The sequence below is a fragment of the Lithobates pipiens genome, unplaced genomic scaffold, assembly GCF_037356315.1.
Source record: "Lithobates pipiens isolate NorthernLeopardFrog02 unplaced genomic scaffold, aLitPip1_a1.2 Scaffold_13, whole genome shotgun sequence".
Classification (NCBI taxonomy): Eukaryota; Metazoa; Chordata; class Amphibia; order Anura; family Ranidae; genus Lithobates; species Lithobates pipiens.
Genome location: NW_027507718.1, coordinates 123,796,953 through 123,901,246, shown reverse-complemented (window position 1 = coordinate 123,901,246; position 104,294 = coordinate 123,796,953). Strand labels below are relative to the sequence as shown.

The 104,294-nt window shown below is 44.8% G+C and overlaps 1 protein-coding gene across 1 annotated transcript; it reads right to left on the bottom strand.

Moving 5' to 3' along the window:
- Nucleotides 1–34,797: 34,797 nt before the first annotated feature.
- On the bottom strand, nt 34,798–85,040 carry TMEM38A (transmembrane protein 38A). The gene is made up of 6 exons (XM_077475504.1): nt 84,807–85,040; nt 64,121–64,277; nt 53,824–54,008; nt 50,376–50,463; nt 48,226–48,343; nt 34,798–36,750 (listed from the first exon to the last, which is right to left on the bottom strand). Exons 1-6 carry the CDS (start codon nt 84,928–84,930, stop codon nt 36,535–36,537), a joined length of 888 nt encoding a protein of 295 aa, XP_077331630.1. The 5' UTR covers nt 84,931–85,040; the 3' UTR covers nt 34,798–36,534.
- Between the last annotated feature and the right edge of the window lie 19,254 nt (nt 85,041–104,294).

Sequence of the window (104,294 nt, the reverse complement as noted above, 5' to 3'; positions counted from 1 at the left end):
TAGGCTTGAGTGCGGTACAGTCTGCTGTTCTGTAAGGACCGCTATCGGTCCACAATAGATAGGGTTGACGTGCACCACTGCTGACCGCTGCCCTATACTGCAGCAGTCCTTCAGCGGTATAGGGACTGACGTACAGTCTGCTAAACACTAATACACAACCTGCTTGGTCCACAAAAGTTCTTATAAGGACTGGTAACTTGGTATAGGGTGCTACGGTACATAGGCTTGAGTGCGGTACAGTCTGCTGTTCTGTAAGGACCGCTATCGGTCCACAATAGATAGGGTTGACGTGCACCACTGCTGACCGCTGCCCTATACTGCAGCAGTCCTTCAGCGGTATAGGGACTGACGTACAGTCTGCTAAACACTAATACACAACCTGCTTGGTCCACAAAAGTTCTTATAAGGACTGGTAACTTGGTATAGGGTGCTACGGTACATAGGCTTGAGTGCGGTACAGTCTGCTGTTCTGTAAGGACCGCTATAGGTCCACAATAGATAGGGTTGACGTGCACCACTGCTGACCGCTGCCCTATACTGCAGCAGTCCTTCAGCGGTATAGGGACTGACGTACAGTCTGCTAAACACTAATACACAACCTGCTTGGTCCACAAAAGTTCTTATAAGGACTGGTAACTTGGTATAGGGTGCTACGGTACATAGGCTTGAGTGCGGTACAGTCTGCTGTTCTGTAAGGACCGCTATAGGTCCACAATAGATAGGGTTGACGTGCACCACTGCTGACCGCTGCCCTATACTGCAGCAGTCCTTCAGCGGTATAGGGACTGACGTACAGTCTGCTAAACACTAATACACAACCTGCTTGGTCCACAAAAGTTCTTATAAGGACTGGTAACTTGGTATAGGGTGCTACGGTACATAGGCTTGAGTGCGGTACAGTCTGCTGTTCTGTAAGGACCGCTATCGGTCCACAATAGATAGGGTTGACGTGCACCACTGCTGACCGCTGCCCTATACTGCAGCAGTCCTTCAGCGGTATAGGGACTGACGTACAGTCTGCTAAACACTAATACACAACCTGCTTGGTCCACAAAAGTTCTTATAAGGACTGGTAACTTGGTATAGGGTGCTACGGTACATAGGCTTGAGTGCGGTACAGTCTGCTGTTCTGTAAGGACCGCTATCGGTCCACAATAGATAGGGTTGACGTGCACCACTGCTGACCGCTGCCCTATACTGCAGCAGTCCTTCAGCGGTATAGGGACTGACGTACAGTCTGCTAAACACTAATACACAACCTGCTTGGTCCACAAAAGTTCTTATAAGGACTGGTAACTTGGTATAGGGTGCTACGGTACATAGGCTTGAGTGCGGTACAGTCTGCTGTTCTGTAAGGACCGCTATCGGTCCACAATAGATAGGGTTGACGTGCACCACTGCTGACCGCTGCCCTATACTGCAGCAGTCCTTCAGCGGTATAGGGACTGACGTACAGTCTGCTAAACACTAATACACAACCTGCTTGGTCCACAAAAGTTCTTATAAGGACTGGTAACTTGGTATAGGGTGCTACGGTACATAGGCTTGAGTGCGGTACAGTCTGCTGTTCTGTAAGGACCGCTATAGGTCCACAATAGATAGGGTTGACGTGCACCACTGCTGACCGCTGCCCTATACTGCAGCAGTCCTTCAGCGGTATAGGGACTGACGTACAGTCTGCTAAACACTAATACACAACCTGCTTGGTCCACAAAAGTTCTTATAAGGACTGGTAACTTGGTATAGGGTGCTACGGTACATAGGCTTGAGTGCGGTACAGTCTGCTGTTCTGTAAGGACCGCTATAGGTCCACAATAGATAGGGTTGACGTGCACCACTGCTGACCGCTGCCCTATACTGCAGCAGTCCTTCAGCGGTATAGGGACTGACGTACAGTCTGCTCACTTCCTTGACCCAAAAAAGCACACCGTACTATATGCCCCTACCCTCCTCTTTGAAGAGGTTGAGCGGTGTCATATTTCTACTGGGGCTGCTTATGATATCCCTGTGCTGTGCTGACTTCCTCCTGGGGGTTCTTATTATGAAGGGATCACACTATCCCTGTGCTGTGCTGACTTCCTCCTGGGGGTTCTTATTATGAGGGGATCACACCATCCCTGTGCTGTGCTGACTTCCTCCTGGGGCTGCTTACGGTGCTGCTGTCAGTGCTGTATGTCACGGTGCTGCTGTCAGCGCTGTATGTCACGGTGCTGCTGTCAGCGCTGTATGTCACGGTGCTGCTGTCAGCGCTGTATGTCACGGTGCTGCTGTCAGCGCTGTATGTCACGGTGCTGCTGTCAGCGCTGTATGTCACGGTGCTGCTGTCAGCGCTGTATGTCACGGTGCTGCTGTCAGCGCTGTATGTCACGGTGCTGCTGTCAGCGCTGTATGTCACGGTGCTGCTGTCAGCGCTGTATGTCACGGTGCTGCTGTCAGCGCTGTATGTCACGGTGCTGCTGTCAGTGCTCTGTATTACGGTGCTGCTGTCAGATGCCTCTATCACGGTGCATGTGTCATTCCGGTATGTCACGCTGCTGGTGATCATCTCCTGCACCCTCTTCTTTGCCTACCCTGGTCCCTGACCTTCCCTCTCCTCCATTGCCTTCATTAGCTCCATAGTCCTGAATTGTTAGAACAATTTCCCAAATAAAATAAAAATGCTTGTAGTTATCGATCCCAAATTCACCTCATACATGTATTATGTCATTGTCCAGATGGTGGGACTACGTTTTACCCCCTAATAATTACCACGTGGCCGCAAATTCGACATGAAGGTTTGCAAAGTTCGCCTCCCATTGAAGTCAATGGGGCCCGCGGCGAACGTTCGGTTTCGCGAACGTTTGGGTCCGTTCGCATTTGGCTTTCGCGAAACGTCCCGTCGGAAGTTCGTCCATCACTAGTTGTAGATATAGTAAGTTCTTTTTTTTTACTACAAAACACAAGCAGTTTGACGCTAAAAGACTCTCTCCCCATCATAGTGTCATGATGACAGCTAAAGCACAAGAGTTAGTAATAGGCACAAAAAAAATAAAAATAAAAAACAGGGCAGCCACAATTAGACAATTAAAAGCCCCATACATACTATTCGATTTTCTGCAGCTTTGTGTCTTCAGATTTACCAAAACCATGTAGTGCAAGGGCCTGCTTGATTGCATAAAAATTGAAACTCTAAGGCCCCTTTCACATGGGGATGTCCGTATTTAGCATCCGCTTGCTCAGTAGGTATCGCTCCGTTGAGGACAAGTCCGTCTCTGGACTCTGTGCAGGGACAGACCTGTCAGAGAGTCCGCTCTCCCCTGTGGGGGATCGGATGATTATGGACCACTTGTCCATTTTCATCTGATCTGACCCACCAGACGGAAGGAAAATAGGGTTTTCATCCGTCTGGATTTCGAGGGGCAGATCTGATTGGGGCAAATTGAATGTCAGCTGACATGTCACTGCTGACATCCGTCGCTCCATAGAGCTGTATGGTTTGACCGTTCAGATCCACCTAAAAAACTGACAGGCGAATCTGAATGGTCCACATGTGCACAAGGGGCCTTAAGGTTTGACCTCATATTATATGGTTTTGGTAAATCTAAAGACACTGCAGAAAATCTAATAGTATGTATGGGGCTTAATGGTTAAATACTAGGCTGTTTTGATGTCTTGGACTCTTATTGTTTTCTTTTGTACTTACACCATTCCATTATCCTGCCGGAGCTTGCACCTGGCTGACCTCATCCTGGTCTGTTGTCTTAACTCTGCTGCTAAAGGCACTTTTTGCTTCTGCCATGGATACTTATACATTACCTCTTTTTAATTTGCTCCTCTCCACCTCAGGCCTCTTTGTGGTCATTCTATGCTGTACCAAATGTATAAAGCTATTTAGAACACTTTTATGTTTATTTCCCCAAATTGTGCTAGATTCACTTTTACGCCACATTAACAGGCATAAGCATTACAGCAGTGCTGATAGGCATCTCATCTTTGTATCAGTACATGCTAGCAAGTCACAGCAAGCCTTTAGTTTAGCTCAAAGCACATACAGTGATGACACTTTATGTAAAATGATATGCAATTCAAATTTGTTAGGAAAGGTGTGTTGCACAACTTTACATGTAGCATATCCACTAACTGGATAATCAAGGTCATAACAAAACCTGAAAAAGTAGACTGAAATTCCATAGACAAATATCCTGAGGCTATATTTCAAGGAAGTTTTGGCTTTGCCTTCTTTTCTTTGTAATTTTTAATATGCTGAAATAAAAAATTATATTTAAAAAAATGTTTGGATATGTTTCTCAATCAGCATAACATACAGGGCTAGATTAACATTTTTCAGGGAGTTATTTGAACACCAATATGGGGGCCACAAAGGTTTTTTTTATTATGCCCTCTTACAGCAAATTGGCCTATGCTTGTAGGGGTCTTTTGTTGCCCTCATATTAAACATGCACACACACATACATACACACATGTTGAACATGATGAACCTGTGTTTTTTTCAAACTCATCAACTCTATAGCTATGTAAGCAGATCAATACCAGCATGTTCTATTTCAATTCATTTTTTAGTGATGTGTAACTGATAATTACTCAATCCATTAAGATAACGTGTTAAAAAAATTACTTGAAAATGTTATATAATTTTTTTTTTTTAGATGGATAGAGTTTACATTTGGTGATATTTAATAACCACTGGGTTTTTTATCTTTTACTATAAAAATGTTTTGGAAAATGAACAAAGTAAATTAAATATATTTTTAGTTATTTCTCACACAAAGAATGAACATACTTGGAATTACACTCCAAAACACATTCCGCTACTCCTTCTGAGTATGGGGATACCACATATGCGAGACTCTTTCACTGGCTAGCTGCACAGAGATGGCCAAAATTCAAGGAGCACCTTTGGGTTTTGAAGGGGCCTAAATTCCACATCTGGTTTTCTAACTACCTCCCACATTGCTGGAGGCCCTGAAGTGCTAGGGAAATGGAAACACCAGCAAAATAACAACATATTGAAAAGCAGACATGCCAAAGTATGTAAGTCTTTTTACAATACATTTTTGGCTCAAAGTTTTTTAGAAAATGAAAAAAGAAAATAAAAATATATTGGGAATTACACCCCAAAACACATTCTTTTACTCCCTCTGGGAATGGAGATACCACATGCATGGGACTTTTATAATGTAAGGACTGAAAATACCTGACAGTTATAATGATATTTATCTAATTCAGATGAAACTGATGCTGAGGTGTCACAGAAGGTTGTCTGTCATGATTTGGTTGTGACAGTGCTGATTGAAAATATATATATAAAAAAAAAATGATTGTATAGTCTAGGTCAACATAATACACAGTTTTGGTAATTCTAAGGTTGATTGTACAGAAATTGTTCGGTCATATCACAATGTGTATGGTGAGTATGAACATACCCAAACCCATAGCACCATTTAAGACTCGCTCTTATCATATATAGACAATCTGGGTGCTGGCTATAAAGCTAGAATCTACTCTCCAGCAAATGATATATATATATATATATATATATATATATATATATATATATATATATATATATATATATATATATATATATATATATATATATATATATATATATAATAAAAAAACTTAGCTCCTCTTTGTATTTTTTGATTGTCAGTGAAGTGACTGCAAATAAAATGTCTCCACCCAAAAACCAACCTTCCTTGATGCATTTCACCACTCTTGGCTTGCTCACAGGGATAGGGAAATATGGATTTAACCATAGCGACATTTCACTACTCTGATGACAGTATGTAAAACAAACAAAAAAAAGATTTGCTTGCTCGGCTAATAGGACTAGGGATTACTATAGGTGATGCTACTCTAATTTATATTCCCTGACCACTTGTACAGAGGCAGCCATTACATTTTAATATCACTGGTTGATTTGTGTGATAAATAAAATAAAATTCCCAGTACATACTCAATCCATACCCAACAATATCTGACAAATGTGGTATCGCTATACTAAAGAGGAGTAGCAGAATGTGTTTTGGGTTGTAATGATAATTAAGTCCATGCTGTGTGAGAAATATTGTATTAAAGTGATAACTTTGTGCAAAAAAAAAAAAAAAAAAATATTTTAATTTTCTTTCTGCATTTTCTAAAAACTTGTGGCAAAAAAAGAAGTCTTCAAAAGACTCACCATGCCTCTTAAAAAAAATATCTTGGGGCGTTTACTCTCCAGAATGTGGTCATTTAATGGGTATTTCTACTGCCCTGGTGCTCCAAGGTCTCCAAAAGTAGTCATGAAAATTAGATGTGTAATTTATGCCCCCAGAAAGCCTAAAAGTGGCCTGTTGAGGCTGTCTGTGTGGTTAGAATGTGAAAAAGTCTCACATGTTGTATCGGCATACTCAGGAGGAGTAGCAGAATGTTTATTTGGGGGGGGGGGGGGGATGCTAAGCATGTATATGATTTGTGTTAGAAATATCTTATTAATTGACAACTTTGTGTAAAAAAAGTTTTCATTTTCATTCTGCATTTTCCCAAAACACTCACATGTGGTATCCCCATACTCGGGAGAAGTAGCAGAATGTGTGTTGGGTTGTAATTGTAAGTATGCCTATGCTGTTTGTGAGAAATAACTTTTAAAATGACAACTTTGTGAAATAAAAAACAAAATTATTTTCTTAATTTTTCAAAAAAATTGTGACAAAACATTGTAGCTTTAAATATATTGAACTGTCTACTTTCCAAAACGGGGTAATTTTGGGGCTATTTGTACTGTCCTGGCATTTTAGGGCCTCAAGAAATTAGATTTCAGTAGTAGTAGTAGTTTCAGTCAGTACAACAGAATTGATCCATTTTAAAATATATATACCATATATATATCATAGTATGCATACTCTATAACTAAACAAATTAATATACACCTATTTTATTTTCTTTAAACTGAAGAGTTTATTCCGGCCCAAATGTATTAAAAACCCTATTCTACAACTTGTTCTTAAAGGAATGACCACCCCTCCACCACTCGTTTTTTGATAATGATTTTTTTATTTTACTTACCTAATGTGAAGTACTGAGTGTATTTCTGTCCTACCTCAGCCGTGGCCCACAGCGTCATTTACTCCTTCACCCTGCTGCCTTCTGCGACTCGTGCATGCGCAGTATGAAACCAGTGGTAAAGTGTGTTTGTAGCTGCCGCAACAACTCTTTAAGAAAGATAGTTTTATAATAGAAACTAAGTAAAAAGTAAAAATATATATAAAAAAAACTCATTTGGGTGCAGTTTTGCATGTCTGAGTAATTGTCATTCAAATTGTGACAGCGTTGAAAACTGAAAAGTGGCCTGGACAGGAAGGGGGTGAAACAGTCTGGTCTTGAGGTGGTTATAGGAAATTTTCATTTTTAATGTTTTTCTTAAACCATTATTAACCACTTCAGTACTTTTACCAATTTGTAGCTTTCACGTCATGTCAATGAGAATTGTGTAGTCATGCAACACTGTACACAAATTCATTTTTTTTTCTTTTGGTGGTATTTAATCACTGCTGGGTTTATTTTGCTAAAAAAAGACAGAAGGATCTTTTTCTTAGTTTCTGGCAAAACATTTTGTACATAAGTAATTTTTCTCCTTCAATGATGTGTGCTGATGAGACTGCACTTATGGGTACTGATAGGCTGCACTGATAGACTGCACTGATGGGCACTGATGTGCACTGATGAGATGGCACTGAAGGGCACTGATCAGGTGGCACTAATGAGGAGGCACTACTATGCAGCACTTATGGGCACTGATAGGCTGCCCTGATATGCAGCACTGATGAGCACTGATAGGTGGCACTTGTGGGCACTGATAGGCGGCACTTATGGGCAATCATAGGAGGCACGGATAGACAGCACTGATGGGCACTGATGGGTACAGATTGGCATCACTGATGGGCACAGATTTGCATTACTGATGCGCACAGATTGGCATCACTGCTGGGCACTTTTGGGGCTGCACTGATCATCTCTACAGGTCATCACTGTAAGGAGATGCAGCTGATTGGCTATCCTCTCCTCACACTCTGTCAGTGTGAGCCAAGGAGAGCCAATAACCAGCATTTCCTTGTTTACATTTGATTTGATCATGATTGGACAGAGCTAATCACATGGTTAAAGATCCGCATCATCTGCTTTTTACTGAGATCGGAGTTGTGCCATGTCCTGGGGACAGATCGTGCAAGTGCCCCCCTCAGGTGTGCAAGTGCGGTGAGACTGGGGCAACGTCTTATGGTGTCGACCCAGATCAAGAGAGCACCCCATTTGCTGTCATTTGTCTATATGTCAGGCGGGGGGTAGTTAAAATGTATGCTCCCTCCAAAACACAATTTCAATTCCTCATAGACTTGGTAGACTTGGGAAACTTAACATTAATAAATCACCAGGACCAGATGGCCTGCACCCGAGGGTACTTAGAGAACTCAGTCAAGTAATTGCCAGACCACCTCATTTTTACTGACAGTCCACTGACTGGAATGGTACCAGCTGATTGAAAAGCCAATGTAGCACCAATATTTAAAAAAGGGCCAAAATACATCCCTGGGAATTACAGACCAGTTAGCCTAACATCAATAGTATGCAAGCTCTTGGAGGGGATGATAAGGGACTATATACAAGATCTTAGTAATGAATACGGTATCATTAACAGTAATCAGCATGGATTCATGAAGAATCGTTCTCATTCTTGACACAGTTCCCCATAAACATTTACTGTACAAAGTAAGGTGCGTTGGCATGGACCATATGGTGAGTACATGGATTGAAAACTGGCTACAAGGGCGAATTCAGAGGGTGGGGATAAATGGGGAATCCTCAGAATGGTCAAGGTCAAGGGAAGATGGGTCCCCCAGGGTTCTGTGCTGGGACCAATTGTGTTTAATTTGTTCATAAACGACTTAGAGGATGGGATAAACAGCTCAATACCTTAATTTGCATACAACACTAAGCTAAGTAGGGCAATAACTTCTCCAAAGGATGTGGAAACCTTGCGGGAAGATATGAACAAATTAGTGGGGTGGGCAACTAAATGGCAAATTAGGTTTTATGTGGAAAAATATAAAATAATGCATTTGGGTGGCAAAAATATGAATGCAATCTACTCACTAGGGGGTGAAACTCTGGGGGAATGTAGGATGGAAAAGGACCTGGGGGTCCTAGTAGATGATAGGCTCAGCAATGGCATGCAATGCCAAGCTGCTGCTAACAAAGCAAACAGAATATTGGCATGCATTTAAAAGGGGATTAACTCCAGATATAAAACAATAATTCTCCCACTCTACAAGACTCTGGTTCGGCCGCACCTGGAGTATGTTGTCCAGTTCTGGGCACCAGATTGGAGGATATTCGTTATGAGAAAAGGTTGCGAACATTGAACTTATTTTCTCTGGAGAGGAAGCGCTTGAGAGGGGATATGATTTCAATTTACAAATACCAAACTGGTGACCTCACAATAGGGATAAAACTTTTTGCAGAAGGGAGTTTAACAATATACATGGCCACTCACTAAAATTAGAGGAAAAGAGGTTTAACCTTAAACTGCATAGAGGGTTCTTTACTGTAAAAGAGGCAAGGATGTGTAATTCCCTTCCACAGGCGGTGGTCTCTAAACTATTAGATAAGCACCTGAATGACCGCAACATGCAGGGATATACGATGTAATACTGACAAAAAATCACACACAGGTTGGACTTGATGGACTTTTTTCAACCTCAGCTACCATGTCACCTATGATGTAATTAATTTTATTTGCTTTTGTACATTTTCCCCTGGGCAGTGCCCAGCCTCCCATGCCATTTGTTTGATAATCCCTATTAGCCTATGAGTCTAGAATAGTTATTCTCAACCTTTTTAACCCAGAGGAACACTTATGCCGCGCATACACGACCAGACTTTTCAACAGACTAGGTCAGACGGATTAGGTCCGATGGTCTTCCCGACTGACTTTTGGCGGAGGTCCAACAGACTTTCCGAACAAGCTGACTTGCGTACACATGAATGGACTTTCTGGCAGACTATGTCTGATGGACTTCCCGAAGGACTTTCAAAATTAACGGACTTCATTTTGAACGTGACTCCAGGTACGACGGCACTAGAAAGGGAAGTCAATCTTGCAGCTTTCATCGGCAAGATTGACACCTTGCGAGCCCTATCGCCTGGTATGGATTTTAAGGGGAACCCTCGACGCCGAAAAAATGGCGTGGGGAACCCCCCAAATTCCATACCAGACCCTTATCTGGCGCGCAGCCTGGCTGGTCAGGAAAGGGGATGTGGATGAGCTAGCGGCCCCCTCCTGAACCGTACCAGGCCGCATGCCCTCAACATGGGGGGGTGGGACCCCAAAGCACCTTGTCCCCATGTTGATGAGGACAAGGGCCGCTTCCCGACAACCCTGGCCGTTGGTTGGCAGGGTCTGCGGGCGGGGGGCTTATCGGAATCTGGGAGCCCCCTTTAATAAGGGGGGCCCCCAGATACCGGCCCACCACCCTATGTGAATAAGTATGGGGTACATCGTACCCCTACCTATTCACCTGGGGGAAAAAGTGTCAATAAAAAAACACACTACATAGTGGTAGTTTATTAGGCAGCTCCGGGGGTCTTCTTCCGACTTTGGATGTCTTCTTCCGACTTCTCCACGCTTTCCGGTTCTTCTCCCGCTCTTTGGCCTCGTCTCCCGCTCTCCGGTTCTTCTCCCGGGCTCCTATCTTCTGCTCTTTTGCCGCTCATTTGGTAACGGTGGCCTGGCTTTCTCCTTCATCGTTGTTGTTGCTGTCGCCGTCTTCTTCTTCTTCTTCCTTCTTCTGTTCTTCCAATGTTGACACAACGGTCTCTCTCACTATAATGCTGTGGACACAGTGCACAATGACTTATATAGGCATAAGGGGTGGGGTCACCTGGTGACCCCGCCCCTTATGACGGCACAGTCCCGGGGCATGCTGGGACCCCGCCCCTTATGCCTATCTAAGTCGCTGCGCACCGTGTCCACGGCATTACAGCGGGAGAGAGCGTTGTGTCAACAATCGGAAGAACAGAAGAAGGAAGAAGAAGAAGAAGATTGCGACGATGACAATGGCGATGACGAAGGAGAAAGCCGGGCCACCTCTAGCAAAAGAGCGGCAAAAGAGCAGAAGATAGCGGAGGAGCCCAGGAGAAGAACCAGAGAGCGGGAGAAGAGGCTAGAGAGTGGGACAAGAACCAGAAAGCACGGACAAGTCCCCTGAAGTCGGAAGAAGACCCCAGGAGCTGCCTAATAAATTACTTTAAAAACCTGTGTAGTGTGTTTTTTTATTGACACATTTTCCTCCAGGTGAATGGGTAGGGGTACGATGTACCCCATCACATAGGGTGGTGGGCCAGGATCTGGGGGGCCCATTTATTAAAGGGGGCTCCCGGATTCCGATAAGCTCCCCGCCCGCAGACCCCGACAACCAACGGCCAGGGTTGTGGGGAAGAGGCCCTTGTTCTCATCAACATGGGGACTGTCACGTACCTGGTGGAGATCGAGCTGTGGGGGGGGCTTCTCTTGCACCTCCTGTCCAACACCCCTGATAGTGATGACAGTGAGTGGAGGACGCAGAGTGGCACGAGGGCCGATGCGGCGGATGACTCTGGCAGGAACCAGGTAACTTGGGAGCGCTGGGCCGGAACTGAGAACAGGAGCTCTGGGACGCTGAATCAGTAGCTGGAAGCTTAGCCAAGATGTAAGCCAAGGGTTCATCAGCAGCCGGGCAGAGCAGGTACCGAGTCGTGAGGCAGAGGCAAAGAGGGGACACAGGACGGGTTCGGTACACAGGCAGACAATGAGGCATAGGAACATCAGGCAGAAGCGGAGTCAAACACAAACTGGGGTCACAAGTAGGCAGGCGGAGGTCAAGAGGGGGTTCAGGCAAGCCGGGCCGGGATGCAGGAAACTGGTTCAGGATCGGGTAATCAAGCACTAGCTGAAGAGACCACTCAGCAAGTTGTGTATGTCACTAGCACAGTGGTGTAGTGGTTAGCACTTTCACCTAAGCAGCAATAGGGTCACTGGTTCAAATCCCGACCACGACACCATCTGCCTGGAGTTTGCATGTTCTCCCCGTGCCTGCGTTGGTTTCCTCCGGGTACTCCGGTTTCCTCCCACACTCCAAAGATATGCTGGTAAGTTAATTAGACCTTGTCTATAAACAAAATTGGCCTTAATATGTGTATGTGGTTATAAGCGTGTCAGGACCTTACGGGGTAAAGGACCATGCAAAGCCGCAAATGGACTCTGGTGGCAAGAAAACGCCCTGAGGCAATTCAGTTCACATAGGTAGCGCTATACAAGTCACTCACTAGCAGGTTTAAAAAAGGTGGATTGGTGCCGATGGCACACGCACCAACATGCTCACACATGTCTTTTCTTGAGCATCTCCTGGATTGTCCATGCCTGCGCACCACTGTGTGCTTGTTGCCCAGGTTTCCCTTACAGGGACAAGGTGCATTGGGGTGGGGGAGGCTGCAGGGCGCCCCCCCTTCCCTAAAGCACCCACCCCTCCATGTTGAGGGCATGCAGACTGGTACGGTTCAGGAGGGGGCGCTCGATCGTCCCATCCCTCCTTTCCTGACCAGCCGGGCTGCATGCTCGGATAAGGGCCTGGTATGGAATTTGGGGGAGACCTCATGCCATTTTTTTGGCGTAGGGGGTTCCCCTTATAATCCATACCAGACCTAAGGACCTGGTGTACAGTACCCTGTACCCGAGAACCAGGGCGAAACATTCTCACGGGCAGGTGCTGTAGCTGCTCTTGCGTCGTATTTGGTCCGTCAGACCAGCATACAGACGAACGGGCTTCCCGATAGGAACTTGGTCCGGTAGACCAAGATTTAAAACATGTTCTATTTCTAGGGCCTGTCAGACTTTTGGGGAAAAAAAGTCAGACGGAGCCCACACACGATCGGATTGTCTGACGGATTCTGGTCCGCCGGACCAACTCTTCCGGAAAGTCTGATTGTGTGTATGTGGCAATAAAATCATTTTCAGATCTCGGAGAACACCTGCTAAAGTTAATTCACCAGGGGGTTAGTGTGAATAAAGCCTTGTACATTGGTGGTTAGTGGGAAGGAGGGGGAGGACACCCCCAATGAGCTCTCTGTGAGCTCTTTTTTGAAGCCTGGGCCTTGCCTGCTAGCTTGGCCCAGGAATAATGCTTGATCCTGGGGGAAGCCCTAGGAGGGATCCCCCTGATGACACAAGGAATAGTGAGGAGGAGCTGGAGGACCTGACTCTGGGTCCAGGTCCTGGTGTGGATGCAAATGTCTTCAGTCAGAAGATTATCGATCATTTTAGGGTGATTGGTAGAGCTGAAGAGAAACTTAAAGTTTTGAAGGCTGAACATAAAAACTTCAGAGCCAAATACTGCCAGGCCTGGAGTAATAATCGCACAGCCATGAAGCCTGAGTTGCAGGAATTGGAGGAAAAAATAAAGCAGCAAACTTTATTGCGGTGATGTCCCCTCTGTAGGTGGGTAGAGCTGGCAGTTACGGTCCTTGGAGCAGGAAGTAGAAGCAGCTTTCACCAGAGCATGGACAGGAGCGGAACCAGGAGAAGAGCAGCAGTCAGCAACAGCCAGGCATCAGGGTACTGAATCAGCAGGCAAAGCAAGTCCAGAAGGCAGGCCAGGGTCTGGAACAGCCAGGCAATGTGGTACCAAATCAGTAGGCAGAACAAGTCCAGTAAACAAGCCAGAGTCAGGATACCAGGTAACAGAATAAAGGAACATGCAGAGACAAAGTGCAAAGGCAAGCCGGGTCATACACGAACAAACAGGAGCAGCATATCAGGTCGTGGTAGGCCAGGAAGAAGCTGAAGATCATCCAGCACTGTTTACAGTTATGGAGCAGTTTAAATAGGCCACTGTTCGCCCAGTGCTAATTGGTGTGTGCACATTTTCGAGATCGCGCAGATGTGCGCACACACACATATCCATGAACTGGCGTTGCGGGAATTATGTTGGTCCTTTGCTTATGAATATTAGCATGAGTGCAATGTAAAAAAAAACAATATAAAATTGATACTAAACAAAGTCCACTTTATATATTGTAGTAGTGCTCATCACTTGTCTCCAAATGAAAAATTCTAAATTCCAATCCACCAATAATATAAAAACGTGATAGAAGTAATTGACAGGTCCTTATTGTGGCTGAGATAGAAAGCTTCCACCAAAATGTCAATACTTGTGGCTTGGGATTCCCCTTTGGGGATGCACTCACCAGAAAACCTGAAGTAATAGACCTTCAAAGAGTAATCAATCCTCAGCTGGTTTCTCCTTATCCACTAGATGTCACTATTAGCTGGTTTGGGCTCCAGTATACCATGTGAAAGGAATATTCCTTTTCCTATTTCTTTCACATGGTATACTGGAGCCCCAACCCTCTAATAGTGACATGCTAGGCCTTTTTTGCGATGCTGGGAAGATGGCAGGCCAATGAAAAGTCTAAGAGTCCGACATGGCAAGCTCCCGGCTTATATTGTCCCATGTCTAAAAATACTTCGGCAGTGGCAGGTGACAGTGGAGGATATCAAGTCCCTCCCCAGGAAGCTTCTGGAGAAGAGGATTTTGAGCTCTGCTTTCAGTGTGTCACTGGCCTTATGGGATTACCCAGGCTCTGTAATGAGGAAGGAGTTATGTTTAGAAAGAATCCCTTTGAAGTTTAGGCTCGCTTTCCATGGAAGGTGTGAGAGGGAACTTGAAGCATCGCCCTGTGGATTAACGGGATTGCCCTACAGCGGAGTGTGTTAGTAAAATGGAGTCTATAGACCACTTTTTGCTGCAGTGTCCCTTTAACATAGAGATGTATAAAAGGGTGGGGAGGGCTCTAGGCATCTTACATGGAATGCACGGTGCCAGATTACCTTTCAGAAAAAAAGTCCTCTCTGTTGAGGTGGTGGTGCATGATATTCTGTGTGAGGTTGGAAAAATTCAAGGTCTTGAGAAGGCCAGGGAGTAGGGATGAGCCGAACACCCCCCTGTTCGGTTCGCACCAGAACTTTCGAACGGACCCCAAATTCGTACGAACTTTAGAACCCCATTGAAGTCTATGGGACTCGAACGTTCGAAATTAAAAGTGCTAATTTTAACGGCTAATATGCAAGATACTGTCCTAAAAAGGGTTTGGGGACCTGGCTCCTGCCCCAGGGGACATGGATCAATGCCTAAAATGTTTTTAAAAATGGCCGTTTTGGCGGGAGCACTGATTTTAATGACGATTAAAGTGAAAAAAAAATGTGAAATATTCCTTTAAATATCGTGCCTGGGGGGTGTCTGTAGTATGCCTGTGAAGTGCCACGTGTTTCCCGTGTTTAGAACAGTCCCTGCACAAAATGACATTAAATGGAAATAACATCATTTAAAACTGCTGGCGGTTTTAATGTTATATCTGGTTCCTGCAATATGGTGGAAAATCATTGAGAAAAATGGCATGGGTAGCCCTCCCTGCCCATTACCAGCCCCTTTGGGTCTTGTATGCATATTAAGGGGAACCCCGTACCCATATTAAAAAAAGGAAATGCGTGTGGCCCCCAGGCCCTATATACTCAGAACAGCAGTATACAGGCAGTGCAAACAAGACAGGGACTGTGTAGGTTTGTTGTGTTAAGTTGAATCTGTTTGTAATTTTGAACTGGTACATTTTTAAAGTGTAGCTCCAGTCAAAAAAACAAATTTTAAGCTTTTTGGAAAACATAGGGAAGGGTTATCACCCCTGTATAATTTGTTTTGTCGTACATCTTTTTTCATCTCACTTGCTGTTGTCTCCTTCCGTTTGCAAGTAGGAGATGTTTGTAAGTTGGATGTTTGAAAGTAGGGGCCTGCCCTATATGCTCTGCAGAAATGGCGGAACAAGGTGTTGGTTTTGCCACAACATTGTAAGCCCTCAAAGTGACTCTTGGTGGGCGCTGGAGCGCCCTGCTGTGAACGATTATATCAAGAATTGTAATTACATGTCATTGTTGAACAGTGGTAGAAAAATTGACCTTTGGTGGTTGTGGTGCTGGTGCCACAACACTATAAGTCCTCACAGTTACTCTGGGTGGGCACAGGAACGGGCCCTCCTGTGAAATATTATATCAAAAATTGTAATTAAATGCCCCTGTTAAACAGGGGCAGAAAAATTGTGCCTTAGGCACTGGTGCTGGTGCCACGACACTGCAATCTCTCCCATATACTCTAGTTTTATTGCAGAAATTAGCCCTGCTGCAAAGCATTGCATCAAAAATTGTAATTAAACGCCCCTGTTAAACAGGGGCAGAAAAATTGGGTCTTAGGCACTGGTGCTGGTGCCACGACACTGCAACCTCTCCCATATACTCTAGTTTTATTGCAGGAATTAGCCCTGCTGCAAAGCATTGCATCAAAAATTGTAATTAAACGCCCCTGTTAAACAGGGGCAGAAAAATTGGGCTGATGGCATCACCCAGAACCAGAAATGTTCTTCCAACATATCAGCGGAGGAGGAAGAGGATAGACAATCAACATAACAGGACAGTCACTGAGCATCAGCATAGGCAGTCTTGAAGGGATGTGATATTTCCAAAAAAATTATTCGGTTACATCAGCTTCAGGTGCTTGGTAGCTGTGGGTTATCCAAGACTGATTCATCTTGATGAAGGTCAGTCGATCAACTGATTCGGTGGACAGGCGCACCCTGTGATCGGTAACAAAGCCACCAGCAGCACTGAAGGTGCGTTCCGAAAGAACGCTGGATGCAGGACAGGCCAGTAGCTCAATTGCATACTGTGCAAGCTCTGGCCAGTGATCCATCCTCAAGACCCAGTAAGCCAGAGGATTTTCGGTGGGAAAGGTGTCCAAGTCTGACCTTGCCCCTAGGTATTCCTGCACTATGTAAATCAGACGCTGGCGATGGTTACTGGAACCGATCATACCTTGGGGCTGCGGACTAAAAAATTGTCTGAAAGCATCAGTCAGACGGTCACCTTCTCCACCGCTCCTTCTGACCGATGCCTCAGCAACACGTTGTCCAGGACCAGGAGTTTGTAACCTCCCAGTCTCTGGGAACGCATTGCACAGACCTTTCTGCAAGGCCTCCCGGAGATGTCTCATCCTCTGCTCCCTCTGCGATGGCAAGATAAGGTCGGCAACCTTACCCTTGTACCGTGGATCAAGGAGAGTGGCCAGCCAGTAATGGTCCCTCTCCTTGATCCGAAGAATACGAGGATCCTTCCGCAGGCTTTGCAGGATCAGGGAGGCCATGCAGCGTAGGTTAGCTGAGGCATTCGGTCCGGAGTCCTCTGAGTCACTAAGGACAGCATAGTCCGCAGCTACCTCCTCCCAGCCACGTACAAGTCCACGGGTTTCTTGGGACTGTAAATCATCCCTACAAGACTGCTGCTGCTGCTGATGCTGAGTGCCAGCCTCCACCTCCATGCTGACACAATTATCCTCCTCCTCCTCTTCCTCCTCCTCATCCTCTTCCTGTGTGATGGGTGGCACAGCAGGAACACTGTCTGGATAAAGGGGGCCTTGAGAGGCAAGGAAGTCCTCCTCTTCCTGCCTCTGTTCTGCCTCAAGTGCCCTGTCCATTATTCCACACAGCGTATGCTCCAAGAGGTGGACAAGAGGTACAGTGTCACTGATGCATGCACTGTCACTGCTCACCATCCTTGTGGCCTCCTCAAACGGTGACAGGACAGTGCATGCATCCCTGATCATGCCCCACTGGCGTGGTGAGAAAAAAACCAAGCTCCCCTGACCCTGTCCTGGTGCCGTAGTCGCACAGGTACTCATTGATGGCCCTCTGCTGCGTGTGCAGCCGCTGCAGCATGGCCAACGTTGAGTTCCACCTGGTGGGCATGTCACATATAAGGCGGTTCTTGGGCAGGTTCAACTCCTTTTGGAGCTCAGCCAGCCGAGCACAGGCATTAAATGATCGGCGGAAATGCACACAGACTTTCCTGGCCTGCTTCAGGACATCCTGTAAGCCCGGGTACCTGCCAAAGAAACGCTGCACCACCAGGTTAAGGACGTGAGCTACACAGGGCACATGGGTCAGTTGTACCTGTCGGAGGGCGAAGAGGAGGTTGGTGCCATTGTCGCAAACCACCATTCCTGGCTTAAGCTGGCATGGCGTCAACCACCTCTCGGCCGGCCCCTGCAGAGCTGACAAAACATCCGTCCCAGTGTGGCTCCTGTCCCTCAAACAAACCAGCGCAAGCACGGCATGGCATCGTTTTGCCTGCGTACTTGCGTAGCCCCTGGAACGCCTACGGAGCACCGCTGGTTCTGAGGACAGAGCACTGGAAGAGGCCATGGAGGAAGAAGAAGAGGAGGGGGTGGAGGAAAGAGGTGTGTCACAACCAATAGTAGCATTTTGGAGGCGTGGTGGCGGAACAACCTCCAACACTACTGCACCTTGTCCTGCATCCTTCCCAGCTGCCAGAAGAGTGACCCAATGGGCTGTGAAAGACAGGTAACGTCCCTGTCCATGCCTGCTGGACCATGAGTCAGATGTAATATGCACCTTACCGCTGACCGCCCTGTCCAGCGAGGCAAGGACATTGCCTTCCACATGCCGGTAGAGAGCCGGAATCGCCTTCCGTGAGAAAAAGTGGTGTTTGGGGACCTGCCACTAAGGAACCGCACATTGAACAAACTCACGGAAGGGGGCCGAGTCTACCAACTGAAAAGGCAGCAGTTGAAGTGCTAGCAATTTAGCCAAGCTAGCATTCAACCGCTGGGCATGTGGATGGCCGGGGGGTGAACTTCTTTCACCGGTCCAGCAGCTGGGGCAGGGACATTTGCCTGCTATAATCGGACGTGGGTGTACTGCTAGCAGAGTGCCCGGAAGCACTTGGCTGTGACACACCTAATTCTACACCTTCATTCCTCTCAGAGCAGGTTTCAGAGAGGACTGAAGGTCTAGTGGGGTTGGAGATGCCAGGATGAGGAGCAAGGAGAGGCCCGCTTTGTTCTTTGGTGTGGGTCTTTGAGGTACGCTTGCCAACGAGCTGCATGGCAGGTCAACATATGTCTGGTCAAGCATGTGGTGCCCAAGCGGCTGATGTTTTGGCCACGCGAGATACGCTTGAGACATATGTTGCAAATAGCAGCGGTGCGATCTGATGCACTCGTCTCAAAAAAGGCCCACACCAAAGAACTTTTAGAATAACGCGCAGAGGCAGCGACCTGCACAGGCAGAGCTCTGCGGTGTGATTCAGTCGGTGTGCTGCCCCTAAGCTTGCCCCCGGAGGGCATCCTGCTTCGTTGGATATGTGTCTCCTCCTCCTCCTCCTCCTCTCTCCTAGCAGGCACCCACGTGGAGTCAGTGCCCTCATCATCCCCTCCCTCTTCATCGCTGTAGCAAACCTGGCAGTATGCTGCAGCTTGTGGAACATGACTGCCAGATTGCTGTCCTTCTTGAGCATCCCCTCTCTCTGCATTCACGCTACTGCCTTCCTCTAGCTGAGTGTCATCATCAGAGCCTACAAAACACTGGGCATCCTCCTGGAGCATGTACCCAACACTGTGCTCAAAGAGTTCAGGAGACTCCTCAGGAGGATGTGGTGGGTCTAGGGAAGGAGTCACTGATGATGACATTGAGAGGAGGGAAGACGATGCGTTGGCAGCTGCTTTGCTAGTACCCTGAGACTGGGTGAGAGAGGATGAGGAGGATGAAGAGGGCTTGGTCATCCACTCTACCAAGTCGTTGGCATGTTGTGGCTCAACATGTCCAGCTGCCGAAAAGAAGGACAAGCGTGTCCCATGGCCACGTGCTGATGATGATGCACCGCGTCCACGACCAGCACTGTTGTCTCTAGACACAGAGCCTGCTTGCCCTCTTTTATTGGCTTGTGCCTGTCTGCCTCTCCTTGCTGGCCTTCCAGACATGGTAATGGCCTGAAGGGAGTTGGGTAAAACAGCAATTGGGTAGTGTATATTGTGCTGGAGGCACACAACACCCACTAACTCCTGCAGATACCTTTATTATAGAACACCAGCAATAAAGGGTAGATAAAGGGGTATACTGTACTGGAGGCACACAACACCCACTGAGCCCTGCAGATGGCTCTATTAGAGAACAGCAATAAAGGGTAGATGCAGGTGTATATTGTGCTGGAGGCACACAACACCCACTAACTCCTGCAGATGCCTTTATTATAGAACACCAGCAATAAAGGGTAGATAAAGGGGTATACTGTACTGGAGGCACACAACACCCACTAAGCCCTGCAGATGGCTCTATTAGAGAACAGCAATAAAGGGTAGATACAGGTGTATATTGTGCTGGAGGCACACAACACCCACTAACTCCTGCAGATGCCTTTATTATAGAACACCAGCAATAAAGGGTAAATACAGATGTATACTGTGCTTTGCTGGAGGCACACACAACTTCCAATAACTCCTGCAGATGGCAGATGGCTCAAATAGAGAAGAGCTATGTAGGTGGATATAGTGGTGTGTACTGGGTACAGAGCATGCAGACAGCACGCACAAGCTCCTAACACTGACTGCAAGCCCAATATAAAAGATAGATATATCGCTAGCTATATAGGTGAGGTGAATATAGCGGTGTATACTGCGGTCAGGGCACGCTGACAACAACCACTACAGAAGAGCAAGATCGAAAAATCGTCCGATAACGTTCGGTGTATGAGAGTAAAAGTATTCTCGCGCCTATCAATGTGTCCTAGAACTAGTGTGGTTGCAGCAAAACACCGGCAGGGGTGTAAACCCTCCCCAGGTTAAGTGATAGTAATTAAGAAATGGTGTTGCGCTCCGGCTAAATAAAACTAATTAAACTAACATGTACTCAAGTAACAACCAAAACAGAAATAGACTAAAAGTGTGAAACTGTATGTTTAAATAAGCTCAGACAATGTGCATAAATACTAAAGTGCAATACACCAGGTCAAATTGTGCACTTGACATAAAAAACTTGATATAAGAAATCTTCTATAAATGACAGTGAAATAATATTGAGTGCACCCAGATGTATAAATGATATGGCACAAAACGAGAAAAAATAAATAAAAAAAAAATTAAAAAAAACTGAGTGTCGTTTATAAAGGTGCAATACAAATCAAAAAATGCACAGAATGCTAATAGTCCATGTGTAGTGTATCACGTGTATGAACAAAAATGCTAATAGTCCATAAACAGTGAGATATGTGTTTGAACAAAAACTCCAAAAACGAGAATGAGGTGAACTATAGTTATATAAAAAGCATGTCCATTTAGTGGTAAAATACGTCCATTTGGTGATCAACAAAGCAGTATCCTGCGTGCTCCAAAAACAGGAGGTGGATTCCACCAGTGCTCATATGCGTATAATATCCTCACACTAGGTGCAGTAATTACCTTACCTTACTGCTGTAAGGTAAACAGCATTTCCAAAGTAACGCTTGTTGTCCAATAATGTAGGTTCAGTAGGTGATGTGATCCTAGACTCTCATTCACCGTGGGCACGTTGTAACATGCAGAGAAAGCAAGGGGAACACTCCAATAGTGAAGTACGTATTCACAATTTATTGGATGTAAAACGAAGATATAGGTACTCACATTTAAAACAGTAATAAAAAGCACAACTAAACGAACGCGTGTCACGTTCGCGCTTCCGGACGTCACTTCCGGTGTCCTTACTGGCCAATTGTGTTCCTACGCGTATCGTCAAATGACTTCATCATAAACGACACTCAGTTTTTTTTTTTTTTTTTTTTTTTTCTCGTTTTGTGCCATATCATTTATACATCTGGGTGCACTCAATATTATTTCACTGTCATTTATAGAAGATTTCTTATATCAAGTTTTTAATGTCAAGTGCACAATTTGACCTGGTGTATTGCACTTTAGTATTTATGCACATTGTCTGAGCTTATTTAAACATACAGTTTCACACTTTTAGTCTATTTCTGTTTTGGTTGTTACTTGAGTACATGTTAGTTTAATTAGTTTTATTTAGCCGGAGCGCAACACCATTTCTTAATTACTAACGTTCGGTGTATACTGTGTTGAAGGTACACAAAACACCCACTAACTGCTTCAGACGCCAACACACTACACAAGGCCGCTGCGCTGGCGACCTTATATAGTGTGGGGCGTGTACTACACAGCCTGAGCTATGATTGGCCACAGGCATCCTGCCTGTGGCCAATCATGGCTCTCCTCGCTGCCGGCGCTGTGATTGGCCAAGCATGCAGGGTCACAGTGCATGCTTGGCTAATCATGAGCCAGCAATGCACTGCGCCATCGCAGTGCATTGTGGGCCGTGAGCGCCACACGAATTTGGCGCGAACGGCCTATAACGTTCGGAATTCGCCGAACGGGCGAACAGCCGATGTTCGATTTGAACATATGTTCGACTCGAACACAAAGCTCATCCCTACCAGGGAGCCTCGGGTGGTCTGGAAAAGGGCGTGGAGGAATATCAGACCTGCCTTTGGTGAACTGCCCATCTCTGGGGTGAGGAGCTCTTTTCTTTTTCTGTTTCTTTCACTCCCTAAGCTTTTGTTGGTTAGCATCTTCTTTTTGAAGAAGGGCTGCATGCATAATGGGTGAGGGTTTGGTCCTGACCTCACAGGTTTGTCTGGTGTAGTGGTGTGAGTTGTAGTAAGATTTATCTTCCCCAGTAATGACCTGATTATTTGAATTTTTTTTGCTTTTGCTGCTAAGTCTTTCTTTGAGAGCAGATCTTCTATATTTATTTTAATTTTTATGTGAATATGTATATACTTGTGTATATTATATATATATATATATACTAGACTATATTCATGATAGACTAAAGAGGGGCTAGCCTATGGAGAGGTAGGCCATTATGTAAGTGATTTTTTTTTGTCTCTCTCCACTGAATTTTTACAGGCAACTATCACCGATTGCCGGCATCATGTTCTGCTTCTTTCTTTTAATATTAATATATATATATATATATATATATATAGTTTTTATGCTTATTGATTGCAAGACTTTTAATAAAGAAAAATTGGGAAGCATGCCCATTTACAGTTGTGGCCAGAATGCTACCCTTGCAGATAACTATAAAAAATCATTGGTTTCATGCTGCTGGCTATGCAAGGTGGTGGTGGGCCCCAGAATTATGCAGTCATTATCACATGGGAGGCCAATCAGCTACATCTCAAGGAATCCCTAGCAACCTCTGGAGGAACCCTAAAGCTTCACAGGACCCTGGTTGAGAATGACTGGTCTAGAAAATGGTCATTGCTGTTTTTTAACAATTGGTTCCCATCAGGCCCGGACTGGCCGGGGCCACTGGGCTACTTGTCCTTGTGGGGAACAAATCTGAGCTGTCCATTGAGCCTGCATGGCTCACCCAGCCTGTCCGTGGCCAGCCACCCATTAAGTCTATGGCCTCCGGCCACTCTGCATCCGACTGTCGGGGGGCCCTGAGGGAGGAGACTAGCGATCAGCTTACAGGTGAGTCCGCCTGTGAAGGGCAGGAGCTAAGAGACGTCTCCCCTGCGTGAGCTGTGACTCACAGCCTGTGAGGAGACCCCCATCACTTGATCCAAAGATGTGTGTCACAGTGAAACAGACACAGACTTCTGCTCACTGACATAAGGAGGGAGCCAAAGAGCAAGTACCAGTGATTATATTATATATCCCAGGGTAAGAACTTTTCAGGTGGGGGGAGCAATTGGAATTGGGCGACCAGGGATGAAGGCTTCCATAGAGGGATAGGACCTTTTCACTGGTGTGTGACCCCTCTACCTAGCTGCATCCACCCCTCCGGCCCCTCCACCTGGCTGCATCCACCCCTCCATCTGGCTGCATCCACCCCTCTGGCCCCTCCACCTGGCTGCATCCACACCTCCACCTGGCTGCATCCACCCCTTCACCCCTCCACCTGACTGCATCCACCCCTCCACCTGGCTGCATCCACCCCTCCACCTCTCTACCTGGCTGCATCCATCCCTCCGGCGTTCTACGTGGCTGCATCAACCCCTCCACCTGGCTGCATCCACCCCCCACCTGTCTTTATCCACCCCTTCAGCCCCTCCGCCTTGCTGCATCCATGCCTCCGGCCCCTCCACCTGACTACATCGGCCCCTCCACCTGCCTGCATCCACCCCTCCACCTGGCTGCATCCACCTCTCTACCTGGCTGCATTCAACCCTCCACCTGGCTGCATCCTCCTCTCCACCCCTGTACCTGGCTGCATCCTCCCTTCCAGCTGGCTGCATTAACCCCTCCACCTGGCTGCATCCACCTTATCCACCCCTCCACCTGGCTGCATCCACCCTATACACCCCTCTACCTGGCTGCATCCCCCCCTTCAGCCCCTCCACCTGGCTGCATCCACCCCCCCACCTGGCTCCATCCACCCTTCCACCTGGCTATATCCACCCTATCCACCCCTCCACCTGGCTGCATCCACGCTGTCCACCTGGCTGCGTCCACACTGTCCACCCCTCCACCTGGCTGCATCCACCCTCTCCTCTGTCCACCTGGCTCCATCCTTGCTTCCACCTGGCAGCATCCCTCTTTCCTCTATCCACCTGGCTCTATCCATCCCCTCCACCTGGCTGCATCCCCTCTCTTCTGTCCACCTGGCTCCATCCTCGCTTCCACCTGGCGGCATCCCTCTCTTCTCAGTACACCTGGCTCTGTCTTCACCTCCATGCGGCGGCATCCTCCCTATTCTCTGTCCACCTGGCCTAGTCTTCCCCTCCTCTTTTCTGTCCACCTGGCTCTGTCCTCCCCTCCACCTGCCACCTGGTGGCATCCCCCTCTCCTCTGTCCACCTGGCTGCATCCCCTGCTCTCTTCTGTCCACCTGGCTCTGTCTTCACATCCACCTGGTGGCAGCCTTCCGTTCTCTATCCACCAGGCTTCATCTTCCCCTACTCTTTTCTGTCGACCTGGCTCTGTCCTCCCCTCCACCTGGTGGCATCCCCCCCTCTCCTCTGTCCTCCTGGCTGCATCCCCTGCTCTCTTCTGTCCACCTGGCTCTGTCTTCACCTCCACCTGGTGGCATCCCCCCATTCTCTGTCCACCTGGCTCCACCTTCCCCTCTTCTTTTCTGGCCACCTGGCTCTGTCCTCTCCTCCACCTGGCAGCATCCCCCTCTTCTCTGTCCACCTGGCTCCATCTTCCTCTCCTCTCTTCTGCCCACCCTGCTCTGCCCCCCCCCATTCTTCTCCATCCACCTAGATGTAGGGCAATTGCCCTTGGTGGCCACCCTAGGCAAGTTTGTGGAGCCAAGTGCCAGATGCCAGTGCCAGATAGATATGTATATATGTATATATATATGTGTATGTATATATATATATATATATATATATATATATATATATATATATGTATATATATATATATATATATATATATATATATGTGTGTGTATATATATATATATATATATATATATATATATGTGTGTGTATATATATATATATATATATATATATATATATATATATATATATATATATATACATATATGTATATATATATATATATATATATATATATATAATTTTTTTTTTTTTAAAGAGGCAGAACATGATGACGGTGATCAGTGATCCCTCTGTCTGTAAAAATTCAGTGGAGAGAGACAAAAAAAAAGAATCTCTTAGGCAATGGCCTACCTCTCCATAGGGTATTCCTCCCTTTAGTCTATCATGAACATAGTCTACCATGAAGGAAGGACATTATTGAAACAGGCAGCAGAGGAGAGTACCTGTTCTGAGGTGAGGTCCATCCATTGGTCTTCCTTGGGTCTTGGAGTATTGATATCCATACCTGTGCATTGATCAGTGGAGTGGCTTTACCTGCTTGTATTGATCGTTGTTTCTATATCATCCAAACAGTCCACTCCGCTCCTCTCAAGACCTCCTACTCTCAAGCTCCCTTGTCTCCTCCTTCCATACTCGTCTCCTGGACTTCTCCAGAATTTCTCCCATCCTCTGGAACGCTCTACCTCAACCTGTCTGGCTATCTCCTACCCAATCTCTGAAAACTCACCTCTTCAGGGAACCCTTTCACACCTCCAACTTTTGTGGGCTCCTTGAGGTTAGGGACCGATGTGAGTGTGTAATGTACAGAGATAGGGATAATTGTAGACACTCACTTAGGTTGAACTGGATGGACTGGTGTCTTCATTCAACCTTACTAACTAACTATATACTCTTCTACCACTTCCATCAGCTCATTCTGCACAGTTACAAACTTTTTTTACCACCTACCCCACACTATTAGATTGTAAGCTCTTCTGAGCAGGGCCCACTTAATCCTCTTGTATTTTACTGTATTGTAACTGTACTGTCTCTCTTTTGTATTAAAAAGTGCTGTGTAAACTGTTGGCGCTATATAATTTCATAATAATAATAATAATGATGTGCATAGCCAGATTCTGTTTTCTACTACCTTATGAAGCAGGCTAAATATAACTAAAAGACATCAAGAAAACAGTAGTTGTCATTATTTGTGAATTGGTATAAAAAAAAAAAAATAGGGAGGCTCAGCCTATTTTGTTGTCCCAGTCCGGGCCTGGCACCCATTGACTTCAGTGTTTTTTTATTTTGCATATGAACTTTAGTCCTGTTCTGCAAACCAACATGTATAAACATGGAATTAACTGTGTAAGCCTTTCTCACCCAGTTTGAACAATTTCCCTCCATACCTGGCACATTTATTGGGGACATACTGCTTTATATTAAAGTAGAACTAAAGCAAACAATTCTATTTTTTTATTTTGAATACAGTAACTTCTGTGAGTTTTTTTTTGCCATCTGTATTGCATTGAGTAGATTTTCCATCACTTCCTGCTCCATTGTTAGCACTTTACAAGTTATTCATTCATTCATAGCTGAAACAGGAAATGAATAGAAATCCTTCCAAAGTGATGGAATTCCTAGTTGTTACCACTGTCACCATAGCTAGTGCCCCCATTGGAAGATTTCCCCTCTGTTCCCCCTATTCCTGTTCTGGTAACAACCTACTGTAAGATTGGTGATTTATTCTATTTTACTTTCACTCAGTGATAGCAGCAAAAAAGAAAAATACAGAGAGTGAAACTCCCTAATGCCGCGTACACACAATCAAACAATCCGGCGGAAAAGTCAGCCGGACAATCCCCCCGTGTGTGGGCCGTACTTTTGAAATGAACGGACTTTTCCCGCACGGAGATAAGTCCGTTCATTTTGAGCGCGGCTCCAGGTAGCCGGGACTAGTGAACAAAGTCAATGTCGCCGCCTTCGGCGGCAATATTGACACGTCGCTGGCCCCATCACCTGGTATGGAGTTAAAGGGGAAGCCCTATGCCGAAAAAAAGGCGTGGGGGTCCCCCCCTGGGTCCATATCAGACCCTTATCCGAGCACGCTACCCAGCTGGTCAGGAAAGGGGGTGGGGACAACCGAGCGCCCCCCCCTCCTGAGCCGTACCAGGCCGCGTGCCCTCAGCATGGGGGGTGCTTTGGTGAAGGGGGGGCCGCGCTGCCCCCCCACCCCCAAAGCACCTTGTCCCCATGTTGATGAGGACAAGGACCTCTTCCCGACAACCCTGGCCGTTGGTTGTCTGGGTCTGCAGATGGGGGGGCTTATCGAAATCCGGGAGCCACCTTTAATAAGGGGGCCCCTGGATACCGCCCCCCCCACCCTATGGGAATGAGTATGGGGTACAATGTACCCCTACCCATTCACCTGTGAAAAAAATGTAAATAAAACACAACACACAAAGGTTAAAAATAATTTATTGCACAGCTCTGGGGGTCCTCTTCCGTCTTGGGGGTCTTCTCGCCAGACTCCTCCACTATCTTCTGCTAACTCTTTTACTAACAGAGGAGCCTGGCTTTGTTCTTCGTCGCCGCCCTCTTCTTCCGACTTCGGGGGTCTTGTCCCCCTCTTCAGGGGTCTTCTCCCCCTCTTCGGTTCTTCTTGCCGGGCCTCCGCGCCTTCTTTCAGCTCTTTTACAAGCGGTGGCCTGGTCTTCTATAGCCGCTGCCGCCTTCTGTTCTTCTGTTTTGCTTCTTGAGGTGTTGACTCGTCAATGTCTCTGGCCGCAATGCCTGGGACGTGGCATGCAGCGACTTATATAGAGACATCGCCGGGTGCTGTCCCTGCCCATTATGATGTCACAGTCCCTGAGGATGCTGGGGCTGTGACATCATAATAGGCGGGGACATCACCTGGTGACCCCGCCCATTGTCCTTATATAAGTAGCCACGCAACACGTCCCTGTCATTAAGGCCAGAGACAGCGACGAGTCAACATCTCAAGAAGAGAAGAACAGAAGGTGGCGACGGCGATAGAAGACTAGGCCACCTAGGGGGGGACCCCCACGCCGCTTTTTCAGCGTAGGGCTTCCCCTTTAAGTCCATACCAGGTGACGGCGCCAGCGACATGTCAATCTCGCCACCAAAGGTGGCGACATTGACTTTCTTCTCTAGTCCCGGCTACCTGGAGCCGTGTTCAAAATGAACGGACTTTCCTCCGTGTGTGGGCAAGTCCGTTCATTTCAAAAGTGCGGCGGACTATCCGCCATACTTTTGAAATTAACGGACTTGCCCACACACGGAGGAAAGTCTGACAGGTCTTCTAATCTAAAACTCTAAGCTCTAAAAAAATACATTTTGAAATAAATTGACGAACAGCCTAATTTTAGGGAGCCTATCATATGTGGGGGTCACTTTTGGGAGAGCACTAAAATGGAAAAATCTTATTAATATTTAATGTTGTGCCCTTGGCATGACAGGGCAGGGTTCAGTGAACTTCCAAAAATGTTGAATGCCAAACCTGACCCCCATTGAAATCAATGGGTTCAGTGCATGCCAGACCTTTGAGTCTGAAAAGGGGTGCTACATGCAAAACAAAAAAGGTGTGGAAATCCACATGCTCTCAACATGGAGAGTGGGGGGGGGGGGGGTTCTTCCCCACAACCTAGCCTGGTGGGCTTATAAGAATCTGCAAGCCCCTTTAAAATTAAAGGGGGGGCCCAGATACTGACCCCCTCCCTATGTGAATGAGTAAGGGGTAGAGAGTACCCCTACTCAGTCACAAAGAATATGTAACCTGGAAATAAAGACACCCAAATGTTGACAAGTCCTTTATTTAACAAAATGTGTATTTCCAAAAGGTTCCTTGTAAATCCATTGTCAATTGGGATGCCTGCTGCCCACAGACTCACTTAAATGAAAAATGAGATAGATCCAGCTCACACAGTACTGCCTGAACTGTCATCAGGTATAAAAGGAAAGAGGGGGGATAGTGACAGTGATCATATTTGAACAGTGAAGACACCTTCCCCTTTTTTCATGTGTCTGGGGATTCCTAGCAATGTACCAGTGCAGCATCCACTGCTTCTTTAGGAACTGGTAGAAATACGGCTTCAATATATGATGCTCGGCTCCCACCGAACAGGGGACTGAACAGGCAAATATTTTGGAATTTGTCTGGTCGCACAAACAGCCAAAGTTGGTTCATCCATAGGCTCACCCCGGGATGAACTTTCAAAATGCCAATCAGCACAAAATTTACCTTTCCTCCTAGGTAATTGCAGACTTATGGTGTCAGATTATTTGTGAGAATGCTGGCACCCCATATACTAGTCATTTTTTTTCATTGTCAGTGGGTTGAAAGAAAAGAATGGCCCGATTCCCCCCATCCACTCATTCGATGTGGATGGGGGAATTCTTCCCACAAAATTGTTGTATTCTGACAGCAGGGAGACTCTCTATAGCCAGCAGTCCTGATCAAAAAACTGACATAGTGGTTGTACAGAAGCTGATTTCCCAGCTGAACTGACCAAATATTAATCCATGTATGGCCAGCTTAAGGCTTCTTTTCCTATTTTTAACAACATGCATCATTTCTGGATGTGAAAAGAAAGAAGAAACAAACATGATGAAAAATATGGAAGGAAAAGAGCATTTGCCTATCCCAGCCTTTTCTCTGTTTTGTTGCTTTAGCCAATCATTGTTTGGACGTATCAAAGCTGTGCCAAAGCTGAAACAGGCAAATGTAGTAGGTAATGTCACAAACTGAACATCTTTCTGCTGGAGCAAATGGTGGAACTAATTTTAAATCCAGCAACACCGATAGATTCCACTGGGAAAGATCCTCCTTCATGGTGGTCGAAACCTCCTGTCTTCAAAATTTGTGCAAAGGGATTTCCTGCACATTTAAGCCTTGTTATTGCCAACCTAGTCGACAATTGCAATCTCAAGCAATATAGTCTAAGGCTCATGTCTAATCTGGTCTACAAGAAGTCCAGAACAAGTTCCCCTATCAGTCGTCCTGTTTGTGGCCATGACCTGCATATGTGCAAAGGGGAATTGGCTTCTGTCTCATGAGATGAATGGCCACGAAAACTCAAGGCCCTCATTGTCAAAATGGAGGAATGGATATGACTACCATGTTCACTCTCGACAGCCTCAAGAGGAATCTCATTACAAGAAATATTGGAAAATATATAGGCTAGATTGCAGATCCATGGAGAAAATCAAGGCATTTGTCCCCTTGGCCTTGGGGTGCAGAACTGATTCAGACATCCTCCTAAGTTTGAAATTGCTGTGAGAAGCAATGTAGTCTGTCTGTGGTTGGCCCCATCTGTGGACCAGCTCATAGAAGACCTACAGTGTAGGACCCACTCATGCTCTGGAAAGTTTGTATGATGGTCAGTCTGTCTTTGTGTTAAAGTCCCCTAGGAGGTAAACTGCTTTAGGAATTTGCAGGTGATTGCCTGACCCTGACAGCATGTCTAAATAGCATATTGCCACAAGTTCCTCCTTGGTGATGAATATAGGCAACTGCTGCCATTTTTTTCAGCTGCAGAGAGACTGATCTTCCCTACCCTAGGGTATTTAAGACTACCCCGCTTGGCTGGGAATCTCCCATTGTACTGAACCAACGGTTTTCCCGCAATGTGCCTTCCAGGCTATCTTTGCTGAGATGAATAGTAATTGTGATCTAGCCTAATGTTTCTAATGGGGTGACTTCATCAGATTCTCCCTCTTCTGCCACCACCGTATACTCCTACACATACTGAGTACAGTTCCCCACAACATGATGCTGCCACCACCATGTTTCACAGTGGGGATGGTGTGTTCAGGGGGATGTGTAGTGTTAGTTTTCCACAACACATAGCGCTTTGCTTTTACAACAAAAAGTTCAATTGTTATCTCATCTGGCCAGAGCACCTTCATCCACGTTTTCTGTGTCCCCTACATGGCTTCTCGCAAACTGCAAATGGGACTTCTTATGGCTTTCTTTCAACAATGGCTTTCTTCTTGCCACTCTTCCATAAAGGCCAGATTTGTGGAGTGCATGACTAATAGTTGTCCTGTGGACAGATTATCCCACCTGAGCTGTGGATCTCTGCTGCTCCTCCAGAGTTAGCATTAGCCCCTTGGCTGCTTCTCTGATGAATGCTCTCCTTGCCCGGCCTGTCACTTTAGGTGGACGGCCATGTCTTGGTAGGTTTGTTATTGTGCCATGCTCTTTCTATTTTCGGATGATGGATTGAACAGTGCCCCATGAGATGTTCAAAGCTTGGGATATTTTTTTTATAACCTAACCCTGCTTTAAACTTCCCACAACTTTATCCCTGAATGGGGACCTTGGATTGTGGGCTCCTTGAGGGTAGGGACCAATGTGAGTGTGCAATGTACAGGGATAGGGACAATTGTAGACACTCACTCAGGATGGACTGGTGTCTTTATTCAACCTTACTAACTATGTAACTATGTAAGACAAGGCAAAATCAAGAAAAATTTATCTTTAGTCAATTATAACTGATTTAATGGTGCTTCCAGACAATATTGTGCAGGATGTGGGGGGGAATAAGATATACAGATTATAAGTATAACTAAAGGCAAAACTTTGTTTTGTTTTTTTGAATAGAGCAGAGAGGGATTCGAAAGCCTGGCAGATTTTTTATTGCTGTCTGTGTTTCTGTTACCGCTTTGTCTGTGTACTATTTATCATTATCCTCCAGAGTGAAAGTAAAAAAAAAATCCCAAATATTGGGTTGTCACTAGAACAGGAATAGAGAGAAAATCTTCCGATGGGGACACTACTTCTGGTGACCCTGGTGACACTTCTTGTTCTGGCTATGGGATAAGAAGTGAAGGGATATCTCCCCAATGAGACACAAATGGCAATAAAAAAAAAAACTGACAGGGGTTATAACCCTCTCTTACTATACTCGAAAATGAAAGAACACACCATAGCCACATATTGCATTACTGCATATTGCAACTTAAAGGGGTTGTAAAGGTTTGTTTTTTATTTTCTAATTAGGTTTCCTTAAGCTAGTGCATTGTTGGTTCACTTACATTTTTTCCTTGGATTTGCCTTCTAAATGTATTTTTTCTTTGTCTGAATTTCTCACTTCCTGTTCCTCCTTTGTCAGCTTACCCCCATCATCCGAGCCGTTCTGGCTGCGGATTAGTCAGAATGCTCGCCCCCTCCCTTGGGACTACATCCCTGCGGGGAGATGCATGTGCGTTCACAGGCACGAGAGGCAGGGGAGCTGTGGGCGTGTCTAAGATGCTGTAGCTCCGCCTCCCATGCCGTGTTATTGCATTCAGAATGAGGATCTCAGCAGCACAGACTTTACTCTGCCCCCTTTATGTTTATTCAGTGTATGGGCCTGCTGGGGAGGCGGGAATGGGCGTGGCTGCTGGGCCGTGAGAAATGAAAACAGGGCTCATTCTCATTCTTTGACACAGTGAAAAAGCAGCACTGCACATGCGCGATGCCGCTGAGCATCAAGGAAATTGTAATTTGTTGCGACGTTGCTGCACGGAGCGCGCTCTAAAAACCGGAAGCTGAGCAGATCATAGATACACTAAAGGTGGAAGTTCAGAAAAAACATATGCATAAAAAAAGGTACATTTCTGCAGAAATAGCAACTATATTTCTGATCTATGCTGCATACAGATCAGATATTGATAAAAAAAGAAATGTAGCTTTACAACCCCTTTATGAATATGCAGAGGTTTGTATTGAATATTTACACTATTGAAAGTCTGCTACTGCTTCTCAATAATGGATCATAAAAAGGTGTAAACTTGCAATCAGCATGACAAAGTGTATATGTGGCCACTTGGCATATTATCTTCATATCGCCTCACTCCCTAGGGCCTATGTTAGCTTAAATTGCTACTCACTACAGTACTTACAGAATGTAAACAAGCAGAGATAGTGAGATGAATACATTGTTGCCACACGGGAGTCAGGTCTTTGAGTAGCATATGTGCAGAATGGTCCTAAGGGCACATCTGCGGCAAATGTCAACATGACAGTGTTAGATTAGGCATAACACAATTTTTTAAGGCTCTCAGCATTGTGCTGTCCATAAAATGGGTGTCTGCCATAGCATACCAGGCAAGTATTGCATTAAAGCGGAGGGCCACCCTAAAATAAAAAATAACATTAACATTCTCAAAAAAATATTTAAAAAAAACATTGTAAATAAAAACAAGTTTTACTTAAAGTGGTTGTATACTCAAATTTGTAACTTTTACCTACAGGAAAGCCTATAATAAGGCTTACCTGTAGGTAAAAAAAATATCTCCTAAACCTGTACGGTTTAGGAGATATTCCCCTTGGTATGCGCCGCTGACTGCAGCGGCGCATGCTCACAAGGGGATTCTTGGCCTGAAAATCCGGCAGTGGCCAGCCGGCCGGAATGAAATCTCCCGCTCGCATGCGCGGGAGTGACGATATCGCGGCTCCGGCCACTCACAGCGCCGGAGCCGCGATACCCGGAAGAAACGCCGAGGGAGCATGTCAGCTCCCTCGGCGTGGATACTAGCTCATTATGCCTTTTGCTTTGCAGGTTTAAAAAAAAAAAAAAAAAAAATTTGCGGGTTTACTACCGCTTTAACAGAAACCCCTGTTGCTAGGCAGTCTTCCTAATCTGCCTCTTTCTATTCCACGGCGCTTCCTCCTCTTCGGTGAGCTGCACCGTTGCCTTCTGGAACATGTGTGTCCCCCAGAAAACAACGGGGTCATTCACAAAGCGCTGCGTGACTCACACATGTGCAGTAGTAAAGGGGCAGTGAAGCCGCAAGGCTCCACTGCCTGTTTCCCTTCGCTAAGATGGCAGCGCCGGCACCCGATCCAATGGACGGATCGGCCTTGGGGGGCCGTCGTCGCAGGCTCACTGGACAGGTAAGTGCCCTTATTAAAAGTCAGCAGCTACAGTGTTTGTAGCTGTGGACTTTTTTTTTTTCTTTTTTTTTTTATTGCGGCTGGAACACCGCTTTAAATTTTAATAACTTTGTGAAAAGTTGGTTCGATACTGTTTCAACACAGAGTTAAACAAAAAAAAACTGCCTATTCAGATGAGGGGTGTCTGTAGAGGAAAAACAAACTGTGCAACTTTGGCCAAAACTGAATAATACCCTTGCTATAGATGTAGACCATTTACGTACCTCATGAATCTTGACCTGCAAACTCCCAGGATGTTGCTAAGCAAGGCTTAATCATTACTGCTTACCTCCACCATCACAGGATTAAGCTCTGATTCAACCCCCTTACATGTGCTTTCTCTCCCCTGATGCATTAGCGCTGAGCTCAGATTTTGAGAGCTTGCTCTTGTGATGGTGATGGTGAAGGTGAGCAGTAATAGCTGGACCTCTCATAGACGTCCAGAGGTGTGCAAATGGCCAATACCTATTGTTAGAGCATTATTCAACTTTAGTCAAAGCTGCACATTTTTTTTTTTTTCTTATCTACAGGCACCTCTTATGTGCATAGTCAGGTTTTTGGTAAAGGTGAACTAACCCTTTAAGTACAACTGACTATCAAAAAATTAAGACAGACACAACAGGTTAAATCTTTCTTCTCCAAAAAGATTCATATGTTATATTCATCATACAAATGAACAGATGTGATTGAAATGCTTCGTTTAGCAACATAGAAAACACCATGATTTAAAATTTTCTTCCTTCACAAAATGAGTGGCTTCTCTTAAAAACAACTTTTAAAATGCTAACCAGTAAATAGTTTGTGCATTTTTAGAACACATCATGTATTTTCTTTTTTTTATTAACGTGAACATGCCACCTAACTCTATCAGTTATACTACATACCCTAAAGCTGGCCATACACATGGCAATTTTTAGTCAACTGCAACCACTTAAGATCCACTGGGAATTAAATATTTGATTGAAAATGGTTTCCCGAAACCAAGAAATCTACCCATTCATGAGTTTGTTTGATCACCTGAATTTTGATCAATTTGGGCTATAAATTGACAACTTCAATATCAGTTATGTAAAAATCCAGAAAAACTATGGCTATTTTGTCAAACGCAATGGGATATTTTCACAAGGTCTGATCAAGGCAAATTTTTTTTGCATATCCATGAGGTCAAGCAAAGCCACTAGCTTCTGTGTTTGGTCAATTGGAACTTTGATTCGACTGACAGTGGTTAAAATTGTGGGAAAGCCAGCCTGTGTATGGCCAGTTTTAGGGTTGCCATAAACAGGCTTAATTAACTTAATGGCATGATATAACATCTAAGAAAGGATTAGGACTATTTAAAGGAGTAATAACAAACAAGTGCAACTTTTGGAAGCACACATTAATACACACACACAATTTGTTGGTAATTTAATTGTAGCAGATCAAATTCTTATTCAAAATCCTTTTTGTTGAGAAATGGGAAGCTAATAACTAATAGCAAATGCACTGCTTCCTTATCTAAATAGCAGAGTTTGCATTGATGCATTTGATACATATTGATGTATTTTATTCTTGGGTGAATTTAGAACTTTGGCCATGTATACCTACCTATGATTAAAAGTTCCAAAAAACAGAGATACATTTAGAGTGACATTAATATTAGATATTGATTTTTGTCAAAAAGTATTTCTTTCCAATATAAGTGACAGGCATGTTTTAAGCTGTTTTGTTTCTCAGTGCTTTAGAATGTATGCCTAAAACAGGACTTGCTTGTTATTGGAAGGTTTCTGTGCTCTCGCATCTGACAGTAAAGTGGGAAAGAGCTAGTGAAGTAACAACTCCACTGATGGAAACTGTGACTACTTCTAGTTTCTAATTAAAAAAAAATAATATTAAATTAATTAAATATAAAGGCCTTATGTAGCATTAAAAAATAATATTTAAACAATTAAAAAATAAATAGTTCTTAGAATACCTGCATATATTTTATGTTAAAAGTTGAGAAATTGCACCTTATTTTAAAAATTTGTGAACTCTTTTCTTTAATTTGATTCCTCCCCCATAGACGCATTACTATGGAGTGTAATGTATATATAATTAAGAAACCTTAGCCAATTGGAAGTTTCATCTGTCTCTACAAGGGGGTACTATTTTTTCAAAATGCTCAAACACAGAATTAACTTCTATTGGTACAGGAGACAAAATGTTTAAATACTAAAAACATTCACAAGTCTTCTCTGGCAGTTAACATTTTTAAATTCATGGACAGATACGAAAAACTCATATTTCTGTCATTAAGTCCCAATATAAAAGGCTGAGGTTTGACATGAGGACTGTTTTATTATGAGTCATAATGACCCATTGAAGACTACGTATTGTCTTCATTCTGCTTTCTTCACTTTCCTTTTTCGAATTCCTTCATTCAGTTCTTCTTTGGATTTTCCTGCTGCATGGGACACATCATGATCATCGTGGTGGTGATGATGGTGGTCATGTTCCTCATGGACGCCATCAGGGGAGCCGAAAAGGACAAGGCAAAGGCCATTTTCTACTAGAGCGAAAGGTGATCCATGGGAATGGGTAGCAGTCATGAATATCTGGGAAAACAAGTCATAGTAGTTGTTTGAATCTTTACTAGATATTTTATGATGAAAATATAAACATTTCTATTGCAGTGTTTTTAAAATTTGCAATAAAGGGTGAGCTGGATTTTGGTGAATAGGGGCTATAAATTCATTAAATTGAGTTTTCACTTTACCTAGTATACAGTATGTATAGACTGTATATGGAGCAGCACTAAAATGAATAATAAAATAATAATAATAAAACACTTCACCCTGTGCATTCTAAATCTGCTTCTGAAAATCTTGGAAGAAGCAACAGCTATACCTACGGACAATAGGGGGACAAAATGTTACTGATTCTAACAGGCACCTGGACAAAAAACTATATTTTAGCTTAAGGTGTGCATTCACCTTAAAGTAGATGTAAACCCTAGGCTTCACCCTGCAAAGAGTACCCAAACACGACGCCCTCGTGACGAAGTTGGATATGACGAAACACGTCAGAGAAGTGGCTTACCGGAAGTGATGCGTGCGTTCCAGCAGTGCGGTCCAGCCAGCAGGAAATCAAACAGACACACATCTGCTGTATCCAGCGGATGGTGGGAGCTCTTTCCAGTGGCAGGATCCCTCCTGAGACAGGCACAGTGCACTTTATTTTGATTCATGCTTCATTTTATATTGATTTTGGTATGCAGTTTTTATACAAGGGGGGCTTTGTGAAATTAATAAATATGTTTACGGGTTTACACTATGTGGACATTATATTTTTTTCACATGAGCCTGGAGACCTATTGAAATGGTATACTGACATCTAGTGGATGGTGATAAAGGTGCTGATGAGAGGTGGAATTATCAATCTCTTAAAGGTGCAAATTTCTTGGCGTTTTGGTGAGTGCATTCCCATAGGGGAGATTTCATCGTACAGGGTGATCCTTGGTGGAAGCTTTTCATCACAGCGATAAAACGCATCTTTCTGATCAGTTCATATCTTTTATCAACTACTGACAATTTATATTGGATTATATTATATTATTATTTGATTATAAAAGGACTTTTGAATTTTTTTTTAAGATATTGCCATTTTTACAGGTTAAGATGCTACCCCAGGCATTTCCCACGGACAGAAGAAAAGTAGGTTTCATAATATCTTTGCTTTCTGAGAGAGCCTTGGGCAAACCCTCTATGGGAGACGCAAAAACCTGTTGTCTTGAGTTACCCTGAGTTTGTGGCTTCCTTTAAAAGGGTATTTGATGTTCCCCCGTGCACCACTTCTGCTGCCAAGTGCCTCATATCCATCAAACAGAGTATGAGAACTGTTGCCGATTATGCCATTGAATTCCATACTCTGGCAGCAGAGGTTGCTTGGAACAATGAGACCCTCATGGCTGCTTTTTCTCATGGTCTCTCGGATACCATCAAAGATGAGATAGCAGCCCGAGATATACCCACTGAGCTGGAGAAGTTGATCACGTTTGCCATCCTCATTGACTCCAGACTCAGAGAAAAACTCTCTTTTAGGAAGCACTTGCAGAAGCCTCCTGTATATTTGTCTCCGAGCTTTGCAGTCCCATCCTTGCCTCCCTCACCTCCCATGCCTCCTGGTACCGAGTCGGTCAGTGAAGATGAACCCATGCACTTGGGCTTCATGCGTCTCTCTGTGGATGAGAGAACCCTTAGGAGGAAGGGGAGATTGTGCCTTTATTGTGGCCAGGCAGGTAACTTTTTGAAGTCTTGTACTACCCATCCGGGAACATTGAGGTCCTGTCACAGACAGACCTTAGGTGTTGTTTCATACCCAGTTATGCTGAAGGATAAGCTCCTGGTTTTGGTTACCCTTTCTTGGGCTGAGTTGTCCATTGAGATACAGGCTCTAATTGACTCGGGGGCTGCAGGCATGTTCATAGATGCTGCCTTTGTATCGAACCACTTGATTCCGCTGCAGCTGCGTGACAATCCACTTGCCATTGATGCTCTTGACGGGAGGTGCTTGTGGTCTGCCTGTTATATACAGGCGTCACAAAGTCCCCTTAATTAAATTCAATTTAATTGAGCTGTGTTTGGTATCGTTGGAGCAAGGCGTGTCCCAGTTTGACAGGTGCCCCCCGAGTGGATGACGCGCGGCGCCACCACGCATTCACATGTCATCCATGTGATGGTACACATCGGCAATCTCGAACCGAGATGCCGGAGGAGTGTGCCTGCATTGCGACGCTCCGCAAGGAGCGGAGCCCCAAGGTGCGTGCGCTGAGTCGGCCCATGTCATTATCCTGCGACGCAGATCCAGCGTGTCCGCTCGTATCGTACATATCGTATCGTACATGTATATAACAGGCAGACCACAAGCACCTCCTCCTGCTTGCAGCTGATCATGGCTCTGTGATACACAGAGACTGGCCTGGTAAGCTATACAGATATAAATTGCTATGGTTAATTATAGATTTGTCTGATTATGAGGATGAAGCCATTAACTTGCCTGTCCATATTTGATGTTTTTAGACTTTGATTACACCATACTTCCTCAGTGTGGTGACATCTGTGGCTTTTGCCCCCGTTGAGGGATTATCCAAGCCTGGTCTCGTTAGGTGGGTCCAGACCTGTGATCATATACATTCTGCACCAGCAGTGAGGGTATGTTCCCCATTTCAGTTTGTGTGTCCTTTGACACCACTTGAAATTGATGTATATGTCCTTATATTGGGCAGTCAATTATATGGTACCCTTTATGTATTTTCCTTATTTCGGTCGTCTAAGATGGTCAGTTGGAGCATGGCGTGTCCTTCAGAGGGTGCCCTTTGTGATACCATGTGACGGCTGGGATCCTAGATCAATCAAGGGGAACGCAGGGTCTACTTTTGGGTGTACTTTTCCCCAGTAGTCCTTGCCTTTTACATATACATCTCAACTTCTCCCTATTCTTTGTGCCCTCTGACCTCTGTGGAGCTGTGGCAGATTGACTCTCTCCTTGGATGTTATAAGAAGTTTATTGTTCATATACACGATTAGTAGTTTATATATATATATATACTGTATATATATATATATATATATATATATATATGTATTTTCTGTTTTGTGAAATACGATTATGTTAGTGTACAATATTGTAATGTATATATGGCCACCTACCGAAACTGTCCCATACTACATATACTCACAGATATTTATATATGTGATTGATATATGAATATATATATATATTTTTTTTTTCTCTCTTTCTTATTACAGACCTACATGATCTGACCACAAATTACCCCTGAAGAAGAGGTCAACTTTTTATATATACCTCAAAACGTTGGGTTATGGGTTATCTTCATTGTACAGACTATTCCCGATAGAGCTGGTCATAAATTGTTTCATGTATATATGTCACATACCTCCAGTATACATCCATTTTTATGTGTAATGTTATAGTTTATTTTTTCTTAGTGTTTTTTGCTAATAAATATAATTCTAAATAAATTTCTTTTTACTCTCTTACTAATGAGTGCTGGCAACCCAATTTAAATTCCCACAGAGGATATACACTCATGTTTGAGTGTTTTTTGTTTCTATTGGAAAGGATACGGTCCGGAGGAACACTCTTGGTTCTCCTCCTTGGACGTACATGCCCCTGTCCTCCTCCGTGATTTCCATAGACGTTTTCCTCTCAAGCCTGGTGGTCCTCCGAGAGGGAGGGGTCATTGAGGAGGGGGTACTGTCAGGGCTGATCTCAGCCCTTCCTCCTCTGAGCTGGCTGCTCAGATGTTGGGTAATTTCCAGCTCCTATCTTTCCACAGTGATTCACCTGTTGATGATATCCTGCTCATCATTTCTGCCTACTTAAGCCGTCCAGCCCAGATGGTCTCTGCCTTCGCCTTGGTCACATCGATAGTGATGCTCTCCTGTGTTCCTGTTAAATATTTGCTTAGTTGACATTCCTGGCATTTTGGCTTGTCTGACTATCCGTTACAGTTCTTGAACTCTGGCTATGTTTTGACTATGTTTACTCTGTTTACTTTATTATTATTATTATTAACCCCTTGCCGACCAGCCGCCATCATTTTACAGTTTTACTGTACAGGGGGGGGTGCCAATGCTCTTGGCCGACAGTCACGATGACCGCCGGCCATGAGTGATCGCGGGCACGAGAGGCAGAACAGGGACGTGTGTGAGTAAACACACAAATCTCTGTTCTGTTCTGTGAGGTGTGACAGATCGTGAGTTCCTATTAGCTAGGAACCATGATCCGTCACTTCCTCTAGGTCAGTCCCCTCCCCCTACAGTTAGAAACACACATAGGCAACACAGGTAACCCCTTGATCGCCCCCTAGTGTTAACCCCTTCCCTGCCAGTGACATTTTTGCAGTAATCAGTGCGTTTTTATAGCACTGATCATTGTATAAATGCCACTGGTCCCATAAATATGTCAAAAGCGTCTGATGTGTCCACCATAATGTCGCAGTCCCAATAAAAATCGCAGATCACCGCCATTACTAGGAAAAAAATAAAAAGGCTATAAATCTATCCCCTATTTTGTACACGCTATAACTTTGGCACAAACCAATCAATATATGCTTATTGCGATTTTTTTTTTTACCAAAAATATGTAGAAGAACACACATTGGCCTAAAGTGAGAAAAAAAAATAGCTTTTTAAAAAGAAAAAAAAAACATATTTTTTACTGCTGAAAATCAATGATGTTGAGCACATGGAACACCTTAAGGCCTCTTTCCATCAGAGAGAAGAAGAATTTTGTGATACATGGTATCTGTGTTTGACCTTTTCTTATTCTGACTCCTATGCAGAATTAATGTGTTCCTCAGGTGCAGGAAATCTTTTGGGAAAACCTGACTCCCCTCCATCTCCTGAGCAGCAGAGGTCAACCAAGTTGGCTATGGCATGGCCCCAACTCGTTACTACCGTCATCATTTGCAGGCTTTGGTTTCCCTCCCCCGGCGCACCCCTTCTCTTAATAATCCACTGTGCTATTTGCTTCATCTTAATCAGGTCCCACTCTCATGGTACAAATACTCATTTTTGGTTCACTTGTTAAATGCAAGAAAAGGGGAATGGGGGCAGATGGGGCATTGGGACTTTGTGTGAAACACAACACTAAGGTAGAATGAGTCAAAATATAGAAATATATAATTAATATTTCTTTGATAACCAAAAGGTGCACAATACAATAAATTATACACATATTAGAATATTAAATATGGTGCAGAGTAGATAAAACATGATTGGTCTATTTCATCATAGTAAAATTATTAGCATATTAAACACTGTAGCACATGATTAATAATAGTAGCATCAGCAGGACACCCAACATAGATATAACTAATGAAAATTATATGAAATAAAATTGATGACTCAAACAATCGAAACCCATGTTATACACAAGATAGCTGTGACATAACTATCCCAACTATTTTCTCTTTTCAATGTAACAGGGATGGAAACACTAACTATCTTGCTTACACCATGTATCACTGTTGACATCCATCAATTGCCATTTATGGTACTTGCAACGTTGGAATATCCTGTTTGTTTTTATTTTTTTTGTTAGGTTCGCACTCGGGGGCGGTTTTCATCCATTCCCGGGACCTGCGACGCACGCCGGGGCTGTCCCCCACTCCCTTGACCCTATTGGTTGCGGGGGCTGGGGGCTTGCACCGACTGTGCGTCGATGCCATGCCCCTATGCACTGGCACGGCTGGTGTCACATTGATGGCACGTGCCGATGTGTCATTTGACCATCCGGCGTGCAATGTTGCGGAGACATCAGGTACCTATATGTAGGTGCTAGTTGCCTGCATGTGGCTGCCTTCGATTCCTCTCCCACAGCACGACCCAGCGTGACGTTGGTGTGACCTTGTTGGCTGGCTGGCTGGTTCTTACACCCCCATTATCCACGGACTCTTTATCTTATGCACTGTGGTTCATTCACTTCAATCTTTTACACGTTTCTTTCCATACATAAGGTAATTCACTGCTGTTTTATTGTGGCAATTTGTTTTACTGGCGGTTTGATATTTCCCATATTCCCCTGCACTATCTTATTCCAATTACACTAGGTGAAGTCCACATGCCCTCTCACTCTTTCCTCACTTATTCCAATATTTCATCCTACACTCTGTAGATCCCAATATACTACTCATCTGCTTACTATTTTTAATATTATGTATTACAGTTACCCCTTGGGTTTATATTCTACACTACAGTGCTAGAAGGGGGATACTTTTGTTGCATCCATTTCCACACATGGCTTTTGGGTTGCCCCACCTTGCTGCCACTTGGTCACCTCCTCTGCTCCTGGGGGGGATGTCATACACATCCCCTGGTGTCTCCTATCATCAAGAATATTATCCTATATGCCTTACTACAATTCTACTTATTTACCCATAGGCAACAGTGTGAGGACCAGAGTTTCTGCTCCCTCTCTTCCTGATGTAATTAATTACCATTAATTACTACCTTATTATCCTTTATAGGAATTCCCTGTTCAGCAGCTCCTGATGAATGGGCAAAATTCCACGAAACACGTCGAGGAGTTCTATTTGATGTTATGTCACAGCTATCATGTGTATAACATGGGTTTCGATTGTTTGAGTCATCAATTTGATTTAATATCATTTTCATTAGTTATATCTATGTTGGGTGTCCTGCTGATGCTACTATTATTAATCATGTGCTACAGTGTTTAATATGCTACTAATTTTACTATGATGAGAGACCAATCATGTTTTATCTACTCTGTACCATACTTATTATTCTAATATGTGTATAATTTATTGTATTGTGCACCTATTGGTTATCAAACAAATATTAATTATATTTCTATATTTGATGACTCATTCTACCTTAGTGTTGTGTTTCACACAAAGTCCCAATGCCCCATTTGCCACCATTCCCCTTTTCTTTCAATAAATTAGGGATGGAGACCAATGTACCGGATGGTCATGGCCTCATATAAAGTCCCAGTCTCTTTTCACTTGTTAAATGCAGCTTGGGTGTGTGTTCCAGCTCTTTGGAAACAGCCTGTCACCCCTTTCATCTCTCTGTGGCTGACAAAAATCAATGATATTGACCACATGGAACGGCCTCTTTCCATCAGAGAGAAGAAGAATTTTGTGATACGTGTTATCTGTGTTTGATCTTTTCCTATTCTGGCCCCTATGAGGAATTACTGTGTTACTTGGGCGCAGGATGTCTTTTGGGAAAACCTGACTCCTCTCCATCTCTTGATCAGTAGAGGTCAACCAAGGTGGCTAGGGCATGGCCCCAACCTGTCACCTCCTTCATCATTTGCGGGCATTGGTTCCCTCCCCCCTGGCGCACCCCTTCTCTTTCCTCTCCTGTCCCCCTCCCTTTAGGCTTTTTTTCTATTTTCCCATTTCCCTTTTTTCTTTCCCATTTATTTCGGTATATTTTCCTTGCACATTTTAAATATAACTTTCTAAAACATTTTTTTTTTTTTTTTTTTTTAGATGGGGGCAATGAGTTTGACTCTCCGGCAAGCAGCAGCATGTGAATCATGTTTTTTCTCTCTGAAAACTTCATTGCTTCACTTATTATTTCAACAATTTATAGTTAAAGCAGAGCTCCACCCAAAAGGAGAAGCTTGTTTGCCTCCTGCCCCCCCCCCCCCCTCTGCTGCCACATTTGGCACCTTTCAGGCAGAGAAGGTACCTGATTATGACAGGCAATTGCTCCCACTTCTGGATGATCTTCCCGCAGTGAACTCAGCCAGAAGTTCGGCCCCCTCCTCCTTCTCTGGGCCATTCGCAAAGTGCAGCGTGCTTCGCACATGAGCAGTAGGGACCCGGTTGTGAAGCCGCAAAGCTTCACTGTCGGTTTACCTTAGCCGAGATGGCGGCGGCAGCACCCTAAAGCCGATTGAAAAATCGGCTCAGGTGAAGATTTATTATGTTCCCTTGACTATGTCTGAGCTGCCTTCAGTTTATTAATGTGGCTGTACAATGAGACTATTTCATGCCTTTTGCTAAAATCTCCAATGGAGACCCATGAAGTAGAATTAAAATGCAGAAGGGCAATTAGGAGACAGGGACAAGGGCATTCTTCCCTAAACAAAAAGTGCATCAAGGTCTTTCATGGCAGGATCACCAGATATTATTTTACTAAAGGCTGCAGATTAAAGAAGATTTAAAATTATTTTTAAAATTACAATAACATTTTAAACTGTATCTGCAGTTTAAAGATTGGGTTTATACATACCTTAGAGAAAAGCTTTTCCTAAATAAATTAACGGATAATTATAACATTAGTGAAATGCATACAGCCTCTAGTCCCTGTAAATTGAATGTTTTTGGAGTAGATCAAGACTCTAAAAAAAATACAAGGTGTTCCAATAGGCAAATTCTTCCTTTGGGAAGCAAAAGCTGGCCTTTATTACTACCTGATGTGCACGCTAAGAAACCAAGACCAGCCCTTGACTTTGCTTCCTTGATTCAATATTTTCATATCAGATTGCCTCAGGTATCTGGGGGCCCTGGGGTACTTAAAAAGACCTTAAAATATCTGATGTCTAGTTGTCATAACTGTTATAGGCTTATATTATTTTATCTAAATGAAGGTTGGAAGTTCACCTCTGCACCTAGAAAAAAATCATTGTGGTATCACATGTGATAATTAAATTTTATTGTATCTTATCATTCTATATTACATATATGCTTAGGTAATTACAAATTCCTTTAAGTCACCTGTGACCTAGATGGGAGTTAAAGCTGAACTCCAGGCTGGAGAAAAAAGTTGGCCGGTGCAATCATGGGCTGCATGGGCTAAATGCTAATTTTGTGTAGGAGATGATGAATAAGGTACATTATTTACTTATCTACTTAAGGACCGAGCCTCTTTTTGAAATGTGTTGTTTACAAGTTAAAAACATGTTTTTTTGCTAGAAAATTACTTAGAACCCCCAAACATTATACATTTTTTTCTAACATCCTAGAGAATAAAATGGTGGTCGTTGCAATACTTTCTGTCACACCGTATTTGCGCAGCTGTCTTACAAGCGCACTTTTTTTGGAAAAAAATACACTTTTTTGAATAAAAAATAGGACAACAGTAAAGTTAGCCCAATTTTTTTTTTTTTGTAAAAAATAAGGTTGCGTCGAGTAAATTGATACCCAACATGTCACGCTTCAAAATTGCACCTGCTCGTGGAACGGTGACAAACTTTTACCCTTAAAAATCTCCATAGGCAATGTTTAAAAGATTCTACAGGTTGAATATTGCAAGTTACAGAGGAGGTATAGGGCTAGAATTATTATGCTTGCTCTACCGATCACGGCGATACCTCACATGTGTGGTTTAAACACCGTTTTCATATGTGGTTGCTACTCACGTATGTGTTCGCTTCTGCATGCCAGCTCGGCGGGATGGGACGCGTTTTAAAAAAAAAATCATATTTATTTTACCTTTTTTTATTATTACACTGTTTTTAAAAAAAAAATAATACTAATAAATTGTGTCACTTTTATTCCTATTACAAGGAATGTAATAGAAAAAAAGCATGACAGAACCTCTTAAATATGAGATCTGGGGTCAAAAAGACCTCAGATCTCATATTTACACTTAAATGCAATAAAAAAAAAATTTAATTTACATTTTTTTTTTTAAATGTCCCTTTAAGAGCTGTGGGCGGAAGTGACGTTTTGACGTCGCTTCCGCCCTGCATTGTTATGGAGATGGGTAGGGGCCATCTTCCCCTCAATTGTCTCCATGCTCAACCAGAGTCCAGACCATTTTTATCTGAAACCGGACCGCTGTCCGAACACAAGGATACCGGGGTTACGGCAGCTAGCTGCTGCCATAACAACGATATCCCACATCAAAGTAAGTAATTCCTCACTTCCCTGGCAGCCGACACTCTTTGAGTGGCATCCAGTGGTCCTGCATTGTACGTAAGACCAGTTTAGGGGCAATAGATTACCTAAGCACAGCCCAATAATGGTGCCCCCTTGGCTCACCCATTGCTTAAATGAAAATACATTAAGAGGTTGATTTACTAGGAAATTTTCCCCATAGCTTAAAGAATAAGGTGAAGTTTACCATCTTCAAATTGTGTGCACCCAACAATAAGTGTTTTATTTTATTTTCCTTGCATGTGGTTGGGTATTCTTTGCAAAGTGAAATTTGACCACATTCACCAAGCTCTTGGGAAAATAATTAAACTTTTTAATTTTATTTATTTAAAAGAGGAATTCTGAGCTTATACTAAACTAATCTGAAAGCTGCTCACACTCCCTTCTAACACCTATACTAACATCCACTTTAACAGATTTGGATCAAAATCAATCACTTGATTGAGGCTTTTTATTTAGAAATGATAAGGGAAATCACAATGTTTAGGGTGTAACGTGTAACATGCTCCAAGCCTCAGGTGAACAGGGCTGCACAGCAACCATGCGCAATATGTGTTGTTGCGCAGTGGTGCAGGCTTTTAGTGGTTAAAGCAGGAGGTGAGAACGTGACATAATGCCTTCCAGTCTCCTGTCAAATGCCAATCCACCACGGATCACTCTTCAGAGTGCAAAGCTAATGTAAATGAGCACTTTTAAAGTACACATATACTTTAAGGGCATGCCAGTTAGGTTCTCTTTCCTATGGTACCCTAAACACCTAAGCATGTTCTTATTTTGCTTAATGGTTAATCCAGTCCCGACCGTATGTGATGACATCAGTGCCTGCAATTGATTAGGCATTGAAGCGAAGAGGCTTTGGTGTCGGGTCCTATGAAAAGGAGGAAAAATTTGTATTCAACCCTGCAGTGCAGAGGGGTCTACACTGCAAAGGTAACTTTTTCTCCAGCCCAACGTTCACCTTTATGGTAAGCATTGCTTTTTTCTTAGGACTGTTGTAAACTTCATCACTGGAAACTACTAGTAGCTACTGCAGTAGGGAAAGTCATTCCTTCCGCCACTTTGATCTGAATACAATGGGGTTGATTTACTAAAACTCTGGTGCAGGTATGCACAGAAAACAATCGGATTCCATTTCTTTAAATTCGACAAATAATTAAATTAATTAAACCTTAATTGAACAAGCCAAAGTTAAAAGATTGGCTATGATGTACAGCTGCACCGGATTTTTACTCTCAATTTTTAGAAAATAACCCCCATAATGTTTCATTTCTAACTGCAGTATATCTAATGGCAAAACAGCTTTTTCATTATACAGTTAATAGAATAAAATTATTTAATTCCTGTCAGGTTTTTTTGTCTACAAAAACGTGAAAGGAAATCTCTCTGAAGTGTTCTGCCTGGAACAAGCGTCCCAAAGTAAAAGATTTCTTCTCTATTATTGTTTCGGTGACAACTCAAAATTCTGGATTTTCTCACATTTTAATAAAAAATATTTTGTATTGTATGACACAATAAACCCAAAAAGTTATTTTAAGTCTATTTATTGATAAAAAGAATTAGATTTGCTAGTTCCCCCTCATTAGTCTACATTTATATAAAAACATTCTTTAATTTACTCCTGTACTGAATCTGCTATGATTCTTACCTTGCAAGCTGCCATGAACAATGTAAAAAAGAAGATGAGGTTGGCTTTGGAAATAGGTAACCAGTGGGCCTGTTGCAGAGTAAACAGGATAGCTCCATACAAACTGGCCTTGGTTGGGCTGCAGGAGAAAAAGACAAAAGACATTCAAAAGAAACAGTGAGACAAAGTCCAGGATTTGATTTATAAAGTGTACCCAAAATCACATGTACTGTATGTGAATTTGTTTTTCTATATTGTTATTATATATTATATAATTTATTCATTATTATTTTTTCACTCTATATATACATATATACTGTATATCCAATCTTTAAAGCACTAGTTACAGCAGATTTGTACACTACCAATCAAGAAGAAAACACAAATACTGCTTCTATTCCCCTGATGTTGCTTGTTACGGAGAAACACGTTGGACAGGGCCACACACGTGACATTATCCTGCACGCCAGGTTGAAACTCTGGCAGTGTCTGCTTGTTGTGTTACATGCTGTTTGTATCTGTGCCTCTTTGAGTGGATTCAGGAGTGGAGAGTTTGCTATCTCTGGGATCTGAGTTTGAGTGTTTGTAGAGCAGCAAGGCGTTCTGGGATCTCTGTGTGAGATCTAATGGTGTAGTAAGGAGCTTATTTACCCTTTATGGTGATATGGCTCTGTGGCACAATTCTTTCCTTGGTGGTGTTACTCACTCAAGAATTCTACACAGTTGACCAGTGTGGTGAATCTTACATTTGCAGTTGATTTGGACTTTCCTGTATTTATATATTCTTTATCTAATGTTTACACTATTAATATGAAATTAATTCACTTATATATCTATATTTATTGAGCACTTTATTGGAGAAAGCAGTATTTTATACAAATATCTATATAATCAGATCTATCTATCAACTCCTTCTCCTCCTCTTTCCATAGGGATACCCCAAGGCTCGACCCTCAGTCTCCTTCTCTTTTCTATGTACACCTCCTCCCATGCTTAACTGTCAAAACCCTGTTGTTGAGCCTTTTCATAGCTCAACTTACCAACCAGTCTGCCAACTGACCAAATTAACCCGTCCAACAGTCTGCCTTAAAAACAGGGGTTTAGTTAGCACACATTTGCAAACGCATGCGTAAGCTCCAAGGCCTCTTCATGGGGCAGGTGGGCCTGGAGGCAGCCCAATCCCCCTTAAAGGAACAGGAGAACACTGGGCACCCAGCATGTAGCACATTGGCAGCAAAGGGGCCCAGTGTGTCCCCGGCTGCCTCCAGGCCCACCTGCCCCTCATCTATCCATTTAATGCATGTGCTTTCATTGTGGAGACACTCAGAAATTCAGGAGAGTTTAGGACTGCAATACATGGGGTTCCATGAAGAGGCCCTGCAGCTTAAAAATGCGTTTGCAAATGCATGCTACTAAACCCCTGTTTTTAATGCAGACTGTTGGATGGGTTAATTTGGTCGGTTGGTAGACTGGTTGGTAAATTGAGCTATGGAATGTTCTGTTTTTGGCTTCCAGTGTTCTAAAGCAAGATTACTAACAGAATATTCACTATATGTAGGAAATATATTTACCCCTTTAAGCTTCTAAAATATTTGAATACCTGTTTGTATTCTGTTTTTAATTAAACCAATACATAAAGTACATTGTAAATATGATATATTTAGGCATAGGTTTGTACAAATTAAGTTCAGCAGAAAGCCAAAACTCAAGACATGCAAGGAGAGTTTTTAAGTAAGCCTATATTGGATTGTCACACGTAACTATTGTTATTATAATGCTGATGATATAAAATAAAAGTGTATGCTGTGACACTATAGAACTCCTTTATAAGAGAAGTATGAACAAATCTTTTTTGGCCATACTTTTCTCCTTGGTCATAGGAATGCATTTACTTGTGCTCTCCTGTGACCCAGAATCAGCCGACAGCAAGCTAAAGCCCCAGAGCTCCAGGCTCTGGAAGGATCCTGACAACAATGTCAGGATCAGTGGTTATGTGATTGCTCAGTTATCAGGCTTAGAGCCAGGGAAGGATTATATCAATACTGTAGCATCGAGGTGAGTATGTATATTCGATTTTTTATTTTTTCATTCTGACACTTCTCGTTTAAGTCTTCCCTAATAGGCTGTCTCTGCAGAGATGACATTGGACATACAGTAAGTAAAACACTCACAAGGACATGTGAAGAATTTCATTGGTCTCAGGCTTCCAAACACCACGCAAAAGCTGTTCTAGATTAGACATCAGTGCAACTCCAGAACCTACAGGAAAATAGAAAATGCTAATCAATAACCTGTACTGGTAATCAAATGAGTACATAGTAACTATGTTCCAGGGACGTGCAGTGAGGTCAGTGGCTGGTGAAGCATTGGCTAGTATCAGAGCCAGATACACACAGGTTACATACGCCACAACCGTTAGAGCGAGAACAATAATTCTCCTCTCCTCCTCTGTAACTCTAAACATGTAACCTGTAAGAAATGTTAAAGTGTCGCCTATGGAGATTTTTAAGTACTGAAGTTTGGCGCCATTCCACAAGCATGAGCAATTTTAAATGTTAGGTATGGTAGGTATCTATTTACTTGGTGTAACATCATCTTTCACATTACACAATTAAAAAAAATTATAATAATCTGGCTTTAGTGTTTTTTTTTTTAAAAAGCTGTGGGAAGCCTGGTTGGGTACTCCCGAGCTGGCTTCTGTAGATCTCGTTCTGCACCGAATGTTATAACCAAGGTGCCATGGAATCAACATCTGTTGGGTAACTCGCCAATGGTGAACGGGGGAGGTGATGTGACTTTCTAACTGCGTAAATGTGTATGGATTCCTGTTAAATCTCTGCACATATGTCACGTGTTGATGCTTACTGTTTCTACCATGTAGATGTGTTTATTGAATATTCTTGTTTGATACTATTTATGATGAGCTAAAAAATTGTGACTATATAACAAACTGTATTGCTCTGGAGCCTGTAACAGATATATTATATATATGTTAAATAAAATTTGTTTTCAGATAAAAAAAAAAGTTAGTGTTTTTTTTATATATATTCATGAAATAGTTAAAAAAACGTGTTTGAAAAATTGCTGCGCAAATACCGTGTAACATAAAAAGTTGCAACGACCACCATTTTATTCCTTAGGGTGTCTGCTTAAAAAAAATATGTATATATATATTGTTTGGGGGTTCTGATAATTTTCTACCAAAAAATATGATTTTTACATGTAGGAGAGAAGTGTCAGAATTGTCCTGGGTGGCAAGGGGTTAATTACCATAAGTAAGTAAGTAATATACAATTAATTATTATATATTGTTTTTAAGGTAGTTTACATTATATTCAAAAACTGTACTCAAGCAGGTGGTTTAACAGACAAATTACTGAAGTTTGAAGTTAAAACTTCAAACCAGTAATTTCACAGTAAATAAATAATACATTATTATGTTATTACTTGTTAATATATTATTTAGGTTGATTAAAACAGTACCTTTTCAGCAGGCAGCAGATTCTCATTCTCCCTCTTAACTGTGTGAGAAAAACACGGGATTGTGGGTAAATCTTATACCCATAAACACGTGTTTTTTCCTTGTAATTAAGAAGGCTGGGCTGGAAGGGAGCATGTGTCTTTTAGACACATGCCCCCTTCTATGACACTGCAGGGAGAGGACAGCCTCCCCTGCAGCACTTTTATTGGACATCTTGTTCCAATAGTGCTTTAATACTGGTCCAAGGCTCCAAGCTGTCCACTAAGCTCAGTGCTTCTGACAAGAAGTGAGGAGAGGCACTGTGAGCTCATCCTCTCAGTCTGCTGCAAACCGAGTGTGCCAGCTTGTATTGAAACACTCTGTATGTAGCTTCTGACAGGCTGCACGAGAAGCCTTGTATCTCAGAACTATAGGGGTGGCAGGAGCCCCAAATTTTGACCATTGGTTAGGTAGGACTTCAGCTACCTAACCACCCCCCAGGTCTCTGTGACCCCAGGTTGCCCAGCTACGACCCTCAAAGCTTAAATGTTTTTGTTTTGTGGGGGTGTTTTGGTATTTCTTTTTTTTATGTTCCCCTGGCTATGTTCTTACTAGCTGCCCATCATTCTGCTTACATTTTAATTGGCCTATAACAGTGTTTCTCAACCCTTTTTTCAGTCAAGGCACCCTTTAAAATTATGGACAATCTCGAGGCACCCTCCAAAATTAAGGACAGTTTTGAGGCGCCCCATTCTAAAATGTAAAAACTTTTCTGATAGTTTTACACAATGCAGCAACATCAATACACGTAGGACACCCAACGTTAAAGGTGATTTATTCTTCCAAAGCAAATACAATTTTGCAAACTGGTACTGACTAGTATTCCAATGTTTCTCTTGTCCTTCAGTTTTTCTCCATCGCCTAGCTAATGAGGCCCCAAAGCTGATGGAGAGAGGCAAGGGAGGGTCAAACAAGAATGATATGCAGGCAACTGACATCCTCCTTATCAACTGATGATTTCATTGGTCATAAATTGCCAGCTAGAAGGTTGTAATGATGTACAATGAAAACTTGTGGCTTTGTGTAACTAAAAGTCAGGTTTTGTTCACCCACCGGCTTGTATACAATTTTGGGGCAATTTGTAGGCATTTTTTTAAGGCACCCCTGAAGAAACCTCAAGGCCCCCTAGGGCACCCTAGTTGAAAAAGGCTGCTCTATAATATACAGGCATACCCCACTTTTAAGTACACAATGGGGTTTATTTACTAAAGCTGGAAAGTGCAAAATCAGGCTCACTTCTGCATAGAAACCAATGAGCTTCTAACCCCAGCTTGTTCATTTAAGCTTTGGTAATAAAACCTGGAAGATCATTGGTTTCTAGGCAGAAGTGAGCCTGATTTTGCACTTTCCAGCTTTAGTAAATAAACCCCATTGTGTACTTAAAAGTGGGGTATGCCTGTACATAGTTTGTATCTGATCACTATGTACATGGGTGTGTATAGAATATTTCTGGAGAAAAACAATATTATACGTGTCACTTTAAGACTTAAGCATGAAGTTTAAAAAAACAAACAGACTGCACACCATTTTTACTGTCAGATTGATTTTCAATATTACACAAACTGGTCTGTAGCTTGTAGTTGTGGTATAACAAAATATTAGACACTAATTCATCTATCAACCTCTTGCATAGACATACATAGTGTTCTTTTAAATTCTTCTAGTGTGATTATGCACCCTAGACATCCAATCTGTTTAAAAAAAACTGCTTGTGTCTCATAAAACACTGATGGCTGTTCTTTTACTCAAAGGTATAATTGAAAATGTGGCGCACAATCAAAGTACCTTTTGAGTTATCTGGCTAGGAGGGCATCTAGTGGTGCAAGGAGAAATTACAGGTTCTCAAGTTTTGAGTCATCAAAGTGTATATAGCAAAAAAAGGTTTATTCAGTACACTAGATGTACTGTTATGCCCAGCACATATTTTGCTACACAAAATTTAAGCAAGAGTGGATTTCTGCAAGTAAAAAAAAACAGTTTTTGCTGGAGTTGGACCTTAAGATGGAGCTTTAAAGAGTAGAGTACCACAACGTAATAACGGTGTAAGAGTCACCTTATTGTATTTACACATTAGCTTTTTTGTTTACTTATTTGCTCACCTTTCACCCATCCGATAAGTACCATGATAACCCATCCATGGTGGTAATGGTGGTGGGCATGGTGGATTCCAATGGCAATTTTGCGTACCCGGACTACCTCTTTCATCCCAACAAGGACTAGTTTAATAGGCAGGAAGCTAACTATCTTGTAGAACAGGTTCAGTGGACAGAAGAACATCAAGTACCTGCAATAATGGAAAATCACAACTTAGTTAACCAATTAGTAATGCACCCTTTACATTGATACCTCAGACCTGCCTGTACATGGCTTCTTTAAAGCAGAGCAAAAGGCGCAGCTGCCCTGGGCCCTGTCATTGTTGGGGGGCCCACCTAAGCATCTGCCCGTTGAGCCCACAAATCGGGGGCCCTATAATAACACCGCCGAGCGCAGAAATACAGCGCTTTATTCCCCGGCCAGGGGGGTGGGACCGGGAGCTCTACTGTGGTTCTGACCCCGCCCCATGCAGCCTGTATGCTCGAACCTGAGATTGGAGTAGGAGCACTGAGAGCCCCGCCCCCAAGTCTTTGCAAACCCTACCTCCAGACCCCTGAGGGCCCTGCACATTGATGTCTGAGGGCCCCACACCTGGGCCCCTGAAGGACCTGCACCTGGATATGGGGGCCCTGCACCTGGACCTCTGAGGGCCCTGCACCTGGACATAAGGGCCCCTAACCTGGACCTCTGAGGGCCCTGCACATGGACCTCTGAGGCCCCCGCACCTGGACCTCTGAGGGCCCTGCACCTAGACATGAGGGGCTCACACCTGGACCTCTGAGGGCCCTGCACCTGGACCTCTGAGGGCCCTGCATCTGGACCTGAGGGCCCCGCACCTGGACCTCTGAGAGCACTGTCCCTGAATCAATAAGAGCAGGTGGTGAGCCTGGCTGACTAGGTAGGTCCTTCTCCCCATAGACGGCTTATTGACTGTTATCCTAGCCCTGACCTGTTGTTTATGAACAGTATAGCTGTACACTGCTGATAGGTACAATTTTAAAATTGTTACTTAGTTGATCACCTCCTGTACTCTGGTCTTTGGTTATCTCCTGTACTAGATCCACAGTCTCTGGTTATCTCCTGTATTACATCTGCAGTCTCTGGTCAACTCCTGTATTAGATCCGCAGTGTCTGGTTATCTCCTGTATTCGATTTACAGTCTCTGATTATCTCCTGTACTAGATTTACAATCTCTGGTTATCTGCTGCATTAGATTCACAGTCTCTGGTTATCTCCTGCACTAGATTTGCAGTCTCTGGTCATCTCCTGTATTAGATCCGCAGTCATCGAATCATCTCTCTCAGTCAGCAGTAATGATGTGCAGTAACATCTAGCAATGAATGAGGAAGCAGAAATTATGTGTTGTAACCTCTAACAACCAGTGATCAGTAATAATATGCTGTATCCTCTGGCAACCAATTACAATTGCTGCCTGATCTGCTGCAGTAAACTGATTTAGAGTCTTACTGCTACTTGTTATATGTCTAAGAGCAGTTGGGGGGCCCAAGAAAATGTTTTCCCAGGGCCCAATCAATATTAAAGATGGCCCTGTGCACAGGGGTAGCTTAGGAAGAAGCCAAGGACATAAGACCAAAAACTACGACAAAGGAGAATTAAAACTGCGACATGGCAATCCACAAAATGCTTCGCCAGCCATTTGGGGGGCTAAAGGTCAACTAAAATGGCTGCAGCTGTCTGTGGTAACAAATAGGAAATAAGCAGGTGGGAGAACAAGATTCTAAAAAGGAAGAGCCACTATGCTTGCTTTGCCACGGGAAGATACTGTAAATGGAAACAACTGAACATATCTGGAATTAGACTGCTATTGTGTGGCTGGGCAGTACCAAAACACTAATATTGTACAGTTTATTCTCATATGTATATGGAATGTGTTGTATAAGGCCAAGCTTTTACTAATGCTTCAGCAGTATTGGATTTACTTTATTATTCTTTGTAAACTCCCCTCTGGTTCACTCTAGGTGGAAAGCAGAATATGTCCACTTAAACCCTTTAAAACAGAACTCTAGGCAAATGCCTACTCTGCTCCTGGGTCAAGAGTAAATAATGCACAGAGTGCAGGGGTTAGGAGTGCATAATACACAGAATGCAGGGTTGGGGGGGATGTAATGTACAGAGAGTGCAGGAGTCAGCAGTATGCAATGTACAGAATTCTGGGATCAGGCATGCGTAACATACAGAAAGTGAAACTTTTATCACATTATTATTCTTTAAAACAACCCTGATTGATCAGACTGACAACCCTTATTGATTAGACTGAGCTTATTTCTGCATTTGCGGCCACATTGTGCCAACATCTACTTTATATTTGTTTCATGTTCTCATTCACAGCACTTGAAAACATATTTAGGCTTCATGTACATGAGACGTTTTACAACCTCTCCTGAACGATTTAACTTGACAGATAGTAACCTACGTTTAAAAATGTCAGTTTTGCAGCATTAAGGCTCGGTTCACACAGGGGCGGCACGACTTTCAGCGCGACTCACAGATGCGACCTGCAAACGACTTCAGCGGCGACTTGCAAAACGACTTCTGTATAGAAGTCAATGCAAGTCGCCTGAAGTCGCCCAAAAGTAGTACAGGAACCTTTTTTCTAAGTCGGAGCGACTTGAGTCGCTCCTATTAGAACGGTTCCATAGTACAGAACGGAGCGCAACTTGTCAGGCGGCTAAGTCGCCTGGACAAGTCGCCCCTGTGTGAACCGAGCCTTACATGCCGTATTTAGCGTTTGCTTTTAGAAGTATTTTTCTTTTTTCAAATAATTAAAAACGCCTGTAAACCAAACGTGGCTAAACATGAGTTAGAGCGTTTACAAGCTGTTACAGGCATTTGGCGTTTCAAATGCCTCTGAAAATCCATCCTGAATGCATTTTTTTGCTTTCCAAAAAATGCTTCTGAACTCAACTGCCTAGAAACTACTATAAATGACCCTGTGTATATGTACTGATAAGATAATATGGAGGAGAGTTCAAGGCCAGCTGAAAAATGACCAACTGCTCCTAAATGTCAGTTTACCAGCAGCAGTGTACATGAGACCTTAAAGTGATTCTACATGCTAATTTATTTTAAAATAACAAAACGGTATGCTTACCTGTTCTGTGCAATGATTTTGCACAGAGCAGCCCCAATCGTCCTTTTCGGGTCCCTTGCCCATGCCCCTGGCTCCTCCACTCTGCCAAGTCCCCCCAATAGCAATCCTCTTGCTGTGGGGGCTCTTCATCAGGCTCTGGAGCTGCACTCCTGTGAATGGACATAGGGGTTGACTTACTAAAACTGGGGCAGCTGTGCTGATTGGTTTCTATGCAGAGATGCACCAGATTTTGCACTCTCCAGCTTTAGTAAATCAACCACATTGGCCATTCCCACACAGAGTGAGACTCTGCCCTGCCCCACTCTCTCCACATTGGCTCACTGGCTGTGATTGACAGCAGCAGGAGACAATGGCTCCCGCTGCTATGTGAGCCAATCAGGAGAGAGAGACCCAGGAGAGCTGCTGCTCTCATGCACATCGCTGGATAAAAATTGGGTTTTAGGTAAGTATTGGGGAGGGGGGGGCTGCACCCAGAAGGTTTTTTACTTACTTTTTACTTGCTCTTTAAAAAAAAAACTGACATTTTCTCCTGCTGTGCAAAGTTAAAGTGATTGTAAAGGCTTGTTTTTCTTTCTCTAAGAAAAATAATAAAAATGTTATACTTACCTGCTCTGTGCAGTGGATTTGCATGGAGCAGCCGGATCCTTCTCGGGTCCCCCTTCTGTGATCCTGGCCCCTCCCTCCTGTTCAGTGCCCCTACAGCAAGCAGCTTGCTATGGGGGCACCCGAGCTGAGTCACAGCTCCCTATGTCCATTCAGGCACAGAGCCCTAACCCAGCCCTTCACCCTCTCTCCCTTGATTGGTTAGCTGACTTTGATTGACAATGGCGCCGCTGCTCTGTCTCAGCCAATCAGGAGAGAGAATCTCAGATGGCTGAGACAATTGTGGACATCGCTGGACAGAGAGGGACCTCAGGTACTGTAAGTATTAAGGGGTTTGCTGCACGCAGAAGGCTTTTTTTCTTTATGCATAGAATGCATTAACATAAAAAAAACCTTCTGACTTTACAACCCCTTTAAGGAGGGGGCTGGGGAGTTTATTGTTTGTATACTAACCTGTCTGTAGTGTGCTGGCATAACTCATTATCAATTGTAAACTATATTTAATCATAATGGAGGGGTTTCACTAAAACTGGAGTAGACAGAATCTGGACAAGCTCTGCATAGTGCCCAGTTGATTCTCACTTCAGCTTTTGCAGTTAAGCTTTGAAAATGAAAGACAGAGGTGAATGAATGAATGAATGAATGAAATACTTGTATAGCGCACAATGCGAACTGAATCGCCTCTAGGCTGAGGTGATTGGTTGTCATGCACAAGTACTGCATCAGTACTGGTTTTAACTCCCTTTTTTTTTCTCTTCTGGGGATAGTTCTTTTTTAGGAACATTCGACCAGAAAAGCTAAAGAGCATTTAAACAAAAGAGAAAATAGCCTATAATAATACGAGAGAGACCTCTGACCTGTGACAAAGTGTATGAAATTCCTGTACTCACCAATGAGAGTGTAATAAATCAGCTACTGTAGTGAGTGAACTGCTAAACAGAATTGAGACAATGTTGCACAAACGGAACTCCATTGTTTGACCAGTTTACCGGAGTGAAGCCCTTCATAGATGCACAACAGAACACCTTAGGTAAACAGCATATCAATGTATTGTGTAAAAGTGGCCCTCATATGTGAGAATATTACTTGAGAGGTCACTTTAATATGCCTTAAGTGCTTATTGCAGCTATAGGAATCAGGCCCATTTTACCAGGTTTAATCTGTAATTCCGATGAAGGTTGTCGAGGGCACAAGAAAAATATAAACAGTCTGACGCCTGGTCTGGACAGTTTTCCCTGACAGGCAGTCAGACTGTCCTTATTCCTTGGCTATATTCTTTCCCCTTCACAAAATGAAATAGGACCAGTTAATGTGAGGGACAACACGTAGAAGTATACCCTCTACTATGTCATCTTGGTCATACAGATTTACCTTCTAGCTTTACATGTAGTGCTTTAACTGTGGTTATACGAAGATTTTCTTTTCATTCCATGAATCTTTTAGACTAAGATAACTTTGCAAGGATAGCAAGCAGGGCTGCTGTTAGAAATCACTGGGCCCCATACAGCCTACCTGACAGGGCCCCTGTCTGAAAGTGACAGAGGATATATATTTTTCAATCTGTAGCCTCAGCCGCACAGATGAATAGGAAGCACTTTGAGGCTTCCTGCTCATTCACAAACAGAAGCATAGTAAATAGACTTGCGCACACTGAAATATTTTGTTTTCGGAATTTCGTTTTTGTCCGAAAAATTAATTTAGTTACTCCCGAAATTAGTATTTATTAATTTTGTTTAGTTAAAAAATGCATTTGTCCGAAAATTCGAAATAATTAAGTTTGAACCTGTCATTGAAGGCTTATGGTGGCCAAGAAGATTCGACTGAGCAGCTAAACTGCACGACGCCGCAATCGTACATTTCCGCTGGAATGTTCCGCCTACAAGCTATAGTAGAATTCTAATGTTGTATGACACTAGTAATAATTATATTTATTAATTATTATTACTAGTCAACCAACATTAGAATTCTTCTATAGCCTATGGGCAGAGCATTTGACCATAAATGTCCACTCGCAGCGACTGCTTCGTCGAATCTTCATGTCGAATCTTTTCTCACTATGTCAAATAATCTTGGACTAATAGAATTAGGATAGGCACATTGGACCTTTTTTGCTATTGTCTCTATAATGTCAAATCTTTTCTCTCTATGTAGAATAATCTTGAACTAATAGAGCTAAGGTTAGGCACATTCGACCACAGGTTCGATGGACACAGATTGTTATTGTCAGTGTCATGTCGAATCTCTTATCTATATCGAACTGTTGTCGCAACGAAAATAAAGCATTTGTTTATGTCAGGTCTTTCGATTCTCAGATTCTGCACGTTCGTTTGTTAAAACTATAACGAAAATACCCGAAATTCGGACGGAAATGTATTCGGAGGAAAACGAATGCACGTGTCTAATAGTACACAGTTTACTATGCCTCACTGATAAATGAACACAGGAATGATTGGTACTGATAACTCACTGTGTTCATTCAGGAAAGGAAGGGGCCAGTAAATTACATCAGCTTGTGTGCCCACAGCAGCTGCTGGTGAGAGAGGAGAGGAAAGAAGCTGGCAGTGCTGCGGGGGAAAGGGGCATGCAGGGGGGCCCAGACATCAGATAGAAGGGGCTCATGTGCTAGAACCAATCCCCTTGCAGTACAGCCAGAGGGAGAAAGAGGAGAAGAAGCTGGCAGCACTGCAGGAGGAGGCAGATGAGTATTGGTGTTTGCAACAAGACAGTACAGCCAGACATCCTGCTCAACAGGTAACTAGGCCCCCCTTTTGAACTGATGGGGCCCATGCCCAGTACAGGAGGGCTGGCTGTACTGCCTTAGCAGTGCTGATAGCAGGACTACAATCTGTACACTGACATCTCCAAGCTGAGGCATTAATTGGTTTAAGCGAGCCTAACTGCTTTACATACTTCCTTTAAATGATTCTACATCATCCCATATCATAGTTGCCAACATTGTAAAAAAAATTCCGGGACACTTTTTTGGCTGTAGGCAGAGTTGTATTATAATTAGGGGGTGGGGCATGCAGTTATAGGTGAGGCATAGGCAAAGGTTAAAATGTGGCACGTGCAGTGCGCCGGGGCGAAATATGGGCGTGGTTTATGTACAATAGTGGGTGTGGCTTAAATGAGCGTGGCTCAAAGGGGTGTGGTTAGAGTCTGAGATGAATGTGGGATGGAGAGGGAAAGGGGAGGGGGGGAGGGATGGAGGGACAGCAGCCCCAGATCCTAAACCACAATAGCAATATGTGTTTTCCAGAGTTTGACAATCAGCAGATAAAGATACTCCAAATACCTGGTGTTAGCGCTTCAATCATCCTGAGGCCATGATTGTTATGGTGTCAGGATGATTGAAGTGCATTATTTCTATTATTACATTGTAATATAAAATGAAATCATTCAACTCACCATAATCAGTGGGAGCCATGAGCGTGTCACTAGCCACGTTGCCTGCCACCAGATACCATCAGGTGCCCCAAGCAGAGTCCCTCCTTACATCAGGTGCCCCATCAGAGCAGCCTTCCTCACATCTGTGTCTCCATCAGCGGAGCCCCTCCTTACATCTGGTGTCCCAATCTGTCCTCCTTACATCTGGTGTCCCCATCAGTCCTCCTTACATCTGGTGTCCCCATCAGTCCTCCTTACATCTGGCGTCCCCATCAGTCCTCCTTACATCTGGCGTCCCCATCAGTCCTCCTTACATTTGGTGTCCCCATCAGTCCTCCTAACATCTGGTGTCCCCATCAGTCCTCCTAACATCTGGTGTCCCCATCAGTCCTCCAAACATCTGGTGTCCCCATCAGTCCTCCAAACATCTGGTGTCCCCATCAGTCCTCCAAACATCTGGTGTCCCCATCAGTCCTCCATACATCTGGTGCCCCCCGACATCCAGACTGGCCCCCCCTCTGACATCCAGACTGGCCCCCCCTCTGACATCCAGACTGGCCCCCCCTCTGACATCCAGACTGGCCCCCCCTCTGACATCCAGACTGGCCCCCCTCTGACATCCAGACTGCCCCCGACATCTAGACTGGCCCCCGACATCCAGACTGGCCACCCTCTGACATCCAGACTGGCCCTCCTCTGACATACAGACTGCCCCCTGACATCTAGACTGGCCCCGACATCCAGACTGGCTCCCCTCTGACATCCAGACTGGCCCCCTTCTGACATCCAGACTGGCTCCCTTCTGACATCCAGACTGGCCCCCTTCTGACATCCAGACTGGCCCCCCTCCGACATCCAGACTGGCCCCCGACATCCAGACTAGCCCTCTCCTCTGACATCCAGACTAGCCCTCTCCTCTGACATCCAGACTGGCCCCCCCTGACATCCAGACTGGCCCCCCCTGACATCCAGACTGGCCCCCCCCTCTGACATCCAGACTGGCCCCCCCGCTGACATCCAGACTGGCCCCCCCTCTGACATCCAGACTGGCCCCCCCTCTGACATCCAGACTGGCCCCCCTCTGACATCCAGACTGGCCCCCCTCTGACATCCAGACTGGCCCCCCCTCTGACATCCAGACTGGCCCCCCCTCTGACATCCAGACTGCTCCCTCTGACATCCAGACTGCCCCCCCGACATCCAGACTGGCCCCGATATCCAGACTGGCCCCCTGACATCCAGACTGCCCCCTCTGACATCCAGACTGCCCCCGACATCCAGACTGCCCCCGACATCCAGACTGCCCCCGACATCCAGACTGCCCCCGACATCCAGACTGCCCCCTCTGACATCCAATCTGCCCCCCGACATCTAGACTGCCCCCGACATCCAGACTGGCCCCCCGACATCTAGACTGCCCCCGACATCCAGACTGGCCCCCGACATCCAGACTGCCCCCTCTGACATCCAGACTGGCCCCCCACATCCAGACTGCCCACGACATCCAGACCGGCCCCCGACATCCAGACTGCCCCCTCTGAAATCCAGACTGCCCCCTCTGACATGCAGACTGGCCCCTCTGACATCCAGACTGGCCCCTCTGACATCCAGACTGGCCCCTCTGACATCCAGACTGGCCCCTCTGACATCCAGACTGGCCTCCGACATCCAGACTGGCCTCCGACATCCAGACTGGCCTCCGACATCCAGACTGCCCCCTCTGACATCCAGACTGCCTCCCAACATCTAGACTGCCCCTGACATCTAGACTGCCCCCTCTGACATCCAGACTGGCCCCCGACATCCAGACTGGCCCCCGACATCCAGACTGGCCCCCGACATCCAGACTGCCCCCTCTGACATCCAGACGGCCCCCTCTGACATCCAGACTGCCCCCTCTGACATCCAGACGGCCCCCCGACATCCAGACTGGCCCCCGACATCCAAACTGGCCCCCGACATCCAGGCTGCCCCCTCTGACATCTAGACATTGCCGCGCAGAAAGAGATTAAGCTGCGGCGCTGCCCACCTTCCGCCCCTTTCCATTACAGTTCACAGACACTGGCAGGGGGGTGGGGCTGGGCGGCACCGCAGCATCTCTATTGTCATGCCATCCGCCATGCCATCCGCCATGCCCTCTGGTCTTCTTTAAAATGGTGGCCGGCGGAGACATTGTCTCTGCCGGCCGCGGGACTCTAGCGGCCAGCGGCGAAAATCGTGAATAACCGAATTTCCCTGGACATTTCCTGGGAAACCATTGAATCGGGAAAAGGGTCCTAATCCCAGGAATCTCCCGAGAAATTTGGACAGTTGCCAACTATGCCATATAAGTGCATGAACAAAAGCATAATTTTACATACGGGCAAAGCTCAGTAATGTCATCATGATACCATAACACATTGTTAAAAGGTCAGTGGTTAAAGCGGGAGTCCACTGGGACTCCGCGTTTTTTTTTTTTTTTTTTAAAGCCAGCAGCTACAAATACTGCAGCTGCTGACTTTTAAAATAGTGACACTTACCTGTCCAGCGCGCCCGCGATGTCGGCACCCGAAGCCGATCTCTAGGTCGCCTGTCGGGTCCTGCCGCCGCCATCTTGGGTATGGGAATCAGGAAATGGAGCCTTTCGGCTTCATTTCCCGGTTCCCTACTGCGCATGCGCGAATCGCGCTGCGCAATAAGGAGGCTCCCCCGCTGCCTCTGGGATCTTTGTGTTTCCCAGCAGGCAGCGGGGCACTTGCGGGAAGGGGCGGGCACTTGCGGAAAGGGGCGTAAGTTACGCCCCTTTCCGCAGAGAGCTATCCCGGAAGTGGGTGCAGTTACCTGGATTATCCAGGTAACTGCACCCCCCTCCCCCCTGAAAGGTGCCGATTGTGGCACCGGAGGGGGGGAGGGTTCCGATGAGCGGAAGGTCCACTTTAGGGTGGACCTCCGCTTTAATATCTAGAAGCTTTCGGTACTCTAAAGCCCCATACACACTATCAGATTTTCTGCTAATTTTATCCTTCAGATTTACCAAAATCATGTAGTGCAAGGGCCTGCCTGATTGCATACAAATTGAAACTCCTAAGGTTTGACCTCATATAACAATCAGCAGAAAAACTGATAGTGTCTATGGGGTTTAACAGTTCATGCTATTTTTATATAAGCAACAGAAAAAAAAAATCAATATTACATAGTAATTTACAATGCTGTGAGCTTACCAAACAGCTGAAGCCAAAAGTATATTGGAATTATTGCTGAAGTAGTTTATGGGTGAATCACCAAGTAAGACATCTGCAAGAATGTAGCTGCCAAAGCAGTAGAGCATCGCACATAACCAGGAGGCTACTGGACTGCGCCTGGAAAGAGCCACAGCACCTTCACAAGAGAAAAGACAGTCAAAAGTCAGAGGAAATTTAAAACCTGAGCTACAATTTGCTGAATATCTTTATATGAGTACATAGCCATTTGTCAGTATGCAATATTCTCAGTTACAATTATAGTAAAACGACCATTTTGTACAAGCAAAGACTTATATGATTTAATATTATTTTAGTGCCTTCGTCAATGGGTTTTTATATGCTTCAATAGGGTTTTTCATTCCCATAGAAGTCTATGGGAATGTAAAACCTGCTTGAAACAGGTCAAATGAGGGTTATGCCGCATACACGCGTTTTGAATTTCAGCCAGCAAAAGACAGATGGGAGTTTTTTGATCGGAAAATGCGACTGTGTGTATGCTCTATGGGAATTTACCTGGCCAAATTCCCGCCAGCAAAAATTTGATAGCATGTTCTCAATTTTCCCAATGGAAAAACTTTCTATTGGAAATTCTGATCGCGTGTATGCAATTCCGACGTGCAAAACTCACGCATGCTCAGATTCAACTACGAGATGGAAGCTATTGGCTATTAGATATTGAACTTCCTTTTTCTAGTCACGTCATATGCGTTGTATGTCACTGTGTTCTTGGTGGTCGGAATTTGGTGTGACCGTGTGTAGGCAAGACAGTTTGAGCGGAATTCAGTCGGAATTCTGACGGGAAAACCATCAGAGCTTTTTCCAACAAGAATTCCGATCATGTGTACACGGCCTGAGAGGTCAGATGTACTTGTCAAATAATTCTGAATGAGCTCAGAAATATCTCAAACTCATGTCAAACTGATGCCAATGTCATTGCCAGCATAGGCAAAGGGTTTTCCAAAGCTGCAGGCCTAAATATTACCATTGCACATTACATTCATTGCCTTAAACATCCCTCGTATAGCTTAACTTGGCAGCAAAAGGGTTAATAACTAACTGTGTGAGTTAGATGTTGCTATGGGAAGACAGAATGAGAGGGCAGACAGCTGATCCTTCAGTATAGGGTCTAATTATAGGCAATAGGTCAGGAGAGGGGCAAAGGCTGAGGGACACCTGTCAAAGTCCTTCATGGTTGTTAGATGAGAAGTGCACTGGACCAAACATATCAATGGACAAGACAAACTCTGAGCCACAGAAACTGTTTTGTATACTTTTAGAAAAACATATACTGGACAAAAAAACCCTGTTGATATTAGTTAGAAATAAAGTCCTTGTTTCCTTATATATTGTACCTTGGAGGTACTTGAATGGAATACATTCAAGGCATCCTGAGCTATGGGCTATGCTAGCACTAACACAAGTTCTAATGTTTCTAAGGGGCCCCATTCAAAAACAATAACTGATTTATGGCTTTTAGAAGAAGGGAAACTTGCTTGACAAGCTTGGTGTATTTTTGATTCAGGGAAATACTATCATTCATTGCATTATCATAGAATAATTTGCATATTTAAAGATAACTCTAATTCCTCCTGTATTGTAAATGTAGTCTACCCTCATGTTGTACAGCAGTGGTCAAGTGATCAAGCAGTGGTCAGCAGTTGATCAAGTGATCAACCCTGTCCCCAGGGGCCACTAAAAGATCAGGTTTGCAAGATAACTGAAATCCATCACAGGTGATATCATATGCTGCTCAGTGATTGCAGTATTCTAGTCTGGATCTCCCCAAGGTAATACATAAAACCTGGCCTGTTAATGGGCCTTGAGGACAGGGTTGATAACCACTGTTGTAAAGCACTGTGCAAGCTGTTGGCACTATATAAATCATGTATAAGAATAATAATTCATAAAAATTGTTGATTATGATGTTTTAGAAGGTTAGAAGACACAATTCATTTACGGAAGCCCGAGGTCCATGACGGTTTTAGTTTGGCACTGACACTTAACCAGTAGTTGGTCTTTGGATGTGTTGATCTCACAAGAAAGGCTGACTTCTGTTGGATGTCTTTAGAAAGTTGTCAGTTTCATGTTCCTTTCATCTGTCCATTCAAACTACCCCAAATTAGAGTTTGTTATGGAATCTGGACCACTAAAAACTCATAAAAAGAAAAGTTGATAGCTTGAGTTTTGTTCCAAACAGGCCTTCAATGGACCAAACTTTTTTTTACCTTCCCTTAAGGTACCCTTTATTTTGCTTAAGGACATTACAAACTACATATTTTAAATTATGCAATCAGGGACCGCTAAAAAGTCATAAAAAGAAAATTGATAGCTTAACTTTTGTTCCAAAGAGGCCTTTAATGCACCAAACTTTTTTTTTTACCTTCCCTAAAGGTACCCTTTATTTTGCTTAAGGACATAACGAAATCCCTGGCTTTCCACAGAACACATTAATGCAATATGTTGCTTTACAGTGACTTGAAGAAAATGTGTGCCTGCTATATTTTGAATGTATTTTTTTTCCCAAGCAGGATCGATTTATTAGAAAAAAAGTATAAGCCATACATTATAACATTTTGGCATGACAAAGCATAACATCAGCAATAATACAGAAAATACAAGGTACCACAAGCCACAAAAGTGGTGGAAATGAAATCACTGTAAACATAGAAGAATAGGCAAATATTTCCTCATTGGAAAACGTGTTTTGAATGTATTAATCTTCACTTTGCCATTTAGGTCATTTTAAATTGCATCTTTCATAAACGCTACACAAAGCATACAGGGAGCAATAACCATTTCCTTTAGTGCAAAGAGCTTTTATTATAAATGTATGGACAGAAGATTACAGGTTTTTTTTTTGTGTACCACTTTTCATTTAAAAACTGTCATTCTCACATCTACTACTACTCTATTACTAATCATGTAACCTTGATGTGGCCAAGCTTAGTCTTTGTAATGCCCTCTCACTGCTGTTTAACATTAGGGTGTCTACGCATCTATATAAGTAAATATACAGTTACCAACAGTAAATATTGTACATAATGTATACATGTGAAGTATCACATTGTACTCTACTAGGCCAATCACTTCATATATAAATAAAACCTGTAACTGTGACTTGTATATAGAAACCAAACTCATAGATGCATAATCTAATTCATGTAGAATGCTCTCTTGCATGATTTCTTCATATTTATTTGAGACCAAACCAAGAATGCCTTAAGCTGAACTCCAGGTATGGATTTGATTGCTTAGTTACACTGCTTCAGCTTAAACCAATGAAAGCATACATATTTCATATGTATGTAACAGCTGTGCAAGTGGAGAATCACGTTGATAGTTACCATTGCTATAGTGATCCTCACTGTCCCATGCCAGAGGATGCTCTGCTGCATAGTAACTATGGCAGGGGAAGGGGCAGTAAAGGGAGGTTGCTCACTCAACGTGGGCGCCATTCACAGAATGCCTTGCATTTTCCTCAATGAATGCAAGGCATTCTCTGATTGAATGAGGTGGTCAGGCTGGGCAGTGATGTCACAATCTCTACCTCGTCCAGTCAGAGAACTCCATGCATTTATTGAAAAAAATGCAGCTGCAGCCATGATCCTGGTATCATTTTTTTAGAGCCTACAATAGACTTTACTGTAAAAGTGATTGGAGCGGCTGTAAAGGTGCCCAATTACAGTTACAGTGCGGGAAGGGCCCCCTCTTCTCCTGCCGCCGCCATTCTCAGGCTCTCCCGTTTCCACCGGGAGCCTGTGACCACTGTAAGTGGTCTGGTTGGCTGTGCACAGAGGAGGGGGGGAACATCTATTTCTCCATCTCATCTGTGACTAATGAAGCCAGGAGCGACAAGGATTTCATCACTACTGGTTTTCGGTGCTGTGTTTCCCTCGCCAGTACAGCATTGGCTGCCTTGGAGGGCAGAGGAGGAATTGGGGTCTATTAGAGAGTACCTGTCACTGCCCAAAGCTTGTAAAAGCAATAAAGTTAAATAAATAAAAAAATGAAGTGCAAAAGTAAATAAAAAATCATTTTTAAATTTTTAAAACATTCCTATCCCCCCATGCAAATGTAAACGCAAGTGAGCATGTAGGCAGGTGCAAATTTTAGTGCTGAGCTGTCCAGGTTGGAAAGGATTAATGCAGGTTCTGATTTTCCCGGCCTGGGTTCTGCCCTCCACCCTGTGGTACATATAAATAGGGCAAGGCAAGGACTCAGGAGGAGGTGAAGCAGGGCTTACCTGGGAAGGTGGAGAGAAGTCCGCCTATGAAAATGGAACCACTTTAACAGCAACCCACGAGCACCCCACACAGGAAACCACCTTTCAAGGACTCTACGTTATGGACTGCTACCTGGAAAGGTATGCCTGGGCATCCTGGGACTACAGGAGAACTTTTAGAAGTTGGAGTCTATTATCGCAGTCAAACTGTTGAACCGTTCAAAAGCCTGGTCTGACGTTATTTATAAAGGGGTGCATGGTGGAACTATAAGAACAGGGCCTGAAAAGCACTTACGGGGTTGAAGAGGAAGGAACGGAAGGCCATCATGAAGGCTTAACTCTATACAGAAGTTGGAGGAGGGAATGTAATGCACTGCGCCCTGAGCCCACTCAGTTGTGGGACAATAGCGAATTAATATTCATTATTGTCTTCCTGATTCTCCTCCATGCCAATCAGGAAGTAGGTCCTGAGATCCAATTGGCCGAGAGGAGAAGCGACCTTATTGGCTGCCAAGGAGGAAGCCGCCAGGGAGGAGACGCAGGGAAGGCCACCATGAAGCCGCCAAGGAGGAGGAGGAGATGCAGGAAGGAACCTAAGATACCCTGTGACATAAAAAATTGTGACAGCCCACATTTTATTCTCCAGGGCATCTGCTTTCAGAAAAGACATCATGTTTGGGGGTTCCAAGTAATTTTCAAAAAAAAAATGCAGATTTTAACATGCATGTGAAAAGGTTCAAAACTTCCCTGGGAGGCAAGTAATTAAAAATAAAATGTTTGTTTTATTAAAGCAGTTTTAAACAAAATGCAAACATTTATAATTGCAGCTAATTAGTAGATGTAATGGCCCCCTTAGTTTTATTTTTTAAGCTTTCTTTCTTTTATTTTCACCTGGTGATCTTGCCAGTACGTCTGGTGTTTTTCAACAGAACAAGCTGTTCTAGAGATGTAGCAGTTAGGGCTTTGAGACAAACTATTTACCACTGACAAGGGTGCCTACAATGATCAGCTTTTATCTGTTTATGTAAAGCTGTTATCCCAAAAGGAACAAAACAGTTTTCTGTAACTGCTTAAAAAGTGTGAGCTGGAATTTGGCTTCAATTTGTTAGTGTATCCAAATCTGCTAATTCATCTAACCCTGCATTTACTGACTGGTAAGCTGCAATATATTACTTATTTGATTTGGCGTTTAACGCCATTTTAATGACCACACCTTATACATATTGGATATAGAAAAAATGGGGTTCCCTCGCGCTATAAAAGTGAAAAATATCTGAATGTGGTATGTCAGTTAGATTGCTGCTAGACCTAAAGTGTATACCATGCACTTGAACAAAAATAAATAATTTTATTTTTATTTATATATATATATATATATATTTTTTTTTTAATTAACCTTATGCATATTGCTTTAAAGGCAGTACATTTTATATTTAAGCCTGACTGTGTATGGTATGGGAAGCTTCAGAGCTTTCAGTTTAAAAAAGAAAAAATTCAACTTTGGCGCCACTTGAGGAACTAGGGACTTATCTGCCTAAACTTGATGGTAGTTTTCTCAATAGGGTGGAGCATTTAATCTTATCTGCTTCTCTGTACTATTAGCAACACCACCCAGTATACTTTGACAAATGATTGCAGAAGTTGTGTCAACATAGAAAATAATGTTATTGCCAATATACACATTCATGCCATATCCACTGGGGTATGGGGCACTTTTACCTAGAGAAGCTCATAAAATGCACATCAGCAAAGGACAGCAAATTACATAATTTATTAGTAAAATGAACTGTTCTTTCCCAGCAGGACAGAAATGGCAAAATCTGAAAGTGTATGTCCATTGTCCAGCCAAAGCTTTCCTTATGCTGGCCACACATTATAAAATTTTCTTTTTCAATTTCCTTCACATTTACCTTAAGTTATGTAGTGCAAGGGCCTGCCTGATTACATACAAATTGAAAGTGTTTAGATTTGACCTAATTTTATATGGTTTTGTTAAATTGTACAAGAAAATTGTATAATGTATGGCAAGTCTAACTAAAGCTTTGGCTGGACATACACTTTCAGATTTTTGCCATTTCTGTCCTGCTGGGAAAGAACAGTTCATTTTACTAAAAAATTATGACCTTTGCTTTAGTGTGCATTTTATGAGCTACTCAAGGTAAAAGTGCTCTATAAAGCAGAGTATAGGGCATGAATGTGTATATTGGCAATAACATTCTTTTCTATGTTGACACAACTTCTGCAATCATTGTTAAAGTGTGCTAGGTGGTGTTTCTAACAGTACAGAGAAGTTGTAATCTCTAATGAAGCACTAGATAGCAGTAAACACCTGACAGAGGTTGTACTCCTCCACTGTAAAAAAAAAAAAAAAGAAAAAAATTAGCTAGACATACATTTTAATTTGTTTGAAAGGTATACAGCGTTTCAGAGCTAATAAGAAATGCAGTCAGAATTTTAGGTGGGTGAATGATACATAAACTTACGTCTTTGACCAGTTATGATAATTTCTGTTCAAGATTTGGCTTGCCGTTGGGTGCTGAACAGTGGCTGAACAGTGGCGGCCCTCATGCAGGGCGTGTGGGCGCCGCCCCCCCCCCCCAATACATTCGCCCGGTCCCTAATCTGCAAGCAAGGCAGCAGGCGCATTGGATATCAACAGTTTTTTTTTTTTTGGAATCACACGATTACAGCCTGAGGTTCTAATTGGTTTCCAAAAAGGGTGGGCTCGGGGTGCAGAGGCCCACCCAGTTGTGTGACATTAGCAAAATAATATTCGCTAATGTCTAATGTTTTTTCCGCTAATGTCTTCCTGTTTTTCCTCTCGGCCAATCAGGAAGTGGGTTCTGAGACACGATTAGCTGGGAATCCTAATACCTCATTGGCTGGATTCCAGAACCCATGATTGATCGGGAGGAGACCGCGGGGACGGGACTTGGGAGAGAGACACAGGGATGAAGGTAAGTGCGGGGCAGGTGGGTCACAGGCAGGTGAGCGAAGCGGTGATCGACAGGGTGGGCAGCGGCAATTGTTCGAGGGACGGGGGCGGGAGGTAGTATTTGGTGGTGGTAGGATGGATGGCTGGCTGGGGGGGTGGCTTGCTGGAAAGAAATTTGAGCACCAGCCGCTACTGGTGCTGGGCCAAATGATATCTTGAGGAAACTTTAAAAAAAAAAGACCAGCAGACTACACAGGTCTATGAAGCTGGTCTCTTTAGAAGCTATAACCATTACCTCGTCACCCTCTAAATGTTTTGACTTGTACAGTACATGTTGTTCGGCTCATACACCTTTAGTGCAAGTGTCAGGAGTGCGTAATGCACAGAGCTCAAAGGTCAAAGATAAGTAAGACACATGGGAAAAATTCCCTTCTCCATCGAATACCATCCCCCCACTCCACAGGACCAAACCGTACCCAACACAGATCCCCCTTCTTCAGTGGCGTAACTAGAACCTTCAGGGCCCTGATGCAAGAAACCATGAAGGGCCCCCCCTGAACTCCAGCCAGGGCCCTTCCCTCCGAGTCCGGTGGTGGAACTCCAGGGCGTGGTCACAGGTATGCCCTTTGTGAGCCCTGTAGTTCCACCACTGGTATCAGTATTTTTATTTTTATTTTTAGGTGCCCCATTGGGGGACTGTCCCTAGGCAGGATGGGGTCCCCGTCCCCAGAAGAGATGAGGTCCTTTTCTCCAGGGCAGATGAAGTTACTGCCCCCAGGTGAGAAGGGGTCCCTGTCCCCAGGGGGAGATGGAGGGGGTATGTAATGGTGTGTGGGGAATGGGGTCTTCTCACTCACCATGACCAAGGGGGGGCTGGCAGACAAGCCTGCAGTGTCCTCTGGGGAGCCGGCTCTAATAGGGCTGCACTGCATCTGTGTGCTTAAAGTTTGTTTACCAGGGAGAAGTATGCAGTGCAGTGTGGGCCGGACTAGGGGTGGGCGGGACTCTGGCTGGGAAGAACAGACATCGGACTGAGCGGCAATGCATGGAGCAGGAGAGGGGTACTCTGAGGAGCCGGCTGAGGACACAGGTCATGCGGGTAATGCACAACTAAAGAGCAGCCATATGTAGAGGGGGCTGCATGGGCCCCCTGCATCACAGGGCCCGGTTGCGGTCGCAACTGCTGCACCCCCTATAGTTACGCCCCTGCCCTTCTTCAATGCAATGTACTCAGTAGACTTTGGCATTGTATTTCATCTGCTGAGTGCCCCAGGGCCCAGTGATATGACTAACCACGTTATTTTTCTTCTCCATATGTTACTTATTGCCTATCAGACCTATCAGCAAGGAGTCTTTATGGCCAGCAGAACACAATGATTACTGCTAGTGGTTATGGTCGCCGGCAGCAATTGCATGTAAAAAAAAAAAAACAGACGGATTGAATGTACCAAAGTTGATCGATAGGCTGGTTGTACCCAAATCAACCAATCCATAGATGGATCAAATCTCCTCTGCTCCCTGCTCAACTGGCCAAGATTGGATCTATCTATGGCCAGCCTTTGTGTTATTTCTGTCTGCTGCCTCGTTCCTTTGCTATCTGCACAAGTCACTTCTGGCAAGTTTTTCTGATATCAATAGACAAAATGTGACAGGGGAGAGAGCTCCAGCATACAGCCTGCGATTGACAGCCTCAGTTCTGTTTCTGTGTGCTGTGTTGGGGGGGGGGGTCCCCCCTGTCCAATCAGGACTCACTGAGATCTACAGAGTTTAACCACTTGCAGACCGGACCATTTTGCTGGTCAAAGACCAGACCACTTTTTGCGATTCGGCACTGCGTCGCTTTAACTGACAATTGCGCGGTCGTGCAACGTGGCTCCCAAACAAAATTGACGTCCTTTTTTTCCCACAAATAGAGCTTTCTTTTGGTGGTATTTGATCACCCCTGCGGTTTTTATTTTTTGCGCTATAAACAAAAATAGAGCGACAATTTTGAAAAAAACGCATTATTTTTTACTTTTTGTTATAATAAATATCCCCCAAAAATATATAAAAAAACATTTTTTTCCCTCAGTTTAGGCCGATACGTATTCTTCTACATATTTTTGGTAAAAAAAAAAATCGCAATAAGCGATTATTGATTGGTTTGCGCAAAAGTTATAGCGTTTACAAAATAGGAATAGTTTTATAGCATTTTTATTAATAATTTTTTATTATTTTTTTTTTTACTAGTAATGGCGGCGATCAGCGATTTTTATTGTGACTGCGACATTGTGGGGGACCCATCGGACATTTTTGACACATTTTTGGGACCATTGTCATTTATACAGTAATCACTGCTATATAAATGCAGTGATTCCTGTGTAAATGACACTGGCAGTGAAGGGGTTAACCAGTGGGTGGCAGTGTAGGGGTTAAGTGTTCCTAGGGGTGTGTTACTAACTGTGGGGGGGTTGGGCTTTCATTTAGTGAACACTGATCTCTGCTCCAATCACATGGAGCAGAGATCAGCGTCACTAGTTGCTAGGCAGAATGGAAAAATGCTGTTTACACGGCATTTCCTCCATTCGGCCGCTCCGTGAGACGATCGCGGGGATGACCCCAGGAGGTTTTTAACCTTAATGCATAGAACTTTGAGCCTTTAGAATCAATTTAAATATACTAGTGGCAGTATGTATTATATCTGTTTGACAATTGCAGAAAATAGCTGCTCATCTATCCAGAAATCTTTTGAGCTGATAACATTCTGTGCTCTCTGCCCTGCTATGTCTCTGGAAAAACACCTGCTTCTGTTATGGGGAAGAGAGGGAGGTGTCATATAGTCCTAGCACACTCCCCGTCCTAGGGTAACAACGCTGATCAATATGGTTGTCACCCTAGGACAAAGCTCCCAACTGCCCCTGATTTTGAGGGACTGTTCCTGATTCGGGACAATGTCCCTCTGTCCCTCTTCCCTCCTCATTTGTCCCTCATTTTGGTCTGATCTATATAGTTGTATATAAAATGCACTTTTTATATTTCAAAAAGTGTTTCCCAGAGCTAAACCTTTCATCCAATTTCTAAACTGTCGCATTTGTAAATTCCGAAAGCCAATATAAAGGAATAGTAGTGGTAAAATAAAGCACATGTGGGTCTACCTAATCTTCAGAATCTTAATTTTTTGTTTAATTCTCTTTTAGGGGGGTGTGTCCTATGCCTACATACTTTTGCTAATAGGTGTCCCTCGCTCCCATCTCAAAAAGTTGGGAGGTATGCTCTAGGACAAGAAATTAGTAATGTCAGCATTAAGAATGCAACCACCACGGCTAAGGACTGCAACAAGATCATTTTTGTTCTTGGCTTTAGATACTCTTTAAGACAATAAAGAAAATGTCTCTGCTACAAATTGTTTCTGAAATATTGTAAGGCCTACAACAAGATATATATGAAGTCTAGTACTGAGTCCCAGATTATTAGAGCTAGGTTTGCTACCCATTGTTGTAGTTCGAATACAGAATATAAAAGGTAATTCATTTTAGGGTCATGACAGTATTTGGGATGATAATGAAAAATTATTTATGTAAGTTTATATGATTTATACAGAGCTACTTTGGTATACCTTGGAGAAATATGTACCTACATAAAAAATGTACCTCCTATCTGAATGATCACATATAGTTGAACTCCAATCAAGCTATTTAGCTTTGTATGGGTTTTGAAGGGATTAGAATCCCTGCCAGGATGTTATTGCTGTTTTATTCTCTGCTTGGGGGATTTCCCTTATTTCTAGTTCTGTCCCTGGGACAGTAGGTAAGGAGAAGGTCTCCAATGGGAAAGTAGATGGTAGTTGTTCTGGAACCGTCCAGCACCCAGCTTAGGTGCCTCAGTGAAGAGCTTTCTCCAGTCTGGACCCATCGCTGAGCACCCAAGACTAGGCAACACTAGCTCAGAAATAAACTGGAACTCTTTATTGAAAATTCACACAGAATATATAGCACACAATTTCAGGTAGGGCCTGATCACATTACCCTAACAATACAAACTGTAAACAGGAATATAATTAACATATTTAAGGAACAGCCAACATACACATAATGCTAATCCACATCTAGCAACTAATAGCTGACAGTGATCTAATTAACATGAACTAATTAACTAACTAATTAACCACTTACTACCACAATAACCACAATACTGGGCACTTATACACCTTCCTTCCCAGACCAATTTTCAGCTTTCAGCGCTGTCGCACTTTGAATGACAATTGCGCAGTCATTATCATTTTGTTCCCACAAATAGAGCTTTCTTTTGGTGGTATTTGATCCCCTCTGGGATTTTTTTTTCTGCTAAACAAATAAAAAAATAGTTTCTGTTAGAAAACGTTGTAAATAAGTACGTTTTATCTTTCACTGATGGGCACTTATGGGACTGCACTGACGGGCACTGATAAGGCGGCACTGATGGGCAATGATGGGGCACAGATAGGCGGTACTGATGGGGCACGGATAGGCGATACTGATGGGCACTGAAAGGTGGCATTGATATACAGCACTGATGGGCACTGAAAGGCGGCATGGATGGGCACTGATAGGCAGCACGGATGGGCACTGATAGGCAGCACAGATGGGCACTGATAGGCGGCACAGATGGGCACTGATAGGTGGCACTGTACACAAATAAATGGTACTGATGGATGCCAAACAATAATGCCTGCCTCTCAGTGATGCCCATTTTGGGCACTGATTGGCATCCATTGTGGGCACTGATTGGCATCCCTAGTGGTCTGGGGTGGCATACCTGGTGGTGACTAGTGGCGTCCCCTGTGGTCCAGTGTGAGCATCCTTGGGGGGGACTGTGCTGATAATCGATCAGCACAGACCCTCGCTGTCAGAGGAGCAGCCAATCGTCTCTCCTCTACTCGTGTCTGACAGACACAAGTGAGGAAAAGCCGATCACTGGCTCTTCCTGTTTACACTGTGATCAGCCGTGATTGGACACAGCTGATCACGTGGTAAAGAGTCTCCATCAGAGAGACCTAGATCGGTGTTGTGGGGTGTCAGACTTACGCCCTGCAACAATCGCAGCATGCATCTCTGTATCTCCACAAGGGGGATAGTGCAATAAGATGGCTATTTCCCAACCTACGCAAAACCCACATGTCTGGGAGGGCTGGATTTCTAAGGGCTTGTACACATGATATCTGAATGTCATTGAACAAAGTGAATGGCTGGGACTTTGCAAATAAGGCATGTTTTTCATGTGCTTTCAGCCATGTCAGATCCGGTATCCACTAACTGCATCACCGAGCAGAAAATAGGGAACAGCCCTGAATATAAGTGAAGGGCATCTCCAGTACATGAAAAATCAGCTAATGCTGAAGGAGGCTTAAGTGGATTGCCTTGTCTTTCCAATTCTGTATTCACTATATCCTCCCCATGCACATAATAAATAACAATAGTGTTGTTCTGCTGCACTGTAATTGGCTTAGCGTCATTGAGCACTGGTCAATGGAAAGTACACAAATATATGGAAATTGTCTAGTGTGTAAAATGACTTGCATGACATCTGTTTATACCCGGCCATTTGTACTATTATTGCTTATTATTATAGTTATTCCTGATATGTACTCAGAGGTCTTCTGTAATAAACACCGGGCTATAGTTTTTGTTTCTCTAAAGCCAGCCATGCATGGATCATAATTTTTCTAAATTAAGCAGGGACTGGCCAAGTTTGGATCCATGTATGGGCAAGCTGATTATACCCAAGTCGATCCATAGATCAACTTGGGTTCAACCAGCCTGTCAGATTTTTTTTACATACAATTACAGCCAGGGGACATAGCCGCTTAACAGTAATTCTTGTGTTCTGCCAGCCAGGAAGACTCCCTGTGCCCTCTCACCCCCCTCCCCCCCCTCCCCCCCCCCCCCGCCGGCAGAACACAATAGTGCTGTGGGAGGCATTCTGACTGTGTTAGCTGGCTTTCCCCAGATAGACAGTGCATGGAGGAAAGGATCTATGCCTATGGGATAAAACAGCCTTTTTACACAATGTAGAGGATTAACCCCTTAAGTTCCACAGTGAGTATAACAAGCATACTATGCTGCATATACAGACAGATTTTACTGTTGTGGGTTAAATGCCAAGCACTGCATTGTGGGAATTGATGGGAGTCCAAAATCCAGAGGTCCAGTTATTTATGTAGCTTTAGCAGTGGATCACAGTGACCAGCGGTGCTGTCAAAGTAGTAATATATGCTTTACCCTATGGTGTGTGCTGACTGGCATTACAATTACTTTGCCTGTTTGCTTTACTTCTATAATATTGATAGGAATTTACTAAAACTGGAGCAGACAGAATTTGTAACAGCTGTGTTTGGCAACTAGTTAGTTTGTGGGCAAGTGCAGATTTCCTACATACAGTAGGTGGCACTGTGCCAGCAGCATCAGTGTACCATTTCAATAGCCATAAACAGCCCAATAGCCCAAGCCTGGTGACACTGTACAAAAATCAACTGCTATATTACCTGAAACCAAAGCCTACAGAAGCTGTCTCTATTTCTTACCGCTAGCCTATATACAATATACTGTATAATATAAACTACCAACTCAGGGACTATGTGTGTAGTCTCTCCCTGGTTGTATATCATTGGGCCAGGGTCCCACCTACCAGCTTCTATTTTACATGTTCAAACCTTAAATTGGTTTTAACTAAGTGCCAACTGCCCTATAGCAAATATACTGCTACAGAGCGGGCTCGGTGCGCAGGATTGTGTATATACATGTGATCCTGCACTTCCGGGTAGCGGGTGCAAATGTGCGCTGCCATTGGCTGCAGGAGCCGATCAGCGGGTACCACGCACCTGATGTCTGCCAGCACCTGCCGATCATTCAATACAGAGGCAGAATGGCAGTCTGTCTATGCAAAGCATGGACAAGGATCCATGTTTTCCCCTAGTAAAAGCATCCCCCACACCGTACAAAAAAACACAGGCTAGGCACACAGTTAATCCTTTGATCGCCCCTGATGTATTAGTGTCACTGGTTCCCAAAAAAGTGTCAAAAGTGTCAGTTATGCGTACACATGATCGGACTATCTGGCGCACTTAGTCCGGCAGACCAGAGTCCACCAGACAATTCGACCGTGTGTGGGCTCCAAGTCTGGTGGACTTTGAAAGAAGATTTGACTCAAAATTGTCTGCTGGCGGACAATCCGCTGGTCTTTGTGCTAGTTCGCCAGACTTTCCAAATGAACGGACTTGCCCCCAAACAGACTAAAGACCATTAATTTTGAACGTGACTTCAGGTACGACGGGACTAGAGAAGGAAATCAATTTTGCCGCTTTCATCAGCGAGATTGACACCTTTTGAGCCCCGTTGCCTGGTATGAGTTTTAAGGATAACCCTTACGCCAGAAAAACAGCGTGGGGTTCCCCCCAAAGTCCATACCAGACCCTTATCCAAGCAGGCAGCCTGGCTGGTCAGGAAAGGGGGTGGGGACGAGCGAGCACCCCCCCTCCTGAACCGTACCAGGCCACATGCCCTCAACATGGCGGGGTGGGTGCTTTGGGGAAGGAGGGGCCCTGCGGCCCCTCTCCCCAAAGCACCTTGTCCCCATGTTGATGAGGACAAGGGCCTTCTCCTGACAACCCTGGCCGTTGGTTGTCGGGGTCTGCGGGTGGGGGGCTTATCGGAATCTGGGAGCCCCTTTAAAAAGGGGGCCCCCGATCCCGACCCCCACCCTATGTGAATAAGTATGGGGTACATTGTACCCCTACCCGTTCACCTGGGGGGAAAAAGTGTCAATAAAAAAAAACACACAACACAGGTTTTTAAAGTATTTTATTAGGCAGCTCCGGGGGTCTTCTTCCGACTTCGGGGGTCTTCTCGCCGGGCTCCTCCGATATCTTTTGCTCTTTTTCCGCTCTTTTGCTAGCGGAGGAGACCGGCTTTCTCCTTCGTCATCGTCACTGTCCGGGGGTCTTCTTCTGACTTCGGGGGTCTTCTTCCGACTTCTCCGCGCTTTCCGGCCTCTTCTCCGGCTCTCCGGTTCTTCTGCCGGGCTCCTCCGCTATCTTCTTCCAGCTCTTTTACTAGCATTGGCCCGGTCTTCACGTTCGTTGACGTCACCGCCGCCTTCTCCCTTCTTTCTTTTCCCCGGGACTGTGACATCATAAGGGGCGGGGTCACCATGTGACATCACCCGGTGACCCCACCCCTTATGCCTATATAACTCACCGTGCAACCTGTCCCCAGCATTACAGCAGGAGAGAGCATCGTGTCAACATCGGGAGAAGAAGAAGACCGGGCCAATGCTAGTAAAACAGCTGGAAGAAGATAGAGGAGGAGCCCGGCAGAAGAACCGGAGAGTGGGAGAAGAGGACAGAAAGCGCGGAGAAGTATTGACACTTTTTCCCCCCTGGTGAATGGGTAGGGGTACGATGTACCCTATACTCATTCGCATAGGGTGGGGGGCCGTGATCTGGGGGCCCTTCTTATTAAAGGGGGATCCCTGATTCCGATAAGCTCGCCGCCCGCAGACCCCGACAACCAACAGCCAGGGTTTTCAGGAAGAGTCCCTTTTCCTCATTAACATGGGGACAAGGTGCTTTGGGGTGGGTGGGCCACAGGGCTTCCCCTTCCCCAAAGTTCCCACCCCCCATGTTGAGGGCACGCAGCCTGGTATGGTTCGGGGGGCGCTCGCTCGTTCCCGCCCCCTTTCCTGACTGGCCGGGCTTCGTGCTCGGCTAAGGGTCTGGTATGGACTTTGGGGGGACCCCCACAAGGGTTTTCGGCGTAGGTGTTACCCTTAAAACCCATACCAGGTGACGGGGCTCAAAAGGTGTCAATCTCGCCGATGAAAGCGGCTACATTGACTTCCTTCTCTAGTCCCGTCATACCTGAAGTCACTTTCAAAATTAATGGACTTTAGTCCATTTGTGGGCAAGTCCGTTCATTTGGAATGTCCGGCGGACCTCCGCCAAAAGTCCGGCAGATTGTCTGCCGGACCTAGTCCACCAGAAAAGTCAGTTCGTGTGTGGTCGTGTGTGTGCAAGTCCGCTCGTTCAGAAAGTCCGGCAGACTGTCAGCCGGATAGTCCGATCGTGTGTACGGAGCATTCGTGTCAGATGTGTTCACAGCAATATTGCAGTCCTGCTATATAGGTTGCTCATTGCAGCCATTACTAGTAAAATATGAATAAATATTCCATAAATATATCCCATAGTTTGTAGACGCTATAACATTTGCATAAATCAATCAATATAAGCTTATTGTTTTTTTTTGTTTTTTTTTACAAAAAATATGTAGCAAAATACATATTGGCCCAAATTGATGAAGAAATTTAATTTTTTTATAGGATATGTTTTAAAGCAGATAGTTAAAAAATTTTGTTGTTTTTTTCAAAATAGTTTTGTCTTTTTTTGTTTATAGTACCACAAAAAAAACTGCAGAGGTGATCAAATACCACCAAAAGAAAGCTCTATTTGTGGGAAAAAAGGGACACAAATTTTATTTGAATACAATGTTGCATGACCGCGCAATCGTCAGTTAACCTCCCTGGCGGTAACCCCGAGCCAGACTCGGGATCGCATCGCAGGATACAGGGAAAGTTTACGTACCTTGTCCCCTGGATCCTGCGATGTCTCCCCGCTGTGTGTGCGAGCTGTCTCCTCGCTCAATTACAGATTACAGTAATATATAAAAAAATTACACATCTCCTTTGTCCCTAGTGGTCTGTCCAGTGCCCTGCATGCACTTTTATATTATAAATATTGTTTTTTTCTGCCTGGAATTTGGAGATTGTCCATAGCAACCAAAAAGTGGTTTTAGACCAGCTAGAAAACAGCGATAATAAATTAGAATCGCTTGCAGAATTGAGCGATAGCGATTTGTGGAGAAATTCGTCATCAAACACTAAATCTAATGACAGCGACAATTCTGCAACTGAGCAAATTTCTGTGTTTTTGATTATTGAATAATTTTTATTATTATTATATTATTATTTGTGATTATTTATAGTTATTTATTATATTATAATTTATGATTAATCTTTCAAACTTTATCATACTCTGGTTTGGACAGATTTAAGTGTGTTATTCCTAAGAATTACAGGCCTACAATATAAAACGCCACATTTCCATGCAAAATAATTGTACTGCTTTCAGCACCAAAAATCTGAAATAATCATGCCGCCAGGGAGGTTAAAGTAACGCAGTGCCGTATCTCAAAAAATGGCCTTGTCATGAAAGGGGGGGGGGGGTAAATCTTCTGGAGCTGAAGTGGTTAAATCCAAAAAACTAAACATTTTACATTTTTCAGAGGTCCAATTCTTAAATTTGGTGGCTGCATTTGTTTTATTATTTTTATTTTATTTATTAATATTATTTTTTTTTTATTTATTTTTTTTCTTGCTTTACTTTCACCTGGTGATCTGGCCAGTAACCCTATTCCTGTCTTAGAATGTCTATGCTACATGGAGGAGCAATTGAGACGCCTTTGGACAGCAGCATTGTCAGATTCGGGGGGAGAAGGTAGTGTTGTGCTAGCAGATTTAGATGGATTTGACTAACAAATTAAAGCCAAACTTCAGCTAACACTTTATATGCAGTTACAGAAACAGGTTTTTCTTTCCTTTTGAGATGAAGATTTTATATAAATGAATAAAGGCTGACCATTGTAAGCACCCTTGTCAGTGTTAAATCCTCTGTCTGAACCCTCACTTTTGTTGGTCTGTTAGGAAGTTAAAAATATCAGACTTACTAGTCAGATCACCAGATAAAAATAAAGGAGAGAAAACTGATGCAGCCACCACATCTAATGCCTTGTACACACAGTCGGACATTCTAAACACAAAATCCGACGGATTTTGGCCGAAACTAGTCTTGCATACACACGGTCGCACAAAGTTGTCGGAAAATCCAATCGCTCGGAATGAGGTGACGTTCGTAATGTACGATGGGATTACGTAGAGGCCAGTAGCCAATAGCTTTCGTCTCCAATTTTTTTCTGAGCATGCGTGGCACTTTGTGCGTCGGAATTCTCTACACACAATCAGAAAAAGTCCGATCGGATTTTGTTGTCGGAAATTTTTAAATCCAGCGCTCAAACTTTTTCCGGTGGAAATTCCGACAGAAAAAGTCCGATAGAGCCCACACACGATCAGATTTTCTGACAACATAATCTGATCTGACTTTTTCCGTCGGAATTTTCGGACCGTGTGTATGGGGCATAAGAACAGGCAATCTGCAATAACATATCATTTTGTTTTTGGGTTAATACCACTTTAACCTCCTCGCGCCCGCCCTATAGCCGAATTACGGCCGTAGAGCAGGCGCGTTCGTCCGGGCGGTCGTCCCTGGACGGCTTGATGTTTACTTCCGCAATGCGCGCCGCCGCGGGCGCGCATCGCGGAAGTTCTGTGTTCGCCGTGTCCCCCGGGGACAGGCAAACACAGATCGCTGTAAACGGCCAATCACAGCGGCCGTTTACAGCGTGATCGGCGTGTCCAATGGGAGATGATCTCATATGTAAACATATGAGATCATCTCGCAGCGCCGCTCTCCTTCCTCGCACAGACAGTGCGAGAGGGGAGAGATGAACGGCTGCAGCGGCAGCCGTTCTGATTGTGGAAAAAAAAAATTTAAAAAATGAAATAAAAAGTGCCATCCGCCCCCAGCAGTGCCATCCGCCCCCAGCAGTGCCATCCGCCCCAGTGCCATCCACCCCAGTGCTACCTGCCCCCAGTGCCATCCACCCCAGTGCTACCTGCCCCCAGTGCCATCCACCCCAGTGCTACCTGCCCCCAGTGCCATCCACCCCAGTGCTACCTGCCCCTAGTGCCATCCACCCCAGTGCTACCTGCCCCCAGTGCCATCCACCCCAGTGCTACCTGCCCCCAGTGCCATCCACCCCAGTGCTACCTGCCCCCAGTGCCATCCACCCCAGTGCCACCTGCCGTCAGTGCCACCTGCCCCCAGTGCCACCTGCCCCCAGTGCCACCTGCCGTCAGTGCCACATAGTGCCATCTGTCATCAGTGCCACGTATCAGTGCCATTTGTCATCAGTGCCACCTGTCAGTGTCACGTGCCATCTGTTGTCAGTGTCACGTGTCATCAATGCCACTTATCAGTGCCATCTGTCATCAGTGTCACGCGTCATCGGTGCCATGTATTAGTGCCATCTGTCATCGGTGGCACATATTAGTGCCACGTATTAGTGCCATCTGTCATCGGTGCCACGTTTCAGTGCCACGTGTCATCAGTGCCACGTATTAGTGCCACGTGTCATCAGTGCCACGTATAAGTGCCACGCGTCATCAGTGCCACATATTAGTGCCATCTGTCATCAGTGCCACATATTAGTGCCATCTGTCATCAGTGCCACCTGTCATCATTGCCACGTATCAGTGCCATCTGTCATCAGTGTCACGTGTCATTGTCCTGGTGCTTCAAAAGTGTAATAAATAGTCAACAAGTTAGATGTGTAACTTATGTTCCTAGAACACATGATGGCGCTACCTGCATGTTGGGCCTCTCTATGTGGCCAGGCTGTGAAAAAGTCCCACACATGTGGTATTGTAATACTCAGGAGGAGTAGCAGAATTTTTTGGGGGGTGTCATTTGTGGTATACACATGCCACGTGAGAGAAATAACCTATTACAATGACAATTTTGTGGAGAAAAAAAAAAAAATGAAAAATCTTAATTTTGCAAAGAATTGTGGGAAAAAAATGACAACATCAAAAAGCTCACTATACCTCTTACTAAATACCTTGGAATGTCTACTTTCCAAAAAGGGGTCATTTGGGGGGTATTTGTACTTTCCTGACTTGTTCGGGTCACAAGAAGCGAGATAGTCCACCAGTACATCAGATGTGATCAATTTTGTGCGATTCGCACCACAGCTTGTAGACTCTCTAACTTTCACAAAGACCAAATAATATCCACTAATTTGGGTTATTTTTACCAAAGACATGTAGCAGTATAAATTGTGACCAAAATTTATGAAGAAAAATTAATAATTTGCATAATTCTGTCACAGAAACAAAGAAATATGCGTTTTTTTTCAAAATTTTCGGTCTTTTTTCATTTATAGCGCAAAAAATAAAAACCCCAGAGGTGATCAAATACCACCAAAAGAAAGCTCTATTTGTGGGAAAAAAAGGACAAAAAATTCATTTGGGTACAGTGTTGCATGACTGAGTAATTGTCATTCAAATTGTGAGAGCACCGAAAGCTGAAAATTGGTCTGGGCAGGAAGGTGTTTAAGTGCCCTGTAAGCAAGTGGTTAATTGAACGCGTTGGTGCTAAAGATGATTAGTTGCCATGCACAGCTGCTTCACATTCTGTCTGCTCCAATTTTAGTAAATTCCCCCTTTTCTTTATCCTTAAAAGGTAAACTGTAGGGATGCAGTCACCTGAAGCACATTCCAACCTTAGCCTCTTCAATATACTATTGTATGCAATAGTGCCGAGAAGGATATGCAGCAAAGGAAACTAAAACAATTGCAAGAGCACCACTGAACCTGACACCCACCTGGCTCATACTTGAGGTACAGGATGGAGATGATATAATAAGCCACATCGAAGAGAGGGAAGACAGGCAGTTTGGAGAAGGATACAACCAGATCATCCAGGTTTAGAGATGACAGCAGATCCATGGTGCCCCAGTACGTCCCAGACTGGCCTTGCTGATGAAGTGACAGCACGCTGCACAGGGATCTGTGCTGGATGACAAGCAGACCGTATGGGTGTCCCTTTCCCCACGCCCACCTCTACTACTGCAAAAATAAAGCCTTCGCTGTGATCACTATATTTAGCTGACTGAGAGGAGCAGGCCCCTCCTCTTCTGCTGCTTGGGAGGACAGGGAAATAGAATACAATTAGAACTATGAGCTGGACTTCCTCGTCGTCTAAGTAAAACCCTCCTTTAAGTCACTTCAGGACTTGTCCTCTGTATTCTTTTCATAAATGCTAATACAGTAAAACCTGAGATTGCAAGCATAATTCATTCCGAAAACATGCTTGTAATCCAAAGCACTTCTATATCATAGCTCCCAACTGTCTCTGATTTGGAGGGACTGTCCCTGATTTGGAGCAATGTCCCTCTGTCCCTCATTCCTCCTCATTTGCCCCTAATTTTGGTCTGATCTACATAGTTGTATATAAAATGCACTATTTATCTTTCAAAAAGTGTTTCCCAGATCTAAACCTTTCATCCAACTTCTAAAGTGCTGCATTTGTACATTTTAAAAGCCAATACTAGTGGTAAAAAATAAAGTCCTTGTGGATTTAATTTTCCTTTAAGGGGGTGTGGTGAGGTGTGTCCTAAGCCTACATACATTTGTTAGTAGGTGTCCCTCATTCCCATCTCAAAATGTTGGGAGGTATGGTATATCAAAGCGAATTTCCCCATAAGAAATAATGGAAAAGCGAATGATTTGTTCCACTTTCAATTATTCATAAGGCTTTCAATTTATAGTCCATATAAAAAGATTATACCAAAGACATGCAGGTAGGTTAATTGGCTAATGTCCAAAATTGGCCCTAGTATATGAATTGGGACCTTGGATTGTGGGCTCCTTGAGGGTAGGGACTGATGTGAGTGTGCAATGTACAGGGATAGGGACAATTGTAGACACTCACTCAGGTTGAACTGGATGGACTGGTGTCTTTATTCAACCTTACTAACTATGTAACCATAAAATGTCCATCCACAAATGGAAGCCTACACAAGGAGATTAGAAGCAAAATCCAGCAGGAGCTACAGAGTACAAAAGAGAAGAGAGGTGCTTCTAAGTGTAGCAATATGGTTACATTTGATGAAGGTACAACATTTAGCAACTCACATGGTTGATGATTAAGAGGCACATCTAAGTATGCAGAAATCCGGGGTAAAGCTATTCACATAGACCATCATCCGCACCGCCAACTCTCACCACTGTCGGTCTACAACCATGACGAGGAAGACTACCCTGCAGCAGAGCGTTTTGAAATCGAGGCTTGAATTGCTTGTGCAGCGCAGCGTTAAAGGGATGATGTTGATGGCAGGGACGTGGCTGGTGAGGCACTGGCTAGTATCAGAGCCAGATACACACAGGTTACATATGCCACGGTCATTAGAGCGAGAGCAATAATTCTAGAACTAGAGCTCCTCTGTAACTCTAAACATGTAACCTGTAAAAAATGTTAAAGCGTCTCCTATGGAGATTTAGAAGTACTGAAGTTTGGTGCCATTCCACAAGTGTGCGCAATTTTAAAATGTGACATGTTAGGTATCTATTTACTCAGTGTAACATCTTTCACATTATAAAAAAAAAATCGGGCTAACGTTAGCGTTGTTTTTTTTCTTTATTCATGAAACTGTTTTTTGACAAAAAAAAAAACTTGTTTAAAAAAATTTCTGCGCAAATACCGTGTGACATTAAAAATTGCAACAGCCACCATTTTATTCCATAGGATGTCTACTAAAACAATATATATAATGTTTTGGGGGTTCTGAGTAGTTTTCTAGCCAAAAAATTATGATTTTTAGATGTAGGAGAGAAGTGTCAGAATTGGCCTGGGTGGAAAGGAGTTAATTACCATAAGTAAGTAATATACAAATAATTATTATATATTGTTTTTAAGGTAATTTTCTATTTTTTTTTCAAAATCTGTACTCAAGCAGATGGCTTAACGGACAAATTACTGAAGTTTGAAGTTATAACTTCCAACCAGTATTTTCACAGTAAATAGATAAGCAATAAATTATTATCTTATAACATATAGCATAATAATATATTATTTAGCTTGAATATAACAGTACCTTTTCAGCAGGCAGCAGATTCTCATTCTTCCTCTTAACTGTGTGAGAAAAACATGGGATTGTGGGTAAATCTTAAACCCATAAACCCATGTCTTTCCTTAGTTAAAATGTTTGTTAACCCAAAAAAATTCTGCAGATTCTGGCCCCTTAAAGTGGTTGTAAACCCTTACAAACCACTTTGACCTACAGGTAAGCCTAGATTAAGGCTTACCTGTAGGTCCAAAAAATATCTCCTAAACCTATGCGATATGCCACGAGTGTCTGCTCCCGTGCACCTGCGTGGGAGTGACGTCATCGCTGCTCCGGCGAATCACATCCCCCGAGCAGTGAGACCCACGGAGACCCACCAAGAAGATGGATGCTCGGAACTACAGGGAACAGCGGTGACATTGCTGGCTCCTGTGTCAGGTAAGTGACCTCTTCAAGTAAGTAACCACTCACATCCCGCCCATGTACACATGACGTCTGCAGGAGGGATCTCCCATCATAGGCGGGCGTCATATGAGGTCCTGGGCTTCCTGGCCATTTGGGGGGCGTGCGCTCCCGCCGCATCGCTCAGGAGACGATGCGCGTGCCCGGCGGCCGCGATGTATGCCGGGTACCCGCGATTGCCCGTTAACCGAGCAGGACCGTGGATCTGTGTGTATAAACACACAGATCCATGTCCTGTCAGGTGAGAGGAGACCAATGGTGTGTTCTCAGTACAGTGGAATACCGATCGGTCTCCTCCTCTTATGAGTCCCCTCCCCCTACAGTTAGAATCACTCACTAGGTAACACAGTTAACCCCTTCACCAGTGAAATTTATACAGTAATCAATGCATTTGTATAGCACTGATCGCTGTATAAACACGAATGGTCCCAAAATGGTGTCAAAAGTGTCCGATCTGTCCACCGCAATGTCACAGTCACGATAAAAATCGCAGATCGCCACTATTACTAGTAAAAAGAAACGCCATAAAACTATCCCCTATTTTGTAAACACTAACTTTTGCGCAAACCAATAAATATACACTTATTGCGATTTTATTTTTAAACTGTTTAAAAAAAATAAAGGTAAAATAAATAATAATAATAAAAAAATTTTAAATGCCCTGTCCCGCCGAGCTCGTGCGCAGCAGCGAAGGCATACGTGAGTAGCGCCACACATATGAAACTGGTGTTCAAACCACACATGTGAAGTATCGCCGCGATTGGTAGAGCAAGAGCAATAAATCCAGCCCTAGACCTCCTCTGTAACGCAAAACATGCAACCTGTAGAATTTTTTTAAACGTCGCCTATGGAGATTTTTAAGGGTAAACGTTTGTCGCCATTCCACGAGGGGGCACAATTTTGAAGCGTGACATGTTGGGTATCAATTTACTCCGTGTAACATTATCTTTCACAATATGAAAAAAAATAGGCTAACTTTACTGCTGTCTTATTTTGTATTCAAAAAAATAATTTTTTCCAAAAAAAGTGTGCTTGTAAGACCGCTGCGCAAATACGGTGTGAAAAAAAGAATTGCAACGACCGCCATATTATTCTCTTGGGTGTTAGAGAAAAATTATATATATATATATATATATATATATATATATATATATATATATATATATATATATATAATGTTTGGGGTTCTAAGTAATTTTCTAGCAAAAAAACTGTTTTAAACATGTAAACACCAAAATCTCAAAACGAGGCTGGTCCTTAAAGTGGTGTTGCACATAAAAAATTGAATTTTTTTTTAAACTCACCTCTAAATGCCTGTTGCTAGGGGGTCCCTCGTAGTCTGGCTCGTTCAGTGCCTGGGCTGGTGACACCACTTCCCCTCGGTGCAAGAAGGGCTCAGCTCTGCCACCTCCCTCCTGTCAGTCATCTGGGACCTGTGACAGGTCCCAGATGACTGCGCGGCCAATCACGGTGCGTGGCGCCGCTCACGCATGCGCAGTGGGTGCCCAGCTGTGAAGCCACAGCCGGGTGCCCACAGTTAGAATGCTGGCTTCATTCCCCCGCATCGCTGGACCCTGGGACAGGTAAGTGTCCGATTATTAAAAAGTCAGCAGCTGCAGTATTTGTAGCTGCTGACTTTTACTTATTTTTTTTTTTTTTTAAGGGGAACTCCTCTTTAAGTGGTTAAACATTTTGCTTGTCTTGCAAAATGCTCTCAAACAAAGTTACTCATAAACCAAGGTTCCTCTTATGTTCACCAACTAACACAGCTCCTTTCTTAGACCATCAGGTTGTTACGCCCCCTTCAGGAGAGGACTAGGCAGAACATGTTAAAATCTTATAATAAAACTAGAACTTTCTAGTTCCCCCTAAGGAGCAGTCCCTTAGGTAACAACCTTAGGTAACAACCTCTCAGCCTGTTACTGCAGCCTCAGTTTTTTTTCTGCCTAGTAAAGGAGAAGGACCTAGGAACCCTGCGGGCCCATTGGTGGATTTTTCTGCAGAAGTTTTGCTTTTTGTGCAAGATTAAAGATACTGCGATCTGCTATCAACAGCCGGCTGGGTGACAGGCTGGATACCCTTATCCTTGTAATCTCCCCAGCCTGACCAGCGAGTGTGTGCAGACCAGACCTCCGCACTGGATTGGCCACGACATGCCCCCAGCTCCAGGGGCGGCCGGTGGGCGTAATGCCCCGGGGCACACATATGACCGGGCTACTGATGTCTGCATCACAGTGTGCCAGGCCAGCAGCCACCCCGTACTGATCGGAGAGTGGGTCTGTGATGGGATGTCTCCCAGCTCTTCAGGACTGGTAAGTACAGCTCTCCCTGCCTCGTGGGGCTGAGCAGCTGTGCATTGCCTGGGAGGTCGATTCAGAGGTCCCTCACCTCCCTCTCTTCTCTCCCTGTCCCTATCTTCCCTCCCCCCTTCCCTGTGGGGGATGCTGCATGGGCTACTGAGTGATGTGTGCCATAGACAGGGGCTCTCACCTGGGGGGGACTGCGCTGGATAGCTGTGCCCTAAATGTGTGTAAATCTCTCCCCTGAGGTGTCTGGAGGCTGTATCTGCTGATCGCTGTAGCGCCGTTTTACCGCCATTTCTCTGCCTGTTTTTTCATTGTTCTTCATTGCATACAGCGTTTGGCGGCGATTTTTGGTGTGACCAGGGAGCAGCATGCTCGGTCTCCATTTTGCTGTAGTCCGGCGGCCATTTTCCCTGTGATCATGTCCTCTATACTGGACGCTAAGCGACCATTTTGTTGAAGCCTGAACACATTTTTCAGCTTCAGCACTATTCAGAACAGCTCAGCACAGCGCGGTTTGGTCTCTTATGCATCTGAGAGCTGACAAAGGACACAGGCACACCTAACTGGACAGCGCAGAACTCGGTCAGGGTGGTTAGTCCTGCGGGAGGAGCCCCTCGGCCAGCAACAGTTAGGAGGCTGGGACCATCACTGTCCTAAGTCCCCAACAGGTGGCACACGGAGTAGGGTCAGCATGGCTTCAGAAACTGGTGTTTCTTCCCCGAAATCCAGGCAATTGCAACCAGTTCGCTTGCAGACAGTGCAGTGCCTCTGGACGCTTTGTCGGCGGCCCTTAATTCGTTTGTTGTCAAGATGGAGGCGGCGCGTGGGTGCAAAGGTGGTAAAAAATGGCCCCTGCCCCCCCCCCCCGTCCTCCAGGGAGAGCTCTGACACAGACTCGGGCCCTGCTGAGGCTGGTGACCCCTGTTCTGTCGTTTCAGATGATGCTGACCAGGACCGTTCAGACAGTGAGGATGATTCCCCATCTGGGTCTGTGCACGATAAAGCTCTTGTTGGAGCACTTATCACAGCTGTGCATGATACCCTGAAAATGTAGAAGCCAGCAGATCCCTCTGCTGATGTAGTCCCTTTTGGGTCCTGTAAGCCAGCCCGTACACCTAAGGTGTTCCCATATCTGACTTATTTCGATAAGTTCATATACAAGAAATGGGGTCGACCGCAAATACATGGCGGTGCGTTACCCCTTTGAGGAGAGCCTTCTCAAAAAGTGGTCGGCTCCTCCGGTCATGGACTCCCCAGTATCCAGGTTAAACAAAGTAACTACGATCCTGGTAAATCCAGACTCCTGTCTTTAAGGACCCCATGGACAGGAAGGCCGAGGCAGTGGCTCGTTCCTTGTTTACGGTTGTGGGGTCAACAATGCGACCAGTACCGGCATCCGCACTTGTGTCACAGACACTTACTGAGTGGGCAAAACTTTTTCACCATGAATTGGGGGAGCAACAGGCTTCTCCTGTCTGCGTGGAACTAGCAGACCAGTTAGTGCAAGGCCTTAAGTATGTTTGTAAAGCGGCCCTGGATACCCTCCCTCTGTTATCCAGGGCTTCAGTGTCAGCTGTGGTGCTGAGGCGCCTGATTTGCCCAAAATGCTGGTTGGTTATCCAGGCATCTAAAAAGCCCTGACGGATCTACCCTTCCTTGGCGAGCGGCTCTTTGGAGCCTCATTAGATCACATTATTAAAAATGCCACAGGTGGTAAGAGTACACTACTCCCACAGGCCAGGAAGGCTAAGGAGCCATGCTGTAGGCAAGGGCCCTCTTTTTCCACTCACAAATGGCTTTTTCGTCCACCTGGGGCTTCAGCTAAGCATCCCCAGCCCAACAGGATGACCTCTGAAGGACAAAAGCATCCCTGAAACCGCAAGAATAACAAGGCTGCGAGCAACAGCGCTACCACATGAAGGTTTGCCCTTGCCCGCATCATGGGTGGGGGGGTCGCGTTCGGGAGTTTGCAGCCTGGTGGGCTTCTCGGCTGTCCAACCAATGGGTCTGCAATCTGATTTCCTCAGGCTACAAGATAGAGTTCCTCTTGTGGCCACAAACAGATTCTTCCCCTCCAGCATACCCCTACTCCCGGCTCGCCAGGAGGCCCTATTGGGGGCGTAAGGGACCTGCTGGGTGAGAATACCTGTTCCGTAGTCGAAACGTTTCCAGGGGTTCTACTCAAATCTTTTTTTAAGTCCCCAAAAAGGAAGGTACGTCCAATTTTGGACCTAAAAGCCCTCAATTACTTTGTAAAAGTACAGAGGTTCAGCATGGAATCAGTTTGCTCAGTAGTCACTGCACTCCATCAAGGGGACTCCCTTGCGTCTTTGGAAATCCAGGATGCATACCTGCACATACCCATATGCCTTCAGCATCAGAAATTTCTGTGATTTGCAGTTGGGGAAGCCCACTATCAGTTTGTGGCTCTCCCCTTTGGTTTGGCATCAGCCCCCCAAGTCTTTACCAAGGTATTGGCTCCTGTTTTGGAGTTGCTGCGACAAAATGGGATCGTGATCGTGGGTTACCTAGACGATCTCCTCCTGAGAGCGTCTTCCACCTCAGAATTAGAGGAGGATGTGGCGATCACCATGCAGACCCTTCAGGAATTTGGGTGGCTGTTAAACCTAAAGAAGTCGGTGATTGTACCGACTCAGTGTTTGGAGTACCTAGGCCTACTGCTGGATTCCATGGAAGTGAGAGTCTCCCTTCAGACAAGCTGTGAACTCTCAGAGCCGAGGTAAAGCTGCTGATGAGCTGCAGGTGGGCGTCGCTACGCTTCTGCATGCGAGTCCTGGGACTCATGGTGGCCTCCGTTGAGGCAGTACCGTGTGCCCAGTTTTACACAAGAGTTTTGCAGAAGGAGATCTTGATGAAATGGGACAAATCTCCGTTATCCCTGGATCGGCAGATTCAGGTGAGCCAGTTGCTCTGGCGGCTGAGGTCCCCGGCACTTCAGTCCGGGAAGTCGTTCTTACCGCTACAGTGGACAGTGATCACAATGGACGCCAGCCTAACCGGCTGGGGTGGAATATTGGGAGTTCAGTCGACCCAGGGCCTCTGGTCGGAGGAGGAATCCAAGCTGCCGATCAATGTGCTTGAGCTGCGAGCGATCAGGCATTGCCTCTCCACATGGTCGATAAGACTTCAAGGGCGTCCGATCAGGATCCAGTCAGACAATGCCACGGCGGTGGCATTTGTCAATCATCAAGGAGGAACAAGAAGCTCGGTCGCCGCACGGGAGGTCGCTCACATCCTTCAGTGGGCAGAGCGACATGTACCGGCCCTATCGGCCATTTACATCCTGGGAGTGGAGAACTGGCAGGCATATTACCTGAGTCGCCAGATGCTGGACCCAGGAGAATGGGCGTTGCATCCGGAGGTGTTAAGGCTACTATGCCTGGGATGGGGCACACCAGACATGGATCTTCTGTCCTCCCATCTTAATCGGAAGGTGCCGAGATTCGTGTCCAGGACAAGAGATCCTTGGGCAGATGCGTCAGATGCACTGGTGGCTCCTTGGGATTAGTACCAGCTGACCTATGCCTTTCCTCTGCTGAAGCTGTTACCATATCTGTCCGCAGAGTGGAGGCCGAGGGGATCCCAGTAATACCGATTGCCCCAGATTGGCCCCAGCTTTCCTGGTACGCAGACCTAGTGCGCCTTTTTCTTCTAGGAAGATATATCATCGTACCTGGAAGGAATCTCCATTTGTGAGCAGAAAGGGTGGCGTCCGGGCTCTTTTTCTATATCCAGGACCCTGCTTTTTCTACAGCAAGGAGTAGACCAGAAATTGGCTTTAAGCACCATTAAAGGACAAATATCAGCTTTGGCTGTCTTTTTTCAGCGACCCCTGGCATCTCACTCTCTAGTGAGCACTTTTGTTCAAGGGGTCCGACATGTAGTTCCTCTGGTACATCCACCGTTACCCCCGTGGGATCTGAACCTGGTGTTATCGGCGCTTCAGAATCCGCCATTTGAAAATATCAGAGAGATCCCTCTATTGACTCTTGCTCAGAAAGTGGTCTTTCTAGTGGCCATTACTTCGGCCAGGAGGGTTTCGGAACTGGCGGCCCTGTCTTGCAAGTCGCCCTATCTCTGGTTTTACACAAGGATAAGGTGGTATTGCGTCCGCAACCTTCTTTTCTGCCGAAGGTGGTTTCAGCTTTCCATATCAATGAAGACATTGTGTTACCATCTCTGTGTCCTAAACTGACACATCCCAAAGCTCTGAGGGTGTATTTGTCTGCTATGGCTCCCTTTCGAAAGTCAGACTCCTTGTTTGTTTAGGTGGCTGGTCCGAAAAAAGGCATGGCGGTCTCGTCGGACACCATTTGCAGGTGGATCAGACAGATTGTAGTACAGGCAGATGCCTTGAAGGGGCAGGTGCCCCCCTTTCCGGTCACGGCCCACTCCACCAGGGCAATTGGAACGTCTTGGGCCTTCCAACATCAAGCGTCTGTTGCTCAAGTGTGTAAAGCAGCGTCTTGGTTGTCGGTTCACACCTTTACGAAATCCTACTAGGTAGATGTCGGGGCATCGGCTGATGCCTGTTTTGCCCACAAAGTTTTGCTGTGTAATTGCAATTACATTTTTTTTCAGTTTTTTGGTAAAAACACAGTACCTTTAAGTAAATGCACTGTTGCATTTGTTCCCGCAAGTTCTGAGGCGGTTTGGAGGTAGTGACTCCCAGATTGAGGATTTTTGTGGGTAAAAAAGTTCTTGGTTATTCCCACACACTGTTGTTTTTGTGGGTAAAGTTTTTATACTAGTTCCCACTTGCCATTGTGGGTGAAGTTTTTATGCCGTTTTCCCACCCCTCATTTTGGCACTGCTTGGGGACATCCCGATGTTCCAAGAAAGGAGCTGTGTAAGTCGGTGAACATAAGAGAAAAGGATTTTACGGGGGCGTGGCCTGGACATGGAGAGATAGAGACGTGCATTGCTCGAGCTCCTGGCCGTCTCTCACCTTTTCGGATGATATAATCAGTTTAACCGCACTATGCCCACCTCAAAAAAGCGTGCTACGCAGAGGAAAAGTAAGCCTACCCGACCACCGACTCCTTCACCACATTCGGGGGATATTGGGAGACTTTTTCAACTCCCCCAACACCGCTCATCGGGACCCAATATGGCGACAGCACGAGACCACACGGACGCTGACCGTGCTGCCTGCTCTTCGCCGGACCTTGATTCGGAGGCTTCTCAGGCTTCCCTAGCGGCTCCGTACCTGGGAACACCCCTGGCGACCCACAGTAATGCCCCGGACACTATGGGGACCCCAAGGCAGACACTGCAGGTAGACACGGAGCTCCGTTTGCTACTACAAGCGCTCCCTACGAAAACCGACATCGCCACCCTCATAGACAAGGTGGAAGCGGCTCACCGTAAGGAGATGGCTCTCGTCAGAGAAGAGGTGAAGGACCTTGCGACTAGGGTTTCTGGCGGAGAGCATTCCCTGATGGCCCTGGTGCAACGAGTGGCGGCAATGGAGACCTCACAGGAAGCCCACATGGATATGCTGCTCTCACAGCAACTGCGGCTGGAGGAGATGGAAGACCACAGCCGCAGATTGTTCCTACCAGAGGCAACCAGAGGCAACGGGAACGGAGGATCTGGCGGATACTGTCGCAGCGATCTTCCGCAGTATTCCGGGTGTGGAGTTGCCGGCCCGCCTGGAATTCGACAAAGTGCACCGAGCTCTGGGCCCCAAATCCGCAGATCCTGCTAGACCGCGAGACGTAGTCTGTCGGCTACATCATTATGGCCACAAGGAAGAAGTCCTGCGGAAGTCCTGGGAAGCCCCTGCCATGGAATTTGATGGAGCAGAAGTGAGGATCCTCCCGGACATCTCCCGTGCCACCCTTCAGCGGCGTGCTTTATTGAAACCCCTGTTGGAACTTGCACGCCGTAGTGGTGCTACGTACCGATGGGGCTATCCACTGTCTGTCACGTTTAGGAGAGACCAGAGATTCTTCACTCTCCGTACCCTAGATTCCCTGCCTGCTCTATTCGTCTTTTTGGCCGTGGAACCTATCACAGTCCCGAACTGGCTGGCACCTCTGCCCCGCCTGCAGGGACTAGACCCGAGACGCGGACTCCGTGGAGACCTGCCACCCAGACAGCAAAGGAGCCGCCGCAGGCCCAGAGTGCCCTCGGGGGAGGACTCCCGAGAGCTATAAGGTAACTTTTGACTTTTCATTCCCTTGACCCCCCCCCCCCCCCGCCGCCGCCACCGCCACCACCGCCATCATCACCAGTGTCATAACACCGACCCGAGTTACAGCTAAGGCCTGCGCTGCTGACACTCTTTCCTGTTACCCTCTACGCTGCTACCCTGGCCTCCCCTCCTAACCACGGAACTGCTAATGGAGCCGGTTTACGGAGTACCTGTCTGGGAGACCATACCTCATGTGGCGGCTCATCTCATTCTGTCGGGACGTACGATGGGGCGACGGGAAACCACTCTGGTCCAGCCGGCTGTACGGTGCCCCCGGACTGTCCCCCACGGTTTCTGTAATGGATTTTCCTGCCCCAGTCTGCCACCGCCTGAACTGCTACAGACCTCTTTCTAGGGTCCATTGCACCATAATGACTTCTGTACTATGCCTGGGAGGGCTGCCTGCTCGGGCCGCACTTCTGTGGCAGCATCACTTAGCGGGCAGACTGATTCCCCGCTGGCACGCCGACCAGGTCTGGCACTACTTTTGGCGAGGGCGACCAGGCCCCGCAGATGCACGCCGACAGAGTGGTGCCCCGGCCAGGATGTTCTGGAAGCCGGTCCAGGAGGAGTCTCCATGCTCGGTCGGTACTCGTTGTCCCTGAGATTAGACGTGTGCCAGCCCTTAGGTGTATTGGGATGCTCCTGGAATTAGTTGACGTATTTTCCGTGAGGTGGGTGGTGGGAGGCCTTTCATTTCATTTCATTTTATTTTATTACATTTTATTTTATTTTATTTTATTATTTTTTATTGTTGGAGTGACACATCTGACCGGGTATCTTGGTGGGCGGCCCCTGCTGTTCGCGAGAGGTGGGGATTGTTCAGGGGCGGGGGGGGGGGTTGCGGGACTTTGTGGTAATGTTTGCTATATGTGTGCGGGACGGGCTCTTGTTACCCGCCCTAGATACTGTATGGACTGCCAGACGTATAGTCTGAGTAGCTGCTCATTACTGTTTCTTTCCGCTCTCTATATATGGTTTACTTGAACTCTTTTTTATTTATTTTTTTGTTGTTTATGTTCAATATTTCTGAGGTGGTGTGCGCTGTGCACCTGCGACCTGTATGAGGTGGGGGACGGGCCTGTGGAGCTGGCTACCCAGTTTCCTGTCCGATTCACCCCCCCCAATAGGCTGGCATATTTCGCCGGGGGGTATGGTTTGTCCCCCCCCGGGGCATTATATGCTCTTAATTGATCTGTAAGGAGACAAGGGCAATAGGCCCCCTCCCGTGTTACGACTTTTTGTTTCTTTTTCCCTCCTCCTCTCTTTTTCCTTCCTCTTCTCTCTCCTCTCTCTCTTCTCTTGCACTCTTTTCCGTTTTTTCTTTTCCCCGTCTCTCTTTCTCTCTCTTCTCACTTTTTCCGCTCCACACCCTCCTTCTGGACCCTTTCCCCTCCTCACCCCTATCTTGCTCTGGTCCCTCCTAACGCCTCCCTCCCTCCCCCCCACCCCCCTCTTTTCTGTTTAGGTGGTTTTCCCTGTTTGATTATGCCGGTATCACATGTGAACATACTGTCGCTTAATGCGAAAGGCCTTAATACGCCAGAAAAGAGACGCATCCTCCTAGCTGACCTAAAAAGATTACATGCTGATATTGCTTTTATACAGGAGACACATTTCAAACCTAATGCACTGCCCATACCTGCGCAATAGACACTATCCGTGGACATATCATTCGGCCAACCCACTAGCTAAATCCAAAGGGGTCTCCATACTTCTCTCTGGCAAACTCCCGTGGCAGTGCCAGGGATCCTTGTTGGATCCTTCTGGCCGTTATGTTTTTCTTAAGGGGCTTCTTGGCCCCATACAAGTGACCTTGGCGGCTGTATAAGCCCCTAACGAACTTCAAGCCACTTTTCTAGAGAGAACCATGGAAAAGCTACAGGAATTTAAAGTTGGGCAATTACTGCTCGGGGGAGATTTTAATGCCCCGTTGATTCCATCTGTAGACACTTCGACTGGTAGGACCTCCATGCCGATCGCTCAGCTTAATCGCATTGCGAAGACACTGCACGACTCACAACTTATTGATGTCTGGAGGCTCCAGCATTCTGGAGAACGAGACTACACGTTTTACTCCCCCATGCACAAGATCTATACAAGAATTGACTACTTTTTGATCCCCCACTCCCAATTACATGCGGTTGAATGTTCCTCCATTGGAGACAGGACATGGTCGGACCATGCGCCGATATTCCTCACTTACAGACTGTCTGACGTATCCTCTTTGACGCATAGATTTTGGCGTCTGAATGAAAGTCTCTTACAAAAAGTTCTGGATGATGTCACCAAGACATTGCGTTGCTATTTTCAGGAAAATGATCTCCCGGGCTGTGCACCGGGAGTTCTGTGGGAAGCTCACAAAGCAGTAGTGAGAGGGGTCCTCATTAAGCACGGAGCGCGGATTAAACGAGAACGCACCAAACAGCTGGACCAACTATAAGAGAAGCTACACGTAATAGAGGCCAGACACAAACACGCACCCACACAGTCCTCTGAAACCGACTTACAAACTACCAGGAAACAAATTACAGATATACTTCATTATAGAGCAAAAGCTGCCATTCAATCTTGCCGCAAGATGACTTATGAGATGGGTGATAAATGTGGGAAACTACTGGCAAGACTAGTCCGGGAACGTAGACTTTTGACATATATTCCCCATATTGTGGCGCCGGGAGGACGAAAAGTCCACTTGCCCATGCACATTACACGTGAATTCAGGAATTTCTATTCAGACCTGTACAACCTCCAGACGCACCCCCCACCTCAGACGGCCTTGACCGCTTACATTGAGAAATCCCAATTGCCCTCCGTCTCACCAGCTGTTAGAGAGGAGTTGGAATCCCCCATCACTTTGACAGAAATCCACAGAGCTATAGGGACGATGAAGCCGGGGAAGGCTCCGGGGCCGGACGGCTATACACTGCAATACTATAAAAGACTATTGGACCTGTTGGGACAGCCCATGCTTACATTGTTCAATGCCATAGGGACGGGCGGGGAGTTCTCTAGAGATTCTTTGAGTGCCCATATCTCAGTGATTCATAAAGAGGGGAAGGACCCGGCATCCTGCGGTAATTACCGGCCGATTTCTCTCCTGAATATAGATCTCAAAATTTACACCAAGATCTTGGATACCAGGTTAGCAGGCCATCTCCAGCAGCTAATTCATTTGGATCAGGTAGGATTCATTCCCTCCCGTGAAGCCCGAGATAGTACCACGAAGGTGCTCAATCTGGTTCATGTGGTGAGAAAGGCAGGAACCCCGTGTGTCCTGTTAAACACTGATGCTGAAAAGGCTTTTGACCGTGTGAATTGGCCATTTATGTTTGCAGTGCTCCGACATGTGGGACTGGGAGAACAGATGATTGCTCGTATATCTAGGGTATACTCCAATCCGACGGCCCAAGTTAAAATCAATGGGACCCTGTCGACTTCCTTCCCGATAACCAACGGGACGCGACAAGGTTGCCCACTATCCCCTCTCCTGTTTGCATTGTCTCTAGAACCCTTTTTGGCCACGATCAGACTGAACCCTGACATACAAGGAGTGGTTGTGGGGGGCTCGCAACACAAACTCTCGGCATATGCTGACGATATGATCTTCACATTGACTAACCCAAGAATCTCATTACCTAACCTGCTCAAAGAGTTTGAGACATACGGGAAGTTATCTAACCTGAAGATAAACTTCACCAAATCAGAGGCCATGGGGATATTGATACCACCACGATTACTTCCCAATCTACAATCCAACTTCCATTTCAAGTGGACGACGACCGCTCTGACCTACCTAGGTACTAGCATCCCTCCTGACTTATCTGACCTGTATGCATACAATTTTCCCCCCTTGTTAACAAGGGTGAGGCTGCTTTTGGACTCATGGCACAAAGGGACACATTCCTGGTTCGGTAGATGTAATTTACTGAAAATGTGCATCCTACCCAAATTTTTATATCTATTTCAGACCCTACCGATTAAAATCCCCCCCTGCATATTTTAAGCAGGTACAGGCACTGTTTACCCGCTTTGTTTGGGCACAAAAGCAGCCCCGGATACAACGGTCCCAACTATCACTTTCGAAACAGTACGGGGGTGTGGCGTTACCAGATATCAAACAGTACTATCGCGCCTCCCATTTGAGTAGGATGATTGATTGGAGTCGCAATCTGACCACTAAATTATGGGCCCAAATTGAGCAACACCAGTGCTCAGTCCCATTAAAGACTGTGCTCTGGTGCAGGGATGCACTACCGAAGGAAATGAAAACCCATCCTCTTATAGGCAACACTCTCTGCCAGGGTGAGAAGGCGGCACTACAACACTCCCTGACGACCACGGCTTCGCCTTTTACACCGGTCCTTGGTAACCCTAGGTTTCCGCCAGGTCTACCGACTACGCAGTTCTGACAGTTACGAGACTCCAACCTTACTGTGGCCTCTCAGTTTGTAACACGTGAGAACTGGGTTTCTATTCGAGACCTTATGGACCCCATGGGTCCCTATCGTCTGGATTTTTGGAACGCCGCGCGTCTACATCACTTTCTTCAGTCCATCTCGAACCCTTCAGACTATTCCAGACCGCTGACCGCATTTGAAGAATACTTTTCTGACACGGAACCAATCCCCCGACTCCTCTCTAAAATGTACTTATTACTAAACACCCCATCACAACCGCACTGTATCTCAAGTCTTACGAAATGGGAAGTGGATCTAGGTCGCACCTTCACACACATCCAAATTGAGCATGTTTTGCGGTTCGCCCTGAAGTCCTCAATATGCACCAAAATACAGGAGACGAATTATAAAATTCTCACGAGGTGGTATTTAACACCTAGCCGCCTCCACCTTATCTTCCCAGACACGCCTGAACATTGTTGGCGCTGTGGGGAAGATAGAGGTACGATCCTACATATCTTTTGGTCCTGCCCCAAGCTCACGGACTTCTGGACGGCAGTCCGAAACATATCCCAAAAATTCACGGAGTGGCAAATCCCGCATGACCCGGCGTTCTTCCTATTACATATGTCGAACCTGCCCCCTAGGACATATACTCGGTCGATACTGCGTCCACCTCACCAATGCAGCCAAATCTTGTATCCCCCTGCTTTGGAAGCAACAAACTCCCCCTACCGTGGCAATGTGGCTGCGGAAGGTGGAAGATATTAACAAAATGGAGGATTTGATAATGACTGCCCAGGATCGGCAGGAAATCTATCGAAAGACCTGGTCCCTTTGGAATGAGTTTGTGTACTCAGAGGAGGGCAAGGCCCTTTTCGGACACTAGTTGACGACAAGTCAGTTCACAGAAATCCATACAGGGAACGTCGAACCACCACCTTTCCCCCCCCCTACTCCCTTCCCCATCCCTCCTTCCCTTAACCACCTCTTTCCTACCCCCTCCCCCCTCTCCTCACTACCTTCCTATCCTATTCCCCTCCCCTTCCCACATCTCTCCCCCCCCCCTTCTCTTTTCTTGTTTGTGCACTTACTTCTTACCTTTTCTTTTAATTTACGACCCCTAGCCTGCTCACAATGACCTTAACCTATGATTGCAGGCCAAGACCTTGGGGTATTAGCTGGACTTGGAATAGCTCTGGCTTCTATGCCAGATCTGACCATGGAAGTGCTGTTTATGAGGTCGACTTAGGCCGCGTACACACGGGCGGACTGTTCGCCCAACTTTGTCCGCTGAACAGTGTTTCAGCGGACAGTCCGCTCGTGTGTTGGCTTCAGCGGACAGTTTCAGCGGACAGTCTGACGAACAAAGTTTTTCGGAATTTCCGTAAGACTGTCCGCTGAAACTTGGTTTGAGCGGACAGTCCGCTCGTGTGTAGGCTTGTTCGACAAACTAAGTCTCGCGCATGCTAAGAAAGAATTTACACGGCGAAGGTTGCATTGCAGTGTATTGGACTTCGAATCTCTCGTCCCGTCGTACGTGCCGTTCACGTCATCGCGCAAGTTTTCAGCGGACTGTTCGTTCGTCGTGTGTGGTCAAGTCCGTTCATGCTAATTTTGAACGGACTGTTTGTCAAACTGTTTGACGAACCTAGTTGGGCGGACAGTCCGCCCGTGTGTACGCGGCCTAACTGTTCACATTGAACCGCACGGTTATTAGTTGTAATATCTGTTACTGTAAGGCATGTTCGGGAGGCTGCGACCTCCATTGTATATGTTGTCCTTTCCTGTTTTGGGGGTTTACCCCATATGTGTAAAATGTATATGAATAAAAATAATATTTGCAAAAAAAAAAAAAATGGATTTTACGATGAGTACAAAAAATCCTATTTTTACTGTATTGGATTACAATATCCACATTTAGGCTCACCATACTCATTACAATTTGACCATACAATCAACCTTACATCTACCAAACCTATGTAACATGAGGACCTAACTAAACTATTCCATAATTTGTAGCCAAACAAACAGACCCATGCACTACATCTTTGTTGGAAGCTCTAAATAGAATTGTACAAACAGATTATAACATCCATATTTTAGTTATTCTTTTGTTTTCTGGGAAATTTGTAGATGCGGTATGCAAATCCTACTTGAAGGCCATTTGGTTTGCTAAATAATAAACATTTGCAAATTAGCAAAAAATACATATTTTCACTTTTTTTAACCTTTGAATTTCACATTGCTGCTGATCCGCTGTAGCCTTTTTTGGAACCACTTTTTTCTGCATGGATGCTTTTCAGTGATGGCTAGGGATCTGGCCAACTGTAATTAGTGTGGGGTTTCTCTAATTTGTTTGAAGCTTGCAAAACCCAAACCATTGATGTATACGGGAGACCAATATTCATACTACATTCTGGTCATTTTGAAGTTAATAAGCAAGCTATTGTTGTCAGCCACTGCCATGGGGGACATTTAACAAAGCAAAACAATTTTAAATAAAAAGAAAATAAGCACATATTCCAGAGAAAGTCTTTTTAATGCAACTTCAAGAGTGAGTACAAGCTTGGGAGATGCCTTTAAGCTACGTGTGGTGTTACAGAACAGTATGATTCTGATGGAGTGTCAGCAACTCCATATTTGGCATCACATATTTCATAATATTGTCACATTGTATGTATATATATATATATATATATATATATATATATATATATATATATATGTGTGTGTGTGTGTGTGTGTGTGTGTGTGTATATATATATATATATATATTTTTTTTTTTTTTTTTTCAATTAAAGTGTTACTAAACCCATGACTCTGCATTCAATATATCTGGTCTCCCACAGTACACCAAAATGCAATTATTTAGGTAAATATAAACAGCTAAATACCCTTTTTCCATCAGCAGTTAGAGCAATCATGTGACTTCTATAAGTGTCTGGTTAAAGCATGTAGGAGGAGTTTTCATTCTCCCAGGATTGTCCTATGAGAATGCAGGACCCCTGCCCCCCTGTCTGGATAATGCTGTTTGGCCCTGTGCTGATCACATGCACCCTCCCAAGAAAAAAAATCTCTCTAGCAATACACACCAAACTGAGCATGTGCAGCCTGTCACCTGGCTCTGTAAATATCAGGAAATATATTGGAGTCAGTGGGAAAAGGGGATGGTCAGAGAAGACAGGATCAAACAGACTTTTTATATAATGCAGAGGATTAACCCCTTAAAGAGGAGGGCCGGTTATACAAAAAAAAAAAAAAAAGTCGGCAGCTGCAAACACTGCAGCTGCTGACTTAATCAACACACTCACCTGTCCAGGGTGCCCGCGATGTCGGCCGCCCGAGGCCGACCCGTCCCTCGGCTCTCGGGTCCCGGTGCTGCCATTCCTTGTAAGGGAAACAGGCAGTGGAGTCTTACGGCTTCACTGCCCGTTTCCTACTGCGCATGCGCGAGTCCCGCAGCTACTGCGCATGCGCGAGTCCCGCAGCGCTTTCTGAATGGGACGCGCTGTGTTCTGGAACACACAGTTCCCAGAACACAGCGCGACTCATTACCCAGAAGACGCCGCGACGAAGACAGAAGACAGAAGATCTCCGCGGAGGAGGAAGAGGAAGATTAGGAGAAAGTGCCTAGCAACAGGCATTTCTGGTAAGTAAAAAAAAAAATTTTTTTTCATTTTTTTTTTTTTTTTATATTTTTTTGTAATTTTTAATATTTTTTTTGTTTTCAGGGTGGCCCTCCACTTTAAGTTCCACAGTGATTATAACAAGCATGCTTTACTGCATATACAGACTGATTTTACTGTTGTGGGTTTAGTAACACTTTAAGGGCCAGTTCACACCACATGCAGTCCAG

Coding starts and splice junctions, on each gene's coding strand:
- TMEM38A (XM_077475504.1), bottom strand. CDS start 84,930: ATGGATCTGCTGTCATCTCTAAACCTGGATGATCTGGTTGTATCCTTC. Junction 64,278..84,806: donor GTACCTCAAGTATGAGCCAG/GTGGGTGTCAGG, acceptor TCTCTTGTGAAG/GTGCTGTGGCTCTTTCCAGG. Junction 54,009..64,120: donor CTTTTGGCTTCAGCTGTTTG/GTAAGCTCACAG, acceptor CCATTATTGCAG/GTACTTGATGTTCTTCTGTC.